At 42.3% G+C, this 144,179-nt stretch overlaps 1 pseudogene; it reads left to right on the plus strand.

The window, feature by feature from the left end:
* Window positions 1–32,928: 32,928 nt before the first annotated feature.
* LOC129696863 (uncharacterized) lies at window positions 32,929–94,468 on the plus strand (annotated as a pseudogene).
* The last annotated feature ends 49,711 nt before the right edge of the window (window positions 94,469–144,179 follow it).

The following is a 144,179-nucleotide window of genomic DNA, read 5'->3' on the forward strand; positions in this document are numbered from 1 at the left end:
ACTAAGCATGTGTTATTAAAGTCTGATATTCATATTAATATTCACTTCATTCAGAATGATCCCCTTAACTGAAAAAAAAGACTTACAGTTCTTAGCAGTTCTTGCCCAATTACCTCCTAAAATTGTGTTCCCATTCCTCTTGTTATTTCCTCCTTCCTCTTCCAGACCCTCTCCTTGCAGCCCTCAGTCCCAACCCTGAAACCAATCACAGTGCCAACCCTGCATGCCCAAAGGCATATGCTTTGGACTTGCTGCATATTGAATTTGGCAATGACCAACTATCAATATAAGCATTTGCAGCTCCCTTGTTTAAACCAACCTCTTTAGGCATGGAAAGGAAAAGCAGGAGATTTAAGCTGAATAATTCCTTTTGATTAGTGTGATCAAAGCAACTAATTATGAAAACAAAAACAAGTAAATGTAACCTTTGAAGTTCCTGCATTGCAAAAATGTAAGAACTGAAATATCAACAAAGTACTCAAGAAAGTATTTGCCATTTTAATATCAATCCATCAGATGGTTAACCTTTACCCATAATAGTTACTGTGAACCAAGAGATGTTACTTGAAATCTAAGCAGTGGACATATTTTGGGACAGAACACTTCTGCAAAGACCATATTTCCCTATGACTGAACTGTGATTGTGGTGGTGATATGATTGGCATTATTACCTTGCTAATGATGATAGTACAATTAGATGGGTAGGTCACTCCCACTCTTCCCCTCTCCTAGCAGGCAAGAGGTGCAGAAATTTAAAGACACATACCCATAATAGTTACTGTGAACCAAGAGATGTTACTTGAAATCTAAGCAGTGGACTTATTTTGGGACAGAACACTTCTGCAAAGACCATATTTCCCTATGACTAAACTGTGATTGTGGTGGTGGTATGATTGGCATTATTACCTTGCTAATGATGATAGTGCAATGAGATGGGTAGGTCACTCCCACTTCTCCCCTCTCCTAGCAGGCAAGAGGTGCAGAAATTTAAAGACACATACCTTCAGATTTAGGGACAGTTTCTTCCTATCTGTTAGCAGGCAACTGAACAGCCCTCTTATCAACTAGAATGTAGTCCATCTACCTAGTTGGAAACCCTTTAACTATCTCTAATTGGACATTATTGGACTTCAATGTTATATCTTGCACCAAATGTTGTACCTTGTTGTTGTTTATCCATGCACTGTGGACGACTCTAATTGTATTCACAAATCGTCTTTTCTTTGACTGGAGAGCATGCAAACAAAAGCTTCTCTATGTACCTCGGTACACGTGACAATAATAAACTGGACTAAACTAGCTAATCTTGGCTGATAATGGTTCTTGGTTCTTGGTTTCTTGGTCCTCCAAAAGATTCCAAATGGAATTTAAACTGGAGGTGGTGAAGGGAGGGCTTAAGCCAGAAAGGGTTATTGGGAAGAAAGAGTTACTTTCTAATGAGCAGGCAGTACTCGCCTGGCAGTGAAAAGGCACCTTGGTAGACTTTTTGGAGTTTTTCTTCCTTGCCAAACGCTCTTTTATTTGGGTATTCTTTTCTTAAATAACAGCAACAACAACCTCTCTTAAAAAATAGTCACTCTGCAGCTCATATTCCAGAGTTACGATAAGTATGAATATAAATCATTTTTCAAAAAACTTTTTTTAAAAGGATGGCAAAAACAGGAAAGCAGACTATTATCTAAATGGTGGCCGACTAGGAAAAGGGGAGATGCAGCGAGACCTGGGTGTCATGGTACACCAGTCATTGAAAGTAGGCATGCAGGTGCAGCAGGCAGTGAAGAAAGCGAATGATATGTTAGCTTTCATAGCAAAAGGATTTGAGTATAGGAGCAGGGAGGTTCTACTACAGTTGTACAGGGTCTTGGTGAGACCACACCTGGAGTATTGCGTACAGTTTTGGTCTCCAAATCTGAGGAAGGACATTATTGCCATAGAGGGAGTGCAGAGAAGGTTCACCAGACTGATTCCTGGGATGTCAGGACTGTCTTATGAAGAAAGACTGGATAGACTTGGTTTATACTCTCTAGAATTTAGGAGATTGAGAGGGGATCTTATAGAAACTTACAAAATTCTTAAGGGGTTGGACAGGCTAGATGCAGGAAGATTGCTCCCGATGTTGGGGAAGTCCAGGACAAGGGGTCACAGCTTAAGGATAAGGGGGAAATCCTTTAAAACTGAGATGAGAAAAACTTTTTTCATACAGAGAGTGGTGAATCTCTGGAACTCTCTGCCACAGAGGGTAGTTGAGGCCAGTTCATTGGCTATATTTAAGAGGGAGTTAGATGTGGCCCTTGTGGCTAAGGGGATCGGAGGGTATGGAGAGAAGGCAAGTACGGGATACTGAGTTGGATGATCAGCCATGATCATATTGAATGGCAGTGCAGGCTCGAAGGGCAGAATGGCCTACTCCTGCATCTAATTTCTATGTTTCTATGTTTCTATGTAGTTTAGGTGATCAGAAAGAATGTCAGAATTTATGCACACTGTAAAATGAAAGTGAAAATGAAAATGAAATAAAATAAATTATTAACTATGGATAATCTGCCAGGGTAGAATCAATTAGGGGCACAATTTGATGTAGAATTTAAAATGAACACAATGGTATCTGTGAAACAAAATAAAAGTATATATAATGGATTTTTTTCAATATCATTTGCAATTTAATTGAAATAACTCTAGGAATGTTTTTTGTCCAATATTTAATCTGTGGTCCAAGTGTATGAACCTTCATTTGAATTCCATAAGTACAATTTCATAAAAGCATCAGAAATTAATGCTTTGCCTGAGCAATTACTGCAGATATGACCTGTAAAAACAATCATACAGATTTGATATTCAGATTGTGATGAGCTGACTTATCGCTGCTGAAAAGGGAGTTAGTTTTGGATAACCTCCACACCTTTTAGTTTGTCGTGAAAATCAGCCTAGTTTCCTACTCCTATAGGGGACTACTTTGGAATTCATAGGGTAAGAAGACTTAGCTTTGTTGCTCTCAGTCGGTAGACATGTATAGCAGAGGATCACACATCAATAATTGTCACTGGAGCTTTTCCAGGGAGTTGATCCAGTTCTGACCCAGAGACATCTAAATATCCTATGCCAACTAGAAAGACAAGCATTTTTCTATTGAAAGAATGAGCTGACATGACTTTGCTTTTGCCAAGTGTTGTTCATTGTATACTCAGTGAAGATTAAATAAATTCTCTCCACATCTTTAGTCTTTACTTGAAGCTTGATAGTTTTGTACTTGTGCCCTTTAATTCTATGATCACAGTCCAAATTAAACAGTTTGCTGACAGCTACATTATCATGTCCCTTCTCAGTGTATAAATAGTAGCCTTCTTGGGTCTGAAAAGTAGTTAAACTGTAATAATGTTACAATGCTGATATGCTTGTGTGTGTACCAGCGTGTCCCTCCAATTTCCCTCCGGGGATGAATAAAGTTATATCGTGTTGTATTGTATCGTAGTAATACTCAAAAAGAACATATACAAGAATATAGGATTAAAAAACTGCTCATAAATATCTTGAAATATCTAGAAAAAAATGTATAGTCAATGGAAATATCATACAATACAAGGTCAATGGAACATGTCTGGCACCCTTGCACCATTGAGAACGATTTTGTATTCATGTTTAATAAACCACACGGGGAAAGCTGTGCATGCACTCTGCGTGTGCAGTCCTTTCTAAGGCCAATGCCAACTGAAACGCAGATGAGTAAGAATTATAAATTGAAGAATAATTTGGTATTGGTAAAAGGGGTATAGAAAATGCTTATTGGGTCTGTAAGAGTTGTGGTGATCCACTGCATCAATTTTCAAATGAATCTCTTTGATCCAGTTTGTGTCTTGACTCTGCTTCTTATGCTGACCCATCGGAAATTCAGTAGTCCCTGCCACAATTGCTCCCTGTGACAAAGCATTTCAATTTCCAAACATTCTTTATATTTGTCTCACTTCTCACTTTCTTTTCCCGATCATTGTTCATTTGTTAATGATATATTAAGACCTCTACAATCTGAACAATTTTTTTTTTTCCTTTACTTTTATCAAAATTATTTATATCTTTTATCTAAATACAACATATTGGATTCCCATTGGGGCCGCCTTCACTGTCGAAATAGAAGTACTAGCATTGTAAATGTCTTTTCATGTCAAAAGATTTTTCATTCTCAATGGGTGTTTCATTGTGTTATTTCTATAGGTTAATTATCTCTTCCAAATTTCACAGTGTAGTATTCTGGTCGTGATCTAGTTGCATGCACTTTTCTAAACCTGGTGTATTATACTTTATACGTTAATTTCTAACATCATAAATAGCTTTAGGTCTTTTTATGGATTTATGCCTCACACTTCCAAGAAAAGAAAGAAAGAGATTGTTATTCATATGGCAGTTTTCAGAACAATCCTGAACATCCCGATCTCGACAGTGGAACACAAAGGATCACCCCTTGCACTGCCATAGACTTCATCAACTATGTATTTTTGTACTGTGTTCTTTTTTGCAGTCTTATTCTTTTCTCTCTCATAGGATTTATGTGTAATTTATGTGTAGTTTATGTTTCTGTGTTTTGTTTGTGTCTTTAAAGTCACACAACACAGACACAAGCCCCTCAGCCGAGCTTGCTCATGCCGGCCAAGATCTACACATCCCAACTGCCCGTGTTTGGCGCATATCCCGTTAAACCTTACCAATCAATGGATCTGTCCAAATGACTTTTAAATGTTGTTCTTGTGTTAATCCTGGTCAAATTGGAAAGGCTAGGTCCCTAAAATTGAGTAAAGGCTTTGGGGCTGCTAGGCATTTGGTCAATTTAAAACTGCTTTCTGCACAAATGGGACAAGCTGCAGAATGGTGCCAGTTTGTCTAGAGCCTAGATTAGAGCTGCAGGAAGAGAATGGGAACATCTGCAGACTCTGACAATTTGGTGCAAAATGCATCGAATGGATTGGATAAATGCAAACCAGACATACACTTTGTAAATAATGTTGCAAAGCTTTACTTTGCTGGATGTTGATTGGATTAATTATTGAGCCTTGTCTGGTTTTTTTTTGCATATCAGGGCACATTTTGCGATGTTCATTTCCTCTGAGAAACCCTGTTTGAATACGATGTATTAGCCACTGTATTATTGGGTTAGGGAAATGTCATCATGTATGGGGTTAATCGATATCTGTTATTGGATTGTAAAGAGGCCACCCCTATGTGGCTCGGCCTCTTGAGGTCCAGGGACCTATAAAAGTCCGCTACCACGAGGTCCTGCGTCAATCTTCTGGGAGAGCGCTTAGGACTGTGTGACCTTCTGGAGTGTCTCTGTTTGAGCGAGGCCAAGAGGGCTTGATCAGGCAGATACGAGGATTGAACCCGGAGTAGTTAGGTACAGTAGTGGGGACTGTAATTGTGTTTTTTCAAAATAAAGTTTAGATTCACAAGTGATTTTTGACTGAAACTAGACTGGGAGAAAGCTTAGAACGAGCAATTTACACTTGTGCCTGCCTCAACCACCTCCACTGGCAGCTAACTCCGTATACCCACCACCCACTGTGTGAAAAAATTCAGTCTCAGTTGCCTATTAAATTTTTCCCCTCCCATCTTAAACCTGTAACTTCTGGTTCTTGATTTGCCTACTCTGAGTAAAAAAACTCTTCGTTCACCCTATATATTCATCTCATTATCTTATTAGACACCTCTATATTACCATCTGGTTTGGGAATTGCTCTGCCAAGGACAAGAAGGCTCTGCAGAGAGTAGTGCGTTCGGCCGAACGCACTATGTGAACTTCACTCGCCCCCCTGCAGGAACTATACAACAGGAGGTGCAACTCCAGAGCAAATAAAATTATGGGAGACCCCTTCCACCCCTCCAACGGACTGTTCCAGCTGCTACGGTCAGGCAAACGCCTCCGTTGCCATGCGGTGAGAGCGGAGAGGTTGAGAAGGAGTTTCTTCCCAGAGGCAATTCGGACTGTAAACGCCTATCTCACCAGGGACTAACTCTACTGAACGTTTTTCCTTCCATTATTTATTATGTAAAAGAATATGTGTGTTATGATTGTGTTTATAATTTGTTTGGTTGTTTTGTTGTTTGTCTTTTGCACAAAAGTCCGCGAGCATTGCCACTTTCATTTCACTGCACATCTCGTATGTGTATGTGACAAATAAACTTGACTTGACTTGACTTGACTATAAGATCAACACTCGAGTTCCTGTGCTCCAAGAAATAAAGTCACACCCTATTGAAATACTGCAACTAGTGACATTAATAAAAGTTTTTTTCTGGATTCTTCTATCCATCACTGATTTGAAGCTATTTTTTTCCTCATGGCAATGTACCATATTTACAAAAATAGAAACATATATTGATTTTACATTAACATATAATAATGAAAGGGAAGATAATACTCATTATAATGGGACTGAAAAATCACTGACTTGAAACATTAACTACAGATGCTGCCTGACCTGCTAAGTGCTTCCAGTATTCTCTCTTCCTATTTCAGATTTCCAGGAATTCAGCATTACTTTACTCTCTAACATGGTAATACTTACCCTGATTGGGTCCTAATTAGACAAGTTCCATGGATAGAAGCGCCTATTCTTTGATGAGGTCCCAGAATTCATACAGATTCAACTGAAATTATATTAAATTGAATAATTGGAATATTTTATTAATGCAGAGTTGTCGACTCCTTCCGCAGAATATTTGGAACATATTACACTGGACAACATTGCAGAAGTCCTTCATTTAGTGATTCCAATTAAATAGGGAACTGCAGCAGCATGTAGAAAATCGAAAGCAATAGAATTTGTGGCTTGCAACACATTGCATTGTATACAGTGAACTTTACTCTTTGGCTTAAAATGCTTACACTGGGACAATGCAAACAGAGAAATTCATGATTTTAATGCACAATTTACACCTAAGTGTAAATTTAAGTAGAACCTCCAGTTCCAAAATAAAAATAGAAAATTGTGGAAATACTCAGCTGGTCAGGCCACTTCTGTGGAAAGGGGAAAACAGCTAATGTTTGAGGTTGCAGACCATTCATCAGAATTGGTGAGAAGGCTAAAGAAGCTGGATGCACTGCAGTTAGGTCAGGTCTGAAGAAGGGTTTTGGCCCGAAATGTTGCCTATTTCCTTCGCACCATAGATGCTGCCGCACCTGCTGAGTTTCTCCAGCACTTTTGTCTACCTGCGCTGCAGTTAGGTTGGAAGAGGAGCGTGTCTCTCATAGGTGAAACTGGGGTGGCCATCAGTATATCAGTTTGGTCACTGAGTGAATGGGAGCAGTTAAAGAGTGAGAACATGGAATGAAGAATATGGGCAAAAGAAGGCACACAGCCAAAATGGAGAGCAGAAAGATGTGTTAGCAAGTAACTGCAGATGCTGATTTACAAAAAAAGTCCAAAAGTGTTGGAGTAACTCAGCTGGTCAGGCAGCATCTCTGGATTAATGCCAACCCTTCTTCAGACAGATTGTGGTAGAAGGGGCCGGAGAGAAAACTGGAAGAGAGGAAGTGCAGGACAAAGCATGGCGAGTGATGGGTAGAAACAGGTGAGAGGGGATTATGATCATTTGATAGGTAGATGGAAAGACAAAGCATGTGAAATAAGGATAGATGTTATTTTCCTTTCTTTTTCCCCTCTATCCTCTATTCCACATGGGCCATACCTATTTCTCCCCTTTCATGTATATTTCTTTCTCCAGCTTCACAATTTACACCTCTTCTATCCTCATCTCACTGGTAGCATATTGACATGGAGAGGATAGATTAAATGAAAATTCTGTTGGCGTGAGCCTGTATTAAAACAGAGGAAAGGGGCAGATAGTTTATTGGAGGACAAGGTTATACAAAAGCTCTGCTCCGGAAATCTCAGAGAAAGACTTGCAGTGATTTGCAGATGGAGGCAAATTGGGGCATAGCTACGCCAAGATATTTGGGGCATCAACGAGACTACCTGAAAGCCTGCACAAATGGTCATCCAGCTCCTGCCTTACATAGGACTCCAAATGGAACAACCTCTGTTTAATAGGCAACACCCGTGAATTTACACGGTGGTGTAGCGGCAGAGTTACTGCTTTACAGCATCAGACCTTTGATCCTGACCTCGGGTACTGAATCTGAATCCTGACCTCGGGTATTCTCCCCTGTGACCGACTGGGTTTCTCCGGGTGACAGTGTTAAAATGCTCCGTGTTGTTCCTCTCCTGTGAATTCATCCTAAACTTCCTCATTCATGTTCTATACTTTAAATTTATTGATCCTATCAGTTAATCCCCTCCCAGAGGCAGTAAGTTCATATTGCGCCTTTACTTTAGGTTCCCATTGAATTCCTGATTGGATTTATTATGATCTTATATTTCCGAACAGATTTTCCCACAAATGAAAATACCTTCTCACCACCTGTTGCAACAAACCGCTAAAGGGCCTGTCCCACCAGCATGCGATTGCATGCGTCTAGCGCGACCAAACGTGGTGGCTTGAGGTGTACGGCCTCGTGGGGCCGGTCCCACTTCCAACCGCGGAGCCGTCTGGAGTTGTGCGGGGCTGGTCCCGACATCATACTCACCAATCAGCTGGGCAGGAGGCGGGCCGACTGAATTTGGAAGTCGCACGGCATCGGGCGGTTACGTCATCATGCAACGGCACGCCGGGCAGTGACATCATTGTGCAACGCCACGCGCTAGGCTTATGCCGTCAAGACGCTGCATATGGCATCAAGACGCTGCATACGGCGTTGAGACGCTGCATACGATGTCGAGACGCTGCTTATGCCCGTCGAGGCTCTGCGTACGGCCTCAAAGCGGCTGTGGGCCGACAGGCCATTGTCGCGCGGAACATTTGGACTGTCAGTTTTTCGTACCCTCGTGCGATGTCGGGACTAGTCCCGCACAACTCCATATGGCTCCGGCGATCGAAGTGGGACCGGCCCCGCGAGGCAGTATGGCTCAAGCGACTACGTTAGGTCGCGCTAGCCGCTTGCAGTTGCATGCTGGTGGGACAGGCCCTTTACTGTTTAATGTAAACTCTTGGGTTCCAAATCAACTTCCTCCTTCCTTTTGAAATAAGCCCCCAGCCTCTTGACAAGTGTAAATACTCAGTCCTAGTGTAATGGTTGTAAATCTTGTGTGCGCCTTCTCTGGTGAGGAATCAGCTCACTGTAATCAGAACTTAAGCGTTGTCTTATTAGTAACAGGTAACTAAATCACAAATTAATTTTCGGCTACAGGTATGTTAGAAATCACAATTTATTACCAGCATCTTTAATCTGCAGCACATGGCGCAAAATACTGTATGTTTTTATTGGGTAAGGTTGAGTAAGCCCATTAGTTTACATCAAATAACCTGGGTAAAAATGTTGCTCTCACCAATAAAAATAGCAATTATTTGTTTCTGTTCCGTCATGTATATGAGTCATTTAGTAACAGTAAAAAATCTTTCCACATACTCTTAAGCATTTGCAAACATCTCAGCAACAGAGGTCACCTTGAACATTGTGATCTAAGCTGACCTTAAAAAACTTTGAAGCTTTTCATGGCAGAGAGCATTTTCTAACATGCAGCTTTTTCTTGAATCAATAAACGTTGCCACGGCGACTTAAGAATTTATGACCACATACATTTACTCATTGTCCTGCTGTGGTGGTGTTGCTGGAGGTAACGCACCCCAACCCCAAGACAGCACAGCAGAGGTTCCTCAAATTCCAAACACGTTCCTTCATTAATGAGCTTAAGTGAGAATGTTCACTGGTGATTCCACCATGTTTAATTTGTTCATAGCTCCACAGTAAAGGAAGGAGTCTGTGCCAACATGCAGAAGACCTAGACAATTTGTTCTTCTGATAGAGAATGTATGCTAAGCAATATTCCTTATTATATGTATTAGTTTATGTTACTTTTATGTTCACAGTTTCGGTCTAGCCCCACAATAGACAATAGGTGCAGGAGTAGGCCATTCAGCCCTTCGAGCCAGCACCGCCATTCAATGTGATCATGGCTGATCATCCTCAATCAGTACCCTGTTCCTGCCTTCTCCCCATATCCCCTGACTCCGCTATTTTTAAGAGCCCTATCGGGGTGGGAGATTGCAACCTTCACGTGGTCAGCCCTGTTTCGACAAATGCAATCAACCCGGTGTGCACAATCAAATAAGATCAAATAGAACAAGTTGTCCCACAACTTTAGTCTGTGCACGCCATACACAAGAAGAAGAAGAAGAAGAGCCCTATCTAGCTCTCCCTTGAAAGCATCCTGAGAACCTGCCTCCACCACCCTCTGTGGCAGAGAATTCCACAGACTCACCACTCTCTGTGAGAAAAGGTGTTTCCTCGTCTCTGTTCTAAATGGCTTTCTCCTCATTTTTAAACTGTGGCCCCTGGTTCTGGACTCCCCCAACATCGGGAACGTTTCCTGCCTCTAGCACGTCCAATCCCTTAACAATCTTATATGTTTCAATGAGTTTGCCTTTCATCCTTCTAAACTCCAGAGTGTACAAGCCCAGCTGCTCCATTCTCTCAGCATATGACAGCCCTGCCATCCTGGGAATTAACCATGTAAACCTAAGCTGCACTCCCTCAATAGCGAGAATGTCCTTCCTCAAATTCGGGGACCAAAACTGCACACACAAGTGTGAACAGGTGCTCGTGACAGGAGAAGCATTGAATGCATTGGCTGTGACATGCATTGGTTACTCCATCACCATCTCCAACATGCCCCAAGCTCACTCTTTATATCCCCATTTAACTTCTCCTTGCCTTCACCTGCTCTTCAAGTGATCAGTTCATCAATAAAGTTAGCCACAACTTGCTTGCAAATGAAAGGTCTTCCGGATTTAATTGCAACACACATCAAACAAACACTGTGGGCAGCACAGTGGCGCAGCAGTAGAGTTACTGCCTTACAGCGGGTTCGATACTGACCACGGGTGCTGTCGGAGTGAAATTTGTATTTTCTCTCTGTGCCGGCGTGGATTTTCTCCGGGCGGTTTCATCCTGCATTCCAAAGAAGTGCAGGTTTGCGGGTTAATTGACGTAAACTGTCCCTACTGTGTAGAATAGAACTAGTATGCAGGTGATCGCTGGTTGGTGTATACTCGGTGGGCAAATGGCCTGTTTCCATGCTGTTTCTCTAAACAAAACTTATCTAAACGCATCTTTCGTTGGCACCACTTGTTTCCATCTTCTCATTTGCTGCCTGACCTACTGAGCATGTCCAGCTTTCCCCATTTTAATTTCAGATTTCCAGTATTTGCAGTTTATTTATTTTTCAGGTAGAATGACTGCAGTGAGCAATTTATTAATATCATACATTATTAAATTAAACTATGTTAGCATTATTTAACTTTTTTTTCTATTTGACCAATATTATATGGACAAAAGAGGATATTTTATCATTTCATTGATGATATGACATTTTCTTTTTTAGGGTTCCTGGTGTTTTTTTTTTGTTTATTATATTGATTTTTAATTTATTATACATTATCTAAGTGTATTGTGTTAGATGCCTGGTATGTTGCTGCAAGTAAGAATTTTATTGCTCCATTGTTGGTACATATGCCAATTAAACACCCTTGCTTCTTGACAGTAGAAAATCACAATATATATAGTTTTAAGTGTAAGTTTTCTTCGACCTTCCAGTTCTTAATACCTGTTATATGATTAAACAATTATAATCTCCTGTTAAGCTTTAAAACCAGCAGTTATAATATTTTATAAAGGCATTTAGCAGCCAAAAAGAGGAAGGTCTAAATTGGAAGGTCTTGAGATTGTGTTGTGCACATGAGTCCCTAAGATGTTCAAACCCTGCAAAACACAGTTTTGGAAACGTCAATTGATGAACATTTCCTTTCTCTCAACTTTATATTCTTGATATTCAGGTGAATTGAATTGAATTGAATATTTCATTGTCACATGTGACAAGTCACAGTGAAATTCTTAGCTTGCATACCCAGGTATGCAAATAGTTGTCCATAAAGGGCGAGTTATAAAGTACCCCTACGGCAGGTCCCCCTTTGTTCTTCACTCTCCCCCTCATGGTGGTCCCCCCACACCGGGTCCACCTTTATTCCTTCCATTGGCAGTGGCGTCCTCAATTCCGCATGCCCGTCCTCATCCATCGATCGGTGCCATCATCGACCACCGCTCTGACCTCTCCATTAATGCTGCCGGGTCCTCTCCAGACGCCTCCATGGTGTCAACTCAGGCCCCTTCCACGGGCTCTGCAGACCCAGACACTGATGGCTACGGGCTTCATCGACCTGCGAATCTCCACCTCCGACCTATGAGGCTCTGGTCCATAATGCCTGGGGTCTGACCTGCGTGGCTCTAACTCCAACTCGCGAGGCTCCGGCCAGCGATGCCCGGACCGTGAGGCACCGGCCCCCGTCTTCTCTGTGGCACCTCCGGAAGGTGTCAGTCCAGTGACACTACCGGAAGGCGGCAAGAGGTCTATCAAAATGTTCAGTGTAGTTCAGGTTCTGCAACAAAGCTCAAGCTCTCTTTCATTTTCGACTCAACAGTAAGTTAAAACATAATCTGAGGCACAAATAGAATTTTCTTAAAATTTTATTTCTTCAAGATTTAGTATCTGAAAATCACTGGAAAGTCCAAGAATTATAGCCCATCCTGAAATGCCATTGAGAAGGTAGTGTTGAGCTGCCTTCTTGCACTGTTGCAGAGTGTGCCCCCACAATGATGTTGAGGTTCAGCTCCAGGATTTAGATCCAGTGATGATGAATGTCTGGCAATGTATTTCAAAGTCAGATGATGTGCAACTTGGAGGGGGACCCACTGGTGGTATTGTTGTGTCATAAGCAACTGCAGATGCTGGTTTAAACCGAAGATAGACACAAAAAGCTGAAGTAACTCAGCGGAACAGGCACCATCTATGGGGAGAAGGAATGGGTGATGTTTCGGGTCGAGACCCTTCTTCAGACTGGTTAGGGATAAGGGAAATGAGAGATATAGACGGTGATGTGGAGAGATAAAGAACAATGAATGAAAGATATGCAAAAAGTAACAATGATAAAGGAAACAGGCCATTGTAAGCTGTTTGTAGGGTGAAAATGAGCAGCTAGTGAAACTTGAGTGGGTATGGTTTGAGAGAGGGAATGCCAGGGCTACCTGAAGTGAGATAAATCAATATTCATACCACTGGGCTGTAAGCTGCCCAAGCAAAATATGAGATGCAGTTCCTCCAAATTGCGTTTTGCCTCACTCTGACGATGGAGGAGACCAAGAACAGAAAGGTCAGTGTAGGAATGGGAAGGAGAATTAAAGTGTCCAGCAACCGGGAGATCAGGTTCATGCGGGCTGAGCAAAGGTGTTCCGCGAAACCATCACCTAGCCTGCGTTTGGTCGCGCCGATGTATAAGAGTCCACATCTTGAACAACAGATACAGTAGATGAGGTTGGAGGAGGTGCAAGTGAACCTCTGCCTAACCTGAAAGGACTGCCGGGATCCCTGAACAGAGTCGAGGAAGGAGGAATAGCGACAGGTGTTGCATCTTCTGCAGTTGCAGGGGAAGGTACCTGGGGACGGGGTGGTTTGGATGGGAAGGGATGAGTTAACCAGGGAGTTGTGGAGGGAATGGTTTCTACGGAAGGCAGAAAGGGATGGAGATGGGAAAATGTGGCTAGTGGTGGGATCCCATTGGAGGTGGTGAAAATTTTGGAGGATTATGTGTTGTATGCAAAGGCTGATGGGTTGGAAAGTAAGGATTAGGGGGACTGTCTCTGTTGTGACTAGGGGGAGGGGGAGCAAAGATGGAACTGTGGGGTGCCAAGGAGACATGAGTGAGGGCCTTATCTACGATGGGAATGGGGAACCCGTATTCTCTAAAGAATGAGGACATCTCGGATGTTCTAGTATGGAACACCTCATCTTGGGCACAGATGTGGCGTAGACGGAGGAATTGGGAATAGGGAATAGAGTCTTTGCAGGAAGCAGGGTGGGAAGAAGTGTAGTCGAGATAGTTGTGGGAGTCAGTGGGTTTGTAATATACATCAATCAATAGTCTATTTCCTGCGATGGAGACTGTGAGATCATGAAAGGGGAGGGAGCTGTCGGAGATTGTCCAAGTAAATTTGAGTACAGGATGAAAATTGGTGGTGAAGTTGATGAAGTCCATGAGTTCTGCATGGGTGCAGCAGGTAGCACGGATGCGGTCATCAATGTAACGGAGATAGAGTTTGGGGATAGGGCCAGTGTTTGCCTGTGATAATTGCTCATTTCTAAGCTTCCCCCCCAGTCTAGTTTCAGTAAAAACACTGAACCAAGCACTGGAAACAACTAATCTTTATTTTACCAAAAGCGCGTTACAGAACAACTAATGTACCTATCCCACCGCGGGTTTGATCCTCGTGTCTGCCTGTTCAAGCCCTCTACGCCTCGCTCAGTCAGAGACACTCCAGACGTTCACGCAGTCCCAAGTGTTCACCCAGAAGATTGACGCTGAGCCTCGTGATAGTGGACTTTTATATGTCCCGGGACCTCGAGGGGCAGGAGCACACAGGGGTGGTCTCTCAATAACCCAATTACAGATATTGATTAACCCCATACATAATAGGCATCCCCTTAACCCAATGACACGACAGCTCAATACATTGTGTAAGAAAGAAAGCTCTCGAAGAAAGCTAACAAGAACAAATATTGAAACATGTGCCCCGAGATTCAAACAATTTCTCCAAGGCTCAACAGTTCGAGCAATCATCAATAACAGGATGACCGTCTTGCAACATTATTTATACTGTTTATAATACTTTTGCACCGAACAAATAGAAATGATACATTTAAGGTTAGTTTGCAAAACCAATATACATGTTATCAATTTAAGAGAAACATGGAGAACACCTGGACCCCTTACCATCCTGCATATCAGTCTGAGCCTAGACTGGCTGGCACCAATCAAAGCCTGTAAAGTTCAGCTGACAAGGGTTAAGCAATTCTAACAAGTGCAGGGATCCTCCATTTTATGGCGTCTTTAATTTAGCCAATATTAACACCTGGAACAGGGATCGTTCAACATACCCTACAAAGATGCAGGCAGGGTGTACCTTGCATCTGCTATACTTAGACTTTCTAGTGATTGTGGTAGTGGGATTTGGTTTTGGAGTAGCCTGGGCGAAGAAACTACATTGTATCTTGTCGATATCATATTCAGCCAGGTAGTGTTTGAAGTACTAGCTCCCATTTCACATAATGATGGGGGTTTTTTTTAATCTGAATTTTTGTTTTCCCCAAAATGTAAAACAGATACACCATTCCTGAAATTTAATGGAGCAAAAAATCAAATCTTGCTTTAAGTAGACTTAATTCAGACATGTGCAGTGCCATCCAACAATGATCTGCCAATTCTTGCATTCGGCATTGCTGTAATTTCACATACAATGGTGGTGCATCAGTAGAGTTGTGCCTTACAGTGCCAGAGACCTGGGTTCGATCCTGACTATGGGTGCAATCTGTAGGGAGTTTGTACATTCTCCCCATGAGCTGCATGGGGTTTCTCCAAAATTTCTAGCTTCCTCCCACACTCCAAAGACGTACAGGTTTATAGATTAATTGGTTTGGTATAAATGTACATTGTCCCTCGTATGTGTGGAATAGTGTTAGTGTGCAGGGATCGCTGGTTGGTGAGGACTCAGTGGGCTGTAGGGTCTGTTTCTATGCAGTATCTCTAAACTAAACTAAACTATGTTCCTCCAGAGCACTGGCAGGAGAAATTAGTCCATGTGTGGAGTCGACTTTGGAAGGACCATGAAATTGGTTGTAGGGCAAGCATTGCTGCCACTGGAGAATGGAGTTCCAATGAGGGCAGGTAAAGCAAATGGTGACCTATCCATGTAGGATTCCCTGATTGTGCCACGGACTTACATATGGGTATCCTTTTAGGAGATGCAAAAATGAATGTTCTGCGTGTGTTGGATGTCTCCTTTTATATAGGTCTGCAATTTATGGAAATTGCAGCTTGGGAGGCACTGTATAATGTTGGATGCCACTGCACACACCTGCGATCATGTCGGCAGTCTCTCCCTTTATATACTATTCAATTGCGGTTTCATCAAATCCTCTTTCTTCCTTCCCACTCATGCTCTTCACCTTTCTCTGATGAAATGAAGGCTCACATTTATCTTGTATACAGTATTGGGTTATCGTAAAGATCTTTACAACAAATGGATAAACAGGGTCTGATTAGGAACGGTCAACGTGGATTTGTGCCTGGAAGGTCATGTTTGACTAATCTTCTTGAATTTTTTGAAGAGGTTACTCGGGAAATTGATGAGGGTAAAGCAGTGGATGTTGTATATATGTACTTCAGTAAGGCCTTTGACATGGTTCCTCACGGAAGGTTGGTTAAGAAGGTTCAATGGTTGGGGATTAATGGAGGAGTAGCAAGATGGATTCAACAGTGGCTGAATGGGAGATGCCAGAGAGTAATGGTGGATGGTTGTTTGTCAGGTTGGAGGCCAGTGACTAGTGGGGTGCCACAGGGATCTGTGTTGGGTCCACTGTTGTTTGTCATGTACATCAATGATCTGGATGATGGTGTGGTAAATTGGATTAGTAAGTATGCAGATGATACTAAGATAGGTGGGGTTGTGGATAATGAAATAGATTTTCAAAGTCTACAGAGAGATTTATGCCAGTTGGAAGAGTGGGCTGAAAGATGGCAGATGGAGTTTAATGCTGATAAGTGTGAGGTGCTACATCTTGGTAGGACAAATCAAAATAGGACGTACATGGTAAATGGTAGGGAATTGAAGAATGCAGGTGAACAGAGGGATCTGGGAATAACCGTGCATAGTTCCCTGAAAGTAGAATCTCATGTAGATAGGGTGGTAAAGAAAGCTTTTGGTGTGCTGGCCTTTATAAATCAGAGCATTGAGTATAGAAGTTGGGATGTAATGTTAAAATTGTACAAGGCATTGGTGAGGCCAATTTTGGAGTATGGTGTACAATTTTGGTTGCATAATTATAGGAAGGATGTCAACAAAATAGAGAGAGTACAGAGGAGGTTTACTAGAATGTTGCCTGGGGTTCAGCAACTAAGTTACAGAGAAAGGTTGAACAAGTTAGGGCTTTATTCTTTGGAGCGCAGAAGGTTAAGGGGTGACTTGATAGAGGTCTTTAAAATGATGAGAGGGACAGACAGAGTTGACGTGGATAAGGTTTTCTCACTGATGGTAGGGAAGATTCAAACAAGGGGACATGACTTGAGAATTAAGGGACAGAAGTTTAGAGGTAACATGAGGGGGAACTTCTTTACTCAGAGAGTGGTGGCTGTGTGGAATGAGCTTCCAGTGAAGGTGGTGGAGGCAGGTTCGTTTTTATCATTTAAAAATAAATTGGATAGTTATATGGACGGGAAAGGTATGGAGGGTTATGGTCTGAACGCAGGTGTATGGGACTAGGGGAGAATACGTGTTTTGCACGGACTAGAAGGGTCGAGATGGCCTGTTTCCGTGCTGTAATTGTTATATGGTTATATATGATTTCTGCAATCATTTTTGCACAGCAGGATTCCACAAACTGCAGGAGGATTATAGACTGCCTATATGCCTTTGTGATGACTGTGGAGAAATTAAATCTGATAATTGCACCTATCAGAACACATCCATTCTTTTTAGAAATTTGCGGCTAGATAGGATTAATGCATATTCTAAGTTTGGATGCCCTGCCACAGGAACGATGCCACTATTAAAAAAGAGTGCACAGAAGATTTATGAAGATGTTGCCAGGAATCCAGTGCTTTAGGATGGAAGGCTAGGACTTTATTTCTTGGAGTACAGGAGGATGAGCGGTGATATTACAGAGGAGTACAATATCATGACGGGCATGGTGAATGCACAGTCTTTTAGCCATGGTTAGGAACTAGAGAAAATGGGTTTAAGGTGAGAGAGGAAAGGTTTAATTGGAACCTGAGGGGCAGCCTTTGGACACAGAGAGTGGCAGGTATATGGAATGTGCAATTTAATTTAGTTTAGTTTAGAAATACAGCATGGAAACAGGCCCTTTGGCCTACCGAGCCCATGCCGACCACTAATCACCCATACACTAGTTCTATCCTATACATTAGGGACAATTTACAGAGCTCAATTCACCAACAAACCTGCCCGTCTTTGGAACATGGGGGGCAACTGGAGCACCCAGTGAAAACCCACGTGGTCACAGGGAGAACGTATAAACTGCATACAGACAACACGCAGTCAGGATAGAACCCTGGTCTCTGGCGCTGTGAGGCAGGAACTCTGCTGTTGAAGCAGCTACAATGGCAACATTTAAAAGTCATACACAGGCAAATGGGACAACTTTAGATGGGACATAGAAACATAGAAACATAGAAACATAGAAATTAGGTGCAGGAGTAGGCCATTCGGCCCTTCGAGCCTGCACCGCCATTCAATATGATCATGGCTGATCATCCAACTCAGTATCCCGTAACTGCCTTCTCTCCATACCCCCTGATCCCCTTAGCCACAAGGGCCACATCTAACTCCCTCTTAAATATAGCCAATGAACTGGCCTCAACTACCCTCTGTGGCAGAGAGTTCCAGAGATTCACCACTCTCTGTGTGAAAAAAGTTCTTCTCATCTCGGTTTTAAAGGATTTCCCCTTTATCCTTAAGCTGTGACCCCTTGTCCTGGACTTCCCTAACATCGGGAACAATCTTCCTGCATCTAGCCTATCCAACCCCTTAAGAATTTTGTAAGTTTCTATAAGATCCCCTCTCAATCTTCTAAATTCTAGAGAGTATAAACCAAGTCTATCCAGTCTTTCTTCATAAGACAGTCCTGACATCCCAGGAATCAGTCTGGTGAACCGTCTCTGCACTCCCTCTATGGCAATAATGTCCTTCCTCAGATTTGGAGACCAAAACTGTACGCAATACTACAGGTGTGGTCTCACCAAGACCCTGTACAACTGCAGTAGAACCTCTCTGCTCCTATACTCAAATCCATCTTGGTTGGCAAGGGTAAGATGGGCTCTAGGATCTATTCCGTGCTGATGGCTCTATTTTCATGATATTTACTTCAACTGGAATAGGTGTCAGGAACGTTAACAATGTATCTCAAGACAGAACTTCCAGAGTATTGTGATAGTTAAATAATGTGTGGGGAATTTCATTCTGGTGTCCAGTGAAACCTGAGGTTAAGTTACGGAATGGGTGACATTTCGGGTCGAGACCCTTCTTCAGTCTGAACCCGTAACATCTCCCATTCCTTCTCTCCAGAGATGCTGCCCGTCCCGCTGAGTTATTCCAGCATTTTGTGTCCACCTTTGATTTAAACCAGCATCTGCAGTTCTTTCCTACACGTTAAATATTCCATGCCAGAAGCTATTCATTGAGTTCCATATGCATGACTTGTGATGTTTGAATTAATGCATGTTTTCACAGTCAACTTCATCTCGTCTTCTTGTTTATGGAGTTTGAATGTTGACAGTCTTGAGGGAATATAACCGAGCCTAACCTGACTTCAACTCTCCACAAAAACAAGTATTTACTTGATACCAATCAATCATGAAAACTGTAACACATTTTTTCTTTTTTCTGGTGTATGAGGTGTTGCCCTACATAGAAACATAGAAAATAGGTGCAGGAGTAGGCCATTCGGCCCTTTGAGCCTGCACCGTCAATCAATATGATCATGGCTGATCATCCAACTCAGTATCCTGTACCTGCCTTCTCTCCATATCCCTTGATCCCCTTAGCCACAAGGACCACATCTAACTCCCTCTTAAATATAGCCAATGAACTGGCCTCAACTACCTTCTGTGGCAAAGAGTTCCAGAGATTCACCACTCTCTGTGTGAAAAATATTTTTCTCATCTCGGTCCTAAAGGATTTCCCCCTTATCCTTAAACTGTGACCCCTTGTCCTGGACTTCTCCAACATCGGGACCAATCTTCCTGCATCTAGCCTGTCCAACCCCTTAAGAATTTTGTAAGAATACATGTAATTAGGCAGCCAAGCACAAACCTTTCTGATTCAACTAGCTCAATAAAACGATGGTGTCATTTTATTTTGTGCCTTGGCTGTATAATGGCCAGGTGTGCTGAGGAATGGTTGATGGAATTTAATACAGAGAAATGTGAGATGTTGCATTTTGGGATGTCTAACAAGGGCAGGACCTACACAATGAATGGTAGGCCTCTGGTGGGTAGTGTTGTAGAGCAAAGGGATCTAGGAGTACAGGTGCATGGTTCCTTGAAGATCGAGTCGCAGGTAGATAGTGTGGTCAAAAAGGCTTTTGGCACATTGGCCTTCATCAGTTAGACTATTGAGTATAGAAGTTGGGAGGTCATGTTGCAGTTGTATAGACATTGGTGAGACCGCATTTAGAGTATTGTGTTCAGTTCTGGGCACCGTCTTTATTGGAATGATATTGTCAAACTTGAAAGGGTTCAGAGAAGATTTACGAGAATATTGCCAGGACTAGAGGGTCTGAGCTATAGGGAGAGGTTGTGTAGGCTGGTTCTCTGTTCCTTTGAGCGCAGGAGGATGAGGAGTGATATTATAGAGGTATATAAAATCATGAGAGAAATAGATTGCGTAGATACACAGAATCTCTTGCCCAGAGTAGGGGAATCGAGAACCAGAGGACATTGGTTCAAGGTGAAGGGGAAAAGAGTTAATAGGAATCTGATGGGTAGCTTTTTCACACAAAGGGTGGTGGGTGTATGGAACAAGCTGCCAGAGGAGGTAGTTGAGGCCGGGACTATCCCAACATTTAAGAAACAGTTAGACAAGTACATGGATAGGACAAGTTTGGAGGGATATGGACCAAGCACAGGCAGGTGGGACAGGTGTAGCTGTGACACATTGGCCGGTGTGGGCAAGTTGGGAAGAAGGGCCTGTTTCTACACTGTATCAATCTATGACTATATGACTAAAATGCTCAGAGGAATTGCTGATGACCCAGTAAACTTGACCCTTTCCTCATGGATTTCTATTATGTAGCAATTTTCTGACATAGAAACATAGAAACATAGAAATTAGGTGCAGGAGTAGGCCATATGGCCCTTCGAGCCTGCACCGCATTCAATATGATCATGGGTGTATGGAACAAACTCCAGTATCCCGTACCTGCCTTCTCTCCATACCCCTGATCCCAGTTAGCCACAAGGGCCACATCTAACTCCCTCTTAAATATAGCCAATGAACTGGCCTCAACTACCCTCTGTGGCAGAGAGTGTCCAGAGATTCACCACTCTCTGCGTGTGGGCAAGTTCTTCTCATCTCGGCCTTAAAGGATTTCCCCCTTATCCATAAGCTGTGACCCCTATCCCTGGACTTCCCCAACATCGGGAACAATCTTCCTGCATCTAGCCTGTCCAACCCCTGACCCTTTTGTAAGTTTCTATAAGATCCCCTCTCAATCTTCTAAATTTTCTAGAGAGTATCCGTTGCAAAGTCTATCCTGCACTGGTCTCACCTTGGCATACAATTTAAAAGTTTAACAGTTTTTGTCATTATGCTCCCGTAAGGCTGACAGACCCAATAATCCATACATTTCATAAACAGTGTGTGGTTGCTTTGTTAAAACCCTTAAGGCATAATGGAAGAAATTCCAGTTCCAGAAATTGGTGCATGATTTGAATTACCCAGGAGGAAAGTTCAAGCCAACTTGTGTCCAAGTGAGTAGAACAAGAAAAACATTGCACTCAAGTTTCCTAACCTTTTGTGATTGTCTATCGGTTCTTTGCTCTAACATTTCTTTGCTTGTGGCAATTTCTTCACTTCCATGCTAACGAGACAATATTCTGTAGTAACACATTAAGCCCAGAATTCTACATGTAGTCAGAAGCAATATATGTTCTAGTGCTTGAGCATTGTTTTTCCTTATCTCTACTGAAACCGACTCTGCATTTGCTGCTTCTTTGAATTTTAAAACATCACAATGAGTCACTTTAAAAATTGAAGGCATAACCAATTGCAGGTTCTTTAACATGCTGTGGCTGGTGCACTCTTTTTCAGATTCTATTTGGTAAATTATTTTGACTCTCTACACTATATATGCCTCCAATAATGTTATATACCTTCCATCAGGTCTTCCCTCAGCCTCCGACTTCAGAGAAAATAATTCAAGTTTGTCCAAGCTCCCCATATAGCTAATACCTTCTATTCCAGGTGTCATTCTGGTAAACTTCTGCACCTTCTCCAAAGCCTCCACGTCCTTTCTGTACTGGGATGTCCTGAACTGAACACACTTCTCCAAATGCAGCCTAATTAAAGTCCTATAAATATACAATATTACTTCCTTACTACAATGTCAAGAGTGTTTTATTGTCATAAGCCCCAAAACAAAAACAATGAAGTTCCTACTTGCAATAGTACAACATAATGGGTCTCTGATGATACTGGTTGCTCTTTTAAGGCATCGACTCCTTTAGATCCCTTTGATAGTGGGGCGTGTTCACCACTTTTGCAATTTTCTTTGTTTCTGGGTTTTTGAGTTGCCAAACCAGGCCGTGATGCAACAAGTCGATCTGCTTTCTACTGTACACATATAGAAGTTCAAGAGATATTCAGAACAAGGGGTCATAGTTTAAGGATAAGGGGGAAATCTTTTAGGACCGAGATGAGGAAAACTTTTTTCACACAGAGAGTGGTGAATCTCTGGAATTCTTTGCCGCAGAAGGTAGTTGAGGCCAGTTCATTGGCTATATTTAAGAGGGAGTTAGATGTGTCCCTTGTGGCTAAAGGGATCAGGGGGTATGGAGAGAAGGCAGGAACAGGATACTGAGTTGGATGATCAGCATGATCATATTGAATGACGGTGCAGGCTCGAAGGGCCGAATGGCCTACTCCTGCACCTATTTTCTATGTTCTATGTTCTATTCAGTGCCCTGACAGATGAAGTCATGCATGACCTATGCTTTCTTTACCAATCTATCCACTTGTGTTGCCACTTTCAAGGAGATGTGAAGTCGGACCCCAAAATCCCTCTGCACATCAATACTGTTGAAGGTCTTGTCATTAACTGTTTAATTTCCAGTTACAATGGACTTCCCAAAGTTACACATTTCACAATTACTCAGATTAAATGCCACCTGTAATTTCTCTGACCATATCGGTAATCTAGATGTATATATGTAGTACACACTGATAATTTTCCTCACTGTCTGAAAATCCATCAATTTTGGTGTTGCTACAAACTCAGGAAACAACCCATCACCGATCTACATATACATCCAAGATGTTTGTATATATTGCAAACAACAGAGATATAAGCACTGTGGATCTCTGTGGACGTCCTCTGGTCAGAGACCTCCAGCCAGAATAATACCCTACCCCCACCACCCTCTAATTTCTATGGACAATGAACTGGTTCTGAATCCAAACATAACCGTGAATTCTTCTGGAAAATACCTTACTAATGATATAGGATTCTTTATGGTAGCTAGTCTGCTGGCCAGCCTGCCAATTGAAAAATTATAGATAGACGCAATAAGCTGGAGTAAGTCAGCGGGTCAGGCAGCCTTTCTGGAGAAAAGGAATAGGTGACGTTGATGCAAATCATGGTGGCTGGTAACTATGATAATGTAATAAATATGGAATACTTTAATCTTCATATAGATTGAGAAATTCAATTTGGCAAAGAAAGCCTTCAGAATGATTTAACAGATTGTATCCCATTTGGTTTCTTAGAACAAAGCTTTGTGGACACATATAAACAGACTTAATTAGATCCTGGTGTTTGTCACAAAGCAGGGATAATTAGTAATCTCATCATAAATGATACTCTGGGGAATAGTTATTGTAATATCATAGAATCTCATATTCATTTTGACAGTGGCAAACAAGTTGAAAACCAGAATTTAAACAAAACTGAAATAAATGCAATTAAATGGGCATGGAAGAAGCAATTTTTAGATATAAGATAAAACATTTCTGCACACAGAGGGTTGTGAATTTTCAGAATTTTCCACTTCAGAGTGTGATGGATTCTTAATTGTTAACTTGATTCAACATGGAGATCATTGATTACTCAAAATATGGGTATAATGGCAGTGGAGGACTTTGGATCATCAAAAAACAATGATGGACAATGCTCAAAGTACCTTCTGGCCTAATGCCAGAGCAGGCATTGTTGCTCATGCCAGGAGAGAGGTAATTTGTGACTCACTCGGTTAGCGGAGGTGTTTATTTCTGCAATGAGTGTATTTGTTGCATTGTGTTTCATTGAATGTCAGACCATCTTCTCCTTTCCTTTTGTATTGTCAAATGAAACTGGTTTGTTCAATATATCAGAAACATCTTACAGGCTTCCTTCTGAAAATTGTTCTTAAGGAAATTGTTCTTAAGCTATCAAGCTGACATTACATTGACAAAAGTACTTCAAATGGAGCAATGACTAAGCTTTCAATTTATTTTCCTAAACAAACTGTGATGCTGTCTTTTAAAGGCCCCTTTTGTGAGGAGATGATGAGGTACTGCGATTCGCTGCCATGTTTCAATGGGGGACTGTGTCAGGACACAATGTCAGAATATATCTGTGATTGCCCAGCCGGCTTCATAGGACACAACTGCGAGATCAATATGGATGAGTGCTCCTCACAACCTTGCCTGAACGGAGGTTCATGCTTCGATGGAATAAATGTAAGTGTGGTTCATCTTGCAATGGAAAGAGAACAAAATATAACAATTGAAATGCTTAATAATAATAACAATAATAATCTTATTTATATAGCACATTTTTAGTCAACTTGCATTGACCCCAAAGTGCTTCACATAATTCCATTACATTTACACCCAGGCAAAGGTGGGTGAAGTGTCTTGCCCCAAGGACACAACGACAGTATGCACTCCAAGCGGGATTCGAACCGGCTACCTTCCGGTCGCCAGCCGAACACTTAGCCCATTGCGCCATCTGTCGCCTTAAGGTTAATCTAGGATCACTTGAGCCTTTGCCACTTTCATGGCATTCTCTCCTCCAACCACTTTCATCTTCAGCTCTTCAAAGGCTTAGTTCCCTTGCTTTAAATGTGCACTGTTCCACACAGCATCATTTCTTGCTCTCGTATAATTGTAGTGCAATCGACACTGGTTGAGGCCATTCCATTCACCATGCCGATGTGAAATAGGCATTCAGTCATACACCTCCTACCCTGTTTCTCCATAGACCTGAAAGTATTTCTCTTTTGTCAATGGTAACTTAGATTGATTCCTGACACATTCCACTTTAAAGAATTTGCTGCATTTGCACGCAGTCATTTTATACGATACTGCAAAAACGTCCGAATCATTGCTTTTGCAATGCCTTCTTTTATTTGCCAGTACACAGCAATACACAGTAATTAGACAGGGACATGAAAATCAATCTTGCATCTGGTTTTTCAATGTGACATTCTGAAATGCTCTTTGGATTAGATCTACCAGGCTGTCATCATTAGATAATCTGCAAAAATCACTAATCTGTGTTGAGATTAAATGATGCCTACATCAGACTACTATTTATTGAATATTCCTCCACCTATGATACCATTGTTTCAACCAAACTCATCTCCAAACTCCTGGACCTAGGAGGCAGCACTGACCCACCTGCTGCTGATTCCGAGATGCTGACCTATACACCACAATCAATAAGGATAGACAGCAAAACATCCTTCACAATAATATTCATCACCAGTGCTCTACAAGACTGCATCTTTAAGTTCTTATCATACTCCATTTACACTTACGACTGTCCAGCCAAATTCTTCCCTAACTACATTTACAAGTTTGTAGATGACACCTTCGTAGTGGGCCAGATCTTGATCAAAGCTGAGATGGCATACAGGAAGGAGAAAGAGAGCTTGGTAGCATAATGTCAAGCCAACAGCCTCTCCCCCAATGTCAGTGATATGAAGGAACTGGTCATTGGCTTCAGCAAATGTGGTGGAGTACATACCCCAGTCTGTATTAATGGTGCCTAGGCAGAGATGGATTGACACCTTCAAGTTCCGTGGTGTACATATCACTAACAATTTCATCTGGCCAAAACACTTCAATGATATGGTGAGGAAAACACACTGGCATCACGACTTGTTGAGAGGACTAATGGGCCCGTCCCACTTAGGCGATTTTTCAGGTGACTGTCAAGTCGTAGCAGTTTGCTGAAAATCCAGTGATTGGAACGGCGACTGTCAGAGTGGAACACACACACACATCGCTTCCTTCACCAGCCAATTATGCAGGCAGGAGACAGGACAAGCGGGTGGAGCGCTGTCTGAGTGAAATACACGTGGTGCAAAGCCAATGTGATACAGACACACACCACGGTGATCAGGAAGGTTGGCGCTGTAATTAAGACGGTGAAAGCACAGTGTACGGGAAGGGTCACTTAAGTCCTTTAAGAGAGAGGGGAAAAGGGGGTAGAAGGGGGAGACGGGATGGGGAGAAGGAGTGGAGCCAACTTTTAAGAAGCCAGAGATGCATGGTTGTGAAATTCAGCAGACATTTATAACATTATCAGTCGGTTATCTTTGTAACATTACCGGTCGGTTAGCCTTGGTTCTGAAAACTACTGTTTATCTTTTTTTTTTCCCAATGAGCCAACGTAATTCACCAGTCCGCACCGGCGACAACCTACGACAATCTACGACTCCCTGGCAACCCACGACCACTGCACCTACATCACGAGAATTCTCGCTACTATCCATGGCATCAAAGTTCTGGACGTTGCTAATTTTTCAACATATTTTTTCAACGAGTTGAAAAATTATCGGCGACCAGAATGAAGCCGCGACTAGTTACAGGAATGGGGGAACTACTCACCACCATGCAGGCGACACCTCGGCAACCTCCGGCGAACATGTGGCAACCTTGTGGCGACCTCATAATCTCCAGTAGTCGCCCAAAAAGCCACATAAATGGAACAGGCCGATATGGAAATTCACCGTGTCCCCAACGATTCTCACCAATTTCTACACATGCATCACAGAGAATAACGTATTGGGATGGATCACAGGTTGGGATAACAACTGCTCTGCCGAAGACCTCAAGAAATTGCAGAAATCATGGACACAGCCCAGTACTTCACTCAAACCAGCCTCTGACCTCCCCCCCCCTCCCTCCCCATTAACATAATCTACACCTCAAGCTGATCCACAAGCAACATAATCAAGGGCACTCACATCCTGGTAGGTCGCTTTTTTCTCCTCTCCCATGGGCAGAAGATGCAAATGCTTGAAAGTACCGTATGTTCCTCCTGGTCAATTTCTTCCCGACTGTTATCAGACTCTTGAACAGACGTCGCAATATATTCTGGATCTTCCAATCTACCTCATTGTGTCCCTTACACTTTATTTATCTGCACTTTCTCAGTTTAGTTATACATTCTGCACTCTGTTTATTTTAGCATTTGCAAAAAACGACCTGTTGTGCTCATGTATGATATGATCTGTCTGAATATCAAGCAGAACAATGTTTCCCCTCTATATTGGGACACATGACAATCAGAAAACAATACCAAATTCCAATCCCATGTTATTCTCAGGTTTAATGCACAATAGACTTACAAAATGTAAGCATTCAGGTAACTTTTGCTGAAACATTTTGCCTTCCCCTCTACATGTTGTTTATTCCTTTCCAGAATTTTAGTTGTACCTGCAACGTTCGATATGCTGGAGACCTGTGTGAGAATGTGGTTGGACCATGTGCTTCTTGCTTGAGCAATGGGAGCTGTGTCTACACAGAGACAAGTAATTACTGCAGGTATGGTGCATTTAGATTGGAACATTTTAATTGTAACACCATTAAAAGAACGATGAAGCTTGGAAATTGTGGATCTGTTAGGTTGACATATGTTATGAAAACCATGTTGCAATCTATAATTTAGCTCAGGCCATAACCCTCCATTCCTTTCTCGTTCATATAACTATCCAATTTATTTTTAAATGATAAAAACAAACCTGCCTCCACCACCTTCACTGGAAGCTCATTCCATACAGCCACCACTCTCTGAGTAAAGAAGTTCCCCCTCATGTTACCCCTAAACGTCTGTCCCTTAATTCTCAAGTCGTGTCCTCTTGTTTGCATCTTCACTCTTCTCAGTGGGAAAAGCTTATCCACGTCAACTCTGTCTATCCCTCTCATCATTTTAAAGACCTCTATCAAGTCCCCCCCCCCCTTAACCTTCTGCGCTTCAAAGAATAAAGCCCTAACTTGTTCAACCTTTCTCTGTAACTTAGTTGCTGAAACCCAGGCAACATTCTAGTGAATCTCCTCTGTACTCTCTCTATTTTGTTGACATCCTTCCTATAATTAGGTGACCAAAATTGTACCCCATACTCCAGAATTGGCCTCACCAATGCCTTGTACAATTTTAACATTACATCCCAACTTCTATACTCAATGCTCTGATTTATAAAGGCCAGCACACCAAAAGCTTTATTTACCACCCTATCTACATGAGATTCCACTTTCAGGGAACTGTGCACAGTTATTCCCAGATCCCTCTGTTCACCTGCATTCTTCAATTCCCTACCATTTACCATGTACGTCCTATTTTGATTTGTCCTGCCAAGATGTAGCACCTCACACTTATCAGCATTAAACTCCATCTGCCATCTTTCGGCCCACACTTCCAACTGGCATAAATCTCTCTGTAGACTTTGAAAATCTACTTCATTATCCACAACCCCACCTATCTTAGTATCATCTGCATACTTACTAATCCAATTTACCACACCATCATCCAGATCATTGATGTACATGACAAAACAGTGGACCCAACAGATCCCTGTGGCACCCCACTAGTCACTGGCCTTCAACCTGACAAACAACCATCCACCATTTATCTCTGGCATCTCCCATTCAGCCACTGTTGAATCCATATGTATTTGAATTAGAAGTAAGTTAGTAGCTATGTCTCATCAGAATCTTGAGCCATCACTTTACTATATTTTATTATTAACTGGCAACATTATAGAGAGCTATGTATCCATCTTCCAAAGCTGGTGGTGTCGTAAGCAGGTGAAGGGAAGCACAACATTTCAGAGGCTTTGATAAATGATTAGAGAAACTCATGGCTGGTGGTTTTCAAGACAGGTTAAGCATGAAGACATTAGTTTAGAACCAAAATAAAATCAACACACATTTTACATGATAAAAGGCTCAAATAAGCCGATCACTAAAATGTATCAATATAATCGACAAGAGATTAATTGATAGGATCGTCCTCGGAAAGGAGAAGATAACTGCGTGGCAAAAACTGATAAACAGATAAAGTTTCAACAAACTATCTCTAATAGTTTGTTACTGATACCAATTAGATACCCAAGCGGTGGCAGAAAAATAACATGTTTAATCATCAGTCAAAAAATGGATAATAATATATCAGCCAATTATCTTTATCCATTCTTTATGGTAAGGATTGTATAATAGACTCTGACAAATTAATTCACCTTGTACAAGGGAACCAGTGAATGGTGCTGAGGTGGAATCATTTCAAAACTAAACTGCAGAAATAATGTTTCAGTGAGTAACTGATCAATCTATATGAATGATCCCTCAGGAGACAGTGATAGCAGTTAGTATTGATTCATTCCAAATATAAATTAGGTAGATTTTGTTTTGTAATGGTCTTTATGATGTAGTGTATTAAGATGTGAGATGTGACTTGTGTTAAGTATCGTACAGTTCTACTGTAATGTGCAGCATACTGATCCTATGGTTCACAAAGCTCCTCATAGCATGGTGTTTCCTGGCTTCATCTTTAAATTTTTGTAGATTAATTGATAGAGATTAATTAGCATGTTTGGTCAAGAGCTGAATTATCTTATTGTGTAACTTGAAATGAGGAAATGAACTCTATGGATCTTGTTTTTTTTAAATCCATCAGTTCCTTTGTCATTCTTGGAAAAAATGGCAACAAACGTCATATCAAATACTTTATACACACCTGTAAAAGTCAAAATTACCCCAAGGAAATCTACTTCCATCGCCGGCCTTTTATTCTCATCTCCTTTCAGAATGTTCTTTCAAGTCAAAAAAGGCCCGGGCTATCCATAAACCTATTGCAGATTATGTTGTTGAGAGAGAGAAGGAAGTTATTTCCTGTCACATGGACAACATTTTTTTCCTGAATCCAATGTAAAATATAAATGATTAATTGGTCATTATCACATTTCTATTTGTGGAAGATTGGTGTGTCCAGATCGATTGCTATGATTCTTACATTACCACAGTGACACTTTGGAATTACTTCTTTGAGCACAAATCATCTTGGGACATCACAAGCTCATGAAAGCCTCAAATGAATGTAATTCATTTTGCATGCATCATCATGCTAGCTTTGATGGAAACCTGGCTCATGGGTAATGATACATTCTGCTTAGATGGTGTCAGCCGCATAACCACCCGAGTGACAATGAGCCTTATCATCAAATCGTATCTTGGTCTACTGCTTGGCTCCTCAAACTTTTTTATAATCAGCACCTTGCGTCTCTCATTTAAAATCATCTTTCTCTATTGCCAACCAGAAACCATATATTATTTTTAATCAAGTTTACCGCTTTCTTCTTTTAGCCTCTGTAAGAAATAACTTCCCATCCTTGGTAATTTCAGTCAACAACTCAGCGCGTGTCTTGCTCTCTTACCCTCTTATACCCTTCCTCAATCTCTGTCCATGTTAACTCATTTTCACCTCCTTGACCTTGCAATCCCCTACGACCTTGCTTCTCGCATGAACAGCTCTGATGGCATCTGATTCTCACTCTCGACACACTCATAATTTCTCTTTCTCAATCCTATTCCCTTCTTCTAGTTCTCCTGGGAAAGGACACTCAATATAATTTACTCTTTCAAAACGCCACCTATACAGCCTTTTGCTTTCAAATCATTGCAACATTTCTATTACAACCTATCTGCTCTATCACATTCTCATGTCGACCTTCGAAGGCCTAAATCCCAATAAATCTTATTGCATCTAGTGCACCTCATTCAAACAAACCAGCCTTGATCTCCATATTCTTTGGCCCAAGTGAAGCACATAAATACATATGGTGAACAGCTGGTAGAGCCAGTTTTGGTTGGTCCACATGTCGTACCATCTCGACCTGCACTTGTCCAAAAGCTGTTTACAGTTCCAGTGGCAGTAGAATACATATATAATCCCAGCCTCTCCTCAACTACAGACATTGTTTTAAGTTGCTCTTTCCTCCTACGTCCAGTATTTCTCCTACAATAGATGCAAGAAGTTTTGACTATGAATGAGACTAAACAGCTTTATCTGTGGTTTATTCTCCCATGTTTTCTGAGACCAACTTGGCACTCCCCTGCACCCTATTCCAACAGGTTCACCCCATCTTCCTTTCCTGGCCTAAAATTGGAAATTAATCTATAACTTAGCATGGGGTCTTTCAATGCCCTCATTAACCTCCCCTCAAGATTATCCAACCTTTGCTCTTCCATCCTCAAACATTGCCACCATATCACCGTTTCCACTTTAAGATCCTTAAACATGCTATCTACCAGAAATGTGTTCTTCTTTACCAAACCTCTTTGAAAGCATCAAATCAGAATTCCCCCATTACCATAACTTTGAAATGTCTCTGATCAAAGTACTCTGTTATTATAGTAACAGTCATCTAGTTTTCCTCAGCTTTCCCAACCTGTCTGCAGTCTTTGAAACAGGTGATCATCTGGCCCTACACCAACTCCCCTCTACACTTGTCTGCTGGGCACCTGTGCTCAGCAGTCTTCTCTGTACAGAGAATCACTGGTAATAGCATCTCACTTGCTTGTGCTATTTCATCTGGTGCACCACAAGGTTCTATTCCTGGTTAGCCCCAAAATCTATAAATGTCATAGTTCATTGATTTATAGGTTCTAGGAGCAGAATTAGGACATACATAAGTTCATATTCGGCCATTTGGCCCATCGTCTGGTCCGCCATTCAATCATGGCTGATCTATCTTTCCCTCTCAACCCCATTCTCCTGCCTTCGCTTCATAACCCCTGACACCCTTACTAATCAAGGATCTGTCATTCTCCATCTTAAAAATATTCAATGACTTGGCCTCCACAGCCTAGCAGTGAATTCCACAGGTTCACCACACTCTGACTAAATAAATTCCTTCTCATCTCCTTGCTAAAGGTATGTCCTTTTATTCTGAAATCTGTGCTTCAAGATTTTCAGTTTGCCTAACTTTGGTACAACCACTTCATAAATATGCATTTAATATTCAGTAGATGATCAGCATTTAGTCAAAGAGAATGCTTAAAGAAAAACATATCTGAAAGTTGTCACTTGAGGTTCTGTTATGGGAGGATCTGAGACCACAGTCAATGGCAGTTTATTCAGTGCCTTTAATGTTACACTGTGCTCCAATGTGTTGCACAAGGATAAAACACAATTTGACATGTAGTTGCAGAAGGAAAAAATAAGCAGACAATTAAAAGCTTGGCCACAGAGATTTTTTAAAGAAACTGCTTGATGGAAGAAAAAGAGGTGGAGAGATGGAGCATTATGTACTGCAAATTCTGGAGCTCAATGCCTTGGAAAATCTCTATAGAGTGATTACAAGCACTGAACTGTTGGTGTGTGGGGCTATCGGAACTTGAGAAAATTCTGGGCAGAAGGGGGCGAGAGACCATGGAGAGATTTGAATGGGAATTTTAAATTCAAAGTATTGCCCAATGGAACTTATTTTGTAGAATAGAAAGCACGGAGACTTGGGGAAGTGGGACCTGGAGAAATTTGGACATAGATATTCAAGTGTTTGGTTTGTCCCTCACCTTGGATCAAATATCATTCATATCCTAACCTAATCAAAAATCCATAAATCTCTGTTTCAAGCTTTACAATTTCAAGGAGTGCAAATACCTCATAAACCTGCATTCTGTATTCAGTAGATGATCTCCATCTTCTAGATACTGTATTGGGGTACTTTGGTTTGAGCAGAGCAGCTGCATGGGTCAGTTTGACAATAAACATTTGAGAAATGCAGCTAATCGCAACTGTCTGCAGCAAAGTGAACCTGACACTTGAGGACGATGAGGAAAGGTAATTTACTCTGCACCTGGTGTAGCAAATCAGTGAATGTGCTCGAAAAGCTACGGATGGAGAAATTTCTGCCAGCAGCGAAATAAGTGAACAGATTCATAATGTTGATATATTTCTGATTCTTCACGATCCTGAAAAAGAAAGAAACAATTTGAAACGATGCAGTGTTTGAGGGAACAAGGCAGATGATTTGCATCGAACAATCTCTCACAAATAATGTAATGGCAAATATGTCATCCAGTTTTAGGTTTTGAATAAGGAATAAGTATTGAAGAGAACTAAAAAAAAATTGCATAGGCTCGACAACTAATATTTAAAAAAGAAGAAAATGCTGGAAATGCTCAGCCGGTCAAGCCACATCTGCAAGAGAAACACAACAATAATTCTAAGTTGAAGATCCTTTGTCAGAACTGGAGAAAACTGTCCTACTGTTCTTTACAATTATGCTGTGGGTATTATTTTGCCATCCTCCTCCAGATGGTAATGCTTGAAGATCTGGAAGCACCTTAAAACCATGAATTGACCTGACACTACCATGGTCACAGAGTAGAATATATTGCATGAAGGTACAAGTCCCTGAAGAAGATAAAGTCCAAAAATTATGGAAATTAGTTCCCATGGGATCCAAAGCAAGGGGGTATGTTTATGGAACAGTTCAGCTGGGGTATCATAGGTACAGTAGAATCAGCCAATGAAGAGGTGGATATAGGAAGGTGTAATGACATCGTAGGTACAAAGAAATGCAGATGCAAGATTATACCAAAGATAGATAGAAGGTGCTGGAGTAACTCAGTGGGTCAGCCAACATCTCTGGAGAAAAAGGATAGGTGACACTTCAAGTCGGGACCCTTCAGACTTTTCCACCTGACCCACAGAGTTACTCCAGCACTTTCTGTCTATTTTAAGTTTAATGGGATATTTCGCATGCCTGAGGAGAGTAATTAAGTCAGTATATTTAAAGATCACATTGTTGATTGAGGAAGTTACTCAAAATTTCTGCATTGATGCAGGTCTGTAATAGACAAGCTTATGTGTCTGAGATAATTCTACCATGTTCCACTGAGGTAGAGCACAAAGATGTGGGCATATATACAGGAGGGAATCTCCAAGATATTGGGAAAGATATGTTAGGTCTCTGTGTTTTTGAAAGTATCAGGGGGTGACAAACAGGACACTTCAAAAACTGTCCCTCAAACATGAAACGGTTTGAGCTGCCTATGAATGTGAAATTAATAACATAAAATGCAAGTATTATCATTTTCTTTTTGGTCCTTGTCATGTCTTAGTTAATTTTGTTTTATTAAGTTGTGTATGTGTGTGGGTGGGGTGGGAGAAACATGTTTTGGTTTCTTCCTTCGGGGGATGTGACTTTTTTTCTGTCGTATTCCCCGTCCCCGTCTCCGTCTGCGCCAAGGCCTAATGGCGGAGCTGGCGGCCTCGGTGCTGTGGTGGCGGCAGCGGCAGCGGCAGCGGAGACCCGACTCGGCCCCGGAGCTGTGGCGGTGGTAGAGGAGACCCGACTTGGCCTCGAAGCTGTGGCGGAGGCAGCGACCACCCGCGGAGTTTGAGCCGTCGCCTCGGCGCAGAGGGAGAACAAAGAGGGAAGAGACAGAGACTTTAAGATTTTGCCTTCCACCATAGTGATGAGGTGTTTGGTGAACTCACTGTGGTGGATGTTAAATTTGTGTTGATTGTGTGTTTTTGTCATTTTTTATTATATGAATGACTGCAGGGAAACAAAATTTTGTTCAGACTGAAAGGTCTGAATGACAATAAACGAATCTAATCTAATTTAATCTAATTTGTGATTTATAAATGGTTTTGTGGTGGATCAAAGAAACTTGGCATTTGATCTTGTTTGCATGAAGTGCACTTGTGATTAAATAGGTCTGTCATAGCAACATCAACCAGGATTGTTGAACCTCTGGCTCCTGCCTCAACCTTGTATCTCAAGTGTACTAATGATTTGGTCTCTTCACAGATGTTTGCCAGGATTTAGTGGAAAAAACTGTGAGGAACCGATCGACAACTGCAAACTCCTTAATATCAGTTGCTTTCATTCAGGACTGTGTCTGAACTTAATTGATGGCTTCACTGTAAGTGATTCAAACTCATTTGGTAACATGTTAGTGCAAATAATGTACTACTATAGTGTTTGTCTACATTTGATTTGATGTTAAGTGTGAAATCTTGTGCGTAATATGTATATTTTTTCTGAAAGTGAATTTAGATTAATCTCACATCTTTGAAAGAAGATTGCTAAAAAATGGATCTTCCAACTGCCTTGGTTACTATATACTCCAATTAAGTTTTAGGTGTCAAACCAGGATTATGCACCCAGATCCCATAACTATACTTTGGTCAGTGCTGAAAACCTGTCTGCTGTGAAACAATTTGTGAATCCTCAGTTATATGTTACATATGGACTCGCGAATCAGCTCATTCCATCTGATCCATGCCCCTCCATTTACACTATATCCATGTGCCAATCTAAAAGCCACATACACCACTATCGCATCGGGTTCCACCACCACACCAGCAATGCATTCCAGGCACCCGTCAAAATAAAATAATGTACAAATAAGTTTTTATTTGGTACATTTCTTTTAAACTCTGCTCCTCTCTTGTTATAGCTAAGCTCTCTCATATCCCCCCCCCCTCCCGCCCCGGGAAAAAATATCCTGACTGTCCACCCTATCTATGCATCTCATTATTTTATAAACATCTATCAGGTCACCCCTCAACTTCCAAAGTTCAAGAGAACCCAAATTTGTCCCACCTCTTCGTAAAGTGAATAACCTCCAATCCAGTAAACCTAATCTCCACCCTCTCCAGAGCCTCCAGGTCCAAATGTGGTCCAATCAAAGTTTTATAAAGGCACGTCATAACTTTCTGACACTCATACTAAATGCCCTGACCAATCAGCATACCATTTATCTTCTTTACCACAGCCACTGCTTGTGTTGCTACTTTCAGGGACCTATTGACTAAGACTGTAAGATCCCTGCCTATATCAATATTGCTGAATGTCCTGCCATAAACATACATTTGATCTTTAAAAGTGCAACACCTCACATTTGTCCTGATTAAACACCATCTCTAAATCCTGCTGTATCCTTTGATAGCCGTCTTCACTATTTGTAACACCCCCATTTTTGTGTTATCTGAAAATTACTAACTAACCTATCTACATGTTCATTCATACCATTTATATATATTATAAATATCACAAACGATCTCAGCACTGATCCCTGTGAAACTACAATGGTCAAAGTCCTCCAGCCAGAATGCCAGTCTTCCACCACTATCTTCAGTCTTCAATGGGTAAGCCAGTTCTGAAATCAAACTACCAGGTCACTGTGGATCTCTTGCATCATCTGGATCAGTCTACCATGATGGACCTTGTCAGATGTCTTATTAAAGTCCATGTAGCCAACATCCACTGCCCTATCCTCAGTAATCAATTTTGTGCCTCCTCAAAAAATGCAATCAAGTTATTTTGGCATGATCTGCCCCCAGGCAGCCATGACAACTGTCCTTAAGTGACCAGACACTTCCAAGTAGATAGGATCTATCCTATCCCTAAGAATCCTCTCCAATAGGTTTCCTACCATTGATATGAAATCCACAGTCTACAATTCCCTCAAATATCTATATTTCCCTTCTTGAACAAAGGAACAATATTGGTTAAACTCCAGTCATCCAGGATCTCACCTGTGGCTAGAGAGGGTACAAGATCTTTGTCAAGGCTCCAGCTATCTTCTCCTGCATCTCTTAATAACGTGGAAAAGATATCATCAAACCCTGGAGATCTAGCTCTTCAAAAGTCCCAACACCACCTCCTTCTTGATCTCAAAGTGACCTAGCATACTATAGCATACCACACATTGATCCTTTACATGTACTCCACCTCGATGAATACCAACGTTTAATAATCGCCTACATCCTCTGACTATGCATAAATTCTCTCCTTTATCCTTGAGTGATCCTACCATCTCCCTTGTTACCATCTTGTTTTTAATGTATTGGGATTGGGAAAATGCCTTGGGCTACATTTTAATTCAATTTGCTAGTGACATTTCATGGCCCCTTCTTCCTTCGTGGTTCCCTGCTCGAGTTCTCTCTTGCTTTCTTTTTTGTGATTTCCAACACAATGAGCTTGCAGTTAAACAACGCAATTTTACAATATTATGACAACTTTAATACTGCAGAATGTTCCAAGCCAATTTCCAAGAAGATTTAAAAACTAAAAGGACTCCAAACTAGACAAAGACACCAAAAAATTAACTAGTTATTTTTTTACGGAGTACTTTTTGAAGGTGAACGGTAATGAGGTTCAAATGAGCATCTTCAAATTCTAGGGGTTTCTCTGCACAACCATGAATTGTTGAGGAATTACAATCAGGGCTGATTATATGTTAAGAATTTGGTTGAGTTTAGATTTGTTTTAGCTCAGATTACAGAAACCAACTTACAAACCTACACATCTTTGGAATGGGGGAGGAAACCAGGGTACCCGGCGAAAACGCATGCGGTCACGAGGTGAACAAATTGTACAAACTCCATACAGTCAGCACCCGAGGTCAGCATTGAATTAGAGGAGCACAAACATTGTACAAGATTGTGGAGACAGAGGACTTGTGCACTTTCTTTGACTGTAGTACGCTTTCCTTTTGCAATTAGAATTTTGGATGATTTATGGGGGTCTCATCGGCAAGTCAGCAGAATGGTTAGTGCAGGTGTGGATGATGTATATAAATTCAAATTTTTGCTTTTCTGTTTTTTTTTCATATATTACTTTCCAAAAATCCAATGAATCAATAATAAATTTAACTGTTCATTTGTATGTGACAACGATTCATATTTTTAAATCCACTTTATTGCTGGAATGTGAGCTATTTTTACAGATTTGACATTGCACCTGGTAGTTTGCTGACATTCAACTGAAATTATGCAGTTTCACTGGGGAAATGACGTGTCTGGGAAAATATTCTGAAGGCATACTTTATAAATGGTAAATAGTTTGGTTCCTGGTATATACTTAAACTTCACTTTGGCATAGACGAAATAACATAAAATATAGAAGTGCAAATAGACCATTCAGGAGCTTGTGCCTTCCCTGGTATTCAAGCACTATCAGGGCAGATCCTTTACCTCAGCACCATTTTCTTTCTTTAGCCCTTTGTTCTGATCTTCATAATATCTAAAAATCTATTGATCTCTAGCTTAAACATACACAGCGGCAGAGCCTCATCAACCTTCTTGAGTGGAAATTTTCACTTCCGCCTCTGACAACATTTCTTCTAATCTCCGTCTTGAATGGCTAACTTCACTATTTTGTGATCCACGGTTCTCAACGCCCCAGTGAAATTTCAACTCTGTACCTTTCTTCTCAACCTAGCCCCGTAAGAATTTTGTGCGTTTCAACAAGATCACTTCTCATCCTCTAAACTAAAGAGAGCACATGCTGAATCCATTTATGAATCCAAATGTGACAACACCACCATGTCAAGAATGAATCTATTGAACCTTCACCATATTCTTCCCAACACAGCTCCATCTTTCCTTAGGCATGGAGACTAAACCTACTACACATGCTCCAGATGTGATCTTATCACGGCTCTCTGTAATAGGAGTTAGAAAGTTTTACCCTTTTATTTCAAACCTCTTGCAATAAACGCCAAAATGTAATTTGCCTTCTAAGGTGTCTGCTTTAAGTGCTTGTCCAGGTGCTTTATGTACAAGGAAACATAGGTCTCTCTGAATTCCAACAGTTTTCACTCTCTTACCATTTAAAATGATGAGTGAGCGATAGATTCTCATCATAATCCCAGACAATTAAACATACAAAGCTGACAGACTTTGGCCACAATATCAGAAAATTCAATAACATTTAATGAAAAAGTATAGTTTAGTGAAAAGCTCATATGGATTCAAGCCTTGGTTCAGAATGGAACCACATAAGAGGGCCTGATATTTTAGTATACAATATAAAAGCAAATAATTGTCTGGGGATTGCTCTGTTTTCCATAAGGAGAGAGTCTGTTCTTTGATATGTTTTCCTCATCTATTCGCCAGTTATGACAGTGTTTAATTGTCTTGTGAATGGATTGGATTGTCTGCTCTGCTGCAAGCTCTTGCAACTCTCAGTACTTTTCATCAAGTCCTTGGGTGATGCCACTTTTCTACCATCCAACTAATTTTAACCTTTGCTACAAGTTATTTGAGACGTCCACCAGAGTGAACAGATTTTTCAAAGTTGTAATACCATGTATTTCTGTGCATTGATATGCATACAGTACATGCTGGTGCCATTGTGCTATTCAAAAATCTAAGCCAATAATGCTCAAATATATTCATATCATGAATTGTGTCAAATGAGTATGTGGAGACAAGGAACTGCAGATGCTGGAAATGTGTATAGGCCACAATGTGCTGTAGTAACTCAGCAGGTTCTGCAGCATCTCTGGAGGACATGGATGCGGAATATGCCAGGTCTGAAGAGGTGTCCTAAGCTGAATCGTCGTCTTTCAATGTTTTTCATTGATGATGCCTGATTTACTCCAGAATTTTGTGTTCCAGGGAAGAGAATATAGAACTTGTGAAATTATGTTACAGTTGTGTAAGGCGTTTGTGAGGTCACACCTGGAATATTGTACTCAGGTTTGGTCACCCTGCTATGAGAAATATGCCATTAAGCTGGAAAGATGCAGCTAAGGTTTATGAGGATGTTGCCAAGACTTGAGGGCCTGAGCTGTAGGGAGGCTAGCACTTTATTCCCTGTAGTGCATTAGATTGAGGGGTGATCTTTTAGAGGTGTACAAAATCATGAAAGGAATAGATAGGGTGAATGCACAATATTTCTCACAGGGTGAGGGATTAGTTTAAGGGGTGAGGGGAATGTCTTAATAGGAACCTGAGGGACAACATTTTCACATGGAAGATGGTTGGTATATGGAATGAGCTGCCAGAGAAAATAGGTACATAGATAGGAAAAGTTTCGGAAGATATAGGCAAAATGTGGGCAGGTGGAACAAAGTTAGATGGGGCATCTTGTTTCAATGCTGTATGACTCTATGACTCTGAACCACAATTTACTAGACACTCAAATCTGTATCTACAGCTTTCAGCCTGGTATTCAGTAAAGACTATGCACGAGAGAATCGTCAAGTCGTCAAGTCAAGAGAGTTTATTGTCATGTGTCCCAGATGGGACAATGAAATACACAGATGTATACTATCTGTGTGTATTGTGTTTACAAGCCTGTCATGCACTAGACATTAATAATGCACACTGTCTTAATTCATGTGTGTCATTCTAATTATTCAGAATTATTTTTTCCATACTTAGAAAATAAGATGATTTAATTAGGGTACAGACATATGACAAATCAAATCCTTTTTTTATTCATTTTTTATTTATTTTTTTTTTTTATTAGAAGTACGGTAAGTTACAATAATACACAACACATATGTCTTAATACATTTTTTGTACCGCTTCATTTTTTGAGCTTTAAAAAAAAGATAGAAGTAAAGGAAAGTGCGCAAGAGTCGTGAAGGTGCCGGAGAGTGTTGAGAAAAGAAAGCCCCTAAGAAAAGAAGTTAGAGAAGGAAGTAAAGAAAGAAAGTAGACCCTAGAAAAGAAGGAAAAAGAAAGGAGAAACAATCGCTCTATTATAACATTAAACTCCGCAGAAAGGGGACTAACAACCAAGTCCGTTTTTGTTTTTTTGTTTTTTTTAAACCCCCTTTGCCAGATCCTGGTACCTTTTATTTATTTATTTATTTATTTATTTTCAAAATTGCTATTGCACCTTATGCTTGTAATAGTTCCAAAAACGTAGACCACGTCTTTTGGAATTGGTCTGCTTTGCCTGCTAAGAGGAATCTCATCTCTTCCAGATGTAATGTTTCAAACATATTTGATATCCACATTTTTATTGTTGGTGTAGGCGCATTTTTCCAGATTTTAAGTATGAGCTTTTTTCCCCATTATTAGCCCGTAATTGAGTAAATTCTTCTGAAACACGTTTAGTTCAGGGTTACCTTCCGATATTCCAAAAATGATCCATTCTGGTTTTGGTACCAGTTTTATTTTAATTAATTTTGTAAAGATGTCAAATATTTCATTCCAGAATGTTTGGATTTTTGTACAAAAAACAAAAGAATGCGCTATGGTAGCTTCTTGACACAGACATTTATCACAGATGGGTGAGACATTATGGAAGAGTTTATTTATTTTAGTTTTTGAATTATTATAGTCTATGTAATGTTTTGAATTGGATGAGTGTATGTCGTACGTTGATCGAACATTTAATTAGGGTACAGACATATGACAAATCAGATCCTAAATCAGATCTAATTGCAAACCAGTTCAGAATACAGGGAAATGTCCAATATTTCCTGTGGATTGTTGTGTGTCATACCTTTTAAACTATATTGGCCACTGAAGATCATCTCTGCTTAATATTCACCTTCAAATAATCCATTTCTACAGAGATCTTGTGAAAGGAAATGTCTCTCCTTTATAATATTTTATAATGATGGTGATTGCATTACGGGAGGGATTTTCAGCTGTCAATATAACTCATACAGAGGTGACTGCACAGATTGACTGCGAGAAATTTAGTGAGTTGAGGTTATGTCTTTATACCTATTGTTGAATTTGTTTATTTTAATTGCTCTGCCAAACTCAGACCAATCCCATTCATCCCTGTGACCAGGGTTTCTGAACTTCCACCAACAAGTTTCACTGATCAAGTCCAGATATGCTTTCTGTGGTTGATTATTATATCTCAGGTGATTGTTCACTTTTGCAACCTCAAAAATGACCTGTTCTGCTGCTTTCAAAATGTTGCCACAGTAAGGTGCTATTTTTTGAATTACCAAGAGTGAAATATACTCCTACTGTTAGGAAGAAGGCATAGGAGTCAGAAAACTGTGACTATCGGGTTCAAGAATGCTCTTCTCCACAACCATCAGGCTCTTGAATACTGTAAAACAATAGCCAAACTATGAATTATGGACTGTCCTTGGTTGCACTGACTTCATTTTTTTTTTGCATTAGTATTGCAGATATTAATTTATTAATGTTTTTTGTTTATTGTATACTATCTGTGTGTATTGTGTTTACAAGCCTGTCATGCAACTGCAAATAAGAATTCCATTGATTTGTTGTCGGGACATATGACAAACATCTTGACTTGAAAATTGATCCTACTCTGTAACATCCCATGAAAAAGCATAATTCTGCTACAATTTTCATCTGCTTCTAAATTCTAAAATGAATGTCCCATCTGTTAAATTTAATGACTGAACAACAAGAAAAAACACCCAAATAGTCGCTGCCAATGCTTACATGTTTGTTTGGCTTCCTCTTAAGTGCATATGTACTATTCATTTCAACTACTAATAATAGTGAATTGCCATTATTTGACTATTCTCCAAATGAAGAGGTTTCTCCTGAACATCCGAGAGCACACATTCACTAACCATGTTGTATTTATGGTCTATAATTTGGTTTTCTCTGTAATCTGCTCCATCAAATATTTTCATAATAATTGTTGATGACATTGTCTGAGCCAATGGGTTGGAGGAGCAAATGATTCTTTAAAAGCAGTCTACCACAGAGCAAACAAAGAACATTTGCTCAGTAAAGAGTGACCATTGGAAAAGCAGAAAAACTGAAAGCCAATTATCCCAATAAAAGCAGGGTTATTTCTCCAGAAAATAGCCATGATTGGAGAAATGTTACATATAAATTATGTGTGGAAAATAACCTCTATTGGCGAGATGACAGAGAGAGTACAGAGGAGATTTACTAGAATGTTGCCTGGGTTTCAGCAACTAAGTTACAGAAAAAGGTTGAACAAGTTAGGGCTTTATTCTTTGGAGCGCAGAAGGTTAAGGGGGGACTTGATAGAGGTTTTTAAAATGATGAGAGGGATAGACAGAGTTGACGTGGAAAAGCTTTTCCTACTGAGAGTAGGGAAGATTCAAACAAGGGGACATGACATGAGAATTAAGGGACTGAAGTGTAGGGGTAACATGAGGGGGAACTTCTTTACTCAGAGAGTGGTAGCTGTGTGGAATGAGCTTCCAGTGAAGGTGGTGGAGGCAGGTTCGTTTTTATCATTTAAAAATAAATTGGATAGTTATATGGATGGGAAGGGAATGGAGGGTTATGGTCTGAGCGCAGGTATATGGGACTAGGGGAGATTATGTGTTCAGCACGGACTAGAAGGGTCGAGATGGCCTGTTTCCGTGCTGTAATTGTTATATGGTTATGACTCAGTTGAGTTAAATAAGATTGTTAATTTTAAACGTTAACAAAGCGATTAACTCAACCGCGTTTTAGATCAGCCAAAAAAAAGCAGCTCCTTCTAACAGGGCGGTGCTTGAATGAAGACTATTCGAAAACCCGATAAAACACCACCGCGATCATGTGACTGCGCCAGCCAATAGCGAGGGTTCGTGATGCCCCAAGCCACCACCTGGTGCCGCTACACTCGGAGTAATGTGATCACTTGGAGTAATGTGATCACCAAGTCTGTTTGACAAACCATGAGAAAACGATGTTCTATATAATGTGTACTATTTATAAAGTATACAAACAACCTCTTGTTCTGTTGCTCCAGGTGTTTCTTCAGATTCTATGCTCAATGTTCTGTCCGTCTGCCCACCCCATTTCTGAACAGTTCAGGTAGTCTTTATTACACACAGGATTTCAGTCTTGCTTTTGCACACTATATGCACCAGTCTCCTGATCGACCCAGACACGTGGTTGCTCTATCCCTTTCATGTTACTGAGAGCACAATCTCACTGTATAATGGAGCAGGTATTCAACTACTTATGCCTACTCTTTTATACAGTGGTATTATGTCCATTGTTTTTTGCATCAGTTTCCTGCAGATCCCTTATCCACTAAATCCTTTAATATCACAATATAAACCCATCAATCAAAGTATATTCAGCGACTAAGCCTCCATGGCCCTCCAGGTTAGAAAATTTTAACGATTCGCCATCCTCTGGGTGAAGGCATTTCTTATGATCTCTGTCTAACTCCTACTCTCCGCACCTGAAACACCTGGCGGTGAAGTGTCGTCCCTTCTACCTACCGAGGGAATTCACCTCCATCATCCTGACCACAGTCTACATCCCAACCCAGGCAGACGTTCGTCTGGCACTGGAGGAGCTGCACGCCATGGTCAACAAGCACCAGACGTCTTACCCCGAGGCATTTACCACCATAGCCGGGGACCTCAACAAAGCCAACCTGAAAAAAAATCACTTCCAAACTACCATCAACATATCTCCCATAACACCAGAGAATTAAACACCCTTGACAACTGCTATACGACCATTAAGGGTACCCATCGATCTATCCCTCATCCTCACTTCGGGAAATCCGACCATTCAATGGTGTTCCTTCTTCCTCCATGAAGGTAGCAACTGAAGAGCGCACCACTAGAGGTGAGGACTGTACAGGGCTGGTCTGGGGAGGCAGAGGCGGAATTACAGGACTGCTTGGAGCCTGTTGAGAACACTGATGTGCCTTCCTGAGCCCACATTCACCCTGATGGTATTTCAGTCATAGTCACAGAGGTTGACATCAGAAGATCCTTCAGGGGAGTGAACCCTTGGAAAGTGTCTGGATCTGATGGTATACCCGGTCGAGTTCCCAAAACCTGTGCGGACCAATTGGCAGGGGTTTTTGCGGACATTTTCAATCTCTCACTGCTGATGTGTGAGGTTCCCTCCTGCTATAAGAGGGCATCGATAATACCGGTGCCCAAGAAGAGTAAGGTGACGTGCCTCAATGACTATCAACCACTAGTCAAGGTGCCAGGCGGTGGAGGGCTCTACCCGAGCCAGTTGCCTGCCCCTTTTCCGGGGTTACGCCCGTGTCCGGGTGGGATTAGAAAGGGAATAAGCCCTGTCAACAGGCACCCTGAAGGAGTGCCGGGACCGCTGGGCTCCGCAGGGTGTTGAATGTAACCTCAATAAGGATTGTAGCATAGTTGTATAGCAGTTTATTATGGATACATGTTGGTATTGTATTATGGTGGTGGGTTCTGGATTGTTTTATTGTATTGTAAATATTATTTTTTAAATAATTGAATATATTTTTTTGAAGAGGGCTCTGCCTGAACCAGCTGCCTGCCCCTTTTCCGGGGTTACGCCCATGCCGGGTGGTGCTAGAGTGGGACTACGATCTGTCCACGGGCACTCTAGAGGATTTCCGGGATTGCTGGGCAATGTATCCTGGACAAGGATTGTAATATATTTGTTTCGTAGTTTACTTAATATATTTGTTTGTCTTGTATTATGGTGGTGGGTTCTGTTTTGTTTTGTTTTATTGTATTGTAAATACTATTTTTAATATTTGAATAAATATTTTTGATTTAAAAAAATGCTGGTTACGTAGCTCACGGAAGTGGGCCTCTGCGCACCCCTCCGCAATTGGATCCTCGACATCCTCATCCACAGACCATAGTCTGTTCGAATTGGCAGAAACACTTCATCCTCGGTGATAATCAGTGTGGGAGCACCTCAAGGCTCCGTGCTCAGCCCCCTGCTCTACTCACTCTATACTCATGACTGTGTAGCCGGACATAGTGCGAACTCCATTTTCAAGTTCGCTGACGACACCACCGTTGTGGGATGAATTACAGATGGTGATAAGTCAGAGTATAGAAGTGAGATCGACCAACTGACCAAATGATGCAAGCACAACAACCTGGCTCTCAATATCAGCAAAACCAAATAACTGATTGTGGACTTTGGAAGAGGAAGGTTGAGGACACACAATCCTTTTCGCATCAATGGAACGATGGTGGAGAGAGTCAAAAACTTCAAATTCCTGGGCGTGCATATTTCCGACGATCTTTCCTGTACCCAGCACACTGATGCAATTATACAGAAAGCACATCAGCGCCTCTACTTCCTGAGAAGATTACAGAGATTCAGTATGTCAAAGAGGATTCTCTTGAACTTCTACAGGTGCACAGTAGAGAGCATACTGACTGGTTGCATCATGGCCTGGTTCGGCAGCTTGAACTTCCAGGAGCAGAAAAGACTGAAAAAAGTTGTAAACACTGCCCAGGCCATCACCTCTAACCTCCCCACCATTGAATGGATCTATCGTAGTCGCTGCCTCAAAAAGGCAGCTAACATCATCAAAGATCATCCTGGCCGCACACACACCACTGCTATCGGGAAGAAGGTACATAAATGAGCCTGAGAACTGTAACGTCCAGGTTCAGGAACCACATCTTCCCTAGAGCCATCAGACTATTAAACACTACATCCTCCTAAGCTATGAACTACAATAGACTATTATTATTATTATTATTATTATTATTGCGCCGTTATTGTTTCTTCTTTTTTTTCTGCGTTGTTATATTATTTATTATGATTACATATTCTGTTGTGCTGCAGCAAGTGATAATTTCATTGTTCTATCTGAGACATATGATAATAAAACACTCTTGACTCTTGAATGTCTGACCACTTATTTTGTGTCTGTGACTCCTGGTTCTAGACTGGAAAAAAAACAGGAGAGACATCATTTCTCCATCCACCCTGACAAAGATTTTATTGGAAGACTAATGCTTGCTTCTACATTCCATTTGACATTCATCCACTGAACACAAAAAGAAGGGAGAATTTATTAAGGGATTATTGGCCTGTTTAATGTGCTTGCCATTATCAATGTCCTAACATTCTCAGTAATGTGTGAAGTGGGAATCCTGAATCAATTACACCTTTCCACTATTAGCTTCACAGTGTCTTGGATAATAAATGCATGACCTATGCACACCAGGTAACAGGGTATATGAATGAGGCCCCATCATATTATAAATGTCAAAAGACCGATGCATGCACATATATATGTTCCTACAAATGGTACAAATGGTAGAGCATGTTTCCTCTCTCTCCAATTTTAGTAACTGTTCTTTCTTATCAGTCTTGCCTGTTTTTGTGCCTTTCATTACAATGCAGTTGAGGTATGGTTATCATATTAAGTGATTTTAGTGTATTTTCAGATTTAGTGACAAAATCAACTTGTGGACATGTGTAAAAATAGAACCTGTTCCTTTCCCAAGCTGCAATGCTAGAATGGCAATGGCAAGATTTCAAGCAATTGCCCTGATCTGTGTGTTACTTGCCCACAGAAATTCAGCATTCGTGGCTTTGAAATCTTTCCAATCCCCATAAGAACAAGGTAGTTCATTGTTACGCTCTGCACCAATTACTCCCTTGGCCGTGGACTCAATGGTTTAAATGAATACTTCTTGTTATTATGCCTTGCACTTTTCCTTAATTTCATGTACCAGAGGAAAGGGTTTGAAGTGAGAGGCTTGAGGTCAAAGGTTCATGAACAAGGAGTCCCGAATATCATGGTTTAAGTGGCAATATGTAGTAGTGTGGAACTGGTAAATATCAAAATAAAAGGGAACCTTCTTGAATCAGATTTCCATTTCCCCCTGCGAATCAATCCTGTTGCTACTGAGAGAGCAGTACTACTAATGATGGTTATTCTGAAGCACCAAAAGATAGGCGGTCCTCTGGACAACTTTACGGTTAAAACTAATGATGTTCATTAATATTGGATACTATCTTTCACGCACTGTTTTGGGTAACCCCATTATTCCAAGAAGATGAGTTGGAATAATTTATTGAAACTGCCAAAGTAGCACAACTTGACCTGCAAATTATTCCAAACAATCACAAACCTGTTCAACTTGGTAGAAAATAATTTTTCATACATGTAACTTAACTCCTTGCAGAAAATTGGGGTTGTACTGAGCAGGGTAACGAGGTGCTATGATGACTACTTTTGTAAAACCACACAATTTCTGGTCAGAAAAATAATTATATGCACTGTGGTTTTTAATTTGTGTATATTGTAAATTAGTAGATATTGTAAAAAATGGACGTGTTCCTTTAAGTTTGTTCTCTTTCCTTTCTTTCCCTTCCACCTTCTTCCCACCCCTCACGTCCATTGATGATCCATCATCCAATTATTCCTTAAATGTCTTTATTTCTACTTATGTGCTGGATTTATTTTTAGTTCACTCTATTACCTTCTCTACTGTTCTTTAATGACTTTCTCTTTATTTAAATCCCATTAACCAGTTTCTAAATTCCCAGTGATCCCATTGGTCACAATGCACAGGCATAAGCTCACACTTCCAGCAACTTGCACTGCAAGATCGTTTGGAGTTGAAGAATGTTGCAATCCCTGATTAATGGACTGCACCATGGAGCAACTCATGCACTAAATTCTAGTTCATCTTGTTGGCATTTCCACCTTTTCTTAGTCTCTTGACTTTCCAAAAGTCAATCAATTATCTGAAAATCATCAACATGTTCCTCATCTATTGTGGTGGAAAACATCTATTTCCTATAATGCTACTAAAATTTTTGACATTTATAGCAAAATGTCATATTGACTTCCAATATATTTTGTGTTTGTTATGAGTGTCAGCCCACATTCACATGGAAGTTTACACCAATAGTTTGCATTTAGGCTATTTAGTTTAATTAGCTCTCTAAAGGTCTGCATTTTGCTGGAACATTCAATGAAATTCACTTTTGATTTTTCATTAAAATCCATTTTGAAAAGTTATATTACTCCATGGATGTATTTTAACAATAAATTTTAATAAGATTAATGACTCCTCTATAGTAGCAACAAGAGTGTCTGCCATTTTAAGTTGGACAAAAACAATGCAACGTATTCTGGTTGGAAAATCCAAATTGAAATTAAATAAGAAGATTTTCACCCCTGCCTAGGAGACTCAATCACTGGGGTCAGAAACATTTGAATATTAGAAGGACACAAAGTGCTGAAGTAACTCAGGTCAGGCAGCATCAGTGGAGAATATGGGGCATGTTGGTCAGCGTGGGCAAGTTGGGTCGAAGTGCTTGTTTCCATTCTGTATGACTCTATAGATAGGTGACATTTTGGGTTGAGACTCTTCCTCAGACATTTGAATATAAGACATCAAAAGGGGTATTGGATCCTCACACCTGCTCTACCATTCATGAATATAAACACAAAATGCTGGAGTAACTCAGTGGGTCAGGCAGCATTTCTGGAGAAAAGGATTATTTTGGGTCGGAACCCTTCTTCAGAGGGTTCTAACCTGAACCATCCATCTATTGATTTTTTCCAGTGATTCTGCCTGACCCGCAGAGTTGCTCCAGCATTTTGTGTCTATCTTCAGTAGAAACCAACATCTATAGTTCCTTCACAGCAATCATGAAGTTTGTGATTGAACTTTGATCTCAATGACATTTTTCCGTAATGACAACACATCCCTTGTATTCTTAAATATCCAATTGTCTGTTGATCTCTGCCTTGAATACCATCAACAACAATGAGTCTCCACAGTTTTCCTGGGTGGAGAATTGCAAAGATTCACCGACCTTTGAGTAGAGAGTTTTGTTTCTCATCTCAAGGTTATTTTTTGTTTCTAATCCGGGGGAAATTCTGTGAAAATGTTGCACATATCAATAGAATCATCTTCTCAACTTCAGAGAGCAGAGGCCTAGCCAGTTTAACCTCAACTCACAGAACAATCTTGCCATCCAGGGAATCCTCTCTGCTCGTCAAAAATATCTATGTCCTGAACTGGCAATGTCTTTTTATTTGGGTCGTACAAAAGCCAATGAGAGAATTAATATTGACGCAGTGGAACCTACTCTCTGATGTTAGGAATGAGAGTGGCTGGTCTCAACACAGAGTTAGAGCAGTGTGCAGAATTACAAAGCACAACCCATTGCTGGAGATACGCATTTTTGACATTTATAGCAAAACTAGACTAACTGGGACCCGTTGGGTGCTAGTTTCACATGGGAGGGCTGGTCCCCCAATGCAATATTCCACCTCTCCACCAATTCCAATACACACACACACACACACACACACACACACACACACACACACACACACACACACACACACACACACACACACACACACACACACACACACACACACACACACACACACACACCACACACACACACACACACACACACACACACTAACACACACCTACACACACACACACACACACACACACACACACACACACACACACACACACACACACACACACACACACACACACACACATACACTCACACACACACACACACAAACACACACACATACACTCACACACACACACACACACACACACACACACACACACACACACACACACACACACACACACACACACACACATACACTCACACACACATACACACACACACACACACACACACACACACACACACACACACACACACACACACACACACACACACACACCCACACACACACACACACACACACACACACACACACACACACACACACACACACACACACACACACACACACACACACACACACACACACACACACACACACACACACACACACACTCACACACACACACACTCACAGCGACTCACACACCATATATATGACAGTAAACTTTCTTGAATCTACTCACACAGCTGAGCGCGGCCTCTCCACTGTGAGGCTTCCGCAGTCAGCTGTACTTTCACAATCAGCGTGACCTCTGCACTTACTGGAAATTACGCAATCAGTGCGACCTGTCCACTAAGAAGAAGTCACTTTTATTCCTTCCAAACACAGTTGGACCTAATAAAGCATTACAGTTTCAAGCACAGGCAGGGCAGCAGGCCAAACAACTCATGTCATTGTCATTAAGGGCTAACAAATCATTTACTGCAAGTACATTGCAGACTCACAGTTCAGTTGATTCACAACTTAGAATGACAGTCGTGGCCTCTCCCTCACGATCTTGCAGAGTGACTGACTCACGTCCAGACATCAGGGGTTTTATAGTCCTGCCCCCCCCCCCCCCCCCCCCCCCCCCCCCCCCCCCCCCCCCCCCCCCCCCCCCCCGGAAGGGGCGTTACCTTCATCACTGGTGATTGACAGGTGTGAGGACCAATCAGCTGATCTCATGTTTTTTTAAACGCTCATAACATTTTTACTTTACATCGATTAGAAAAATCCTCGGGGCTGTTGTGAGTAAGATGGCCAAAATCATAGCGATATACAGGGTAGTATTTTTTGTAAAATCAATATACAGTGCAGACAGGAAGTGGTCAAGGTGACACTTTTAATTATGTATATAGATGTCATATTGGCCGCCAATATGTTTTGTATTTGTTATGAGTATTAGGGCATATTCACAAGGCAGTTTACACCATTTGTTGGCATTAAGGCTGTTTGGTTTAATTAGCTCTCGAAAATTCTGCTTAATGCTGGGCATCCAGTTTCCAGGCAGTGGCAGACTCGCGGAGAGGATGAATCAGGTCGCGCTTGGAGAGGGGATGGACAGTTGATGTTTATGGTCGGGACCCTTCTTCAGATTGTGGTGACTACAGAGCACGCCTCCAACAATTCTTACTGACTTTGACAAATGTGCCGTAGAAAACATCACAGATGGGTAGCATGATAGATTGGTTTGGAAACAGCTCTGCCCAGAACTGCAAAAAAATTGCAGAGTTGTGGATGTAGCTTAGGCCAACGCATGAACGAGCCTCCGCCCATTGATTCCATCCACCTACATCACGCTGACACTGGAAAGCAGGCAAGGTCCATTTTCACCCTGAATATTTCCTCTTCTCCCCTCTCCTGACAGGCAGAAGATACAAAAGTTTGAAAGTACTAACCAGCAGATATAGGAATAGCTTTTTTCCTACAATCAGACTGCTAATAGTCCTCCTATCAGCTTGAGTATAGTCCCTGTCTTCCAATTTACCTCATTGCGACCTTGCACATTTATTATCTGCACTTTCTCTGTAACTGTGATACCATAAGGCTGTAACACTACATTCTGCATGCTGGTATTTTTCCTTTACACAACTTGATTGTACTTATGTCTAGTTTTTGCGGCTTGATTGTACTTAAATCAAGTATTTTTTCAATGTACAGCACTCATACAAAGTTTTTGCTGTATCTTATCACAGTGGCAATAATAAACCAATAAACTCCACAAAATGTCATCCCTTTTGCCACCGATGTTATTTGTGGCAACGTGCACAATGATTTCTGGATGCTCACCCTCCCCAGGACTATGTTCTGCAGATGCTCAGAGACATCCTCGACCCTGGCACGCACCATTGTAGAGCCCTATTATTTGCCCATAGAATCGCCTGACTGTGCCCCTAACAATTGAGTCTTCTGTCGTTATAGCCCTGTTCGACTTAAACCTTCCCTGCTGCTATGCCTCGGATCTAGTCTTGGTGACATAGATCGGGCGGCTGCTGTTGCTTTGCTCCTGAAAGATCATCCCTGTGGATGGCTCAATCATAATCACTGACAAGTTGGCATCCAACAAAAAGCTTTTCACTGTACCTTGGTACATGTCACATTAAACTAAACTGAACTAAGCAGTCATGAGGGTCACTGGAAGATTCTCCCGAAATCCCACGTCCGGCAGGAGAAGCAGACTACTGCCCAGATTGCCATCCTGACTACACTAATAGCAAAGAGGTATGTTAAAGACCTTACCTTACCTTCACCCTCTAACCAGACTACTCGTCAAAACCTCTGAGCCCAACCCTCCGCACTTCCTCACAATCACAGCACTTCACCTCAGGCACAGCCACTTCCAAAAACCAATGCTCCAAAACAGTAAGGCTTTCCTTGGCCTGATGCAGGATTAATAGCCAGAAACCAAGCGACTTCATCCATACTTTGCATCAACACAATTCTCCTACTGAACCTGTAAGTCAGTTTCACCTCAGACACCATTTATCCTTGCTGCCTGTCTCGTGAGACTGCCAATTACAGCTGAATTGAGAGCAGTTTTGTTTTAAAAGGTCAAACATTCCTTCCCCACTGTGTCTCCAGTCTCCAGGTGGCATAATTTCTGAATCCAAGGCATGTGGTAAGGTTTAGTGGAAGGGTAATGAGAAACAATTAAGTATAGTAACAGGGATTTCAACATTGTTGGAAATGATGGCATGACCCCATGCATTCACTAACCATTATAGATACTGCTGCAATTGATGAACTGAGCAAAGCCAACTAACAAGTCAGAAATAAGGGGTGTGTGGCGGTGGGGAGTTGAGGGGGAGAGTGGTATGTGGGCGGGGGGAGTGAGGTCGGAATAAAGACGGGGGAAGAGCCATGGGTGAGAGGTGGGTATCACAAGGGAGGGGGGGTGTAGCTAGCGAGGGGGACAGTGGGCTATAGGTACAGTGCTTTAGTAAAGGTACAGTGAGCTAAGGGTACAGTGCTTTTTGTTTATATAATAAAGGTGCAGTTTAAAGGTCAAGAGGGAGCAGCTGTTGTGAGTCAGATACCTGCTGATTTCTCCCAGCAGTTTCTATAGTATTATACTGGTATCAGATCCAGGGTAAGGCGGGAGAATGACAGTCAGAGCAGTATACTGTTCGGGATGTCAGATGTGGGAGGTCATGGTGTCGGATGGCCCTCCAGATGTCCACATCTGCACCAGGTGCAGCGAGATGGGGCTCCTAAGAGACCGTATTAGGATCCTGGAGCAGCAGCTCGATGACCTCTGTCTGGTCAGGGAGAGTGAAGGGGTCATAGATGGAAGTTATAGGGAGGTGGTCACTCCAAAACCACGGGAGAGAGACATGTGGGTCACGTTAAGGAAGGGCAGGGGGCAGAGGCAGGAACGAGTGAGTACTCCAATGTCGGTACACCTTGCAAATAAGTACTCCTGTTTGAATACGGATGGGGGTGACAGCCTACCCGGGGGTAGTGACAGCGGACGGGCCTCCAGCACAGAGACCGGCCCTGTTGCTCCAAAAGGCAGGGAAAAAAAGAAGAGGGCAATAGTAATTGGGGACTCTATTGTTAGGGGGTTGGATAGGCGTTTCTGTGGACGCAGTCGGGAGACCAGGATAATGGTCTGCCTCCCTGGTGCCAAGGTCTCGGACGTGTCTCAATGCATCCAAGATATCCTGAAATCAGAGGGAGAGGAGCCTGAGGTCGTGGTACATATAGTTACAAATGACATAGGTAAAAAAAGGGAAGAGGTCCTAAAGGGAGGATTTAGGGAGTTGGGAGGAGAGTTAAGGAAAAGGACCAAAAAGGTAACAATCTCAGGGTTACTGCCTGTGCCACGCGACAGTGAGAGTAGGAATGGAGCGAGGTGGAGGATAAATGCGTGGCTGAAAGACTGGTGCAGAGGGCAGGGATTCAAGTTTCTGGACCATTGGGACTTCTTTTGGGGAAGGTGGGACCTGTACAGAAAGGATGGGTTGCACTTGAACCTGAGGGGGACCAATATCCTGGCGGGGAAATTTGCAAAGGCAACTGGGGAGACTTTAAACTAGAATGGTTGGGGCGAGGGACTCAAATAGAGAAAGCTAGTAGACAGAATGGGAGGCAGGAAGCAGGAAAGGGAAGCACTCGGACACAAGAGGAGAAAGAAAAAAAAGGAAATAAACAGAGAAGAAGAGACGGGGGGTTTCTTAAATGTGCATATTTTAATGCTAGGAGCATTGTAAGAAAGGTGGATGAGCTTAGAGTCTGGATAGACACCTGGAAGTATGATGTTGTGGCGATCAGTGAAACATGGTTGCAGGAGGGCTGTGATTGGAAACTAAATATTCCAGAATTTCGTTGCTTCAGGTGTGATATTGGAGGGGCAAGAGGTGGAGGTGTTGCATTACTAGTCAGGGAAGATATTACAGCAGTGCTTTGGCAGGATAGATTGGAGGGCTCGTCTAGGGAGGCTATTTGGGTGGAACTGAGAAGTGGGAAAGGTGTAGCAACACTTATGGGGGTGTATTATAGACCGCCGAGTGGGGAACAAAAATTGGAAGAGCAAATATGTAAGGAGATAGCAGATATTAGTAGTTAGCACAAGGTGGTGAATGTGGGAGATTTGAACTGTCCACACATAGACTGGGAAACACATTCTGTAAATGGGCTGGATGGTTTGGAGTTTGTAAAATGTGTGCAGGATAGTTTTTTGCAGCAATACATAGAGGTACCTACTAGAGGAGGGGCAGTGCTGGACCTCCTGTTAGGAAATGAGATGGGACAGGTGGCGGAGGTATGCGTTGGGGAGCACTTCGGGTCCAGTGATCACAATACCATTAGTTTCAATATAATTATGGAGAAGGTCAGAACTGGACCTAGAGTTGAGATTTTTGATTGGAGAAAGGTTAACTTTGATGAGATTCAGATTGCGAGATTCAGATGCGAGATGATTTAAAAGGAGTGAACTGGGACATTTTGTTTTATGGGAAAGATGTAGAAGAGAAATGGAGGACATTTAAAGGGGAAATTTTAAGAGTACAGAATCTTTATGTTCCTGTTCGGTTGAAAGGAAACAGTAAAAATTGGAAAGAGCCCTGATTTTCAAAGGAAATTGGACATCTTGTTCGGAAAAAGAGGGAGATCTACAATAATTATAGGCTGCATGAAGTAAATGAGGTGCTTGAGGAGTATAAGGATTGAAAAAAGAATCTTAAGAAAGAAATTAGAAAAGCTAAAAGAAGATATGAGGTTGCTTGGGCAAGTAAGGTGAAAGTAAATCCAAAGGGTTCCTACAGCTATATTAATAGCAAAAGTATAATGAGGGATAAAATTGGTCCATTGGAGAGACAGAGTGGACAGCTATCTGCAGAGCCAAAAGAGATGGGGGAGATATTGAACAATTTTTTTTCTTCGGTATTCACCAAGGAGAAGGATATTGAATTATGTGAGGTAAGGGAAACGAGTAGAGTAGCTATGGATACTATGAGGTTCAAAGTAAAAGATGTACTGACACTTTTGAAAAACTATAAAAGTGGATAAGTCTCCAGGTCCTGACAGGATATTCCCTAGGACATTGAGGGAAGTTAGTGTAGAAATAGCCGTGGCTATGACAGAAATATTTCAAATGTCATTAGAAAAGGGAATAGTCCCCGAGGATTGGCGTACTGCACATGTTGTTCCATTGTTTAAAAAGGGTTCTAAGAGTAAACCTAGTAATTATAGACCTGTTAGTTTGACTTCAGTGGTGGGCAAATTAATGGAAAAGATGCTTAGAGATAATATATATAAGCATCTAGATAAACAGGGTCAGATTAGGAACAGTCAACATGGATTTGTGCCTGGAAGGTCATGTTTGACTAATCTTCTTGAATTTTTTAAAGAGATTACTAGGGAAATTGATGAGGGTTAAGCAGTGGATGTTGTCCATATGGACTTTAGTAAGGCCTTTGACAAGGTTCCTCATGGAAGGTTGGTTAAGAAGGTTCAACTGTTGGGTATAAATGCAGGAATAGCAAGATGGATTCAACAGTGGCTGAATGGGAGAAGCCAGAGGGTAATGGTGGATGGCTGTTTATCGGGTTGGAGGCAGGTGACTAGTGGGGTACCTCAGGGATCTGTGTTGGGTCCTTTGTTGTTTTTCATGTACATCAATGATCTGGATGAAGGTGTGGTAAATTGGATTAGTAAGTATGGAGATGATACCAAGATAGGGGGTGTTGTGGATAATGAAGAGGATTTCCAAAGTCTACAGAGTGATTTAGGCCATTTGGAAAAATGGGCTGAAAGATGGCAGATGGGGTTTAATGCTGATAAATGTGAGGTGCTACACCTTGACAGGACAAATCAAAATAGGACGTACATGGTAAATGGTAGGGAATTGAAGAATACAGTTGAACAGAGGGATCTGGGTATAACCGTGCATAGTTCCTTGAAGGTGGAATCTCATATAGATAGGGTGGTAAAGAAAGCTTTTGGTATGCTAGCCTTTATAAATCAGAGCATTGAGTATAGAAGCTGGGATGTAATGTTAAAATTGTACAAGGCATTGGTGAGGCCAAATCTGGAGTATGGTGTACAATTTTGGTCGCCCAATTATAGGAAGGATGTCAACAAAATAGAGAGAATACAGAGAAGGTTTACTAGAATGTTGCCTGGGTTTCAACAACTAAGTTACAGAGATAGGTTGAATAAGTTAGGTCTTTATTCTCTGGAGTGCAGAAGGTTAAGGGGGGACTTGAATGGCGGTGCAGGCTCGAAGGGCCGAATGGCCTACTCCTGCACCTAATTTCTATGATAGAGGTCTTTAAAATGATGAGAGGGATTGACAGAGTTGATGTGGACAAGCTTTTCCCTTTGAGAATAGGGAAGATTCAAACAAGAGGACATGACTTGAGAATTAACGGACAGAAGTTTAGGGGTAACATGAGGGGGAACTTCTTTTCTCCGAGAGTGGTAGCGGTGTGGAATGAGCTTCCAGTGGAAATGGTGTCGGCAGGTTCATTGGTATCATTTAAAAATAAATTGGAATGGCATATGGATGAGAAGGGAATGGAGGGTTATGGTATGAGTGCAGGCAGGTGGGACTAAGGGAAAAAAGTTTTTCGGCACGGACTTGTAGGGCCGAGATGGCCTGTTTCCGTGCTGTAATTGTTATATGGTTATATGTTTATATGGGACAAGAGGGGTAGTGGCTGGAATTGGCGGTGCAATTGGCGCTGGTCGCTGGTTGTTTTCCTACAACCAGATCAGAGTCTCCGCTTTCCGTTTAGCGACATCGGCGATATCGGGGACCTCCGACTCCAGGTGCGGTCTCCAATGCTGGGCTGGCTGGTTCTCCAACGCTGGGCTGGGCTGGATCGGGTCTCCGACGCTGGGCTGCTGCTTGGGACAGGGCAGCTGCTTGGGGTGGGGCTGGGCTGCTTGGGGCTGGTCTGCTTCGGATCCCTCCGAAAGTCCGTTTGGAAACCTCCACCGGCCACCCTCAGCACCAGTAAAGACGCGATGGTGCTGGAAGGGGCGGACCATCCCGGGGAGCGACAGGGGAAAAGACTAATCCATGTGGCGCCGACTGGCAGGAGAAGAGATCGACCTGCGCACAAGTTGTTTATAAGATTTTTAAACCTTGTTAACTTTCACGACATGCAACCGATCGGAACAAAACTTGACGCATTCGCAGCACAGGAGAACGGTGAGTAAACTGGCAAAAATCGTAGCACTATTGCGGACCGTTTTTGCGCAAATAGAAAGACCGCCAAACTGAAAGATAACAAGATCAGAGTTTTAGGTATGTATATAGATTTACAGTGGCTTGCAAAAGTTTTCATACCCCTTGAACTTTTCCACATTTTGTCCTGTTACAACCACAAACGTAAATGTATTTTATTGGGATTTTATATGATAGACCAACACATAAAGTAGCTGATTAAACTCATCCTTTGCTAAGCCTGTATATAAGATGTTAAATGAAGTTAATACCTGACAATCTATATATTCTATCTATCTATATTTATCTATATCTATCTACAGTTATCTAAATCTATATATCTACATATATCTATCATCTATCTATCTATCTATCTATCTATCTATCTATCTATCTATCTATCTATCTATCTATCTATCTATCTATCTATCTATCTATCTTCATCTACAGTGGCTTGCAAAAGTTTTCATACCCCTTGAACTTTTCCACATTTTGTCACGTTACAACCACAAACGTAAATGTATTTTATTGGGATTTTATGTGTTAGACCAACACAAAGTGATGCATAATTGTGAAGTGGAAGGAAAATGATACATGGTTTTCAATTTTTTTTACAAATAAAAAACTGAAAAGTGTGGCATGCAAAAGTATTCAGCCCCCTTTACTCTGATACCCCTAAATAAAATCCAGTGCAACCAATTGCCTTCAGAAGTCACCTAATTAGTAAATAGAGTCCACTTGTGTGTAATCTAATCTCAGTATAAATACAGCTGTTCTGTGAAGGCCTCAGAGGTTTGTTAGAGAACATTAGTGAACAAACAGCATCATGAAGCCCAAGGAACACACCAGACAGGTCAGGGATAAAGTTGTGGAGAAGTTTAAAACAGGGTTAGGTTATAAAAAAATATCCCAAGCTTTGAACATCTCACGAAGCACTGTTCAATCCATCATCTGAAAATGGAAAGAGTATGGCACAACTGCAAACCTACCAAGACATGGCCGTCCACCTAAACTGACAGGCCGGGCAAGGAGAGCATTGATCAGAGAAGCGACCATGGTAACTCTGGAGGAGCTGCAGATATCCACAGCTCAGGTGGGAGAATCTGTCCACAGGACAACTATTAGTCGTGCACTCCACAAATCGGGCCTTTATGGAAGAGTGGCAAGAAGAAAGCCATTGTTGAAAAAAAGCCATAAGAGGTCCCGTTTGCAGTTTGCCACAAGCCATGTGGGGGACACAGCAAACATGTGGAGGAAGGTGCTCTGGTCAGATGAGACCAAAATTGAAGTTTTTGGCCTAAATGCAAAACGCTATGTGTGGCTGAAAACTAACACTGCATATCACCCTGAACACACAATCCCAACTGTGAAACATGGTGGTGGCAGCATCATGCTGTGGGGATGCTATTCTTCAGCAGGGACAGGGAAGCTGGTCAGAGTTGATGGGAAGATGGATGGAGCCAAATACAGGGCAATCTTGGAATAAAACCTGTTAGAGTCTGCAAAAGACTTGAGACTGGGGCGGAGGTTCACCTTCCAGCAGGACAACGACCCTAAACATACAGCCAGAGCTACAATGGAATGGTTTAGATCAAAGCATATTTATGTGTTAGAATGGCCCAGTCCTAAAGTCCAGACCTAAATCCAATTGAGAATCTCTGGCAAGACTTGAAAATTGCTGTTCACAGATGCTCTCCATCCAATCTGACTGAGCTTGAGCTATTTTGCAAAGAATAATGGGAAAAAATTTCAGTCTCTAGATGTGCAAAGCTGGTAGAGACATACCCCAAAAGACTTGCAGCTGTAATTGAAGCGAAAGGTGGTTCTACAAAGTATTGACTCAGGGGGCCTGAATACTTTTGCACGCCACACTTTTCAATTTTTTATTTGTAAAAAAAATTTGAAAACCATGTATCATTTTCCTTCCACTTCACAATTATGCATCACTTTGTGTTGGTCTATCACATAAAATCTCAATAAAATACATTTACATTTGTGGTTGTAACGTGACAAAATGTGGAAAAGTTCAAGGGGTATGAAAACTTTTGCAAGCTACTGTAGATATAGATAGATAGATGGATAGATGGATAGATGGATAGATAGATAGATAGATAGATAGATAGATAGATAGATAGATAGATAGATAGATAGATAGATAGATAGATAGATAAAGAGGTAGACATATAGATTTAGATAACTGTAGATAGATAGATAGATAGATATAGATAAATATAGATAGATAGAAGATATAGATTATCAGGTATTAACTTCATTTAACAACTTAGATACAGGCTTAGCAAAGGATGAGTTTAACTCAGCTACTCAATTGTATTGATGAATGCTCTGGTCATATTAGCAAGTTTTTTTTGCTTAACTCTTTTCAGTTTTATTTTATTTTTCTTCTAAAGAAGCATATCAGTTGAGTAGAAGCATGAATGTATGTTGGTGGTGGCTGTGTTGGTGGAAATGTGTCATCGTCGTTAACAATCAACAGGGGGGCATCTCAAGGCTGCGTGCTCAGCCCCCTGCTGTACTCATTCTATACTCATGACTGCGTAGCCGGACATAGTGCAAACTCCATCATCAAGTTCACCGACGACACCACTATTGTGGGACGAATCACTGATGGTGATGAGTCAGATTATAGAAGTGAGTTCGGCCGAATGACCAAATGGTGCCAGCACAACAACCTGGCTCTCAACACCAACAAAACCAAGGAACTGATTGTGGACTTTGGAAGGGGTAAGATAGGGACCTACAATCCTGTTTATATCAACGGGACGATGGTGGAAAGGTCAAGAACTTCAAAATCCTGAGCTGGCATATTTCCGAAGATCTTTCCTGGTCCCAGGACACTGACGCAATCATAAAGAAGGCACATCAGCGCCTCTACTTCCTGAGAAGATTACGAAGAGTCGGTATGTCAAGGAGGACTCTCTCAAACGTCTTCAGGTCCACAGTAGAGAGCATGATGACTTTTTACATCGTGGCTTGGTTAGGTACCTTAAACGTCCAGGAGCGGAAAAGATTGCAGAATGTTGTGACCACTGCCCAGTCCATCATTGGCTCCCCACCATCGAAGGGATCTATCGCAGTCGCACCCTCAAAAAGGCTGCCAGCATCATCAAAGACCCACACCACCCTGGCCACACACTCATGTCTCGGTTGCCATTGGGAAGAAGGTACAGGAGCTTGAAATCTGGAACGTCCAGGTTCAGGAACAGCTACTTCCCCACAACCATCAGGCTATTAAACTCACCGTCAAACAAACTCTGAACAATAACAGCCTATTGCACTTTATCTGTTTATTTATTGTGTGTATCTATATGGTCTACGGTATATAGACACACTGAACTTTTATCTCCTGTTCTGTATTATGTTTACATATTCTGTTGTGCTGCAGCAAGCAAGAGTTTCATTCTTCTATCTGGGGCACATGACAATAAAACTCTCTTTACTCTTGACTCTACTCTTGTTGATCTAAATAAGTGGAACGTTTCCTATTCACTACTGACATTCCACACCAAAGTAAGTTTGCAATGCAACCCTGATCGCACTCTTGACCAAAAACAAAGGGTTGTCAATCTGCTGGAGTCATACAGAGTCATACATCGTGGAAACAGGCCCTTCGGCACAACTAGCCCATGCCGACCAACATGCCAACTAGCCCCACCTACCTGGTTTTAGCCCATATTCCTCTTTACCATGTACTTATCCAAATATTTTTTAAAGGTTGTGATCGTACCTGCCTCAACAACCTCCTCTTGTTTCATATACCAACCAACATTTGTGTAGAAATGTTGCTCTTTAAGGGCCTGTCCCACTGTACGAGGTAATTCAAGAAATCTCTTGAGTTTGAAAAAAATCAAACTCATGGTAAGTACGTAGAATGTACGTAGCGGCAACGTCGGAGCTCGTGGTTATCGCGTAGCGGTTCGTAATGCTAATGGCAGGTACTCGGGAAACGCGGTAACTCGTGAAGTTTTTTCAGCACTGCGAAAAATGTCCACGAGAGCCCCGAGTACCTACGAACGGCTATTACCGTAATTCTCCGAGTTCGAATCAGGGGAAACTCGGGAAAACTCTTGAATTACTTCGTACAGTGGGACAGGCTCTTAAATCGGTACACAATGACCTCCTTCTCGCCATCGACTCCGGCGACTGTGAAACCCTGCTCCTTCTCGACCTCAGCGCAGCGTTTGATACAGTAGACCATACCATCCTAATTGACCGTCTCCGGTACGGTGTTGTGTTGATGGCAGTGCCCTGAGCTGGTTCGTTGCCTACCTAAAAAACAGGTGTTTGTCTACCAAGTAATTCAAAGGCATGGCATTTCTTTCCACTGCTATGCAGATGATACACAGCTCTATCTCCCTCTGACAACCGGTCTAATTTAAACAGCCTCTTGCAGTGCCTCGATGATTTAAAATGCTGGATGGCTCAGAACTTCTTTCAACGTAACGAGAGTAAGTTATCCTACTCGGCCCCTCCGACTCCATCAAAATAATAACAGGCAGCCTTGGAAGCCTAACATCCTCGGTCAAACCGCACGTCAAAAACCTTGGCATGATATTTGACTCTGCATTAAAGTTTGATAAGAAAGACAACTCTGTGATAAAAGCTAGTTTCTTCCAGCTTCGTACAATAGCTAAAATCAAATCATTCCTCCAATTCGACGACCTTGAATAAATCATCCGCGCATTCATCTTCTCCCGCCTTGACTACTGCAACTCCCGATACACTGGCATCAGCCAATCATCCCTGTCCCGCCTGCAATTGGTCGAAAACGCCGCAGCGAGACTTCTGACGGGTACCTGTAAAAGGGACCACATCACCCCGATTCTGGCCTCTCTCCACTGACTCCATATGCACCAGGATAGCAGATTGGTGTGTACATGGGGAGATCACAGGACCTGCTGTGCCACCGATCCAATTATATTATTCTATGATCATCCAATGCAGAATTTTCTTCTCAGGTCACTTGCTTGCCAGTGACAAAGTAGCCACTTGCACAGAGCTGCATCATTCTTTGCTCCTTCCATCTTTATTTATGCAACTCCTATTTGCCAAGTTAATTCTGCCTTCATGTCACCCAGATTTTTCTCCTCTCTTCTTTTGATCCACAGTCTTTCATTTCTCAAGCATTGCGCACAAGTGACTTGCTGAACAGAGCATGACTCATGGAAATCCTCCAGTACAGTAGTTTGTTTTTTTTGCTCCAGGTTACACCTGCATTTTTTTTTTTCTCCAATGATCACCTTGTGGTTTGTGGGGCATTGATCACCTATTGATTGTCATGCTTCTGATACTGCAGTGATAAAAAAAAAAAAACAATGGCGCTTTCATGCTGGTAAAGGTCTTTGGGACATTTGGAAAGTTAAGAAACTATATAGACATTAGAATTGAGAACAGATGTTTATACCCCTATTTAAAAAAATGTTGTTCGACTATATTATGATAAGAGGAATTATCAATTCTGCATAGAAACATAGAAACATAGAAATTAGGTGCAGGAGTAGGCCATTCGGCCCTTCGAGCCTGCACCACCATTCAATATGATCATGGCTGATCATCCAACTCAGTATCCCGTACCTGCCTTCTCTCCATGCCCTCTGATCCCCTTAGCCACAAGGGCCACATCTAACTCCCTCTTAAATATAGCCAATGAACTGGCCTCAACTACCCTCTGTGGCAGAGAGTTCCAGAGATTCACCACTCTCTGTGTGAAAAAAGTTCTTCTCATCTCAGTTTTAAAGGATTTCCCCCTTATCCTTAAGCTGTGACCCCTTGTCCTGGACTTCCCCAACATCGGGAACAATCTTCCTGCATCTAGCCTGTCCAACCCCTTAAGAATTTTGTAAGTTTCTATAAGATTCCCTCTCAATCTCCTAAATTCTAGAGAGTATAAACCAAGTCTATCCAGTCTTTCTTCACATGAAAGTCCTGACATCCCAGGAATCAGTCTAGTGAACCCTCTGCACTCCCTCTATGGCAATAATGTTCTTCCTCAGATTTGGAGACCAAAACTGTACTCAATACTCCATGAAATTAAAGACTTCACATGCACCTAACGACTAATATGGATCTATGGATTTTCTCTTTCTCTAGTGTCAGTGCTCCTCTGGGTGGACTGGAAGATTGTGCCAGTATGTGGGAAACGCCTGCTTAATTTATCCCGGACGCTGCCGGAATGGAGCTACATGCTTGGACATCACTGAGTCCAATCAGTCTCCACGGTACAAGTGCAAGTGCACCCCAGGATACTCAGGTAAGTTAAAGTAAGTGCGTGAAAGTGCAGAGTAATTTAAAGTGAAATTCAAACATCTCGGGCACTTTATTTTTATTTTGAGAAGTCCAAGCGATGTTTTTATTTGATTCAAGGAATTGTTTTTGTAGGACTCTGCAGCAGGCAAAATCAGAAAAATGAATGATAGCAGAGTAATCTCCAGAAAACGTGAATCAATCTTTCTCATTCAAATGAAAGAGTGCACTTACTGCATGATTACTAAATGAAAATAAATACTGTGGTTATCGTCCACAATCAGGAACACAGGGTTTTTACAGGTTGTGTCCCTTTTCTTTCAAAATAATTTCCAGAGTAACAATTTCCACTTGTTCTAGTATAACCCACGAGGGACAATTTACCGAAGCAATTAACCTATAAGCTTATACATCTTTTGAGTGTGGGAGGTAACCGAAGCACCCAGAGAAAACCCATGCGGTCATGGGGAGAACGTACAAACTCCGTACAGACAGCACCTGGAGTCATGATTGAACCCAGGTCTAAAGCAGCAACTCTACTGCTACGCCACTAAGCAGGGTGCCCTAATTATGCAGTAGTATTTAATGAGCAGAGTGGGAATGTGAGATTAGAAGTGTTGAAGAGGGTTTTGATGGCAGTGCATATGTCTAGAGCATCACAGTGGTGCTACAAATAGTGTTGCTAACTCACAGTCACAGCTGCCCAGATTCGAAACTGACAATGGATGTGTGAACTTCCATTTCCTCACGATTACATCGTTTTCTCCCGCATCCCAAGGACATGATAGTTATTAGATTATTTGGCTCCTGTAAATTGCTGGTAAGCAAAGGTATGATTCCGCAGAGAGCAGCCATCTGCAGAGGTCAACATTCATTTGGTGACATGAGTGGAGAATGAGTGGAGAAACCGAATAAAATTAAGACCTGCCACATGGGAGAAGGAATGCAGGGGGAATGCTATAAAATTGTTGTAAGGCAGTGAGTGAAATCAATGCAACTTAGCAGTCATTAAATAATTTTAAAAAATAAGTGAGTTTCAGCAGTCAATAATTATTATTGAACTTGTCATTCTACTGCCAGAGACTGTTCAGCCCTCATTTCCTGAAATTATTTTTTCATTAACATACCATTGTTAACAGAAAAGTGAATTATTCCTCAGACAACCTTAACAATAAATGCCTTGTGAAAAATTAAGGCCCTGTCATGCCTTACACTTATTAAAAACTTCCTTTCTTGATATGTGAGTGAGACTGGCAAGGCCACATCTCCTGATCATCTCCAACAACCAAGTGGATTTCGATAAAAGAAATACAATGTGTTGAGGTGTGATGGAGTGCAGCACTTAGTTGTGTTGCCCCATAGCTCCAGGGGCCCAGCTTCAAACCTATCCGTTCTATCGGTGTCCTTCAGATGCTCTCTGCTGGCTTTGTTGTGCCCATCTGCCGTCATATCTGCTTATCTGGTTCCACTCTTCCTTTCTTGTCAAATTCCATAACCTGACACTCTTGGTTGTCTCCATTTATCACCTCCCAGCCTCTGTCATTACTTCCACTTGACTCTATCCTTTCTGGCACTTTCTGAATGTGCCAGCCAACCCCTCCTACGGCTTGCTACCTCTTTCCCCACCCTTCTCTCCATCTCATGTATACCCACTGCTTCCCCTCAACTCTTTCTGTCTGACGAAGTCCCAAAATGTATGAGTCCATTTCCCTCCACACATGCTGCTGCACCCGCTGAGTTCCACCAACAGCTCTTCTTTTGTTTTCCTTTACAGCTACGAGTATAGGTTAACACAGGAAGAATTAGAGGGGAATTGGTGGGCATGAATGAGGAAGAATAAGTTACAAAGAAATAAAGTGAGGAGAAGTGGCAATGCTTCCGTGGGAACCAGCATGGATCTGATGGACCGCATGGCCTCATCCTCTGCTGCTGTAGCTTTAATTTATAATTTAAAGATAGAAAATCGGCCTAATCAGTAATATTAGTTCTCACAAGCCTTCTTTCTCCATCGAGTCTTCACCAGATATATATTATACCACTTGCCTCAAAAGCAAATTCTATATTGGATAAAGTCTTTCACTTGAAGTTAAATTCCTGGGATTCGGCTCCAAATTTTGGATCGATCCACAAGTAGAAACATCTTTTCCATGTTGAGAGTGCTGTCGTCGTAACTTGGCCAAATAACCACAGTTCATTTTGTACATGGTACATACCTGAAGGCACTGTATGAGGGTGATGGAGGAATGATATTTCAATATGGTTGGGAGTATCCTAGGATTCTCAATATTTGATCTAATGTTGTGTGCATGACATTTAGATGGCTGGTTTTCATACTGACCTTTCTGTACGAGGCCACCTCCTTTATCAAGATGAGGCCACATGCAAACTGGAGGAACAGCACTTCATATTCTGCTTGGGAAGTCGGTAGCCCAGTAGTATGAATTCTCCATTAAATTCTCCAATTTTAAGTAACTCCTTCCCATCTCCCTCCTCTCTTTCCTGTGTCCTTCCCCAACTGAGTGCACACCAATTTATTCCACTTTCCCACCCCTCTTTACCATCTTATCCCCTTCCATCTATATTCCTCACTCTGATTTCACATTTCACTCCTCTTCAATCTAGCATAATTTTGTATCCTTTCCATCAGACTTTGTCCGCCCATCTGCCAATCTAACCTATCTATCACCTGCCATGCTTGTCCCGCCCCCACTTGTCTTCCAGCTGTCTTAACTCCACTGCAATTGATCTAAAGAAGGGTCCTGACCTGAAATGTTACCAATGCATTCCCTAAACAAATTCCCTAACCCTCTGAGTTACTGCAGCATTTTATGTTTGGCTGACCAACAAGTATCTACTTATCCCATTTATCAGCATTTGATCTGCAGCCCTCATGCCTTGGTGATTCAAATGTTCATCTAGATCTTAAATTTTGTCTCCACCAAATTTTTAGATAGTATGTAACTGATTCCAACCACTCCAGGGTGAAAAATAAATATTTGTAAAGATCCCTTTAGTTTCTAGTTTTATAGATACAGCGTGGAAACAGGCCCTTCGTCCCACCGTGTCCATGCCGACCAGCGATCACCCCGTACACTAACACTATCCTACCTACACGAGGGACATTTTTACCAAGTCAATTAACCTACATACATACCTGTGCGTCTTTGGGGTGTGGGAGGAAACTGGAGCACCCTGAGAAAACCCACGCAGGTCACGGGAAGACGTTACAAACTCTGTACAGACAGCACCGTAGTCTGGACCGACCCTGGGTCTCTGGCGTTGTGAGGAAGAACACTACCGCAGTGCCACCATGCCATCCCTTCTAAACCTTGTACCATTTCTTCTATAGCCTCTAGTTTTTGAAACCTCAGTGCATACAATATTGGAAATAAGGAAAATTAAAATGCAACGTGAGTACCTTGAAATCAAGGAATACTGATATTGTCACTGGAAATTTAAAATGCCAGGTATCTCAAGAAAGTTAATACACTTTCACAGAGAGGTCTCACCAAACTAATGACATGAAATTAATAATTTTTGTGGTTGCAGCTATAATTTTAATACACTTCTAATGCCAAGCCTCTGAGTTACATATCAGATATTGATGGTGCAGGAACTCAGTCATGACTGAGTCATTCTAGATGACAGGGCTATTCAGAGTAAAGGGTTCACTTCAGGAGACTACTCTCAGAGAGTTTACTAGCAAGTTTCCTTTTAATTTTAGTGCAAGTTATTTCACATTTTTCTTTGCATTTTCGCAACCATTCACATTTAGTAGCCTTTCTCACCCTAGCCACCAACCGCCAACCGCCAACCGCAAACCACCACCACCACCCCACCCCCGAACCAGCACATCACCTAACATCTCATCCAACCTGGTATTTTGATCATTTGTTTTCCTCCTGGCAAACATCATCAATAAAGCGCACTGCTGCTGTATTTGACACTGTTGTATAACGTAGCCCATTGGTGATAAATCATGGCAAGCCTATTGTGAGTGCAGTCCATAAAATCCAGTCTCCTGTGCTTTACTTTCATGTGATAAGGGAGGCTTCAGCATAATCAGATACGTATAAAGTTCAGATTCCAATCAAGCTCTCCTCCAAACCCATTGCAGAAACCAGCTGCATACACTGCACTTCCACATATAGTGTTCTTTAAAAACAACCATCGATTCGCACACTGAGTATTACTATAAATAAAATTGACTGTTACTTTTCTTTCTTGAGCAAATTCTGCATGAATCATATGCCTAACTTAGCAAATGTAGTAACTGTGCATTCAAAACACAGGTATCTCTCCAGAATTCCTTTTCCTCATGGCCTGTGTCACTGCCTCTGGCTGTTTGTTCCTGTTGCTTCTATTCTTGCTTTTGTTTCTCTCTCTCTGGAGCCGAAAATAGCAAGTTGATGCATTAGTGCCCTAGGTTTTATTTTCTCACAGGTAAGTTTCTGGGAACCCATTTACATAGGTCGTAACTCTATTTATGTCTGTTATTCCCTTAACTAATACATCTGGGGAAAAGATTTTGCTATTCACCTTCTCTGCTGGGTCCCTTAACAGGAACATTCCAAGAATGCTCAAGTTCTGCTTTTAAAACCATGCTTTTCACTTTGTTATAGTCCACCAATTAAAGTTATTTGTTCTATGGGCTATTCTGGTTCATGCCAACTCCTGGTCAACTATTGCCATTGTACTAACTGGCTTTCAATGGCTCCAAGCCCATCAGGTTCTATAATTCTTACTTTGTGACCTGAAACATTTAAATTGTTTCTCTTTTTACACGCTGAGTGTATCCAACATCTTCTGTTTTTATTTAATATCTGACTAAGTGCAGACGCGTTGGGCCTGCTCCCCCAATGCAATATTCCACCACTCACCCATTCCCCCAACGCAACCCGTTCCCCCAACACAATATTCCACCACTCACGCATAGCCCCCAACTGCGCAAGCGTGGCTCATTTCCCCTCACCGCCAGCACTTCCTCCCCATCCTCTTCACTCTCCCTCTTCTTTCCCCTTTCCTCCTCCCCTCCCCCATACTCCCTCCTCACCTCCCCAGGATCTTTCCCCACTCCTCCATTCTCCCACTTCCTACTTACTCTCCCTTCCTCTCATTTCAACTACCCTCAGTCACTCCCTCCCTCCCTCCATCCATAAAAAGCAGTATCTGCAGTTCCTTCCTCCATATGTCATTCATTGTTAGCTGTGGTTTAGATCCTGTTGACTTGACGATTCGACAGTTTACATAGTGTGTGTGTGTGTGTGTGCGTGTGTATGAGTTACTCAAACTCCACGCAAACTGCTCGGCCACTCTGCAACCTGACTCTCCCTCCCTCCCTCAGCCTACTCCGGCTCACCGCCGCTCGGCCCGTCCCCGTCTTGCCCGACCACCCACTGCTGTTACTCAATCCGTCCCTGCCCTGAGGGAGAGAGAGACGGGACCAGGGCCTCCATTGAACCCCCCCCCCCCCCCCCCCCAATCCCACGGCCACCGCCAGTGGTGGGAGAGACAATGTTAATTCTGGCCAAATTGGAGTGGCCAGGACACTAAAATTTAGTAAAGGCTTCTGAGCTGCTAGGCCATTTAGTCAATTTAAATGTGCCTTCTGCAGAAATGGTTCAAGCTGCAGAATGGTGCCAGTTTTTCTAGCGCCTAGATAACAGCTGCAGGAAGATGGAACATATGCAGATCCTGACAATTAGGTACAAATTGCATGGAACTGATTGGATGAATGTAAACCAGATATATACATTGTACATAATTTTGCAAAGCTTTACTTTGCTAGATGTTGATTAGAGTAAGTATTGAGCCTTGTCTGGGTTTCTTGAATATCAAGGCATATGTTGCGATGTTTTCTTCCTTTCAGAAGCTCTGTTTGTATACATTGTATTAGTCACTGTATTATTGGGTTGGGGAAATGTCTATCATGTACTGGGCTAATCCATATCTGTTATTGGACTGTAAAGAGACCACCCCCATGTGGTTCGACCACTCAAGGTTCGGCGAACTATAAAAGACCATTCCCTCGAGGTCCTGTGTCGATCTTCTGGGAGAATGCTTGGGACTGTGTGACCTTCTGGAGTGTCTCTGCTTGAACGAGGCTAAAGAGGGCTTGGCCAGGCAGATACGAGGATCAAACCTATGGTGGTTAGGTATAGTAGTGGGAACTGTAATTGTGTTTTGTCAAAATAAAGATTAGTCGTGCAAGTGCTTGACTCAGTGATTTTTGACTGAAACTAAACTGGGGGGAAAGCTTTGAATTAGTTATTTACAATGATCGACAATTTACTGTGAGGAGGGGAGAGAGGAGTTTGTCAGTGAGACAGGAGAGGTTGCGGTGCAGGATGGGGCGTTGCCGTCCCGGCCATAGTGTTGACTGACAGGAGCGGAGACCAATCTGCGTCACGCTGACTGACAGGAGAAGAGACCAATCTGCGCATGCGCGGTTTTAAATATTTTAAACCTTAATAACATTTTAAATATATCATTGAATGGTTCAAAACTTGTTGCACTTGCAGCACAGGAGAGTGGTGAGCAAGGTGACAAAAAAATCATTGCGCTATCGTGTACCTTTTTGCGTAAATGGATAAACCACACAAACCGGAAGAGCAGAAGATCATAGTTTCAGTTATGCATAGATTCTCACTCTTTCAAATCCCATTTTTCATGTCTCCCTTTCTCTGGAACCTCCAACTTCACAATCCACTGTGGATTTTGTTCTACTCTCTATGAATTTAATTGTGCCACATTGGCTGATCTTCCTCCAGTAGCATAGACCCAGAATTTTGCAATTCCTTCATTAAACCCCAGCATCTCTCCACCTCTCTCTTGTTTAATCTGCCCCATAACACCTTCCTCTTTTCCCATGATTTAGTCACCAGTCCTAGCACTTAATTTTTTGGCTCCGTCAATCTTTGTTTAATTTTGCTCTCTCAAAGTGCCTTAGTGATACTCGCATTAATGGGCCATTTAAACCAAGTAACTGCTATGATATTTCTGCACTTCACCAAGATAACATCCGCCACAATGAATGCGAATTGCCTGTTTGTCTGACTCAAGGTTGCATACTCTGAGCTGAATGTTTTCCTGACGGTTTTGTTAAATTACATGCCACCTCCCACTGCTCACCAGCAAATGGATGATAAATGATTATTGAATAAACATTTATTGACAAGCCCTTGAGCTATATAACTATTGGCAAAAATGCTCAAAGAAAGTGAAATATAATCTCCTAATTGCTCCTACGTATGATATTTCGCCATATAACTGTTCATTGTGTACAGGTTACTCAGGTTGCCTGATTGAAGCTGTTGTATTTTGTTGACTGGGTAGGTGTTGATTGAAGGTAGCAATACATCTGCAGCAAGAAACAAAAGCGCCGGACAACACTAGCTACTCTGTCCCTTATCAGAAGACAGTTTTTCTGGGGGTGCAATTCTGTTCAAAACGGTGCAATGCTTCCTTTGAAGAAATTCTGCTCTTTTCTCTGTCAGGATTTCCATCTGCCTCTTTTACTTATGCGACAAATGTGAACTCCTTTTTTTTCCCGCAGATGCTACCAGTCTTGCTGAGAGTTTCCATCTTTTCCTGTTCTTATTTCAGATTTCCAGCAGCTGAAATACTTTTGATATTAAGCTAATACCACTTGCCTTGGTAGAGTTGGGGAGCTGAGTCCACGTCAGCATTTTTGTGATCCCGATGATCGACCCCATGGAAGGAGGCATGGGCCAAAATTGCAGGAGGGATGCTTGTGGTGTGAAGTGTTCAAGATTCTTACTGTCAAGCCAATGGGAACATGATATCTTGTGGCTGCAGTCCAAAAGCAAGAGCTGGAAAGTGGCCAAGTGCAACTCCTCCTTCCCCTTGAGAAAGAAACGTAGCCACTCGTCCTTGAATTAAAGATGAATCTGCTCTAAGCATTCTCTTTGATTGTTTAATCTATTCATTTTAAGAGTGTATAAAAGATAAGGAAAATATCCCTGCTGATGCAAGAATTATTTGGGAAGACAGATGGTCTATGCTTGGTGTGGGTAGAGGTGGGCCGCAGTGAAGAGGGCAGGCAAGTAAGTGAGCAACTCTCTCCATTAACAGGTCTGTAGCCTTGGCTGTAGTGGGAGATGATTACCAAAAGGCCAAGAACGACAACAAGAAGAAATTGTGCAATTAGATGTGATCTGAAATATACTAACTGTACAGCCGATGCCATGTTTAATACTAATTTTCAGAAGTTGCTTGGATATGCATTTGAAAATGACCAGAGTTGTGAGGAGAGAGTGAGGTCGGTATATCTAACTGGATATCACTTTTGGACAACTGGGGCAGGTTGGGAGGGGTGGAGTAGCCTTCTTCTAAGCTGCATGGTTTTAGAGTTCTCAAAGCTAACCGCAGCATCATGCACGCAGAGTGACATAATGATTGTTAGTTCACCTCCAGCTCTCTCCTCTCCCATCAGGCAAAAGGTATAGAAGTGGCAAAACAACAGATTCTTCTCAGCTATCATCAGGCAACTGGATCATCATACCACAGAGAGCAGTACTGAACTACTATCGACCACATTGGTGACCCTCAGACTATCTTTGATCGGACTTTGCTGGCTTTACCTTACACTAAAAGTAATTCCATTATCATGTATCTATACATGGTAAATGGCTCAATTGCAATCATATTTTGTCTTTCTGCTGACTGGATAGCATGCAACAAAAGCTTTTCACTCCAACCCGGTACACGTGACAATAAACTAAACTGAAACTGAAACTGTGCAGAGTTCAGATGGGAGCCCTCTGTACTCTCTCCAAGTATTTTTAACAAGATGGGCCAGTTTGGCAGTGGTAAAGCTGCTGCCTTACAGCACCAGATATCAGGGTTTGATCCTGACTACTGGTGCAGTCTGTTCAGTGTATGTACATTCTCCCTCGACCATGTGGGTTTTCCCTGGGTGCTCCGGTTTCCTCCCACATTCCAAAGACATACAGGTTTGGAGGTTAATTGGCTTCGGTAAAATTGTAAATTGTCTCTGGCATGTGGGATAGTGTGCGTGTACAGGGTGATCACTGGTTGGCGCGGTCATGGTGAGCCAATGGGGCCTGTTTTTATGCTGTATCTTTAAAGTAAAGTCTTAAAGTCTTAAAAGAAAGTGTAAAATAATTCCTGAAAAAGCAGTGTGAAGTGCCACAGTTTTAATTGCAGCATTTTCTGAATGTGTCACTTTTCTGGAAAGCAGTGTGAGTGCACTGTTAGATAAACGGGGATGGGTTTGAGGGTTCACTACCCTCAGATAAATCAGCAAACTGTTCTTTCCAGTTTTTTCATTTTTTTAATGTCCCATTTTCTCTTTTATGTGCATTTGAAATGTAAGGCCTCGAATAACATTGAGATCCTTTAGGAATAGTTTGTACCCAGCAGAAAATAGATCAGCATCATTCATATGATAATTAAACACGTTACTCAAAGTTTCAATTTTTTAATGGGTGAGGATTCCCTGAAGGCATAGGCTGTTTTTATATTCCTTAAACTATGCACCTTCACACTCTGTACAGTTCATTGCATGATTTTTTTTTCTAATTAGAATCCAAAGTGCTCTCCATTATATTTGGGGCCTACAGGCAATGGTAATTAGCATGCTAAAGTAGCTACAAGTTGCTGGCAGTATGGATTTTTAGTTCCTTTATCTGTGGTTTGCAGTGAACATCTGCCGCAAGCATCAGGAGTCATACTGTGTCCTAGGCGGCAAGTGGTTGGGCAATGAGAAAGAAAACATGGGGACTATGTTCATGAAGGAACATAACCTGATAGAACTTCAGTTGCTCCTTCCACAGGAATGAAAGTGTCTGATGTGTAAAGTAAATGTTCTGCAATTGATTCCAGTCTTATTTGTTTGTTTGGTTATGCCTGGTTCTCATGCTTTTCATGTCAAGTGTGCATCTTTCTTTGAGGGGTGTGGGTTATATATATTAACAACAAAGGTTGTACATGAGGCTGGATGGAGAAGTCTTGCAAATAGTCTAGCAAGACATGATATGTCATATATCCTGGCCTGTGCTGTAAGGTGATTCTACATGGGGCTGACTATTTATTCAGATAGTTTTGCCCTGTCCGTTCAGTATGAGGAGGTCTGTAATAACAATATCCTGTGTCAGAGGTACTCAGAAACATTACTGCTTGGGCATTGTATCTTCCTGAAACGCATTGTTCTGATTTTGTGCAGTGAAATGTGGTAAATATTTTAACAGTTCCTGGTACACAGCACGTGACATGCACGCAATGCACAGGGAGTCACGAGGAAGAACATAATGCTTTAGCGTCATCCCAGGGGCTCCACTGGCCTTTTAAAATAAAGCTGGCTGCAAATAGGAAATGTTAAGATGCCAATTTTGATTTGGAGGTTGCCACAAGAAAATTAGACATTTACAATGTTTCTTGTAAGAGTGTTGCCACATTGCTCAATTTTACTTCTTTCCAGGTCCCTTATCATTTTTGTAAAAACTAGTTGCAGTCATTTAAAGTCACATTGGTCACTGTTGATCAACTTTCCAAAAGCTCAAACTATGTCTGCACACATTAGTGAAACATTTGCGATGGCACTCATGAAATCTGGCAGTCTGCTCACTCTTGGATATGATATGTACTGTATGCATGTGGGTGCAAGTCTGGAGTCACATGCCTCTTGTCTTCTTTAATGGCAGCTTTGGAGAACTGGTGACCCATTCATGTGTAATGTAACTTCGTTAACTGACTAACTGACACATTGCCACGGGGAACATGCCAAGGCAGTGCAAAATTGGATGAGACATAGCATGGAAAATCGTTTTTTACAATCTCGTTGGTTTACATCCCTGATAAATCAAAGCGTCCAAACCTTTGCTTGAGCATGTCAATAATCATCGACATCAAGTGGTGCAATGCCCTCAGTCCTTGGATGCCTCAAAGGAATGGCAGACAAAATAGCAAACAAATTATGGAAGAAGTTTAATTTGGTAATTGTTTTGAGCTCTGGAACTGAACTGTTTGGAAACAGTTTCTTGCCATTGACAATGTCTTGCAATTTCAAAGCTCCAACACTGATTAAGTCAAATACAAGATTTGCATCTATGTAGTCCTTATTATGACCTCAGCAAGTCCTAAAAAAGTTTCACAGCCAATAAAATACTTCTAAATACTTCCAAATTTTGGCTTCTATTAACCTGCAAGAAACATAGCAACCATATGAGCAAGTATAAACAAGGAACTGCAGATGCTGGTTGCCAAAGATAGACACCAAGTGCTGGAGTAACTCAGTGACACAGTCGGCATCTCGAGAGAAAAAGGATGTATGACGTTTCAGATCTGAAACGTCACACATTATTTTTTCTCCAGAGATGCTGCCAGACACACCTGTCCCACTTTCACAAACTAATTCACGACCGTGTTTACTCGTGGACATTTTTCATCAGGCTAGAAAAAATGCCCCGACCTACTTGATGCCACGAGTACCTACAACTAGCATCACGGCCTGCGACGGCCTACCTACGACCTCCTACGACCTCGTGACGACCATGCTGCGAGTATGAGTCAAGGGCAAATTTCAGCACAGGTCGTGAATTAGGTCGTGAAAGTGGGACAGGCCCTTTACTCCAGCACTTTGTGCCTATCTAACTAAATGAGCAAAACTGGATCCCACCAACAGATGATGAATGACCAGGTGAACTGTTTTACTAATGTTTGCTTAGACATCAATTTTTGCAAGACATCAGGAAAAATCTGTTTGCTTTTTCATATTACTACATTTCAAATTACAACCGCACATGATGGAAACAGGCCCTACTGAGTCCATACCGACCATCAACTAGATACATTTTTTACCAACCAATTAACAAAAGACAATAGACAATAGGTGCAGGAGTAGGCCATTTGGCCCTTCGAGCCAGCACCGCCATTCAATGTGATCATGGCTGATCACCCCAATCAGTAACCCGTTCCTGCCTTCTCCCCATATCCCCTGACTCTGCTATTTTTAAAAGCCCTATCTAGCTCTCTCTTGAAAGCATCCAGAGAACCTGCCTCCATCGCCCTCTGTGGCAGAGAATTCCACAGACTCACCACTCTCTGTGAGAAAAAGCATTTCCTCATCTCCGTCCTAAATGACTTACTCCTTATTCTTAAACTGTGGCTCCTGGTTTTGGACTCCCCCAACATCGGGACCATGTTTCCTGCCTATTGCGCGTCCAATCCCTGAACAATCTTATATGTCCGTACAGAAAGTGCCAAGAGGTAAGTTTTTGAACCGTGGCAGCCAGAGACGTGAAGCACCAGCACAACCTTCTGCGCTAGTGGTGCCACTCCTGTGGAAAGTCATCATGGGACCCTTGTATCAATTGGAGAAAGAAGATACAACTTCCATTGCATATCTGATCTCGGAGTATTTTTTCTATGCTGGGCTTTGATATTACACTGAAACATCCACAGTGTGGAACCCCAAATTTCTGACTTACATCTGAGAATACTTTAAACTGAGGCTGACATTCTTACATACAATTGAACAATGTCTGTTGTATTGTTCACTAACTTTGCTGCAGAAGATATGGATGGATGAATTATTTGACTGGCAAGATGGTGAAAGTTGACACCAGCTTGCTTAGAATCTCTTTCATCCTACGGCTGCGCTTTTTTTGGTGTTTTTATGTGGGGGACGGGGGATACCGTCCTTCAGCCGCTTCCTGGTGAGGACACGACTATTATTCGAGTCGCGTCCTCGCCCCCCCCCCCCCTCCCCCCACAGCGGCCTACCTACCTGGATTGGCACGGCCTTTCCTGCCGGGATCGACCGGAGCTCCAGCAGCGGCGGGACAGCGCTGGAACATCGCGGGGCTGGCGATGCCTTACCGGGGGTCGCCGTCTGGAGCCCGGAGTGCTGGACCTGCTGCACCAACATCCTGGAGCTGCGGTTTGCGGAGCTCCCAACGCGGGCGGCGCTGATGGACAGCGCGGGGTCCTGTGACTCTGCCCGGCTCGGCCTGTGGACTCGGGAGCTGCAGACTCCGGCAGCGGGAGGCGGCTGATCAGGAGGTCCGGGCCACTGAGGAGGAGGATGCTCACCGTCGGGGTTCGGCGTCGGCGTTCCACCAGCCCGGCGTGAGGGCCTGAACATCGGGCCACCCGGGGCGGCGACTGCGGGTGCTCGGAAGGCCCCGACCACGGATGAACACGGAGGGGAGGCTGGCTGGACTATGGTGCCTTCCTCACCTTGGTGCCATTTATGTTATGTTGTGTCGTGGACTTTCTGTGTTTGTGCTTTTTTTATCATTCAATTTCAATTTTATTTTTAATATGTTTTATTATTTATTTATTATTTTTTTATTTTTTTATGATTTTTTTTATGATACTGCCTGTAAGGGAAATTCATTTTGTTGTCTCAAATTGAGACAATGACAATAAATTTGAATACAATACAATACAATACAATCCTCAGGAGTTCCTAGGAAAGAGCTGGAATCAATGCTTGGGAATTGAATTTGTACTTGCATCCAAAAACGTTGATTTTCACTATGTGATTTTCACTAGTACAATTGGAGAAAGTTAGATGTAGCATGGAAACAGGTCATTTGGCCCATCAAGTCCGCGTCAATCAGCGATCCTCGTGCACTAGTTCTATCCTACACACTAGGGACAATTTACAGAAACCAATTAATCTGCAAACCTGAACATATTTGGAATGTGGAAGAAAATCAGAGCACCCAGAGAAAACCCACACGGTCACAGGGAGAAGGTACAAACTCCATACAGACAGCACCCCATTGTCATGATCGAACCTGGGTCTCTGGCGCTGTTAGGCAGCAATTGCTGTGCCACTGTGACTGTGTTGTTAATCAGTTTGACAAGGCAAGGTAAGTGGAGGATTAAGCGAGCTGATGGCATGGAATAGCTGAGTGCCATCAAGGTACCTGTAGAACACAATAATATTTCAGTGCATGGATATTCTATGCAATGTAACTGGATGTTGTGTTAGGTAGAAACCACCTGCAGTTGCATGGGAAGACCGAGATCTCTCAGCTTTGGATGAGCTATTACAATCACAAGCACAAAGTGACTGAGCAAAGTCTTGGTGGAATTGGCATATGCTAGTTGCTGGCATGTGTAGAGTTCTACAATGCCCTGCCATATGCCAAATGCCCTGCCATATGTGGATGCCATGGTATTATTTCAAAGAAGATTAGGCGAGTTTGCCTCTTTCCCCCATCTTAAGTTGACTCCCAGTTCACCACTTCTTCAAACTTAAAATTGTCATCGCAGTGTGTAAACCTTTCCCAACTTTTGTCCCTTTGTCCCGGTGAGCTGGGTGATACTTATCACTTAGTCAATTCCAAGAAAATTGTTTAACTGTGGCTGTTTGTGGGGTCTTATTATGTTTCCATTACACATTATAACAGTCACAACAGTAACACTTCAAAGGGACTTTAGAGGCTTTAAAGCGGCATGGCATATACTGAAGATAGACACACAATGCTCAAGTAACTCAGCGGGACAGACAGCATCTCTAGATAGAAGGAATGGGTGATGTTCTTCAATCTGAAAAGGGTCATGACCCGAAACAGCACCCATTCTTTTTATCTAAAGATGCTGTTGTTTCACTGACTTACTCCAGCATTCAGGGCCAGATTTAGATGAAAGGCCCTAAGCTATTTCACATGTGAGCCCCCCCTCCCAATTCCCCACCCCTAGACTAGAGGACCATGACTACCGGAGTGACAGTGTGACACTTTTAGATCCTACTGTATGTTGTCATTAAACAGTTGGTTTGAAAATCCATATTGGATTCATCGCGGAGCAGGCGATGTCGTACCTGGATCAAACCGTTTGAAGCTCTGTTGGGCCTGCTGCTTCAACATCACGGAGTGGTGGTTTACGGAGCTCCCAGCCTTGGGCCGCGCTGATTTTAATATCGCGGAGCCCTGGGAACCCTTTGCCGAGGGCCGCCAGCGTGAATCTCCACCCAGCTCAGCCTGTGGACTTCGGGATTCAGAATTCCAAGCCGCTGAGAATGTTCTCCCGTTCCGACGTCGGATGGTGACCCACACATTTCATTGTATCAATGGCCATGAGGGGGGGTCCAAGAGGAGGGGTCTGTTGGAGATGGGAAAAGGGATCATCAATGGGGGCGAGGACTCCTTCCCATGGAAGAACGGTATGAAGCGGAGGCAACGGAAGAAGAGCTCCAAATCGCGGTGGGTCTGGAACTCATTGAGGTGGGGACGGAGGGGGACAAAGGTGAGGCCTCTGCTGAGGACAGACCATTCGGTATCTGAGAGGGGGAGGTCTGTGGGGATGGTGAACACATGGCAGGGATGGGAGCTGGGGCTGGAGGAAGGCAGGTGAGTGGACTGAGGCCAAGGCGATGTCTGGTGGGGGGGATGGTCGGTGGTCAGGGGGTAGGGGGGTATATAGACTGTAGTGTTGGTGGGGAAGAGCTGGGGGTCACATGTTTTGAGGGGAATGGGGATGACCCAGTGAAACAGCCACTGAGATTACCAGGGTTGGGGGGCTAGCACTTGGACCCAGTGCAGTCAAACCCGGGGGAGTGGGAGTCTGATGCGTGGAAACTTCAGGCCCGGTGCTGAGTCCAGGCTGCAGGAAAGGTGACGTCTGCGGGCTGCTGGAGGGAGGGTGGTAGAGTGGCGAGGGTTGGCAGGCAAAGAGCAGGAGGTCCCGGTGGGCGGATGGTCGGTGGGGCGGTGAGGTTCGACGGGTCTGGTGAGACAGCGAGGTGAGTAGGCCCCCCTAGATCTCGAGGACCTAAGCTTAAGCTTGTCTAGCTAATATGTAAATCCGGCCCTGCCAGCATTATATGTCTATCTTTGGTGTAAACCAGCATCTGCAGTTCCTTCTTACCCATTCCTTGATTTGTCTTGAATTTGTGCCACCAGTTCCATTAATCCTTTATTTCTTTGGAGTTAGGTTCTGAACGTTTGGCTATCTTACAAGATGGCCAAAACATGTATACGCAGTTGAAAGGCAGCTACTCCTAAATGTTCCCAGAATGTGTGCTGTCTGGCTTTTCTCTTTTAATTCTCATTGTTATCCCCCTCCTTATCTTCCTCCTCGAGAACCTCAAGTGCAGCTGGAGGTTGAGACTGACAGATGTGAGTCTCTCCTGACATTCCATTCTTGGTGAGCTGGGAACTGGGAGCCCTGTGTCTATTTAATGTTCTCCAGCACAGCATTGTGGAGATCCCTGAAGAACAATGGTCATTATATTTTACTCTCCTGTTGAACAAGTGAATATTAGACTAATATACCTACTGCCGAGACACTGTGTGCCAATGTTATAGCAGCTTGAGACCATTTAAGACAGAGCTCCAGGTAGAATTTATTCATGCCTTCTTTTCCCAGAGACATTCTTTCTCCATGACCTCTCCCAGATTCCCAGTCGGGGGCAATTTGTTATTTGAACCACGAGAAGATGGCATCCTTGGAGAAAGAAATCAGAAGCAGATGGGGCGTGCAGTGCGCTGTTTTATGCTGCTCATCTGCACTTCTGTCTTGGGGTAATTAGATCTTAAACATAGAGAAATCTGCTCAGCTTACCATACAGCAGCTAATAAAAAGATAACCAACCTGCTCTTTTTCAATATGAGAACATTGAAGAGTGAACCCATTGTCTGTAATTTATTATCCTGCCATTATGGTGATTAGTAAAATACTGCAGTTTGTTCCAAGTTAATGCTCCAAGTTCTGCACAGCCACCAATCCTCTGTGCCCAGAACTATGTTGGTTCCCTATTTCTCAGCTTCTCAAGCTTAATGGTATTATCCCTAGGTTTGGCACCCTCTTATCACTGGCTTCTTTCTTTCTTTATATCTTCTTTTCACCCTATAAGCCTCTGAGAACCATGTGTTCTTCCAATTCTGGTCTTTTTCCCATTTTCAATCATACGTTATCCATCAAGAAACTTGGAAGTTAGAGTTATTCACATGTGGTGACTGAGAAGACACCATTGTTTTATTTCCGAGTAGAGTTGTGAAAAATTGCAGCAGGATCTTGATTGGTTGGTGAATGATTGATGGGATTTTTTCAAATAAATGTGAGGTTTTGCATTTTGGGAGCACCAAAATGGGCAGAACCTACACAGTGAACAGTGGGGCTCTGGAGAGTGTTGTAGAGTAGTGGTACCATATAACCATACCAGCATATAACAATTACAGCACGGAAACAGGCCATCTCGACCCTTCTAGTCCGTGCCGAACACGTATTCTCCCCTAGTCCCATATACCTGCGCTCACACCATAACCGTCCATTCCTTTCTTGTCCATATAACTATCCAATTTATTTTTAAATAATAAAAATGAACCTTCCTCCACCCCCTTCACTGGAAGCTCATTCCACACAGCCACCACTCTCTGAGTAAAGAAGTTCCCCCTCATGTTACCCCTAAACTTCTGTCCCTTAATTCTCAAGTCATGTCCCCTTGTTTGCATCTTCCCTCCTCTCAGTGGGAAAAGCTTATCCAAGTCAACTCTGTCTATCACTCTCATCATTTTAAAGACCTCTATTAAGTCCCCCCTTAACCTTCTGCGCTCCAAAGAATAAAGCCCTAACTTGTTCCATCTTTCTCTGTAACTTAGTTGCTGAAACCCAGGCAACATTCTAGTAAATCTCCTCTGTACTCTCTCTATTTTGTTGACATCCTTCCTATAATTAGGCGACCAAAATTGTACCCCATACTCCAGAATTGGCCTCACCAATGCCTTGTACAATTTTAACATTACATCCCAATTTCTATACTCAATGCTCTGATTTATAAAGGCCAGCACACCAAAAGCTTTCTTTACCACCCTATCTACATGAGATTCCACTTGCAGGAAACTGTGCACAGTTATTCCCAGATCCCTCTGTTCACCTACATTCTTCAATTCCCTACCATTTACCATGTACGTCCTATTTTGATTTGTCCTGCCAAGATGTAGCACCTCACACTTATCAGCATTAAACTCCATCTGCCATCTTTCAGTCTACTCTTCCAACTGGCATAAATCTCTCTGTAGACTTTGAAAATCTACTTCATTATCCACAACCCCTCCTATCTTAGTATCATCTGCATACTTACTAATCCAATTTACCACACCATCATCCAGATCATTGATGTACATGACAAACAACAGTGGACCCAACACAGATCCCTGTGGCACCCCACTCGTCACTGGCCTCCAACCTGACAAACAACCATCCACCATTACTCTCTGGCATCTCCCATTCAGCCACTATTGAATCCATCTTGCTACTCCACCATTAATACCCAACAGTTGAACCTTCTTAACCAACCTTCCATGAGGAACCTTGTCAAAGGCCTTACTGAAGTCCATATAGACAACATCCACTGCTTTACCCTCATCAATTTCCCTAGTAACCTCTTCAAAAAATTTCAAGAAGATTAGTCAAACATGACCTTCCAAGCGCAAATCCATGTTGACTGTTCCAAATCAGACCCTGTTTATCCAGATGCTTATATATATTATCTCTAAGTATCCTTTCCATTAATTTGCCCACCACTGACGTCAAACTAACAGGTCTATAATTGCTAGGAGGAGTACAGGTACGAGGAGTACAGGTACAGTGCCCTCCATAATGTTTGGGACAAAGACCCGGCATTTATTTATTTGCCCCTGTATTCCACAATTTGAGATTTGTAATAGAAATAAATCACATGTGGTTAAAGTACACATTTGTCAGATTTTTTGAAAGGCCATTCTATACATTTGGTTTCACCACATAGAAATTACAGCTGTGTTTATACATAGTCCCCCAATTCCAAGGCACCATAACATTTGGGACACACGGCTTCACAGGCATTTATGATTGCTCAGGTGTGCTTAATTGCCTCCTTAATGCTGGTATAAGCGAGCTCTCAGCAACTAGTCTTTCCTCCAGTCTTTCCATCACCTTTCAAAACATTTATTGCTGTTTATCAACATGAGGACCAAAGTTGTGCCAATGAAAGTCAAAGAAGCCATTATGAGACTGAGAAATAAGAATAAAACTGTTAGCTACATCAGCCAAACCTTAGGCTTACCAAAATCAATGTTTGGAACATCATTAAGAAAAAAAAGACCACTGGTGAGCTTACTAATCACAAAGGAACTGGCAGGCCAAGGAAGACCTCCACAGCTGATGACAGAAGAATTCTCTATAATAAACAAATATCCCTAAACACCTGTCCAACAGATCAGAAACACTCTTCAGGAGTGGATTTGTCAATGACCATTGTCCGCAGAAGACTTCATGTACAGAAATACCGAGGCTACACTGCAAGATGCAAACCACTGGTTAGCCGCAAAAATAGGATGGCCGATTACAGTTTGCCAAGAAGTATTTAAAAGAAACATAGAAACATAGAAAATAGGTGCAGGAGTAGGCCATTCGGCCCTTCGAGCCTGCACCGCCATTCAATATGATCATGGCTGATCATCCAACTCAGTATCCTGTACCTGCCTTCTCTCCATACCCCTGATCCCTTTAGCCACAAGGGCCACATCTGACTCCCTCTTAAATATAGCCAATGAACTGGCCTCAACTACCTGCGGGAGAGAATTCCAGAGATTCACCACTCTCTGTGTGAAAAAAGTTTTCCTCATCTCGGTGCTAAAAGATTTCCCCTTTATCCTTAAACTGTGACCCCTTGTTCTGGACTTCCCCAACATCGGGAACAATCTTCCTGCAACTAGCCTGTCCAACCCCTTAAGAATTTTGTAAGTTCTATAAGATCCCCCCTCAATCTTCTAAATTCTAGCGAGTCCAAACCGAGTCTAAAAGAGCAACCATAGTTCTGGAAAAAGGTCTTGTGGACAGATGAAATGGAGATTAACTTATATCAGAGTGATGGCAAGAGCAAAGTATGGAGGAGAGAAGGAATGCCCAAGTTCCAAAGCATACCACCTCATCTGTGAAACACGGTTATGGGAGTGTTATGGCCTGGGCATGTATGGCTGCTGAAGGTGCTGCCTCACTTATCTTCATTGATGATATAGCTGTTGATGGTAGTAGCATAATGAATCCTGAAGTGTATAGACACATCCTATCTGCTCAAGTTCAAACAAATGACTAAAAACTCATTGGCCGGCGGTTCATTCTACAGCAAGACAATGGCCCCAAACATACTTCAAAGCTAAAAAATGGTCCATTCTTGAGTGGCCATGTTAATCACCCAATCTGAACCCAATTGAGCATGCCTTTTATATGCTGAAGAGAAAACTGAATGGGGATAAGCCCCCAAAACAAGCATAAGACTTCAAGCAGTCATTGCATGCAAAGGATATGCAACAAAATACTAAACATGACTACTTTCATTTACATGACATTGCTGTGTCCCAAACATGATGGTGACCTGAAATGGGGGGGGGGGGGGGGGGGGTTTTTAGAGGGCTATGGGACAAATGAAAGGTAGGTATAAATAATGCATTTATGGGACATCTGACAAAGCCGGTGTGGGCCACATGGGGGGAAGGGACCTGGTTACACACTGTATGATTCTATCACTATGACTCTAGATGGCGTGTTTGCCTTTTTTCCCTAATTTAAGTTGCCACCCAATTTATTAATTGTTCAAGCTTAAAACAATCACTGTTTAAACCCTTCCCAGCTCCAACCCGTTTTCCTGGTGAGCTTGATAATATTTATCTCTCAGTCAACCTCAGGAATTTTTTTGATATAAGGAACTGCAGATGCTGATTTGTAAAACACGACACAAAGTGTAAAGTAACTCTATGGGCCTGGCATTATGTCTGGAGTACATGGATAGGCAATGTATCAGCTCGGAACCCTTCTTCATACTGAGAATTCAGATTTAGACAGTCTGAAGAAGGGCCCAGAACGTCATCTATCCATGTTTTCCTAAATTCTGCCCAACCCGCTAAGTTACTCCAGAACCTTGTGTCTTGTTCATGAAATGTGTTGACCTGTTTCTGTTTGTGCCCATTGCATGCAAAGAAAGCATATGAAAGATAATTGCAGAATTGTCCAGATCCCAACAACCAGGATGTGCCACTTCCACTATAAAGCATACGTGGCTTTGGTTTGATGGTCGCTTAGTACTGAAAAAAATACAATATACTTAGTTTCCTGGTGGTTGCAGCATACATGGACTCCGTAACTTAACTCAGATGGGCACTCACAATTGCAGATAATTTGCCTGAACTGCTGGTTTGAGCGTGGAGGACTGCATATCATTCCCTGAACCCTGAACAGTACAGGATTGGTGAGACCAGAATTGGTAGAAACCATTCGTTCTGTGAGGTTTGTAGGGCTAAAAGAGGATATAAAGAAGGGAGCAGTATGAGGGTTCAAATGTAGGGGTGATCATTTTAAGTTTAATAGGGCTAATGGTTGGCCCAGTCTTGGTGCATTAGGCAAGAGGTGGGATGATCAAGATGATCGGCTCTGTACAGTCCACTTTCCATGTCCTTACTTCCCTTCAGGCAAGGAAACCCAACCAGCTGGGGTTAAATCAGGCTGCAAACCTACTAACTTGCTTCACTTACCAATCGACGCCTTGTATTCTGGCCTGACTGTCAAATCGTGATGAAGGCAGTTTGTGGTGTTATTTAAGGTTTAATTATTTAAAGTTGAAATATTTCATTTACCCCATGCACCTGCTTAGGTGGGGTTAAAAATCAACCCAAATTCTCCTTGTTTGTTCTGACAAAGGGTCTTTGACCTGAAACATTGATTCTGTTTCTCTTCCCATAAATGCGGCCTGACCTGCTGAATATTTCCAGCAGTTACTGTTTTTATTTCAGCATCTAAAAATGTTTTTTTTTCAGCATCTAAAATTTTGTTTTTATTTCCTTGGTTGTTCATGCTGTCCAGTCGGTCAACTTATCTCTGGAAAAGTTGCACTACTTACCAAAGCAGTCACCTGAAAGATAAAATCCCAATTTAAATAGAAAACAATTGATGCAACTGAATGCGTATAAGGAGCTAATCCAACTAAAGTGTTCAGATGGCACGACTATGCAGAAGAACAGTGCCTGGGCTACTGAACCAGCGAATGAACCATGAGATTACAACTCATTGTTTGTTTTATTCTTTGTCTGCTTATCTTTTCACGTGGCTTGTCAATCATTCAAAGAAAACATCAATCCTGGCCTGTTTGTTTCCTTCTTTGGAATGGATTGCCAGGACCTCAGATGCCCTTAACATCCATCTCCCACAATCGGCATGAAGCTCCACACCTCAACCATCGATCATCGCTGGCTTCCATGGGGAATCCCTTCCAGATCTCCGCAATTGAGTATGCCATCCCACGTATCAACTTCAGCCTCCAGCCCTCCACTAACCCAGTCCTCATTTTACTGTACCTCTCTGGAAAACCCTAGCCCCCACATCTTGGCCGGCACAGTGGCGCAGCAGTAGAGTTGCTGCCTCACAGCGCCAGAGACCTGATTTTGATTCTGAATACGGGTACTGTCTGTACGGAGTTGGTACATTCTCCCTGTGACCGCCTAGTTTTCTCTGGGTTCTCCAGTTTCCTTCCACATTCAAAAGATGTACAGGTTTGTAGATTAATTGACTAGTATGTAAAATTGTAAATTGTCCCTAGTGTGTAGGATAGTGTTAGTGTAAGGGATGATTGCTGGTCGTCATGGATGCGACGGGCCGAAGGGCCTGTTTCCACACTGTATCTCTCTATTGTACCTCACCCACAAACAAGAGTTTCCATCTTAGGTTTGATCCTGCTCCATAATCGTTCGACTAATAGATCTGTCCAGATGACTTCCATCCCCTCAATCCTCATGCCCATCGGGGTGAACCCCACTTAGTGGAACCTTGCAGCAAATTTCCCTGCATCAAATTCTTCTGATTTTCCTTACCTTTACTCATCTGAGCCCTATCTCACAGAACTGGCTTTCAGCCTGAAATTCTGGCCATTCACAGTTGCAGGTAGGTTGTGTCCTTTCCTTACACGGTGAGCATTAGTGCAGCAAGCACAATACTAATCCATACTCTATCACTTTGACCGACCACAGCGTACCAAGGATTTACTTATTCATGAGTTCCAGGGGAATTATCAATCAGCATTAAAACCACCTCCCACACAGTACCCTTTACTTATTTCACTTATTTCCATATTAATTAGGTGCTGCTGAAGCTCTTTCTGACATTTCCAGCTGAGCTGGGTCTGTGAAATTCACTTTGATTGGCAATAATGTCTAAGTGGCTTTTGGTCACAAAATGAATTTCTCCCACCCAGCACCTTCATGGATTGCAATTTGTGGCTGACATTCTCTTTCTGCAGGGGCCATGGGCTTTTCTCTTTGCCTTAGCATGAGATAAAGTGTGGGTAATATTGCTATCATCTGTGGCCCAAAGGCTGCTCCCAAGTAATGGCTGTGTTTTCTCATCTAATTTAATGTGACACTCGTGATTGCTGCAGAACAGAGGATAAGGTGAAAAAAAAGCTGGAAGCAAGGATCTGCCAACAAAAGCTAAACAGACAAAAAAGAACACAGTGAGCAGTTTTAGTAGCAATAGGTGTTGTCGCAATTGTCGGCAGAATAAAAGATGGCAGGAGTGATTGAAGGTTCTATTTATTTGACTAGCAGTAAGACATCAGCTCGGTAATTAAGGGACATTATGTTGATCCAGAAGCTTTTGTGCATGCCTCAGTGAGAATTAAATTACCCCAGAGTAGCAATTACAAAAGAACAGGTTTTTTGGCAGCACTGCCAGTGTTTAGTTTTGATAAAATGTTTTGTCAAATATATTCTTATTAAAAGTACTCTGAGCATAAATATTACAGCCTTATCATACCCTATTCCCATATGAGGCCAGGACTGTTGGCTCTGCAAACAGCACACAGGGGAGATGGCTCAATGGCCCACACTTGCAGGTAAGAGTCAAAAGCTAACTGTTTTGAGGCCCACTTGAAAAGATGAGAAAGAAAATTCAGCGGCTTTCTTTATGGGCATGCACCCTAGTGGACATGTTTCCAATGTTATTTTGAATCTAGGTTATCCCAGACCGGATCACAAGGTGGTTTCAACCATGCTTTACTTGGTAGTGCTTCACCTCTGGGGCAGAACAGTATTATGTGCAGTTACAAGTCTATATAAGGATGAGAACAATAGATTGCCATTCCCAATGCTGCAGTGAGAGCATTGCAGTTTTCAAATGCAGTTTTCATGATTGCTTATAATTTTTAAAAGGGCATCGGTTTAAGGTGAGAGGGGCAAAGTTTAAAAGAGATGTGCGGGGCAACTTGTTTTACACAGAGATGGTGAGTAGCTGGAACATAGGCTATGTGTAGGAAGATAAATGGCTAGTACTAGTAGGATGAGGAACAACTTCTACAATAATACAATTACACTGCTGAACTCGGAGTTCCGCCAATAGATTTCTCTGGTCCCTCCGTCCCCATTGTTTAATTATTCTGTATTTTTTGATTATTCTGTATCTTCTCTCTTTCTATTTTTTTTATTTCTTTATGCACAACTACTGCGGACTGACGCAAAACTGCATTTCGTTGTACTCATACTTGTATTTGTGCGATGACATTAAAGTTGAATTGAATTGAATTAAATGATGCCTCTCATGGACTGCAACCTTGACGTGGAGGAGAGGCTTGTGTACTCCAGTGATCCTGAGAGCAATGCCAGATGGGGTTTCATATCCCTGGCAGGTTCAACTGAACCGGACAGGTCTCGGGTGAGGAGGCAGACGAAGCAGACCCTGGTCCTCCAGGTTGGGGGTTGGGTGTGGGGTTAACTACCCCACCCTGGAAAAAAAGTGTGAGTTACAGAAACTTTGACAAATGAAAACCAAATTACACACTTGGTTGAAGAAGGTGCCCCAGCGATGGGGAACATGACGCTTCCCAGCCAAACCCACAAGGGCGCTGGGAAGCTGACACCTTCTGACGCCAAAGAAACCCATCCTTGTGGGGACATGGAACATCCGAACCATGTTCCAGGCTGGCAATGCTGCCACAATTGCCAACAAAATGGTGCGCTACAATCTCTTAGTCCTGCGCTTGGCTGAAACAAGATGGACACAGTCAGGGGAGATCAAATTGATCAGTGGGCAGTCCAATATCTACTCCGGACAGGGAGAGGAGGGAGTGAAGCATACAGAGGGAGTGGCCATCATGATGATGAAGGACGCTAGAAAGGCTCTAACAGATGGGAACCCATCAGCTCTCGTCCCATCTCCGCAATCTTCAAAACCAAGAACAAGAGAGTGAAAGCCCACATAATCCAATGTTATGCACCCACCAACGATGCAGAGGATGAAGTCAAAGGCAGGTTCTATGACAGCTTGAACCACCTACTTGGTAGTATTGGAGGCAGAGATCTCATTATCCTGATGGGTGACTCCAACGCTGTTGGAGGCCAAAACAAGGGATATGAGGCAGTGATGGGAAAGCATGGAGTGGGGGAAATGAATGAAAATGGCAAGATGTTTGATGAGACCTGTGTTAACAATAACCTAGTGATTGGGGGAAGTGTCTTCCCTCATAAAACAATCTACAAAACAACTTGGATGTCAGCAGATCATGTCACAGAAAATCAAAGTGACCACATTTGTATCTGTAAAAAGTTCAGAAGGTCCATGGAAGATGTCAGAACAAGAAGAGGAGCTGATGCAGCTTCAGACCACCACCTCCTGGTATGGAAATTCAAGCTAAGGTTGAAGAGGGCGGTCAAGGTGGGAGAGGGGGTCAAGGTGGGAGAGGGCCGAGTGAAGTGCCGTTGAGACGGCATCCCCGGACGCGTGCTCAGTGCCTGTGCTGCGCAGCTGACAGACGTCTGGACTGACATCTTCAACCTGTCACTTGCCCAAGCAGTTGTCCCCACTTGCCTTAAAGCCACCTCCATCGTGCCAGTGCCAAAACACTCCACTGCGGCAAGCTTCAACGACTTCCGCCCAGTTGCACTTACCCCCATCATCACCAAGTGCTTCGAGAGGCTGGTCCTGGCACACCTCAAAAGCTGCCTACCCCCCACACTGGATCCCTATCAGTTTGTCTACCGCAAGAACAGGAGTACGGAGGATGCCATCTCAACGGCACTTCACTCCGCCCTCTCCCACCTTGACAACAGAGACACTTATGTAAGAATGCTGTTCATCGATTACAGCTCAGCATTCAACACCATTATTCCATCAAAACTGATCACCAAACTCGGTAACCTGGGCATCGACCCCTCCCTCTGCAACTGGATACTGGACTTTCTAACCAACAGACCCCAGTCTGTGAGGTTAGACAAGCACACTTCTTCAACCCTCACCCTGAACACCGGCGTTCCTCAGGGCTGTGTGCTGAGCCCCCTCCTCTACTCCCTCTTCACCTATGACTGCACACCTGTACATGGTACTAACACCATCATCAAGTATGCAGATGATACAACGGTGATTGGCCTCATCAGCAACAACGATGAGCTGGCCTACAGGGAGGAGGTCCAGCACTTAGCAGCATGGTGCGCTGACAATAACCTGGCCCTTAACTCCAAGAAGACCAAGGAGCTCATTGTAGACTTCAGGAAGTCCAGAGGGGGCACGCACACCCCCATCCACATTAACGGGACGGAGGTGGAACGTGTTTCTAGCTTCAGGTTCCTGGGAGTCAACATCTCCGATGACCTCTCTTGGACCCACAATACCTCTACTCTGATCAAGAAGGCTCATCAGCGTCTCTTCTTCCTGAGGAGACTGAAGAAAGTCCATCTGTCTCCTCAGATCCTGGTGAACTTCTACCGCTGCACCATCGAGAGCATCCTTACCAACTGCATCACAGTATGGTATGGCAACTGCTCTGTCTCCGACCGGAAGGCATTGCAGAGAGTGGTGAAAATTGCCCAACGCATCACCGGTCCCACGCTCCCCTCCATTGAGTCTGTCCAAAGCAAGCGCTGTCTGCGGAGGGCGCTCAGCATCGCCAAGGACTGCTCTCACCACCCCAACCATGGACTGTTTACCCTCCTACCATCCGGGAGGCGCTACAGGTCTCTCCGTTGCCGAACCAGCAGGTCGAGGAACAGCTTCTTTCCGGCGGCTGTCACTCTACTAAACAACGTACCTCGGTGACTGCCAATCACCACCCCCCCCCCGGACACTTATTATTATTTAATTCAAATCGTTTGCTATGTCGCTCTTCAAGGGAGATGCTAAATGCATTTTGTTGTCTCTGTACTGTACACTGACAATGACAATTAAAATTGAATCTGAATCTGAATCTGAATCTGAATCTGAAGAGACACCACCAGGCCAAAAGCCAAAGAGCTAAATGCAACATAAGAAACTTAAAGGAGGAAGTCAACAACTCAAGAGCACGAGCTGAAAAGGCTTGAGCCCAAAAGGAGTACAACAGGTGCCACAAATAAGTGTGAAAGAATATCAGGAGGGACAAGAGAACACGGGTGGAGAGGCGAGCCAAAGAGGCAGAAATTGTGATGACTCAAAGGAACATGAGGGAGTTATATACCATCACAAGGAAATTGTCCGGGACATATCTGCAGAGTAATAAACCAATTACAGACAAGAACGGTCAAATGCTTTCAACCCACGAGGCGCAGCTCGACAGATGAGTAGAACATTTCGAAGAAGTCCTAAACAGGCCACCACCAGCTATATAGACATTCCCAAAGCCAGGATACCACTACAAATTAAGTGTGACAGACCAACAAAAGCAGAAATAAAGGCTGCAACCAAGCAACAGAAAACTGACAAGGCTGCTGGCCCTGACAATATTCCACCTGAAGCCCTAAAAGTAGATATAGACTCATCAACAGACATGCTCCATGGCTTCTTTGGGAGAATTTGGGAAGAGGAAAAGACACCCACAGAATGGGCAGAAGGATACATCGTGAAACTACCAAAAAAAGGTGATCTATGTTTCTAAGAAAATGTGTACCAAGGGATCACCCTACTTTCTGTACCAAATCAAATTCTCAACCGGGTCATTCTCGGCCATCTTCAGGAATCTGAAGGCAAAAGGCTATGGGACAAGCAAGCAGGATTCAGGAACCATCACTCATGCACAGACCACATAGCAACATTATGCATCATCATTGAGCAGCGTATTGAATGGAACACGTCCCTGTACATCAACTTTAATGACTTTGAGAAAGCGTTTGACAGTTTAGACAGGGCAACCACTATGGTGCCCAATGGACCACTATGGAATTCCAATCAAGACCATGAACTTAATCAAGAACTTATATGATGGAACCTCATGTAAAGTTATGCATGTAGGCCAGCTCTCTCGGAGCTTTACTGTCAAGACGGGCATCAAGCAGGGATGTTTATTGTCACCATTCCGGTTCCTCCTGCAATTGACTGGATCATGATGGAAACAACGAACGGGAAAATAAATAGAATTTAGTGGACAATGAGGGAGCAGCTAGATGATCTTGACTTTGCAGATGACATAGTTCTCCTTTCACACACACAGATACAAATGCAGGAGAAGACGGACAGACTCACACAGCTGTAACAAAACTTGGTCTTACACCCAATACAGCAAAGGTACAGGTGATGAGGATCCGCTCCAAAACCAGCAACCCTATCCTTATGCACAGCACTGCTCTAGAGGAGGTAGAAACATTTCCATGCCTAGGCAGTGTTATGGACATGACCGGAGGGGCAGTGGCAGACATAAAAAGTAGAATCAATAAGGCTAGGGTGGTGTTCAACATGCTCAGGAAGATCTGGAGCTCAAAACACATCTCAATCAACACCAAAATATGCATCTTTAACTTAAATGTGAAACAGGTGATGCTGTATGGATTAGAGACATGGAAAACAACAAACACTACAAACAGTCTGCAAACATTCATTAACACCTGCCTTAGGAGAATACTTAACATCTGGTGGAGAGACAAAGTAAGCAAAATGGACCCGTGGAAAAGAACAAGCCAGGAGGCCATTGACTTCCTAATTCGAAGTAGAAAATGGAGTTGGATTGGACACACCCTTAGGAAACCTGCCACAAACATCACCCGGAAAGCCCTGAAATGGAACCCCCAAGGAAAAGGGAAAAGAGGTCGCCCCAGGAGCAGCTGGAGAAGAGGTGTCCAGACAGAAATGTCTGAGAGTGGGCTCAACTGGGGGGTTCTCAAAAGAACTGCCAACAACCAAGTGAGGAGGAGGACATATGTCAATGGTCTATGCTCTCTAGAGGAGCATAGGGCGTAAGAAGTAAGAATAAACTAAATAATGGTTTTTGGCATTATGTTCGGCACAGACATTGTTGGCCAAATGTCCTTGTCTTGTACAACACTCTTTAACTAATTTTAAGCTTAAGTTTAGAGATAAAGTGTGGAAACAGGCCATTTGGCCCAACGAGTCCACAGCAAAAAAGAAAAATTGTGATTTGCAGTAAGTTTCCGTGCAAAATTAGCACAAAACATAATTAGAAATGAGTTCATGGTGGTGGAGGAGGTAATCCATAGTGTTCCGTAGCTGAGGTCACAAACGTCAGTTCAAGAACCTGATGATTGCAGGAAAGTAGCTGTTCCTGAACTAGGTGACATGGAACTTGGGGCTTCTGTACCTCCATCCCACTGGTATTAGTGAGAAAGGGATATCGCCTGGATTGTGGTGATCCTGGCTGATCAATGTGGTCTTCTTGCTCTGCCTGGACTTTATAATAGTCTAAAAGTGACCACATAATGATTTGAAATGTCACTCTTTCTGTCCTGCTAATATTCATATCACTACCAGTTTAGTTCAGTTGTATTTATTGTCACCTGTACCAAGGTACAGAGAGAAGCTTTTGTTGCATGAATGACAATACGTTACAATTGAACCATTTACAGTGTAAGTTACACGGTAAGCGAATAATGGTTTGTGCAAGGTAAAACCAGCAAAATCGGATTAAGGGTAGTCTGAGGGTCACCAAAAAGGTAGATAGTAGTGCAGCTCCGCTCTCTGGTTGTGATAGGATGATGGTAGAACCAACTTCATGACCGGAAGCATCACCTCAATATGTCCACACTGCTATCTGCCACAAGTTACTGTGTGTTACTTGGCTGTTGCCCTTCCAACATTACAACAAAGGTATAATTGTAAAAATGCTTCATTGACTGTAAAGCACTGATCCCTCCCCACCTATGTCCAAGACACCTCACACGCTCTTTGTCTCCTTCATAGAAACATAGAAATTAGGTGCAGGAGTAGGCCATTCGGCCCTTCGAGCCTGCACCGCCATTCAATATGATCATGGCTGATCATCCAACTCAGTATCCCGTACCTCCTTCTCTCCATACCCCCTGATCCCCTTAGCCCAAGGGCCACATCTAACTCCCTCTTAAATATAGCCAATGAACTGGCCTCGACTACCCTCTGCGGCAGAGAGTTCCAGAGATTCACCACTCTGTGTGTGAAAAAATTTCTTCTCATCTCGGTTTTAAATTCATGACTACTGTTTTCCAGGCCCCCACTCCCTCATCTTCACTATGGATATCCAGTCACTCTACACCTCCATCCCCCACCAGGAAGGTCTTAAAACCCTTTGTTTCTTCCTCGAATCAACCAATCCCGTGCTATTAATACTCTCCTCAGCTCGCGGAGCTGGTCCTTATTCTCAACAATTTTTCAATTGACTCCTCCAATTTTCTTCAAATCCAAGGCATAGCTATGGGCTACCTCTTTGTAGGGTACGTTGAACAATCCTTGTTCGAGGCGTACCAGGGCCCCATCCCCAAACTCTACCTCCGCTATAATTGACGACTGCATTGGTGCTTCCTCCTGCACCCATGCAGAACTCAATGACCATCCATTTCACCACTAACTTCCATCCGGCACTCAAATTCACCTGCATAATTTCCGACATCTCCCTACCGTTTCTAGACCTCACCATCTCCATCGCAGGTAACAGACTACTGACCGACATCGACTACAAACCCACTGACTCCCATGGCTATCTGGACTACACTTCTTCCCACCCTGCTTCCTGTAAGGACTCTATCCCCTACTCCCAATTCCTCCTTCTATGCCGTATCTGCACCCAGGATGAGGTGTTCCAGACCAGGGCATCGGAGATGTTCTCATTCTTTAAGGATCGGGGGTTCCCCTCTTCTATTATAAATGAAGCTCTCACCAGGGTCTCCTCTATATCCCACAGCTCCGCTCTCACTCCCCATCCCCCTACTCGTAACATGGACAGAATCCCCCTTGTCCTCACCTTCAACCCTATCAGCCGTTGCATACAACATTTAATCCCCCGACATTTTCGCCACCTCCAATGGGATCCCACCACTGGCCACATCTTCCCATCCCCTCCCTTTTCTGCTTTCTGAAGAAACCGTTCCCTCCGTAACTCCCTGGTCAATTTGTCCCTTCCCATCCAGACCATCCCTCCCCGGGTACTTTCCCTTGCAACCGCAGGAAATGCTACACTTGTTGCGTTACCTCCCTCCTCAACTCCATCCAAGGAACCAAGCAGTCTTTCCAGGTGAGGCAGAGGTTCACCTGCACCTCCTCCAACCTCATCTACTGCATCCCATGGGCCAGGTGTCAACTTCTCTACATCGGCGAGACCAAGCGTAGGCTTGGCCATCTCTTCGCCCAACATCTCCGCTCCGTTTGCAATAACCAACCTGATCTCCCGGTGGCTCAGCACTTCAACTTCCCTTCCCATTCTGAATCCGACCTTTTTGTTCTAGGCCTCCTCCATTGCCAGAGTGCGACCCAGCGCAAATTGGAGGAGCAGCACCTCATATTTTGCTTGGGTAGGTTACACCCCAGTGATATGAACCTTGACTTCTCCAATATCAGGCAGTCTTTGCTTTCTTCCTCCTTCACCTCCCCTTCCCAGCTCTCCCACAAGCCCACTGTCTCAGCCTCTTCCTTTCTTTTTCCGCACCTCCCTCCCCCCCCCCCCCCCCCCCCCCCCCCCCCCCCCCATCAGTCAGAAAGAAGGGTCTCAACCTGAAACGTCGCCTATTCCTTCTCTCCATAGATGCTGCCCCACCCGCTGAGTGTCCCCAGCATTTCCTTCTACCTAGGAACAACCTGAGGCCATCAAAGGTGTCACATTTATGTAAATCCTTTTTTGTTCCTCGTTGTGCACTCATGAATGTTAAGAAGCAATGAAGTTGTGACATGTTTAATATCTTGTAGAAGCTCAAAGCATATATGCTGAATAAAATCATAACTGCTGTTATGGCTGGTGACATTTACAGGTGTATAATTTTAAATCTTGCATTATCCATATTGTCATTGGTACTGGGGTAATAGAAAAAAGAATTATGCCTGCACTTTCTGGCTTCATTCCAACAGATATATTTCTTATTTCCAGTATGGTTCCCTCACATCTGCAATAAAACAAGATGAATTATCTGTCGCATTTATATCATTGTATATACTGTCAGGAGTTAATTTTTTAAACTATGTTTAATGTTACTCGATAAATCTAACATCCAGCTAAATTGTATCATTTTCTTAAATAAAGAACATGTAATGAATTAAAGCAGATGAACAAATTAGTAATCCCTGCAGGATGGACCAATGTTCGATTTAAAAGGTTACAGTTGAAACGGATTGAATTTTACCCACAGAGAACCAGTGGATAACTCCAGTGCATCGATTAGCTTATTGGTCACTGGCCTAAGTATTTGAAATGCAGAACAAACTGGACATCAGATGGTGGCACCTTAGATCTCCTAGTCCATCGCATCGCATTGACTCCAGTCACTGCTATGATGCCAACAGGTCACAGTGGCAAAGTGTTTTGCATCCAACCCCTCAGCTTTACACCAGGGATGGCAGAAGTACGAGACTTTGATACATTTGATCAAATGTAGCCGCTGGCCTTCACGTAAATGCTGGAAGTGGTTTGGTTTATTTCATTAATAAGCTTAAGGGGCTCTCCCACAGGGAGACTATATCCGCAAGTTCAGAAGAGTGTCTTCGACCTTCAAGCTCGAGGGCACTCGCCTGAAAAACCACGAGCTGGATCGACCATCAGCGATGAAACCGCGAGCTGGATCGACCGACTGCGCGTACACACACACATCACACACACAAACACATCGCAAGTCTTAAGGCTGCCCTTTGCTTACCTCATTTTAAATTCATTTAATCAACATATTGGAACAGACAAATATTTTCTGTTTCATATTTGAATCGGCATACATTCAGTTTTCTGCAGAGAAGCTGGTCATTTGTTCAAATTGTAAGTTTTCTGCTACAAAAGATCCACCGTTTAATTCTATTGACGTGCCTTTGTGCATCAGTCTCCTGCACGTCTATTTAGATTCCCTTTAAACACCTGGAAATTGACTGGCATTTAGCAACAAATTATACCCCACTTTTTAAAAGCATTCTGATGAATGAATAACTCCTAAGGGTTTAAATTCCAGCTAGGTTTGATTTTAACTAATTTTCTAAAAACACAAAGATTACCTTTCTCACATTTAAGTAGAGCCATCGATTAGTTAACAATAAATTTACAGTTTGCACGTAACAGCTTAACTAACAGTCATCAGAGTAAACATGGATCTTCTGACTCAGATTCAGATTCAATCTTTATTGTCATTGTGCAATGTGTACAGAGACAACGGAATGCAGTTAGCATCTCACCCAGAAGAGCGAACATAGAATAATGAGCAATAAATATATGTATGTACATACAGTAACAGTGGTGCAATTTTTCTGGGGGAAGGGGGGGGGTGCTGACTGGCATCACCAAGGTGCAGAGTTAAGTAGTGTAACAGCTGCAGGGAAGAAGCTGTTCCTGAACCTGCTGGTCCGGCAACGTAGAGACCTGGATCTTTCAGTATCTTGAATGATTAAGAATATGTTACTTCAATGATAAGTAAGGTCATAAAATGTATGAAACATGATATTTTATTCTTTGCATGTTTTGTTTATATGTGAGGTTAGAATGCATTCAATTGTTGATTGATGCTGTTTTTCACGGTCAGGACTTTTGTAATGATATATAGCTACAGTACCTTAAAGCTGAAACCAGCCGATGCCCATATGTGAATTTCAAAAACACATTTCATATTTGTAGCTCTTGGACGGGACAAAGTGACATCCAGAAAGGCTAATGGATGGCTGCCCTTATCTCCAGAGGCTGGGAGTGCAAAGGAGTCAAGGTTATGTATCAGTGTTTAGAGCCGTGGTCAGCTTCCATCAGAAGTATTTCAGATACTACATCTCAGGGAGTATATCTTGTGAAACATGCACCAAAAAATTGACACTGACTATTTGTACAGACTCCTGAGATAAAATTTACTTCAGTAGGAGTGTAATGTTGAGAATTTTGTCAGAATTGGAATTTGGTGTAGAGGGGGAAGGACTCGTGCCCCATCCCCCAGTGCTGATAATGATTTGCCTGTACTTGAGGCACAAAAAAGCAAAAGATAAGTTATACAAATTGAGTTATATTAGACCAGGTGGTATATCAGAAGAGCAGAATATTGGAGATGATCTACAATAAAACTTCCCAGAGCGAATGTCTCAGTCTTGAAACCCTCTGGCTGAGACTCAATAAATTGGAGTCTATCGAGAGGTGTTAGCTTGATGTGAGATTGGTGGTATTGGTAGAGTTCTGCCTGAGGGAAATTTACAAGATCCAAATTAGGATAGAGAGACACCAATCCCATCCAACAGGGATAATCTGATTTTGCCCAAAAGAAAAAGGAGGAGAATTGTTGATTGGCAGCTTGAATGGTGATCATGATGTTTGGAGCAGGAGGCCAAACAAACCATTGGTTAGTGTGTAAGTAGGAATTGCAGATGCTGGTTAAAACCAAAGATAGACAAAAAAAGCTGGAGTAACTCAGCGGGACAGGCAGCGCCTCTAGTGAGAAGGAATGGGTGACGTTTGGGTTGAAACCCTTCCCTTCTTCAGATTGATTGGAGCAGATTAGGGCAAATGATCCAATTTGTTTATGCATATGTTCAGAGGATAAGGAATCAAGTGAAAGAATTGTAGATATGAATTGAACTGCAATGGAATGACACTACAACTATTACTGAAACATGAATCCAATACTGTCCGGAGTGAGTACTAAAGGTCAACAGGAGCTAGAGAAAGAAGAGTATATTGAGTGATTAAGAATATGTTACATCAATAAAAAGAGAGGGCGTAACATTTTAGCAGACATTTATGAATGAAATTAAATAAAAATAGAGGAATTTAATATTCTACTAGACTAAGTGGGACCCGTTGGGTCCCATGTTCTAACGGAGGGCTGGTCCCCCGACGCAATATTCCATCTCTCCACCAATTCCAATATTGGTGGCCAGTGGGGGGGGCGGGGGGGGGGGCTTTCTGGAGTGCTGGTATGGGTTCTTCGGGTGGCAGCTCAGTCCCTCCTGCCTGATCTGCTGGCAGCTCACTCACGGCTGGTGGGCTGGCAGTTTACTCATGACTATTCCTTGAAATTCCATTTCAAGCAGGGTGCAAGGTCACCAAATTCAAATCCATGTTCCTACCATTTCAAGCAGGGTGCAAGGCCACCAAATTCAAGTGCATTTACCAACCACCACCAAATTCAAACAGGGTGCAAGGCCACCAAATTCAAGTGCAGTTTCACACCACTTCAAGCTGGATCCAAGGCCACCAAATTCAAGTGCAGTTTCATACCATTTTCAGCAGGGTGCATGGCTACCAAATTCAGTGCAGTTACATACCACTTCAAACAGGATGCAAGGCCACTAAATTCAAGTGCAGTTTCATTCCACTTCAAGCAGGGTGCAAGGCTACCAAATTCAAATTAAGCTTCATACCATTTCATGCAGGTTGAACCCACCATAAGACCACACAAAACACCAAACCCACAGTTCAGTAGACATTCCGTGTGTTTAGTTGATTCACAGCTGAGACAGAGTCATGACCTCTCCCTCCCCCATCATGCAGAGACTGAGCCACATCCACACTTCAGGGTTTTAGAAATCCCTCCCCCTCCCACCGGAAAAGGTGTGGCTTTCAGGGCGTGATTGACAGGAGACAGATTCTCAACATTTTTTAAACACTAATAACACTTTTATTTTTCATTGATGGGAAGAATTCTCTGCACCTGCTCAGCGGAGGGGGGACTGAGTAAGATGGCCAAAAATCACAGTCGTAAGTGGTAGCGTTTTATCTATAATCAATATACAGTGCAAACAGGAAGTCCATTTGCAGTAGTGCCTTTTAACTTCAAGCCAAAGCACCCTAGCCGCCATTTGCAGTAAGTAGTGCCTTTCCAACCTCGTGTCACCATTTGCAGTAAGTAGTGCCTTTTCAACTTCAAGCAAAGCACCCGCCACCATTTGCAGTAAGTAGTGCCTTTCAACTTCAAGCCAAAGCACCCAAGCCACCATTTGCAATAAGTAGTGCCTTTCAACTTCAAGCCAAAGCACCCAAGCCACCATTTGCAGTAAGTAGTGCCTTTCAACTCCATGCCAAAGCTCCCATGCCACCATTGGCAGTAAGAAGTGCCTTTCAACTTCAAGCCAAAACACCCAAACAACCATTTGCAGACAGGGCGTTCTTACTTCAAACAAACCATATTTTCATTTTCAAACCACATTAAGGGTATTCACGGTTGTGTAGACATTTGTTCAGTGTTATTCAGAGCTCAGAGAGACGTGACCCTTGGCTTTATCCATCATGGTGTGCCTCACTCAGCAGAGACTGAGTGAGGCACACCACTTTCTGGTTTTATAGTCCCTCCCCCTCCCTCTTGCAGGGGCAGCAGAGAGAATGGTGATTTTTTAAAAAACATTAATATCTCTCTGATTTGTCATCGATGGAAAAAAATCCTCCACACCCGTAAGGCAGAGGGGGGCTCTGAGCGAGGTGGCCAAAAATGACGGCCGTAGGTGACGGCATTCTGTCGGAAATCGCAGCACAGTGGGCCAAAAGCAGTCAAGATCAGAGATTTAGTAATATAGATTAGGTCATATATAGACTTCTCAGGTGACAGAATATATAACCACAACGATTAGACCAGCATTTGAAAAAGGAAGGGTGGGTCGTATATTTTATTTTTTTTATTTTGTGGAAACAAAACCTGTTCATGTCTGATAGAAAATAACATTCTGCAGGTTGGTTTGTGGTAATTACCTGCCCAACAACCAACAGGGGATTGTGAATAAAAGAATGAAGAGCAAGATGCAACTACTCAGCAACTTGTCACTATGTTGAGACAATCCAACATTAAACTATGATCAGAGCAACAGCCCAAGCCCAAGAGTTCAGAGAAATCACATTATGTACTCGGTATGAAACCGTTGTGTTCTCTGCACCCAATTACATTTTTGGCAGTGTGAGGATTGATCGATTTGTAACAGAGTTGTAATGGAATATATGCTTATTCAGTGTCTGTGCTTTAAGTTCAGGAAGAAGAGCACAACCTATCCAGCACCTGGAGGAATTTATTTCCATCAATTTTATCGTAAGGGCATTCAGCTTGGATCAGTTGCTGTGATATTCTTCCAACTGTGCTTTCTCACCTGTGCTCCAATCAGCACAACACTCAGATGGTTAAGCAAAGACTCAAATCAGACTACTGTGATTTATCTAATTCATTTCATGTCCAAATGGGTTTCACGGAGCACCATCTGGAAAAAAACAGTCCTTGAAGGAGGCTTCAGGAGGAGTAGACTTTTAAGAAAGTTTTAATGGAGGAGAGACAGGAGAGACAGAGATCATCGGGGGAGAATCCCCAAGCATTGTGTGAAACCAGATGAAAGAGAGCCACTAATAGTATTTCTCCCTACTCTTCAATATTTCAGTGGTGTCTGGATGATAAACTGATAGCGTATGTTCTTGCTATTCAAGATTTGTTGATATGAAAATATTCCCTTGCCAGTATTTAGTTGTGTACAAAGCAATCTTTTTCATCACCAAGTAATTGGGCTGTTAAAATTTGTTTCATAAACATAACAATTAACATTTTGCAAGTTGTTGGAAATGCAAATTGATAATGGTGCAACAATGTCAATGTTGCTCCTGGGACTGCACACACAACGCGGCTACACCTGAAGATCTCAAGAGAAAAAATAATAACAGAGTGTGTCTCTTGGGGAATTCAAGTTGCAAGCAGCCTCCATAAAGAGTCGGACATCTCTTTATCATTGCAGCTGATGGTGTAGAAATTGCTGGAACAGTGGGGGAAGCGACGATTGGATATTTTTCCTCATGAAATATTGGAAATGTAGAAACAAAGAACTGTTGATGCTGGTTTATACCAATGATAGACACAAAGTGCTGGAGTAAGTGGGCCAGGCAGCATAAGTGCCTCAAGCAGGGCGAAAGACAAAATAAGCACAACCAAAAAGTGTGTTACAGTGACAAACAAATATAAAAAGATGCAAGGGCCACAACGAGATATGAAGCGCTTGGTGGCACTGAAACTGCATTCACTGGAGTTTCAAAGGATGAGGGGGAAACTCATTGGAATGTACCAAATAGTGAAAGGCCTGGATAGAGTGGATGTGGAGAGGATGTTTCCACCAGTGGTCGAATCTAGATTCAGAGGGCATTGTCTCTGAATAAAAGAACGTACCTTTAGGAAGGAGATGAGCATTTTTTTTAATTCAGAGGGTGGTATATCTGTGGAATTCATTACCACAGACGGCTATGGAGGCCAAGTCATTGGGTGTTTTTAAGGCCGTGATTTACAGATATTGATTAGTAAGGGTGTCAAGGGTAATGGGGAGAAGGCGTTGAGAAGGAAAGATAGTTCAGCCATGACTGAAGGGTGGAGTAGGCTTGACGGGCCGAATGGCCGACGTGTTCCTATGACTTATGAACTTATGAGCTAGATTGGAAGATTGGTAATTAAACCCAAACATATGAGAGGTCCATTCAAACTTCTGATAGCAGCGAGTTAGAAGCTGCCCTTGGTTAATGGTTTGTGCTTTCAAGCATTTGGATCTGCTGTCTGATAGGAGAGGGAGAAGAAAAAACAATCTGGTTGTCAGTGATCCTTGTTTATGTTATGCTTTCCCAAGGCAGAATGAAGTGTAGATAGAGTTGTTGATGGGGTTGCAACAATTTGCGATTTCTTGCGGTCTTGGGCATAGCAGTTGACATGCCAGGCTGTGACGTATCTGGATAGCATGCTTTACCTGGTGCATGTGTAGTAATTGGTCAGAGTCATTCGAGATATTCTGCCAAACATGCTTACCCTTCTGAGGAAGTAGAGGTGTGTGTGTGTACTTTCTTGGCCATATCGTCAATGTGGTTGGATCAGGTCTCGGATGGCAAAATATATTTTCTGGTGTCTGAGACCTGATGACAAAACTTTGCAAACTCACTCATATCCTGCACCCTGCTGCAAGGTGGGCTCAATCCAGAACAAGAACATGATAAAATACGAGCAAATGTGGTCACCAGACGCCTTAAGCCTGCATCACTATTCAATATTATCATAGCAGATCTGCCCCAGTCTCACCTCCTCTCCTGTGCCGGGTCCAAATAATCTGAATGAAGGGTCTTGACCTGAAACCTCTTTTGTCAGCTTTCTTCCACAGATGTTGTTTGACTTCTCCAGCAAATTATCACTCCTGATTCCTGCGTCTGCAGGCTCTTGTGTCTCCAATTCAAAATATTCTTCAGTTTGCCCAATCTTTCAAAGATCCATCTTCTACTTTAAATGCCCACAGTAATCTCACCTCCACAATTCTCGACATTGGGGGATTCCAGAGATTCCACATCCTCTGTCAGAAGAAATTCTTGTATGCTTACAGACTCAGACAACACAGAAGCACATAAATGATGCATAAATTAGATATAAATTAGACACAAATTATGCAAGGCAGTAAAAAAAAAGACTGTCAATAATAATTAATTAGTTCCAAGTGCAATTGTAACACAAGTCTATGTTAGTGCAATAGGTGACTTGTACCTCTGTCTCCTCGTTCGAGATTTTCCCATCAGCAATAAAATATTGTTAAGCGCACATCAACAGTGATTTATTTTGATGGGAGGGAGGTCGTGGGGAGAACTGGGATTACTCCTCTGCTACATTATCTGTCCGCAAAATACAGATTCTCCCTGCCTTACACAATAGGCGACTTATGCAAACTCGCAATTGCGTAAACAATTCTGGCAATTAGAACAATAGTTTGTAATTTGCACAACACTGTATGATCACTCAGGTTTACCTCAGGAACACAAAGCCGGCAATGCTTACCCAAAAGGCCAGAAGCTGCAGAAAGTGCCCTAGATGCAGCCGGATGCCACTGAGACAGTTAGCACTCTCAATGTTGGACACAGAGTGCTGGAGTAACTCTGTGCGGGCCAGGCAGCATCTCAACAGAACATGCTTAGGTGACATTTTGGGTCGAGACTCTTCTTCAGACTCAGTGTGTTATTTTGGGCAGGAGATGGAGATGGGGATGGGGATGGTGATTCCAACTTACGTAAATTCTGGCTTATGTAAGGGCTCATGGAATGTAATCCTTATATAATTCGGGAAGTGCCTGTAAAAGAATAAAATATAAGCTGCCGAAAGCTATATTAAAAAAAAACACAGCCACTCCCATTTCCATCCAGGTCCAGAGCTCAGGTATGAACATGCTGTGCTTTGTTCTGAGCCCATGATTTACAACGGATGAATGCCCTCGTGTCTGTCTTTCTAATGGGCCACAGTGACTTTTACTGTGCAAAACGAACAATATTACAACATGAAGGGCACTTCGTTAATGTCATTCCATTTCCCATGGTTGAAACCCGCCTTTAGTTAGCAAGGAAGAAAGGCTGAATCTACCATTGCTGTTGTGTTAGGTTGCAATTTCACATTTGAATCATTTTCATTTCACGTGGTTGAGGCAGAAATGAAACATAAAAATGATAATTGCGCGAACGCTAAGAATAGTGAGAAAAAAAAAAGTTATAATGCAACTAGGAGCCTTCTTCGTGTTGGAAAGGATTGACAGCCATTGAAAGCTGGAGGTGCTGTTTTAATTAACTCAAAGCTGCATATTCTGAGTAAAATACTACGTGAAGTGTTTATGTCCATGAGCTGAATAGATAAATCTTAATCACATTGCTGGTTAATTTAGTGGTAAATCTCCATGAAAAGCTCTTGCTATGCATGCAAAAACCTGCCTCTTCAAAGGGCAATTCTCTGAGTTCTCAAAGAATAAAGCGGCAGAAACATGTTTCACTAACTCTTATTGTGGGTGCTGTTTAAATTCATCACTGCCAGTAGAGATTAATAAACATAAGAAACCAAAGCCATTTGGCCGCTAAAGCTTGATAGTGACTGCTTTGATCTTTGTTTATGACACTGTTTTGCCCAATCCCCTGGACCCTTGATTCCCCTGTAATGCACAGATCTACTTCCTCAACCCCAAGTAGTCTCAATATCCAGTATTCATATCTCAAAAAAAAAGGAGCTAGCAGGAGGTAATTTATCCCTTCAACTTGCCATTCATAAGATATTGGTTAATATCTCTGTTCTATCCCCTGATCCTTAATGTCCAAAATCTATCGATCTGCACTTTGAATGAACATGACAATTGACCCTCTATAGGTTTCATATCAGGAAGAGAATTTCTAAGATATTCAAATCTGGGAGAAGAAATTCCTCATTATCTCCGTCTTCACTGTCTTGAAAATCTGCCCCCATTCCAGCTTCCTCCTCACAATCATATGTCTCCATGAGAGAGTATAACCTACAGTTTTCAGTCTTCCCTCCCTCATTAGTCACCCCCTCATGCCAAAAAATTAAAAAAAACACCTGACTGTTTCAAAAATACAAATACGGAAAGATGCAGAAGATTGCAGAGAATGTGAAAGGAAAGAAACACAGATTAAATATGTAGTTAAAGGCATTTGTTGTGCCTTGCTGGGTCGCTTGCTTGAGTGGGTAACCTGGGCTAATGATTGGCAGTGGATCATCCTTCAGATGAGGCCTCACTTGTCTTGAAGGTTTGAAGATGCTGTGGCAACGTTAGGAAAAGAGTGTATGAATTCTCACTGGTATTCTGGCCAACATTTGTCTCTCAACCACGAGTACAGTTTAATTGGGTGTTGTTGCTCTTTGTGAGAACTTGCTAAGCAGACTTACCCTCTGCACTTCATCGATTAGGGCAAAGCCCTTCAGTTCAAAAGATCATCGGAGGTCACAGAAGGTGTTGCTTCAGTACGATCTCTTTCCATTTTTAGAAACACTGTCAAGATAAAGTGAGCTTGGAGCTGTTGGGCATACAACTGCTGCTTGCTCCTCAAGAGGAATATATTCCAAAACAATTCACCAATGGAAGCCTTAAGTGGGTAATTATCTTTTAGTCAGTGAGAGGTGAGAGGGCTCAGGGTGCTGAATGTTATGACAATTTACTTTTCTTCACATTCTACACATAACATGTTACTGGGCCACAATAGGTCATTGCAAGCTGCCAAAAGCTGTGGCATCCTTGACATACAAGATGGATGTTGCTGCATGGAAATGCTCAGCAATATTAGAGTGCCTCCCCTCCCTCCCCCTATAGGCTGCAAAGCACATCTAGTTCCAGATACTCAACAATCAGACCACACTTGAAAGGGTGCAGAGAAGATTCATGGTGATGTTGCCAGAAATGGGCCACACAACATTCTTCTCCGGCTTCTTCCCATCCCCTTTCATCTCATTTGAGCATTTCCTGATACTACTAAACTTCTAAACCTATTCTATCCATGTACCTGTCTAAATGTTTCTTAAACTTTGCGATAGTACCTGCCTCAACTATCTCCTCCGGCAGCTCGTTCCATTCACTCAGCCCTCTTTGTGTAAAAAAAGTTACCCCTCGGGTTTCTATTGAATCTTTCCCCCCCTCACCTTAAACCAATATCCTCTGGTTCTTGATTTCCGTACCCTGGGCAAGAGACTATGTGTGTTTACGCAATCTATTCCTCTCATGATTTTGTACACTCCATAAGATCTCCCTTCATACGACGTGCTCCAAGGAATAAAGTCCTAGCCTGCTCAGACTCTCCCTATAGCTCAGGTCCTTGAATCCTGGCAACATCATCATAAATCTTCTCTGCACCCTTTCCAGTTTGAAAATATTAGTGACGCATATATATTCACTTTCTCCAGCTTAAGTTGAAATCGATCTTCCCTTGTCACTACATTATCTTTGAATTAAAGTTAGGTTTTGATTCCAATCTCATGAACTTCCACTTTCTGGATGAGACAAGTATTGACATAAAGTCAGTGAACCAGATCTTTCTGGATATTTTTTACATTTCCACTCAATGTTGTTTTGTGGAGTTTTTTTTTTTTCCAATGGGAGTAAAATGAGAATTTTGGCATGCTCCAACAGTTCTTCGAACAAACTGGAATAGTCATCAGTCTACATAGAGAGGGCGCTCTGCTGTGGGAACCATTCAAGGGAGATAATGTTAGATATATCCCAGCTATCCCAAGGCGAGATCATGGATGTCTTAATTAAGAGAAATTGCGAAAGTCATGGGCGAGAAAGGTTGGTCAAACCATTAGAAATCCAGAGAGATTTTAACGCTGCCTCGGATCACATTACAACTGTAGCTACTCTTCAAACGTGCTTGATTGACTTTGAAATGCCTTGGGATTCTGAGATACTGCAAGTCTATTTTTTTTAAATGAAGCTAGATTGTGTGAAGAAAAAAATTAATGATGTCAGTCACTGCAACTTTGAGCCTGGCTTCCTAAATTTATATCCATAAAATTTACATATGAACATATTTGGCAATCCAGACACAAATTCCATGCACCATTGGGTAGATTTTCTGAATGAAGTTTTGGTTCAAACTCTATCATTCAAGCTAAAATACATTTGTTTAATCATGAAAGTTAAATCGTTTATGAAGCAGTATATAATTATCTATTAATTTTCCTCACGTTATAAAGTAAATGTAAGGGATATATTTTAGTGGTAACTTGGTGCAGTTTCATTAATGCAGCTGCAAAAGGCTTATCACCAAGTATATGTACTGTATTTATAATCTGACTGTCCATATATTACCTGTGAGTAATCCAAATATAATTACCCTGATATTGCATTAAAAATAATGCATAACCTTTTATTGGTAGGATTTTTAGTAAATCTAACAGAAGAGATTTCAGTCTGAATACCATGCAACTGAGCAGTACTCAGAATGCAAAGTTATTTGCATTAAAGATCTGTATACCCAGTAATTTGTTAATGTTATTAGACCAAGTGGGACCCGATGGGCCCCATTCCCCCAACGTAATATTCCACCACTCACACATAGCCCCCGTGCACAGGCGCAACTCAATTCATCTCATCCCCCAGCACTCCCTCCTCCTCCTCTTCATCCTCCCTCTTCTTTACTCTCTTCTCTTCCACTCCCCCACCCCCTCCCTCACTTCTCCCTCCGTCTGCTTTCCCCTACCCTGAGTCCCTCCCTCCCTCCATAATCCCTCTCCCTTCCCTACCCCCCTTGATGTCATTGTGAGGTGGAAACTGCTGTTTATTTTAATGTGAATGAGGTCCCATTGTGATGTCATTGTGGGGTGGAACACTGTTGATGGGCAGTTTATGTAAATTAGATCCCAATGTGACATCATACCCTGCTAACTGCCAATGCAAGTTCAAGTGATTTTTCTCAAACTGGATTTTGTAAAGTTTAAAATGTGAATAACGTAAAATATATCATCAATCTGAATGAAACTTTGATGAACCACAACACAGGACAACAATGAGTAATGTGGGGCAAAAATTGGGGCACTATCGTGTACCTTTTTGAGTAATTTCAGGAACACACACACACACACACACACACACACACACACACACACACACACACACACACACACACACACACACACACACACACACACACACACACACACACACACACACACACACACACAACACACACACACACACACACACACACACACCACACACACACAACACAACACACACACACACACACACACACACTGGTGGGGGGGGGTGGGGTGGGATGGAAGGGATAACTTTATGGATTTCCCATTTTGGTCCTTCTCTTGCTCAGAGCAAATTTCAGAACAATATGTATTGATGCCTCTATGGTTCATGAGCTGTTGTCAGGAATGTGAAGTTGGAGAATGACCTTGAATAACTTTAGAAGGTGGTGTGTAAGTGGGATTGAATTCCTTTAGCACTGAGTTGAGAGTTGGCTGTATTACTTTCATATCATATTTGGTGCGCGATTGGAAGTGTGTGAAGGGAGGGAGGTCGGGGCAGTGAGGAGGGAGCACCACACTGTGGGAGGGAGGGAGTGATGGGCGGTGACTCTGATGAGGGAGCACCATGATGTTGGAGCGGCTATGAGGAGGGTGCATGGCGCTGTGGGAGGGAGGGAGGTCGTTGGCGAGCATGGACCTGTTTTGACAAAGGTAGAAAACCACAGACACACACACGCATACACGCACACAAACACACACACACACACACACACACACACACACACACACACGTATACATACATGAGACTTTTAATAGTATATAGATATAGATTTGTGTGTCTTATCAGGATATTAATATAATGAGAAGATACAAAAAATGTTAAGAAAGACATTTTTTATTCTTGCATTGAATCTATTAACATTTATAAATATATCTTATTGAGTCACTTCCTTCAGGAAATTTAGTGGTTGGATGCTTCTTCTTTGGGACTATCGATATTAGAATTAGAGACCGACAAAGTGTTTTTGCAAATATTTTTCGAAGATGCCTGTTACTTTTTTTGGATGAAAAGAAATGCTTATTTTTTTAGTCGCTTAAGACCAAAACCAATTAGCTAAACCTTGTGTTTGATTTGATTGTGGGGATATGAAATCTCAAGGTTGGAGTTTGCAACAGTTTATATAACATTGGGCAAATTGTACCTAAAAGAACTGATCAAAGAATCCACCGCATTATGTTTAATTTCAAGTTTTAGCCTGACATTACTCTTTCTATTGCTTAACAATTTTGTATTTGTACCTTTAAGATCATTAACCAGATGATCTAGGGGAACGATGAGGTGAATAGGAGTGCTCAGAGTGTCAGCAGAAACTTGATGGGCTGAATAACCTCCTCCATGAGGAATATTGAAAGTATAAAGGCCACAATTCGGTCGATTGGGAAATTGAAACTACAGAGAGGACCGTTCAGTGGTCCATGAACAGAAGCTCTTTGTGAATCAGGTGGAATGTGCTGTCAAGGTTTTGTATTTTCTGCCAAACGTGAAATGGGAGAAGAAAGAGTGAGCAGGGTGCAATTTGTCCTTGATTATGTTGACTGCTTTCCGAGGCATCGTGAAGTGTTGATGGAGTCTGTGGGAAGGGAGCTTAGTTTGTATGATAGACTGGGTTTCATCCACAATTCATCTGCAATTTCTTGTGGCTTTAGGCAGGACTGTTTACCAAACTGTGCTGTCTTGCTACCCGATAGGGGCTTTTTACACTGCATGTATGGTAAGAGTCGTTGGAGACATGCCATACTTCCTTAGTCTTCTGTGGAGGTAGATGTGCTTTCTTGGTCGTAGCTTCAAAGTGGTTGGTCTAGGAGTGATTGTTAGTGATATTTTCGTCTGGGAACCAAGTTCTCAACTATATCCTCTTCGACATTGATGCTGACAAGGATGTGCACACCACCATGTTCCCTGAAGTCAACAACTGGCTCCTTTATCTTGCTGAAATTGAGGGAATGGTTGTTGTCTTGAATACCATGTTACCAAGTTGCCTGTCTCTTTCCTGTAATTTGTTTCATCATTTGACAAGGTTCTGCCCACCACAGTGGTGTGATCTGCAAACTAATACATAGAGTTGGAGCAGAGTTTGAGCATTTTCATCTGTCATTCCCTCGTCACCATTTTCTTTTGTGTGACTATTGGACTGTTTTCCCATTGATGTTCATTCATTTCAGTTTTCCCAGAGCTCCTTAATGCCACACTCTGCCAAATGCAGACTTGATGTTGTTACTCTCTTCTACTCTGGAATTTAAATAACCATATAACAATAACCATATAACAATTACAGCACGGAAACAGGCCATCTCGGCCCTACAAGTCCGTGCCGAACAAATTTTTGTCCCCTTAGTCCCACCTGCCTGCACTCGTACCATAACCCTCCATTCCCTTCTCATCCATATGCCTATCCAATTTATTTTTAAATGATACCAATGAACCTGCCTCCACCACTTCCACTGGGAGCTCATTCCACACCGCCACCACTCTCTGCGTAAAGAAGTTCCCCCTCATATTACCCCTAAACTTCTGTCCCTTAATTCTGAAGTCATTTCCTCTTGTTTGAATCTTCCCTATTCTCAAAGGGAAAAGCTTGTCCACATCAACTCTGTCTATCCCTCTCATCATTTTAAAGACCTCTATCAGGTCCCCCCTTAACCTTCTGCGCTCCAGAGAAATCTTTGGGGCAAGGTTGTGATGAGGTCTAATAGCTGACTGATCCTATCAAAGCCTAAACTGGTGATCGGTGAATGAATGAGCAGGTTGTTAAGTACTGCCCCTAATGCTAAACTCCACAAGTAAAAGAGCTGGTGAATACGAGTGGGACAATATTTGTGGTTTCTGTGGTGTTGGCTTTCAATTTTTTCAATTCCCAGTTTCACGGGTGCATCAGTCATTGCTCCCTCGGCAAAAGACCATTAAACCTCTTGAGGCTCTTCCACCATTTTGATAATGGCTAATCTGCACCTTAATTCTGTTCATCTTCCTTGACTCCATAGACCTTAATACCTATGCCAAATATCTAATTCTGTTTTGAAATATTTTGTTGATGACCACCACACCTTTTTGGGAGAGTAATTTGCAGATCGGCATCATGAATTTACGATCAGAGGTGCTTCATGACATCAGTCCATAAATTAGTTATCGAATGACAAGGTTATTCCCGCTTATTGTGATTTGCCTGATCAATCTCCTTCATGTTTATCTCTCTTCTGCGTACTACTGTACACCACTTTGTAAACCATACTCTTTAACCACTCATGTCAAAAGGCATCAATAAATCTGTGCTGTTGATTGCAACTTGAGCTGCCAGTACAGATATTGCAATGGATGGTAATATTTTTTTGATTGAAATCTATAATCATGTACAGGGGTCGAGTTTGCTTGTTCTACGACAGGTCCCTTGTAAGGATTTCCTTATGATCCTGGTTAGCATTTCTACCTCAACTAATTTTACCATAGTGATTAATTAATCATTCATTTCCAGGCAGGACATTATTTGTGAAAGGCAATGGATTCAACCACTTAATTACTAATTAAAATCACAAAATAATTAGTTTTATAAACCACTTTGAGTTGTTTCAACGTGATTACCTTGGAGCACAGTGACTGTTAATAGTAGGGTACAGTCCTTCCTTTGTGGAATGCATTCTTAATTGATTATTATCTTTATTTGCTCTCATTTGCAGAATAAAATAACCTGGGTATAATATTTTCCTTAATCCCTAAAGACCCTTTGCAGCTCAAAACACCTTTATGCCTCTTCATGATTAATCAGTACATCGCACCAAAACTCATTTGAGTGATCAAAATATATGTTGTAATAAATTGCTTCACCACTGTGGTACAAAATAAACAAACTGTCTTTATTTATTTTGTACCACAGTGGCGAAGCAATTTATGTAATGAACATCTTGCTTGGAACACATCATAATAATTATTCTTCTCAAATTACCAGGGACTCATTGCGAGACTGAAGTTGATGAATGCTCTTCAAACCCATGCAAGCATGGAAGCACCTGCAGTGATTATGTTGGATATTATAATTGCGACTGTCCTATTGGTAAGTTGGATTTGTTTTTTTTTGACAAAGATATGACAATTAAGACAAAATGGCTATCTGATGAGGACTGGTTGTGCACATAATCCTGTATCTCATTGATTCAGAGTATTAAGGATGATCTAATTGAGGTATTCAATGTAAATGAAGCAGCTTTCGAAGCAAGCAAAATCAAACCATTTCCTTGTACATGGGTGTCCAAAACGAAGGCTACATTCAGATTCTTAATGTATCATTGAATCACTCACTAATTATTTTGTTTCCCTGAAAACACCCAAGCTCTTGCTGGTTCTTTTTAGACCCGTAAACGCGTTGAAACCTCAATTCTTACAAAAATCTTCTGTTCTTAAATACAAGCATGCTATATATTGGGTCATGATAGGAAGCACTTGCTCTTGAAAAAAAATGGGTAGAATCTGGAACTCTCTTCCCAAAGAACACTGCAAATTAATCAAAATTGTGATAAAGGGCAACCAGGCATCCAGTTTAATGTCTCATTGAACTGTTTGCATCATGTCTTCAGTATGGCACTGTAATATTGCCTTATATGATGTGTTTAATCTGCAGGAAGACAAATTAATGAGAGCAAAATACCATGAATGAGGCTGTGGATGTTTGACACAAAGGTGCTGGGAGTGAGATTTGAATGTACACCCTTCTATCGTTTAAAGACACAAAGTGCTGGAGTAACTCAGCAGGTTAGACAGTATCTCTTGAGAACATGGTTTTGGACTTCTTAAAGAAGGGTCTCGACCCACCTATCCATTGTCTCCAGAGATGTTGCCTGACCTGCTGAGTTACTCCTGCACTTTGTGTCCTTTTGTGTATCAACCAGCATCTGCAATTCTTTCTTTCTACCTTTTAACTTTGAAGCCAAAGCAGATACACTATCCATCGCCAAATGTTTCAAATGAAGAGGGAATTGCACTGAACGATGAATCACTGTCAGAGTAAAGTGATGTGCTGTATTATATCTGTCATTCTTCTCTGGGCAAGATGATTTTGTGGCATGTGCCATTGAGTATTGTTTAATAGAATTTATCCGGAATTGGTTTCATTGTCAGCCGACAGCTCCCTGCCTACCTGCTTGTGAAACAGCTTCCAGCAGGAGAGTAGAGTGGCATAATTCCAAGTTCTGGCTGAAAAGCCCAAAAATCCCAAAGCAATTTAAATGTTTTTGTCATGAATGCTTGGATCGTACTCTGAGACTTGGGTGATCGGTTTTCAGCAGGGCGCTTCTAACTAGTAATAGTTCCAGTCCCTCCCATCTAGAGTGCTGACTGTGTGGTCTCCTTGACATTAGGGAATTGAAATACACTTTGTTTGAACGCATTGCAGAATGTTTACATATCAAATATAGAACACAGAAAGGTGTAGCACAGGAACAGGTCCTTCAGCCCACAATGATTGTGTTGAACATGATGGCAAGATAGGCTAATCTTATCTGCCTGCATGTGATCTATATGTTCTGTAAGTGTGAGACTGAACTTCCATTTGTCAGTGGCTTTAATTATCTGGTCTACGCCATTTATAAAGTTATTGCAATCAAATAACTTTCTTTTCCACGTCATTTTGCTTTCTGATATGTTGCCCTTTGAATTGTACTCTTTCCTCGTAGTTTGAATTGTCTAAAACTTCAATACTTCAGAATTTCCTTCACATTCATCTCAATTCCAACTGAAGATCATCCATGTCCTCAGCAGAACATTGATCTATCACCTCTGACTTCAGTAACCTACAGGCTATTGTCAAATTTAATATTCCTTTCCTTATTGAATGATTAGCCATGATCATATTGAATGGCCTAGCGGTGCAGGCTCGAAGGGCCGAATGGCCTACACCTGCACATATTTTCTATGTTATGTTTCTATATCCAAGTCATTAATTTCCCTTACCTTTTTCCACTCTTATAGTTTTACAACTTTTTTCCACTCATTTTGCTTGATATTTTTTGAATTGTACTTTTAACTCGTTTTGAATTGCTTGAAACTTAATACTCAGCAGGTCAGGCATCTCATTCCAACTGAAGATCTCCATGGAGAACAAGTATCTATCAAGACTGTATGTTTTGGAAATTAAGACCATCTTCATGATTAAGTGATGTACAGGCTATTGTGTTTGTGTGTGTTCTGTGGATGTTAGTGATGTATGAATGTGGTGCAGTGTGTGCCCGTGGCCTGTGTGTGTGTGTGTGTGTTTCTGTGTGTGTGTGTGTTTGTGTGTGTGTGTGTGTTTATGTGTGTGTGTGTGTGTGTGAGTGTGTGTGTGTGTGTGTGTTTATGTGCTGTGTGTGTGTGTGTGTGTGTGTGTGTGTGTGTGTGTGTGTGTGTGTGTGAAGATGGAAGACCCATCTTCAGTTCCTAAAGTTTCAACCTTTTAACTCTAATGTATACATCTATTTCCTTTGGTCTACAGTCAATGGTCATGCCTTCAGGGTGCTTGAGTCACACACACCAGAACCCCCTTCCTAGACCCACTACCCCTCTACTTTAATGCGTTTCCTTCCACAAACTCCCGTAAAGTATTATTTCATTATGGAGCTGGTGGATGCTTCCAAAACATTGTTTTTTCCTCATGCCATCCATTTCCCTTACCCTTCTACCATTGGACAGCGTTCATGTGTTGAAAGGCTCCGACATAATTATAGGCTGTGCAAAACATTAAGGATGTTAACCTTCCTGAGGTTGAAAGTGAGCTTTCATAATAAGACACTGTACCAAAGCAGAGACGTGATTTTATTGTTGCAATCTAGTTACTTTTCTAACCACGGGGTATCTGTTTGATTCTTTTATGATTATCAGAAGATTACAGAGATTGAATTTCAACCTGCATTTCCCACAGAGCAATTTATACTATCTAAAATGCAAACCAGCATGATTTCCAATGTTGTAACATAATTGGTAATCAATGCAGTATTTGCAACATTGCTGAGAAAACAAAAACATCTGAGATATTGAAAAAATGCCACCATGAAGATAGAAATGTACAGCACAGCAATAGGTCTTTTGGGCCACAATGTCCGAACAGTAGAGAGATTGTGAAAAAAGGTTGACTCACTGTCTAAGTAAATGATGGAACAGGTTGGGAGACTTAAGTACCTCCTCCTGCTCCACTTTAGGTGGTCCATGTTGAAATGTGGACTGCTACCTTTGTCTAGAGTATGCAACTGTAGCATTAAATCATCAAACAGTTGGGCACCGCAACTTTGGGTGAGCTGAACTAATTGCGTACTCCCTTCAGTACAGGAATGGTTGTGTGCAACAGGAGCAATGGTCTGTGTGCATGGCATGAAGGAGAATATCTAACGCTGGTAATCCACAGGGATAATAGAAAGTTAGAAGGTGTTCTCAGGTGTATTATTAAGAGGCTGTAGTTATTTTTTTTTTTAAACTGGGGCAGTGCAGAACGCATGAAAGAAAACTGAAGGGGCCTGAGTGTTCTCTGGAGGCCAGCCGTCCGTTTTCACCAAATGAGTAATTTCACAAAGCATGGTATAAGTGTCCTTTGTGGTTTCATGAAGTGTGAGATCTCAGTTTAGATCAGTGTCCTTGTTTATCATTAGATAAAATCCTCTTGTACAGTATTTTTGCCTGCTCACTGCTTACATCACACCAGGAAAACTAATAGCACAAGACATCAGCTTCATTTACAGCTACTGCTTCACAGCTTCAGTGAGCCGGGTTCAAACCTGACCTCCGATCCGGTTGTGTAGAGTTTGGATTTCCCCCCAGTGACTGTGTGTGTCTTCTCCAGTGCTCCAGGTGCTCTGATTGCCACCCTGTCCCCTCGTCTGCAGGTGTATAGCGGAATTGGGGTGTGTGTGTATGTGTGTGGCCAAGGTAGATTACGGAAGTATGGGAGACAAGAAAGGGTTAGAGTATGATTAGTGTAAAAATGGGGGCTTAAAAGTTGTTAGACTGGGGTAATGTTTCTGTGCTGAATCACACTCTGACTCTATGACTACAATCATAACATTACTCTTTTCCACATCTCAGATAACAGTGTCTGTGTGCATTTTATATATTTGTTTAATGTTCTCATACCAAGGTATAAATATGACTTTCTGGGAATGGTGGCATTCTGGTTTTATTATTAAACACATAATCCAAAGGCTTGGATTAATGGCTCCAACAAATGAGTTCAAATCTTCCCATGGCAGTTGAGGAAATTACATTTCTGCAATTTAATAAAAAGCTAGTGTTTTGTAATGTTGAGCATGAAATCCTCAATTCAAGTCTATTGCCATGTATGCAAGATGGGTAAGGTGCAGATGCAGTGGAAATCTTGCTTACAGCAGCAACATAGACCCAAACATCCACGCAAATCCATAAATTAACTACACATCAATTCTACACAAAGGTAATAATAAAAACACTTTTCAAATGCAAGATATTAGTGCAAAATACATTTAGAAAACAATGCATTTTCTGATCTATCCTACTGCAAGAAGTGGCCCTCAGTGTTCTATTACTTTGGTTGTGCAGGTCAATCCAGGGAACAGCTGGTTTTAGGAAAAAGTAGCTGTTCTTGAACATGGTGGTGTGGGACTCAAACACCTGTACCTCCTGCCAGATGTTAGAAGTGAAATGAAGACATGGCCCAAATGGTGGTATCCTTGATGACAGATGACACCTCCTTGACGTTGTGCCTCATGTAGATGCTAATGATGATGGGGAGGGCCGTGCCCATGCCCTCGGACCTGGTGGTATAGCTGAAGTTTGTGAAGACATATTCAACCTCTCATTATTCAGGTCTGGGGCTCCCATGTGCTTTAAGAGGGCATCAATAATACCAGTGCCCAAGAAAAGTAAGGTGACGTGCCTCAATGACTGTCGACCAGTGGCACTAACATCCGTGGTGATGAAGTGCTTTGCTCCTACCTCAACAAGAACCTCGACCTATTACAGTTCACCTACTGTCACAACAGGTCAACAGAGGATACAATCTCACTGGCTCTCCACTACGCACTGGACCACTTGGACAATAAAAACACTTATGTCAGGCTGGCGTTTATAGACTACAGCTCGGCGTACAATAACGTCATGCCCTCCCCCGGTTACGTGAGGAGGTGTGGTGATTTGGAGCTCCTGTCCAGATACGAAGATAGTGGTTAAACATCTTTTTGGAATTTGGAGGAGGCACAGTGATACATTTAAACACCCTTGTGTATCGCTGCGATGGTGCAGAAACGTATTTTAAAGTTTCTGCTTGTTTTTGGGACTGCGTACAGTTTTATCAGCTTACTGCCCAGCTCCCACAACGTGGCTGGCAACCTGCCAGGAACTGCTCCACGCCAGCAAAGGGGCGTAATGCCCCTGTCCCATTTAGGAAACCTGAACGGAAACCTCTGGAGACTTTGTGCCCCACCCAAGGTTTCCGTGCGGTTCCCGGAGGTTGCAGGTGGTTGCCGGAGGTTGCAGGTAGTGGAAGCAGGTAGGGAGACTGACAAAAACCTCCGGGAACCGCACGGAAACCTTGAGTGGGGCGCAACGTCTCCAGAGTTTTTCCGTTCAGGTTTCCTAAGTGTGACAGGGGCTTAAGAATTCTGGCCTTTTACACCTGAGTTCAGCACAACCCTCGCTTACTGCCACGTCGGTGCCGACTGGACCGGTCTGGCTTTCGTGTGGTGTGGGAGGATTTCCACACCTGCACCCTCGACATCTTTCTGAGGCCTTGGAGCTTGGAGCTGACAAACCTCCTTTCTCTCGGAGGCAGAGAAACATCAAAGACTGCAGGCAAGTCCCTTTCTGGAGAAGCAGAGAGGAACAGCTGGGATTGGCTGTGAAAGTCAGCAGCTTGCTGGAGATCTCAGGAGAGCTGAGATAGCTGGGCGAAGAGGTGGTGACGCAGCAGTTTTGTTGGGAGCCGGCATTTTCAGCGTCCGAGCCAACATCACTCACTGCCTCCCTCAAACAGTTCCATATTTGTGTTTGGACACTGGCTGCGTGCCATTTTTGACTGTCAGTACCTGTGTTTTGACTGGTGGTGATGTTTTTTTAGAAGAAGCAATGAATATTAAGGCTGATTCACAAAAAACTAATATCATACTTTTATAATAATATATTAAATAGAGAATTACCCTCAACAGAAGCACTAAGAGAAGATTGGGAACATGAGCTAATGATAAAGATCTCGAAGGATAGATGGGAAAAGTATGTGATGAACACACATAACTGTTCTATTAATGCAAGACATAATTTAATTCAATTCAAATTATTACATAGACTATATTATTCAAAAACGAGGTTGAATACATATTATCCAAACGTCTGTCCCAGATGCGATAAATGTTTGTTTCAAAACGCTAATATAACACATTCATTTGTAGGATGTACAAAGTTGAATACATTTTGGAGCGATATATTTGATATATTTACAAAGCTTTTCAAGTCCAGAATAGAACCTAAAACGGAATGGATTGTATTTGGAATAATAGTAGAAGATATCAACTTAAATAAAGACCAAAATGTTTTTTTTAAATTATGGGTTAATAATTGGAAAGAAATTGATACTTAAATTTTGGAAAAATACAACCATACCAACTGTTAAAATGTGGATGAGGAATATGATGGACATAGCACGCCTTGAAGAAATGAGACTCCGACTAATAGTTAAATATGACCAATTCTTAAGGAGTTGGTCTCCTTTCATCGACTTTTTGGAATCATGTGATGCAGCGGTACCGTAAAGATTGCTGATTTCAGTTCATGCTGTGGATAAATCTACATCTCCGAATAAAGATTTGAAAATTTCTCTTTTAAGGGGCCATCTTCTCTATTGCTACTTTCTACTTTTTATTTTTTTCATATGCACACTTCACGTTTTTCTATTCCCTACCAGCTATTTTTCCTCTTTTTCCCCTTTCTATTGTTTTCTTTTTCTTGTCTTGCTTACTTCCTTCTCAAAACATAAAAGTAGAGGTTGTACATAGAATGGATTACGGTATGACATAGTTGGCACCTAAAATTAGGTTCCACTGTACTGTTTTGTACTGTATTAACTTCTAATAAAATAAACAAAAAAAAAAAAGTGATGTTTTTTTGTGTATGTTTGTTTGTAGTGCCTGAGATCATGCAGGGTCAGTGTTCTGGGAAGACGGGGCCTTCCAGGAGCTATGCTCAGGCGGTTGCTTCAGCTGCTTCGACTGCTCCTCTTGGGGCCCAGTTCCCCATGAAGTATCACTGACAGATACCGCAGGTAGGGACTCTATTCCAATGGAGCTCTACTCAGACAGATTGTCTGTATCTGAATGTGACTCTGAACTTTGTTCCATACCCTCTTAGACTCAGTTCCAATAAAAAGCTGTCAATCTCAGTTTTTAATTGTTGTATTGACCCCTAACTAAAATATCTTATTTTTGAAGGGGGAGGGGAGAGGGGAGAGGGGAGGGGGTAGAGAGAGGAGAAGACGTTTCTAATTTCTAGTAGGCTTCATGCAAAGAAGAGTTTGGAACCTATTCAGGCATTCCCCAAACAAGTATTCAGGAATTATCTCAGCCGCCTCCTTGATTTATTAAGGAAGAACAATACCTTGGGCACAGTCTGTCACTCAGATTTCTCAGGGACACACAAAAAAACGACAGCAATGTGTAAGCGCGCTCACAATCTATTCAAATGTCAGCAAAGGTTAGATTTTGCATGAGCTCTAACATTGATTTGCGAAATGATGTAATTAATCTCTATCGGGTGTATTAAGTCCTGGTTGCCGCTGTTGAACTCTCCTCTGTGAATTGCATTTTCCCCTGTATCTTGCAATTTAATTTCTTGCAGGATTCGAAGGGAAGAATTGTGAAATAGATTCAAACGCATGTACATTACTTAACATCACCTGCCCGAGTGGTTTGCAGTGCCTGGATAGTCCAATTGGCCTGGAGTATCTCTGCCTTGCATTGTGTCCTGAAAATGTAAGTACAATTGTCCTCATAATTCCAGCGAGATTAAAGACTTGAAGGTTGCAAGTTATATATAATCAATTGCAGGCCAGATAATGTGTATAGCTCTGCATGTTGTGAACACTTCCTTAAAATTCATCGGCAAAAGTGTAATCAGCAACATTGGAGACAAAAGAAGAAATTTGCTGCAAAGTGTCCCAGAACTAAAAATTGGAAATGGTTTATTAATGTCAAGTGTATCAAGATACGGTTTTGCATGCTATTCAGACTATTCATACTCTACATGTGAAAATCATGCCATACATGAGTACATCAGGGAGTGCAAAGAGAGAAAGAAAATCGTGCAGAATTTGTAGTTCCAGCCACAGATTTTTTTAAAGTGCAAGGGATACAACGAGGTAGATTGGGGGATCGGGACATATGCTATGAACATATTTAATGGTGGAGCCGGCCTTTTGGGGGAGGGAGGAGAGAGGGGCTAAATAGCCTATTTCTGCTTCTATGGTTTTTTCTTAAATGTAGGAGCTAGGTTGCCGTGCCCAGAAGGATACTGTTTTTCAAAATTATATTTCAATTAATTAGACAGTGTTTGGTCTTCATTTCAAAATCCTGGGCTTGGAGATCCATCTGGTGATTCCACATTCCGTTCAAGAATAACCCAGGACATATGCCTCTTTGGTATATGTTTGGGCTAGAAAAAATGTACAGGAAAGTAGTTATCCCATCCTGAAATCTGGGGGGACAGCTGTGAGTCATTCCAATTTTTCCTCCCTCCCGCTCACCATCCTTTTTCTTCCTGTACTTCTGCTTCTCATTCTGAACCAGCCTTCCCAATCCTTCCTCTCTTCTGCCAGCCACTTGCAGCTTTAACGGTGGAAAAACACCTTTCTTCGCATGGTCGAGTTTGATTTTCTTTGATATTTGCTTATTTAGATGGCATTTGTCTGCTTTCAATCCAATAGTTTTGAACAGCCTCATCGGATCCATGGTAATCTTGTGATTATGCAGTCAGCATATTCAGATATTGGACTCAATATGTCCAAATATTGTTGGATAAAATTGTTCCATTTTTATAGTATTATCAATCACATAAGGCAGAAAGCCAGATCCTTTTCCCAGGGTGAAAATACCCAACACTGGAGGGCACAGCTATAAGGTAAGAGGGGAAAGGATTCATGGAGATGTGCGGTGCAAGTTTTTTACATGGAGAGTGGTGGGGGCCTGGAACACACTGCCAGGGATGGTGGTGGAGGCAGATGCAATAAGAGGCATTTAAGAGGCTTTCAGATAGGAAGTGAGGGGTACAGAGGTGATATGGATCATCTACAGGCAGACGAGATCAGTTTAATTTTACTTCGGAGTCATGTGAGTGACTTCGTGAAGAAGCCCACTCAGGGCGCAGGCGCGGCATTACGCCAGCAAGTGCAACAGCGGCGGCAGCTGGAGTCAGGCTCTCCAGCTGCACTTTAAAACGCACCATCAGGTAAGTGGACGGTGCGTTGGGAATTCGGAGGGAGTTTGGCGTTAGGGTTTGCTTTTGCTTTGCAGACATGTCCCAATGCAAGAAACTCGCACAGAAAACTGCCCGTGCTTTAACTCCACCAGAGGAGTCAATTCCAGCGGGGCAGCAACCGGCGGTACTCCCGCTGGAACAGCGGTTTGAGATCCCTGAGACCGAGCCGGTCCCAGTCACGCCAGAGCCTACACGGCGGGCTGGGAAAGCCACCCGGAAGACCAACCGGCCGGTCGATTCCGACTCGTCGGAAGGGGAAATGTCCTCCCCAAAACGGAGGAGAGACAGCCGCCTGAGCTGCATTCAGCAGCTCTTGGAGGGGATGGTCCACCGAGAGCAGCAGCAGCGCTCTCGGTCGGGCAGGACAGGCGCCTCCTCCATGGTGTCAAGCATGGCACTTCCCTTTGCTACCTCGGACCAGGAATTGGAGGTTAGCATTGGTGACCAGGGCAGGGCTGGTCTGTACAAGGGGCAGGCGGAAGGAGTCGAAAGAGAGCAGGGTGTGCAGGAAGAACAGCTGCTGGGTGTAGTAAATCGATTTGTCGCTACCCCACGGGTTGGAGCACCGCTGGAGCCAAGGATGGCGGCCAGCATTAATCATCTCTCCAATAAGCCACTTCAGGAGAAGGTGCTCGCCCAAGTGCTGGAGGAGCACACAGCCCCAGAAAATTGTGAGGCTCTTAAAGTAAAGAGTCTAAATCCTCAAATCTGGGGGAACGTGGGGGGGCCTATTCGGGCACAAGAAATCAAACTTCAGCGCATACTTCACCTCCTCACGTCGGCAATTACAGCCTATGCACGGTGCGTAGAGACAGAGGAGATGACCACACACCAGCAGGATGTGCTCGCACTCATGTGCACAACTCAATATGAGTTAAATAATCTGCGCAGAGAGAACATCCGACCTGCCCTCAATCCAAAATTTGCGGGATTATGCAAGACACCATCACTCCAGACGGACTCACTACTATTCGGGAAGGACCTAACCAAGAAACTAAAAGACATGGAGGAGGCATCGAAGACCTTTAGCCTCATGAGGGCAGTACCAGGGACAAGCAAACCGAAGCCGTTACTTACACCCAGGCGGCAGCACACCACTGTATCTACCAGTCGGCATCGGGAATATGCCACTGGTCAAAGCTTGGGGCCGCACTATCCCCAGAGACCTTTTTTAGGTCAGGGCCCGCCGCGGACCCCCTGGAAAATGCGCCTCCCCCCAACATCGCCAGCACGTCGACAGGGGAGAACACTACGGAAGGAAAAACCACAACCCCGACAATAACCATGGAGGTAGGTGGATCTGGTTCCTACCCGCATATTGAGAATAAGGGTGCCTTACTAACGGGTGGGAGGCTACACTTGTTTACAAAAGCATGGGAAAAAATCACTAATGATAAATATATACTTAATAGTATCAGAGGGTATAAAATAGAATTTATCTCAAAAATACCGCCAGTTCAACACCGACCCGAAAGGGAGTTTGTGCGCTCCAATAAGCAACAACAGGAGGGACAAGCTGAACTGGTGAGGCTTATAAATAAAGGGGTCATAGAGAAAACTAATCATGAACCCTTGGAATGTGTTTCCAACATATTTACCAAAACTAAAAAAGATGGTGGATGTCGCATCATCATTGACTTAACATCCCTCAATAAATTTGTTAAGTATATACATTTCAAAATGGAAACATTTGTGACTGCTAGACAACTGATTTCCAAAGGATACTATATGGCAAGCATTGATCTCAAAGATGCTTACTATCTGGTACCTATACATAAGGATTATAGCAGATACCTTAAATTTATCTGGATGGGGGAGCTGTGGCAGTATAAAGCACTGCCTAATGGGCTTACTTCAGCTCCAAGACTATTCACCAAAATATTAAAACCAGCCATGGCAACGTTAAGGAAACTTAATCATATAGTCATGGCATATTTGGACGACATCTTCATAGTTGGGAAAACTATGGAATTGGCTGTAGCAGCAGTATCAGCCACCAAACAACTCCTAGAGAATCTAGGGTTTGTTTTACATCCAGATAAATCTAAGTTAAAACCATCCACAATTATGGACTATCTGGGTTTCACAATTAACTCAGTCCAAATGACTATTACCCAGCCAAGGGGAAAGATGATTGCATTAGTACAATCATGTAATGACTTAAGGATAAACAAAAAACCAACTATTCGACAAGTGGCAGCAGTAATTGGCAAAATGGTAGCGGCATTTCCAGCTATCCAATTTGGACCTTTGCACTATCAAAATTTACAAAGAGCAAAGATAAGTGCACTAAAACAACATAAAGGTCATTATGACCGAATCATGAGTTTACCCCCTGAAGCAATATCAGAGCTACAGTGGTGGATACAAAATATTTGGCACAGTTATAGTCCTATTCTTATTACTAATGCTACTTTAGTACTCCAAACAGATGCCAGTGCTAAAGGGTGGGGAGCAACTAACTCCATATCCAGCACAGGTGGTAGATGGACTAACTTAGAATCATCATTACTATCTACACTGGGCATTAATTCTTTGGAAATGTTGGGCGCCTTTTATGGTTTAAAAGCATATGCATCCAATATGCATCACTTGCATGTGAGATTACAAATAGATAATACTACGGTGGTGGCTTACATTAACCATATGGGCGGCATAAAATCTTTATCATGTGACAAATTGGTCAACACGATTTGGCAATGGTGTGTCGAAAGACATATTTGGCTTTCAGCTACCTATCTACCAGGTAAGCTAAATACAGTGGCGGACACCAGGTCACGCAAATTCAATGATAACATCGAATGGATGTTAAATCCTAAAACGTTCGCTAAAATTGTAAAGCAATATGGGAAGCCAGATATAGATTTATTTGCATCAAGACTGAATCACCAACTACCTATCTATGTCGCGTGGGAACCAGATCTGGAGGCAGCAGCGGTAGATGCATTCACGCTGGACTGGGGAAAGTTTGTTTTCTATGCCTTTCCTCCCTTCTGCCTCATCAGTCGGGTACTTCGAAAAATCCAGATGGACTCAGCATCTGGAGTTTTGGTGGTGCCCGACTGGCCTACTCAGCCTTGGTTCCCAATCCTGCACGACATGGTGGTGGAAGCACCAATGGTGTTCCCCAGTCATCCACGGTTATTGGCTCACCCAGTGTCAGGCATCAGCCACCCATGCCATCAAGACATGAATCTCCTGGCTTGCAGATTCTAGACCGACCGTATCTGGACCTGGGATTATCACAACAAACCATCACCACCATGTCAGCATCCCTCAGAACATCTACAAAGAGGCAGTACCTAACCAACATCAGGAAATGGGAGAGGTACTGCCAAGAAACGGGGACTACTTACGAAACAGCCACAGTAGCCGATGTTCTGGAGTTCCTGGCCTACTTGCACTATCATGAAGATATGAGCTACAGTGCCATCAACACGGCACGTAGTGCACTCTCCAACTACCTCAAACCTGCAGGACATCAGCCCATGGGGTCCCATCCGCTGGTGGTCAAACTAATGAGGGGCATATTTAACATCAAGCCCCCCAAGCCTAGATATTCTCAAATTTGGGATGTCAGTATTGTACTCACATACCTTCGGGACAGACCACCAGCAAGATCCCTCAGTTTAGAGCAATTGACTTTAAAAACGCTCATGCTGATGGCTCTAGTATCTGCTCAGAGGGTCCAGTCATTGCATAAGCTTCGACTGGACAGCATGGAGACAACGCCAGATCAGATAACCTTCACGATTCAAGGTCTGATAAAGCAAAGCAGGCCAGGAACATCAAACACGCCAGTGGTATTCCGGGCTTACCCACCAGAGCCACGATTGTGTGTGGTGACCCACATAAAAAGTTATATAGACACAACCCACAATATCCGAGGAAGTGAAAGAGCCTTATGGGTCAGCCACAAGAAACCACATGGCAGGGTAACAAGCCAGACCATTTCACGATGGTTAAAACAGGTATTGGAAGCTGCTGGGATAGACATTAATGTGTATAAATCTCATTCCACCAGGGCAGCATCCACATCATCGGCAGCAAGGATGGATGTGCCTATCGACATTATCCTAAATAAAGCAGGATGGTCGAGGGAATCCACATTCCGAACATTTTATCACAAGCCGTTGGTGAAACCTGATGCATTTGCAGCAAAAATTTTAGAAACTGCAAATCTTTAATTTAAAGCCCGGGGGAGCTATTTTTGTTTTGTTGTTGTTAATAAATACCGTTTTGTTTTCAAAACAGATTCATTGGTTGATTGCAATAACACTTCCTTCCTCAAGAGCTTTCGGTAGTGAGTGAGTAAAACTGTTACACGGTTTGAAATCACAGAGCTTTGAAATCTTCACGAAGTCACTCACGTGACTCCGAAGTAAAATAGTAAGATTAAACGAGAACTTACCAGTTTGAAGTTTGATCTGTATTTTATGAGGAGTTACGATGAGGGATTACGTGCCCTCCGCTCCCACCCTCATTACATGGATCAAACTGATAATTGATGTCTCTTTATTCTTTGCTATGTTACTTCAAATACGTGTGTCTGTCTGTAATTCCACACCGCTGCTTGGAAGCATGCCGCGCCTGCGCCCTGAGCGGGCTCTTTCACGTAATCCCTCATCGTAACTCCTTATAAAATACAGATCAAACTTCAAACTGGTAAGTTCTCGTTTAATCTTACTATTTTAGTTGTCTAGTTTAGTTTATCATGTTTGGCACTAACTTTGTGGGCCAAAGGCCCGTTTGCTGCGCTGTGCTGTACAGTTCTATGATCATGTAAGTCAGAGAATGGAGATCTAACCTGATTCCACAGCATGTCGGGTCTATCTGATAGAAACAACAAGATTCAGTCAGGTCTGCACAATCTCCACCTTATGTCATGACTGTTTGTGGGCTCTTATTGTTCTCAAAATAACAATTGTATTTCCTACATTGCAACTGTCACTGGACTCCAAAAATTCTTCAATTACTATAAAGTGGCTTGGAAGTCCTATAGCCACGTAAACAAAAGATAAATGCAAGCCATTTATTTCTTTTATACTTCTATTTTGCATTATTCTGGTCTATGTCACTGTTTCGGATAAAATATATTTACAGGACACCTGAAATTGTCAATGCTTTGAATGTAATCATTATGAAGTTCCATGAATCAATTATTTCAAATGTACCAAGCAAGAAATGACATGAATTTGAAAAGCTTTGCAGAGAATTCGTGACATTCAGAGATTACATGATCAAAAATTGTTAGAACTACCAAAATAATTACCGCCAAAGACAGGGAATTGTTGAAAATATAAATTAGACTCTTAACATACGCAAACCTATCAAGATTTTGTATGATGCATTAAAAACCTACAAATGTCATGTGTTCAACAATTTGGGCACATATTGTTAGTTCTTGCTTGCTGGTCAAAATCTTCCTGGAAGTGCTTTTGGCAATTGTCATAAAAGCAAGCTGAAAATCTGTCCAAATAAATAGTGCACCTCTGTACTTTACCTAGAACAGGGTAAAGTTCAATGCAAAAGGTGGAGGAAATATACATGAAAAAGAGAACGGGTAAGTCAAAGTCAAAGTCAAATGTATTTCTCACATGCATCAACCAAAGTGCAGTGAAATGAATTTGCCATGCAGCGATACAGTTGAAAAAAAGAACACACAATACACAATAAAATCCAACACAAACATCCACCACAGCATTCTTCACTGTGGTGGAAGGCAACAACGTTCAGTCAGTCCTCCTCCTTTGTTCCTCCGTGGTCGGGGCCATAAACCCTCCGTAGTCGCTGCTATGGACGGCCGGATGTACAAGCCCTCTCATCGGGATGATTGAAACTCCGACGTCGGGACGGTCAAACACACTCCGCGGCTTGGAGTGCCACTTTCCTTCCGGAGACCGCGGCTTCAGGATGCTATAGGCCGCAGGCCGACGGTCGGAGCTCTTCTCCGGCGATCCTCGGCAAAGGAACCCAGACTCCGGATGGTAAGTCCACACCACGCCCGCGGCTAGAAGCTCCGCAGACCACAGTCCCATGATTCAAAGTCACCAGGCCAGCGATCGGAGCACTCATCTCTGGTGACCCCCGGCAAGGGTTTGCCACCACTTTGCGATGGAAAAGTCCACACTGCGCCCACTGCTGAAGCTCTGGGCCCGATTCCGGGAAAGGCCGCTTCAATCCAAGCTGTTAGACCGCCAGAGGGGAGTGGAGAAGCGACATGGAAAAGTTTGCCTCTCCATGAGGAATTGGCCGAAAAATGGTTCCCCCCCGCACCCCACTTCCCACACAAGTCACACCAAAAGTCAACAAATAAAAACATGGACACAAAAAACAGTAAAAATAACGAACACGCAGCTGGCAGGGCAGCTGACTCGCAGCGCCCCCAACCGACCGACAGGTACACTGAAGAAATACAAAGAAATGCTGGTTACATTTCCCCACATCTGTCTCATATCTCTCTCAACCTTTCCTATCCATGTACCTGTCTAAATGTCCCTTTAATGTATTGTATCTGCCTCAACTATATCCTTTGGTGGCTGGTTCTATTCTCAGAGTGAAGTGTTTCCCCTCAGGTTTCGACAAAATCTTTCCCATCTCACCGTAAACTTATGCCTTCTAGTACATGATTCGCAAATTGTTGGAAAAAGACATTCACCCTAGCTATGTTCCCCATGATTTTATACACTTCTATAATATTGGTAAGTTATTTGACCACTGTAAATTGCCCATAATCTAGGTATGTTGAAGGAGTTGATGGGAACGTGGCATGAATACATTAACATTTGTGTCGGGTTAGTATGATTTGATAGCCAGTGCAAAGTCTGAGGCTGTGGGACTTTTCCATGCCGTGTGGCTCGAAAGTCCCTTATATTAAAAGGATTTGAGTATAGGAGCAGGGAGGTTCTACTGCAGTTGTACAGGGTCTTGGTGAGACCACACCTGGAGTATTGCGTACAGTTTTGGTCTCCAAATCTGAGGAAAGACATTCTTGCCATAGAGGGAGTACAGAGAAAGTTCACCAGACTGATTCCTGGGATGTCAGGACTTTCATATGAAGAAAGGCTGGATAGACTCGGCTTGTACTCGCTGGAATTTAGAAGATTGAGGGGGGTTCTTAGATTAGATAAGATATAATTTATTGCCACACAACCAGGGTCGGTGGAAATTTGGGTTGTCAGCAGCAGTACAATAATAAAGAACACACATCCACAATAAAACTGTAACATAAACATCCGCCACAGCATTCATCACTGTGGTGGAAGGCACAAAATTTGGCCAGTCCTCCTCCATTTCCCCCCCGTGGACAGGACCAGAGTCCAGAGTCAGTCCAGGATCGGCTCTTCCTCACCGGAGACCGCGGCTTTAAGATGGTGCAGGCCAATCGGTCGAGATTTAAAGTCTCCGTCGCAGCCAGAAGCACCGCAGACCGCAGGGCCGGCGGTGGAAGCTCCCCTCCAGGGGTGATGGTGAGTCCATGCTGGACCCACGGTAGAAGTTGGCCGCGGGCCGGCAGTTGTGGCTTCTTCTTCCCCCGGGTCCCCCACGAGGGATCCCGGGCTGTAGACGCCGCGCCAGCTTCAGGCTGCCGGCAGCCCCGGGCCAGCGAAACGGAGCGCTCCCCTCCAGCGAGCCCCAGCGAGGGCTCACCCGCTCCACAACGAGAGTCCACGCTGCGCCTGCCGCTGAAGCCCCGGGCGTGTCTCCGGGAAAGGCCGCGCCGATCCTCGATGTTAGACCACGGGGGAGGAGACCTGAAAAAACTCGCCTCTCCATGGAGGAGGCAGCCGAAGCGGTTTCCCCCTTACCCCCCCCCCCCCCCCACACAAAACACACGAAGGAACATTAAATACATACTTTAAACCATACTAAAAAGGTTGAAAAAACTGACGCGCTGCTGACATGGCTGCTGCCAGAGCAGCGCCCCTATAAATATGTGATCTTATAGAAACTTACAAAATTCTTAAGGGGTTGGACAGGCTAGATGCAGGAAGATTGTTCCAGATGTTGGGGAAGTCCAGAACAAGGGGTCACAGTTTAAGGATAAGGGGGAAATCTTTTAGGACCGAGATGAGAAAAACATTTTTCACACAGAGAGTGGTGAATCTGTGGAACTCTCTGCCACAGAAGGTAGTTGAGGCCAGTTCATTGGCTATATTTAAGAGGGAGTTAGATGTGGCCCTTGTGGCTAAAGGGATCAGAGGGTATGGAGAGAAGGCAGGTACAGGATACTTAGTTTGATGCTCAACCATGATCATATTGAACGGCAGTGCAGGCTCAAAGGGGCGAATGGCCTACTCCTGCACCCATGTTCTATGTTTCTATACGCAATATTAGAACAACGTGAATTCCAATTTGTCATTGCACTTAAAAAAGGGACTGAACAATTCACTTCTTTATGATTAAATCATCGTTTTCTTATTTTGAGCTCATACTGATAATGGTGATAAGTAATGCCCAGAGACAAAATAAATTATTGTTACTTTTGTTGACATAAAGTAATTCTAACTGCGTGCATTTAAAAAGAAAACTGCAGCGGTGTTGTAACATAAACCCTGGAAGTCATTTTGAAAAATAATCCAATTAGCAGATTTGTAAGATTATAGATAATGACACAGTCCTCAAATCGTGATTGTTATTATCTAAGAGAGGGCAAAGAGATGTTACTTTCTGATATGATGAATAAGAATTTCAATCAACTATAGCCAAATTAATTGTCAATATTGATACCATTTTGCATTTGAAATACTTAACCAGAAGCATACGATACGATAAAACTTTATTCATCCCCGAAGGGAAATTGGACTGACAACAACACACAAGGTACACGAAAAATTTAAATTAAAAGTGAAAACAAAAAGTAAAAGACAAGCGACTGTTGGCTGTCTGCTGTGCACACAGCAACTTCACCAGAACAAATGAACAAATAAACAAACACAGACTTATCCCCTGGGATAGAATTCTGACCTAGAGTGCCCCCCTCTCCCCCAAAAAAAAGCCCCTCCCCCCCCCCACACCGGGTCCTCCTTTGTTCTCCCACCGCCCCTCATGGTGGTCCCCCCACGTCGGGTCCCCATTGTCTTCCCCTCCCCCCCCCTCACGCTCATCGACCGTTGATCGCTAGTCCACCACCCCCCCCACCCTGCCGCCAATGCTCCCGTTGCAGCCAAGGCCCCACCACCAACAAGGCTCACGGCATTGATAATCTCCAAAGATCTTCATTCACAATTAACTGCAGAAATTAGTAACACAAATACAAGAATCTGTTGGAACCTTGAGAACACAAAACAAACTGCTGGAGAAACTTAGCAGATCAGGCACAAATGATCAAGATGTATTTTAGTACATATATTGGCAATAAATATGCAATCACAAAGACTGACAATGCATACATGACCACCAGGATTGACAACAAGAAAACACATCAATTGTCATCCCTCAGGAAATAAAAGAGATAACGATTTGCAAAACTCTGGAATGCTTGTCCTGTTCAGGGATAGAAAGTTGAAGGTTGAACAGAGTAAATAAAGATGTGAGAAAGAAAGGAATTTACCTAGATGAAAAAATAGATTGCAATAGATAAATACCATCATTGACTTGCAACATTTAGAATGATTTCATCACATAGAACAGCCACATATTCAAGAGAGATAGACATGTTAATTCTATTCCTCAGTAAGAACTGAAGCCAAAGGTTGCATAAGCCATATAGACACCCAAATCTGTCACCAATGTCTTTAGAGAAACGATTCACTGTTTGGTGATGAGGAGGGATAGAGAGATGGGACCATGATGTAACCTAAATTTTACAAGCCTCAAAGGACATTGGTACAGGAATTGATGGATGTTATAGCTGATGAGGATGATGACATTAATCTATTTTTAACAATTTTGAATGAGAAGAAAGTATTGATAATGTTATAAATGTATACTTATGGTGAAATACTGCTCATTCTCAGGTTGCTGATCAAAAATGGTTTATTAATTAATAGTAATGATTTTGTAGCTTTACCTTTGCAATGTTCAACTCTATACAGTAGTTTTTGGTTCATATTTGCAAAGCCAGTTTCAATATGGCATCCAATGAGTTGGTGCAAATACATGGTGCAAGACATCCTGGACATTATGTTAACAGGAACAATAGTGTAAGATCAGGAACATTTGAGAACTAAACATGTCAATTTGATGTGTGCATTTTAAACGGGAGTCTTGTGCTTCAGCTAGTATGTTCACACAACTGAACATGCTCTCTGATGGGGGAAAAATAGTACTCTTTCCCACTGACAGTTTCCCACAAAGATAGGGTGTTTTCATGAAACCAGCAATATTACCAAAGTCCTCAGAGGATGATGCACCACATGCTGTAAGAGTCTGTCACGACTTAAAGGTTTCTGTACAACATTGTTTTCTTTTAAACTATTCCATGTGGCACACAATATAATGGAGCCTGCTCTCGATGCACTGATGATGTTTCTGTCTGCACAAAAATTGGTGGCTCTCGAAGCACTGAAGGGACTTCTGTCTCCACAGGAATTGTACATTGGCCACCTCTGTTGACTACATAATCACAGATGCATCTTCGACAGCTACAGTTAATGGCCGATATAGGTTGATCCCTTGTATTGTCCCTCTCACCACGTGCTAGCAACCCAATATGGTAGCTTCACCTTCAGGGCCTTCTTGCATGACCAGCAGTGTGTTTCAGAGCAACTCCAGGCAATGAAAAATGAAATCTCTCGAAGTGTTCTTTCCAAGTGATGTCAAACATGGAGGATCATGGGTCTATCACCCAATGAAGTGGATAGATGCTAATCAATAAGTTTTCTTGGTCATGAAAATAATAAAACCCTGCAGATTTTGAAACTCTGAAATAAAAACAAACAAATGTTTCAATCAGTAGGCCAGGTGACATCTGTGGAAAGAGAAGTAGAGTTAACATTTCAAGACTCCGTCATCATGAATGGTCTTTGACTTGAGATGCTGATTCTATTCATCCTTCCTTTGCTGTCTTTGACTCTTAGCACTAAGTATTTATGGAATATTGAATCACTAGGATTCACAACAATGTTTTTACTTGACCATTTACCATCCTCAAGTGCACCGTCCTCATTTGGTAAAATTATTGACCTCTATGCATAATTTGTTTTGATGGGTAAACTTATCTAAACTTATGTTGCTTGCAAAGATGATCAAAGTAGGAGGTATTTTCTATGTGTGCACGGATCAACCGTCTGGCCTGGAGAACTGCCTGGACAAGGGCAAAGTCGGAATGACGATTGTTATCCACTATTGTTACCAGCTGCGTCTCTTCACTGCGTAGCCCATGGTAAGTAGATTGTGACAAGACTACATGAAAACCTGCGAGGAAGATGATAGACTGAATGCACTGAGGGACTTGACAATTATAGCTTGGTGGGTAGGCTAACTGTAGAGTTGTGTGGAGGCTGTCAACAGGAACAAGGTGACTGATGAGACAGGGATGTGTGGTTGTCAGGATGGGTCATCTGACTGAGCAAGTATACTATGTGCTTGACAGTTTGGAGCCTCTATCATTCATTTCCCATCCACCCAAAACCCATCGTCTTTACTGAAATTTGAAACACCTCCACGACACAGTCTTGTTCAACTAAGCAGGGAAGTGTGCCTGAGGGGGTGTCAACATTTTAGTTATGGAGTACACTGAAATTCCCTTACCTTAATAAAATCAAACTATTAGGATCAAGGCAATATGAATGAATAACTGTAGTACACAATGCTGGACTTTGCTCATGTGGGACATCTTGTGACACACCGTGTTGGATTTATAATTGCACATTGAGGTTCTGATGTAGTGACGCCATCAATTTGCCAGAATGTCAAGAGAAGTGAATGGGGCATCTGGAAAAGAAGGTAAGAAACAGAAATGGAAATATTTAGTTTAGTTTGATTTTGAGATACAGCGTGGAAACATTCCTTCGGCCCACCGAGTTTGCGCCGACCAGCGATCCCCGCACATTAAAGCTATCCAGCACACACTGGGGACAACTTTACAATAATGCCAAGCCAATTAGCCTACATACCTGTCTTTGGAATGGAGTGTGGATTAGAAGTGAGGGAAATAAGTGGAGAAAATATATTTTAAAAATTAAGAAAATGTAATTATGTCAGAATTATTACTAACCTGAATTAATGAAATTCGAGAACAAAATGTTTAATTTCTGCAACAAGACATTTACAGCTCGTAACAATTATAACCATGGTCAAGGGTTGGTTGTGGGGGGTAGGGTAACAGCCCAAGCAGGAGATTTCCCCCAACCATCCTCAAGTGCACCATCCTCATTTGGTAAAATTATTGACCTCTATGCATAATTTGTTTTGATGGGTAAACTTATCTAAACTTATGTTGCTTGCAAAGATGATCAAAGTAGGTGGTTTTTTTTATGTGTGGATGAGGGAATTGAAGGCAATATCTCCAAGTTTGCGGATGACACTAAGCTGGGGGGCAGTGTTAGCTGTGAGAAGCCTGCTAGGAGACTGCAAGGTGACTTGGATAGGCTGGGTGAGTGGGCAAATGTTTGGCAGATGCAGTATAATGTGGATAAATGTGAGGTTATCCATTTTGGTGGCAAAAACAGGAAAGCAGACTATTATCTAAATGGTGGCCGATTGTGAAAGGGGGAGATGCAGCGAGACCTGGGTGTCATGGTACACCAGTCATTGAAGGTAGGCATGCAGGTGCAGCAGGCAGTAAAGAAAGCAAATGGTATGTTAGCTTTCATTGCAAAAGGATTTGAGTATAGGAGCAGAGAGGTTCTACTGCAGTTGTACAGGGTCTTGGTGAGACCACACCTGGAGTATTGCGTACAGTTTTGGTCTCCAAATCTGAGGAAGGACATTATTGCCATAGAGGGAGTGCAGAGACGGTTCACCAGACTGATTCCTGGGATGTCAGGACTGTCAGGACTGTCTTAAGAAGAAAGACTGGATAGACTTGGTTTATACTCTCTAGAATTTAGAAGATTGAGAGGGATCTTATAGAAACTTACAAAATTCTTAAGGGGTTGGACAGGCTAGATGCAGGAAGATTGTTCCCGATGTTAGGGAAGTCCAGGACAAGGGGTCGCAGCTTAAGGATAAAGGGGAAATCCTTTAAAACCGAGATGAGAAGAACTTTTTTCACACAGAGTGGTGAATCTCTGGAACTCTCTGCCGCAGAGGGTAGTTGAGGCCAGTTCATTGGCTATATTTAAGAGGGAGTTAGATGTGGCCCTTGTGGCTAAGGGGATCAGGGGGTATGGAGAGATGGCAGGTACGGGATACTGAGTTGGATGATCAGCCATGATCATATTGAATGGCGGTGCAGGCTCGAAGGGCCGAATGGCCTACTCCTGCACCTAATTTCTATGTTTCTATGTTTCTATCACTGAGCACATTAAGAACATTCACCTATCTGGGACGGCACAGTGGCGCTGCTAGTGGAGCTGCTGCTGCACAGCACCAGAGACCCAGTTTCAATCCTGACCTTAGGTGCTGTTCTATGTGAAGTTTGCACTTTCTCCCTGTGACCATATGGGTTTCCTGCAGGTGCTTCAGTTTCCTCCCATATACAAAATATGTGCGGGTTTGTAGTTTAATTGACCACTGTAAATTGCCCCTTGTGTGCAGGGAGTGGATGTGTATGTGGGATAACATATCACTAGTGTGATCTATGGTTAGCGGGGACTTGTTGTGCCAAAGGGTCTGTTTCGATGCTGTATATCTAAACTAAACTAAACTACATAGATTTATATCTATAGTTACATAAAGTACATTTGTGATCAAAATGTCCCTTCAAATATAATCAAATTTAAATGTCTATGCATGTCCCTGGTCCTGCGATATGCAATATGGTGAAGCTGGTTCATTTAGGTAAAGAACTGCTTCAATTTACGATGATGGGAAAGGTCAGTTGCACACATACTTACCAAATTTAATTTTCTGTGGTAGGTTCAATGGTGAAATTAATGTGAAAGATTTGAATCCTCAAGAAAATTGCAGGAAGGTTATTTACATTGTTGAACATCAATGTGTGATGGTTCACGATTCAAGAGGATTTCTGTCACGCCCGATGCTGCTGGTAGATTTATGAATTGATAACAATCTGCATGTTGCACGTATTGTTATTCTTGAGCAAAATCTGGGTCAATGTTCTGCTTTAAGTATGAAGTACAACAGATCATTGGAGATGATTGTTCTTGTCAGATATCAACACAAAGAAATGGAATGGAATGCAATACACACGGGATATTTTCAGGAATGATGTGCTGTATAAACTTTCCCAAATGGTGGCTTACAGATCTTTACCATTCTATCCACGTGTTGCCACTTTCAGGAAGCTATGGATTTGGAACCCATGATTCCTCTGTACATAATGCTGTTAAGGGTCTTAACATTAACTGTATACTTTCCCATCCCCTTAGTGAAATAAACAGCTTTGTGTTTCATTCCCTCTTACAATCATCTTGATAAATTAATAATTGACAAGATCTTCTGAACTACAGTACATAAAATGTAGATTCAAAAATAGAATCTAACTTTTGAAAATAAATAGTAAAGGCTTCCAAACCCATAATCTTCTCACACAGAAAGGTAAGATCAGCAGGAACAAGAGGAATTACCGAAGATAGACACAAAGTAACTCTGCGGGTCAGGCAGCATTTCTAGAGAAAAAGGATAGGTGATGTTTTGGGTCAGCAATGTTCTTCAGGCCCTTCTCATAGAAACATAGAAACATAGAAAATAGGTGCAGGAGGAGGCCATTCGGCCCTTCGAGCCAGCACAGCCATTCATTGTGACCATGGCTGATCGTCCCCAATCAATAACTCGCGCCTGCCTTCACCCCATATCCCTTAACTCCACTAGCCCATAAAGCTCTATCTAACTCTCTCTTAAATCCATCCAGTGACTTGGCCTCCACTGCCCTCTGTGGCAGGGAATTCCATAAATTCACAACTCTCTGGGTGAAAACATTTTTTTTCACACCTCAGTCTTAAATGACCTCCCCTTTATGCTAAGACTGTGGCCCCTGGTTCTGGATTCGCCCAACATTGGGAACAATTTTCCTGCATCTAACTTGTCGAGTCCTTTTATAATTTTATATGTTTCTATCAGATAACCCCTCATCCTTTTAAACTCCAGTGAATACAAACCTAGTTGTTTCAATCTTTCCTCATATGACAGTCCCGCCATCCCAGGGATCAATCTCGTGAACCTACGCTGCACTACCTCAATCACAAGGATGTTCTTCCCCAAATTAAGAGACCAAAACTGTACACAATACTCCAGATGTGGTCTCACCATAGCCCTATACAACTGCAGAAGAACCTCTTTACTCCAATACTGAAATCCTCATGTTTTGAAGGCCAACATTACATTATCTTTCTTCGCTGCCTGCTTTACCTGTAAGCCAATTCTCAGTGACCAGTGTACAAGGACACCCAGGTCTTGCTGCACCTCCCCCTTACCTAACCCCCCATTGAGATAATAATCTGCCCCCTTGTTTTTGCCGCCAAAGTAGATAACCTCACATTTATCTATATTATACTGCATCTGCCATGCTCACTCACTCAACCTATCCAGCTCACCCTGCAACCTCGTAACATTCTCTTCACAGTTCACACTACCTGTGTCATCTGCAAACTTGCTAGTGTTGCTCCTAATTCCCTCTTCCAAATCATTAATACATATGGTAAACAATTGGGGCCCCAACACCGAGCCTTGCGGCACTCCACTCCCCACTGCCTGCCATTCTGAAAAGGACCCGTTCACTCCTACTCTTTGCTTCCTGTCTCCCAACCAATTTTCTATCCATGTCAACACCCTACCCCCAATACCATGTGCTCTAATTTTAGTCATCAGTCCCCAGTGCGGGACCTTATCAAAGGCTTTCTGAAAGTCAAGATACACTACATCCACTGGCATCCCTTCATCCATTTTACTTGTCACATCCATAGAAAATTCCAGAAGATTATTCAAGCATGATTTCCCTTTCATAAATCCATGTTGACTTGGATTAATCATATTACTGCTATCCAAATGGCCCATTATTGCCTCTTTAATAATTGACTCCAGCATCTTCCCCACCACGGAAGTCAGGCTAACTGGTCTGTAATTCCCTGTTTTCTCTCTCACTCCTTTCTTGAAAAGTGGGATAACATTAGCTATCCTCCAATCTGGAACTGATCCTGAATGTATTGAACATTGGAAAATGATCACCAATGCATCCACTATTTCTAGAGCCACCTCCCTGAGGACCCTGGGATTGCAAACCATCAGGTTCAGGGGATTTATCATCCTTCAGTCCCATTAGCCTACCCAATACTATTTCTCGCCTAATGAAAATTTCTTTCCATATAACCATATAACAATTACAGCACGGAAAAAGGCCATCTCGGCCCTACAAGTCCGTGCCGAACAATTTTTTTTCCCCTTAGTCCCACCTGCCTGCACTCATACCATAACCCTCCATTCCCTTCTCATCCATATGCCTATCCAATTTTGTTTTTAAATGATACCAATGAACCTGCCTCCACCACTTCCACTGGAAGCTCATTCCACACCGCTACCACTCTCTGAGTAAAGAAGTTCCCCCTCATATTACCCCATATTAATTTCAGTTCCTCTACCCCCTTAGATCCTCTGTCCTCCAGTACATCTTTGTTTCTCCTGACCTGAACCGTCACCTATCCTGTGCTACGTTACTCCAGCACGTTGTGTCTTTCTTTGGGATAAGCCAGCATCTGCAGTTCCTTCCTATCACAAGATGAATTGTGTTGCTATTCCTTCGTTTATGCTAGGTTAAATCCTTGGAATATCCTAGGTGAGGGCATGGTGAGAGTTATTTTATCTCTTATATTGGAACAGTTCAGGAAAGTTGCCAACATTCAAAAAACAATAATGAATGGTTATCACTCCAGCAATACCCATATCTCACAACTATGAGATTGTTCCCAGCCATGATATTGCTATAAGCTGAGTAGAAATTGTATATTTTTCTCATGGAATGGGAAAATAAACAAGAAAAAGTTTTCCCCCAGCTTTCAGTTAGAAATTTATAGAACGTTAATTTCAATCAACTGTAACATGACATTCAAAAGAACTTGGAACATGATAATTTAATCTCCATCATCACAAGGACATGGAGAATAGTAACCAAGAGAAAACATTTTAATTAAACAAAAAATGTTTTATAATTTATTCACAGGATGTGGGCATTATTGTCAGGATCAGCTTTTGCTGTCCATGAGAAGGTGGCAGTGAGTACCTTTGTGTGATGCACATGATACAATACTTACTACCCAGTGGCCGGGCATCAATGTGGTCCATTACTTGCTGTTTGAAGTATGGAGTGCTTTGTTGTGTGACATTTTGGAGTGCAAATTAACATTGAGAATTATCTCCACTTCTGATCTTACATTGAAAAAAAGATCATGTGTGGAGCCTAGGATATTGTCCTAAAGAACATCTGCTCTGGCATCCTGGGCTAGGAGATAGGCATCCAGCAACCACAAACAAAACTTCCTTTTGTGACGTATATCCCTAACTATTGGAAGGTTTTCCCCTTGATGCATTATCATCCTTATCAGGGCACACTCAGCCAGGTTTTGCCTTGATATCAGTGACAGTTACTGTTTCCTCATCTATGGATTACTTCTTTCTCATCTATAGATTTCAAGTCTATGATGAGGTCAGGTCTGGACAAAACACAAACTGAGCATTAGTAAGCTGGTGTTTAATAAGGAACTGCAGGTGCTGGAAAATCGAAGGTGGACAAAAATGCGGGAGAAACTCAGTGGGTGAGGCAGCATCTATGGAGTCTGAAGAAGGGTCTCGACCCGAAACATTGCCTATTTCCTTTGCTCCATAGATGCTGCCTCACCCGCTGGTTTTCTCCAGCCTTTTTGTCTACATTAGTAAGCAGGTTATTGATGAGTAAGTGCAGCATAATAATATTGTTGAGAACAGCTGTTGTCACTGATGATGGAGAGGAAACTAATTGGGTGATAACTAGGGTTAGACTTGTCATGCATTTTACAGACTGAACATACCTGGCTAAATTTCCATATTGTCAGATAGTTCCCACATTACCTCAGCATAGGAACAGATTGGCCAGATGCATGGCTAGTTCAGGAGGGCAATTAGCTGGGATATACTGCAGCTAGGATATACTAACAGCTGAAATATTCTCTGGTCACATAGCCTTTGGTCTATCCATGCTATCAACCATATTTTTGGATCTGGAACAAGTTAATCCGATATGTCTAAGTAACGTTAATTATTCAGGTATAGAACATTTTAATTGCACAGGCCTGGGATACATATTTGTTCTCAGTCATCCACCATTATGTATTTGGAAACTGGAATAATGGATAATAGAGCAAGTGGGAGAAATAGTACAAATGACTACACACTGAGGCAATGGTTTTCAGGTTTAGACAATTTAAGAAGCTTATTAAATTGGCAAATTCATAAATAATGGGTGGAATGCATCCTTCAGTATCGAGTTCAATACATTATTTATAGATGACTGGAGATTAGGGACCAGGAGACACAGATTTCAGATGAAAAGCAAAAGAATCAGAGACAACATGACAGCATTTTTCTGTTTATATCCAGTAAGCTGGAATGCAATTCCTGAAAGCTGGTGGAAGACATTTTAATGATTCCATTGTGTGAAAAGAAATTCTGGAGGGATGATCTATATATTGAAATAGAGAACACTATTCACCTTTCCACATCTCCAAACATAATCAAGATGGTGCTGGAGCATGGTGAGTGCTTGCAAGGACATCCTCATCAGATCCTTTCTTTACGTAAGTGTAGCAATGTGACAACATTTTGAGATTTAAAAAATCAAGTCTGCAATTTATCCCATCAGATAAAGCATAACAATAAGTTTAATTTGACACCTAATTCACTTTCATATCTCAAGTAATAAAAAAGCTATGGCCATTTTCATACTCGGAAATTAGCATCTTGTTCCCCATTGATTTTCTATGGACATAACAAAAAAGCTGTGATCGTGGACAGTCAAAAGCAAAGATTATAGAGGAGCTCCTCTAGGATCTTTGGTCAAAAGCCCATAACCTTAAAAATTAAGAGAACTGAATGAAATTTTCAGTTATCATAGATTGAAGCATTCTGAAACAAATATAAAATAATCTTACTTGGATGACCTGAAATTAAAGCATATAATTAGTTAGTTACCCAATTGTAGCTAATTTCAAACTTCAATCACTAGATCTAAATATCTATCCATTTCTTAATAAATAATTAACATTTTTAAATAGCCCAAGTGTCCAAATAATATTCACAAATAATTCACAATAAAACATGATATTTAAATCTCATTTACATCAATTTATAGGCCAAATGGAAGGAATTTAGTGTTCATTTGCTGTAAATTAAAGTCAATTTAAATCGGCTTTCTAGTGGGTTCCTGTGAACGCGCTGGTTTAGAACATTCACATTGTGCTGGATTTGTGCCCTCAAGTGCCCAGAAAAATACTGCGGGATATAAAGAGCCCAAAATGAACTACTCGCTATAGAAAACTTTAATACAGGGTTATACACAAGCCCCATTTAATGTAAAAATAAGGTACATACCTTTAATTGTTAGCTTTATAAAACCCTGGGGCTGTGAGAGGCTGCGGAGTGAGAGAGTGATTTTTAAACTATTATAAATATTATACAAGGCCATAAAAAACTAATAATACCTTTTGCGACGGGGTCTTTCAGTGATTTTCCGTTAATAATTTACTAGGCTGAACATTTTCGATTGCAATAGCCTAGTAAAAATCGCGTTTTAAACCCGCCCCCTCTAAACAGCGCCCAAATCGTGCACACGGGGTAGGGCAGATGCTCAGCCACGTTTCAGGTAGGTTTTGTAACATACCTACTAAGTGTGTTGGTAAACTGGATTCAAAATTGGCTTGGTGATAGGCAGTGATAGATTATTATTTTGCTGACTGGCAGTCAGTAACAAGTGGTGTACCACAAAGATCAATCCTGGGATTTTTGTTTGTAATAAATGTAAATGACTTGAATGAGAGTGTTGGTGATCTGTTGAGTAAGTTGAAAAACAACATGAAAATTGGTGGAGTCACAAATAGCAAAGTATGTTGGTCAAGCATACAGGAGTCGAGTGACAAGAAACAAGAGTGTTTGAATGTCATACCTGTATCTACCGCAGTACAATGAAATTCTTACTTGCAGTAGCATAACATGCTTGTGGTGCAATGCACATCTATAATACAAGATAAACAAAATTCCAAACCATTCATAACCACAATAGAAGTGCAATATAAAGCCCAACATCCTTAGAGTAGCCCCAGACAGTCTAATATTCATTGGTTAATGTCGTGTTCAAAAGGCACATAGATAAGCTGGAAAGTTGAGTAGAATAATGACAGATGGAATTTAATCCAGATAAGAAAGAAGTGTGGCACTTTGTGTGGTCAATTTTCGATTTGACACATGGAATAAATGGCAGGGATCTTAGGAATGTTGATATACAAAGGAAACTTTGGATGCAAGGCCATAGCTCGCTGAAACTGACGACGCAGGTGACCTAAGCTTACCTTCATAGGCCACGGTATTGAGTATAAGAGTTGGGATGTCATGTTGCAATCCTACAAAGCATTGAATGGACAGGTTTTGCAGTATAGTGCACAGTTCTGGTCATCACACTATAGGAAGAATGTGATTGCAATTAAGAGAGTGCAGGAGAGATTCACCAGGTTGTTGCCTTGAATGGAGAACTGCAGTTATAGGAGGAATTAGAGAGGGAGATTTATTGTGGTGATGTAGGAGGCTGAGGAGTGACCTTAGAGAGGTTTATAAAATTATGAAGGTCATAGATAGGCTAGATCGAGTCTTTTTCCTGTGGCAGGAAACTCTACAACTAGTGTGCCCAAATTGGAGGGGAGAAATTTCATGAACTGGAGCATATGTTTTTCCACGTAGAGGGTGACGATCATATGGAATGAGCTGTCAAACAAGTTGATAGGGCAGATAGTATAACAATGTACAAAAATAATTTGGACTGGTACTGGGGTAGGAAAAATGCAGAGGATTATGGGCCTGATGCAGGCAAGTGGAGGCGCAGATAGACATCACAGTTGATATGCATGAGGTGGGGATAAAAGATCAGTTACTGTCCTGCTCCTCTTCTATTCCAACTTTATTTCCCCCGCTCCCTACAATCAGTACAAAGGTCCCCGACCCAACATGTCACCTATTCATGTTCTTTAGAGATGCTGCCTGGCCCACTGAGGTACTCCAGCATTTTGTGTCTTTTTTGATAAACCAGCATATGCAGTTCCTTGTATTCTCCTTTCCACAGTGCAGGTTCATGAAATGACATATGCTAAATTAATCATTTTGTGTTTTTTTAATCTTGACAAGCTCTGTGAATTGACTGAGATTTTTAATGCAATTCATCTGTAGAGTTAACCACCAAAAGAGTCAATAGAATGTGTGGAGGATGTTATCAAGCTGTGCTATTGTGAGGAGCTGCCTCACCTAATTCTCCTGTGAATGAAGTTGATAAATGGTCCATTGACAAGTGTTGATGTAAGGGCTGAACCTACGAAGTAACATGAAGGAAACTTAATCAAAGATTCAGAATTATCTTATTGTGTCTTTGCCTGGTTGTCAACTTGGCCTATTCTCTTTCTTTCTCTCTCTCTCCCAATAGACCTTTAGATAATATTTCATTCTTACCTTATTCACCTACCTTATTGATGCTACTCCTCAGTTTTGTTCTGACAATTTCAGACGTCATCCCACATCATTCTCAACTCACTATGTAAAATAACGCATCTG

The sequence above is a fragment of the Leucoraja erinacea genome, chromosome 5, assembly GCF_028641065.1.
Source record: "Leucoraja erinacea ecotype New England chromosome 5, Leri_hhj_1, whole genome shotgun sequence".
NCBI lineage: Eukaryota > Metazoa > Chordata > Chondrichthyes > Rajiformes > Rajidae > Leucoraja > Leucoraja erinaceus.